Here is a 126,111-nt window from a genome sequence, read left to right as displayed (position 1 = left end):
ATGCCGAATCGGCTCCGAGCGTCTTACAAAGTATGTCGTGCTTCGACAAGTACAATTGGCAGATGTGACCGCTTTGCCATCCATCTGTTCACCCCATTCTTCAGTCGATTGAGAGCTACTGTAACTCATGACGCACTTCAACTTTGTCACTAGGACACTGACTGTTCTCATACCTACTTTTGGTTCACTGATCTATCTCCCTCTTTACAGATATATAGGAGCACGGAGATGAAAATATCGGACAAATTGAAGGGTTGGTTGCTCGGCCCCGATGATCGCGGGCCAGGAGGGTCATCGGAGTAGGGAGAAGTGCCACATGGCAACCCCCAAAGATGAGGAGGGGCACACAGGTCCTTCCCAGACAGACAACCCGCTCCTTGTAATTTTGACCCAAGCAGGTGGTGGAAAACAGAGAAACGAAGCAAAGAAGGAACGAAACGATGAAGGGAGAGGATCGAGGTTCCACTCGGTTGCCTGACCCGGATAGAAGAAAAGGGGAAACCACCCGAGCAGATGCACGACTGGAAGTTGCAGCAGAGCGTGGCCCGAGCCAATGGTAACTTCCCATCACTTCGGATACACTCCTTGACAATTGGCCGTTTGCTTGAACTGTTGTCGTAGCACAGTTTGAGAAGAAGTGGTGGAAAGGGAAGAACGAACACGGGAACTGAAGAGACCATCTGCCTGCATCTCTCCGATACCGCTCTGCAATAAACTGAACCTTCCATCAAAAGAGGCCTTCCGAAACTATTTATCCAGTTGATAGAGGCTTCCAGAGTTCAGGCAAGAGTCACGATAACTTCATTACCGTGACTGCCTGCTGCCTGTTTCATAGGTAATCATCTCTCATGCAGTACCGACGCGAGGAAGGAAGGCCCAAGACGGTATACCAAGCATATAAGATGACTGATATCAAATACGTGCCTGTCTCGCAGGGTAGAGGTACATGAAGGCTCAGAGAGACTTGATCCTGCCGAAGACTTGCTTGTTCCTGCCAGCTAGTGGACAACGCCTTCCTCATTAGCTCTTCTGGGGCAACACCGCATAAGGTACGCAAGTGCTGGCAGAGCAGACTGGAGGGGGGCGACGACGGGAGGTGGTGATTGAGGACTCCGGCTGGCCAGCTGAAGGGCTCCTTGTTGGACGACCTTCTCACAGTGTCCAATCCGAACCTGGTAACAAGATTACTAGAAAGATGCATTACAATCGGCGTGTCCGGACCAGCACTGTCTGGTCTGCCTGTCCCGCCGTCATGCGTTTACGGACCGCGTCGAGTTCTGACACCGATATAGGTACTCGGACCTGTACTCGTCGACGGAGACGGAGACACCAAGATGATGTACTCAACCGTGTTGTGTACACGGTATTCAGGTACGTAATAGCGTGTCAGAAGTATGCCTGACACTTATCTGCAAAGTTATCTAGGATGCCCCTTGTTGGGACATTGATTGATCTTGAAGGAAGGATCATGATGATTGCTGTCGTGGTCAGAAAAAGGGGCGTCTGTCATGTAGATGAAAAGGAGTCAAAGAGGCGTCAAGTCGCGCAAAGGCGACCAGTCCCCAAGCGCTATCAACGCTGTCAAAGCTATCGATAGGCTTTTTGTGCGACATGAACTGGCCAACCCCGGGGCAAACGCCGTGCACATCAAATGCCAAACCGCTGCATGTCGCAATTTCTTTCCCAACCTCCAACCAGTCAACAACCACTGGGGGAACAACCACCAAGCACGTCCAACGAGAAGTCCACGATACACCCGACGCACCTCGCTCAGACCTTGCCCAGGCCATGTCCGCGGAGACCTTCTTATCTTGCTCTCACCGAGATGGCCCAGCGCGTTGCGGCCGTGAATGAGCTGCATCATGTCAGCTACCTCTCAATGCAGCCAAAGGAGGACAGGCCAAGTTGACCCGACTTCAAGCATGCCCACCCCGTCAGGCTCTCAAGGGGTAAGTCTTCTCCCAACCACACATATTCTACCATGATTGCCTTGCCCATATCTCCTGCATGTTTGCGCTGCCTGTCTCTTTTGTTCCTCTGTCGCTTTCAACATGACAGCCTCAATCCTAGGCGAAACGCTTCGGCATTGTCTATTTCCGGTCCTCTATCAGCCACCCTCTTCTGAGATCTTGCAGGCCATCCAGCTTCTCCGCGGTTCTTCTCACCCCAGACTATCTCGCGCTACACGAACCCTCAAGCCACAGGGGAAAGGGAAAGGGGGGAAGAGGAGCAGAGAACTGCCACAGTGGTTTAGATGGAAGGTGGCTGAGTCAGAGCCCCAACTCATCCAAGGCCAAGACTCCTCCAGGAGGGCAAACAAAATCAACATGAGACAGCGACCCCTTCGCGAACGAATACGCATCACCGGCGTGCAATAGTTGCGTGGGTCTTGGCAGAAGTCATTGTCATCAAAGGTTGACAGATGGATCACCGCGTACTTCCATCCTCGCTTTCCAGCATGGGAACTGTCTCGTTCAGTTCGTCCCATGGAAACTTCAGAGATTCCAACACTCACACACATGGTATGCACCTTGTCGGCATGAGAGAAGGCTGCTTATTCCATGTCTCTCCTTATCCCTAGTCCAGCTGAAGAGGCCGGAGGCGAAGCGGCCTGACGATGCGAGAGCCATGCAGACATCCGAATATCTACCCAGCCAGTACGTTGGCATACTGAGCCTCACAAGACAAGGCAACCTCTATAACACAGCTATTTGCACCTGCATCTCCTTTAACACTTGTTTTGGCCAAGGCTGGCTTCATTTTGCCTTGCATTATCACTCCCGCCGACTTTACCTGTCTCACCTCCCACTCGGTCAGCCAGTGTTCAGGGGGCAGAGACGTGAGGACACCAAGGAGCGTTGGGGACAAGGAGATGCGTCGGAGAGTAAGACTTTCTATCAAGGTATGGATGAAGACATGAAAGCCCCAGAGTGTGAGGAGACATCACGCGGCCTCTGGACCCTGTTGACGGTCGCCGCCTGTGCTACGCCCAGTGCACTCCCCATACGGACAATGACAGGAGGGACTGTTTTTGGACAATAAATCTGTGAATGCATGGTGCTGACTTTAAAAATACAGTATCATACAGAGCTAGACACTCTGTCACCTACGGGAATTTCTGTACTGTCGCTGTTACTCGTCACCCAGTGCACAAGATTCAAATTGCGGGGCCTTCGTCTTACCGTCACTCGGTTCATAACTCTCTATGCCGGAGGCTTCCCAATCCTGAGCCACTGAGGTTCGTTCATGGCATGAATACTCTGTTTTCTATACAGAAATAACGTCGAGAATCACAGACTACCCTATTCTATGTTTGCGGCAGACATGTGAGCGACCTGCAACCCATCACAGAGAGCCATATCATCCAAATGATGGAGTTGGGCATGAGGGATCCTCTGGGCGGTATATCGGTCTGAAAACAAACGCGAGAAGACAAGAACGCATGACCGGCTTCAATCAAGCCGGTGAGAAGCACAACTGCATTCTCACGATGTTACGATATTCTCGATGATGTACATCGAAGAGGGTGACTCGAGTATGGGGAAGTACCTTTTACGAGACGGTACTCAGGCTCTTGCTCCCTGGCAAGATCAAACGGTCGTCCATGGACAGCTCACCGTTTTTGCTCCTCGGCAGGGTTAGTCCCGTCCTGGGTCTTACTTAATTATCCCCGCCTGAAAATGGATCGAGAGCACGCCATTTCTCTGTTAACCACCATGAACAAGGCCACGCATGTCTGCCTACGCATGCGAGTGTTTGTGCTAGTATTGATGCCGGTGACTTTATGTCAGACAGTCAGGTGTGTATGGCTCTATGTAGGTATCCGAGTACACTGACCAGTCTGTTATGCCCGGTTTCAATTTTCCCCAGACTGTAGCCGGAGCATCCTTCTCGCTGCCTCATTTACCATTATACTTAACCCTTGTGTGCCATCTATCTCTCAACCTGGCAGCGGCTAAGATTAGAAGACGATGTTAGGATGGTGTGCCGACCATATATGAAGCAAACGAGATCATGGTTGGTGTCACGAGCCTCATCATGCTCCATGCAACCCTTCCTTCACTACAACCTATCTGACGGGTCCTCACACAACCCGATTGATGGAGATTGGCGATTGCCCCAACAGTCTACAATGGGAAAGCAAGCATGGATATTATGACAGCGACTCATTACTGACAGGCTCGGCTTTTGGAAGAGGGCGCCTTCAGCAATAACCGAGCCTGTCATGTTCTTTTCGCAGGGCACGTATGCACCCATCCTTCCACCCAGACTGGCACTATTGATCCATGTCTCTCGCGGATAATGGCATCTAGGTCTTAAGGCAACCTGACACCCACAGAGCGGTCAGTCGTCAGGCACACACACAACGGATAGCTGCTGAATATTCCCCATTGTCTAGGTTTTGACACAACGACGAAGGAACCCTCATTATGGAATATTTACTGTCTTTGTTCTCTTACTGACCTTTTCTTCATGCATGCATCTGGCGCTTCTGTCAACTCTTCTCTGCAGAGAATCGCCAGACACATGGCAACATCTTACCCACATGCCAATATCTGGACTTCAAGCTTTGGTGAAGAGCAGAAAGTACCGTGCGAAGAATGTTTGAAGACCATGAAAAGCCCACATTTATTATTATGTGATTCGTCACGATCGGGCACCGATGCTTTGGAACCTCGGAGCTTGTTTTTTGGAGGACAAACAAAAAGCAACGAACAACAAGAACAGATTCAACCGCAACACTACGATATTGCAGACCGCCCTCTCTCATCACGTAGCCCTATCCCATCTCTCTGTCATATTGTCTCCTTTTTCTGAGCGAGTGTCTTAATGCAGAGGTTAGCTGCCGAGCATTTGATGCCAAAGCAGGAAGAACTCGAACGGAGGAAGGACCACGCAGGGTTTGGCAACAAGCATCGGGAAATCATTGCGCTCATGTCTTCGCACTGTAGTTTCCGTCCCAGTACGAATTGAGCGAACGATTGAAGGAGAATCAACGACCGAAAGAACAGAGCCAGTAACAGAGTGGGCCATGTATGTGATCCCGGAGGGTGACCAGTTAAAGAGAGACCAGCTAAGCCTATCTTAAGACAGGACCTGACTATTGAATATGTAGCTAACAACGTTAAATGTCGATGAATTATGCAGGCTTTGACCGTTCAGTACATGATGCCGGTCATACAGCACTAGTCGTACCATATGGGCTCGGCAAATGCTGTGAGACCAACCGGCGGGGATCTTCTCTCTTGAGCAACGACGATGAAGACAACGATACAGAAAATTGACTGATACGTTTACCGATCCCAGCTGGCTACAGAGGAGATATTGACAAGACAGCGATGTCATCTCCAAGCGGCTACTACGGTACGACATGGGCAGTCATGATCCGTGAATGTTGAAAACGCTATTGAAAAGGTTAGCTTTCCATGACATAGGGCTCACTTCCAGCTATGTTCCTGGCAACACTTGCGGACGAATATTCGGTTCCATTGCATTAACGGACAGTAGCAAACAATGGTAACTTGGCCCCTGTTTCTCCTTCATTCTCTCTCAACCCAGCTCACTGTCCAGTGAGGAACTATATGGGCCTTCCCAATTAGGTCGCTCTGAAAAGCATCCTTATCCTAGCTCCCACATATACTAGTGTCCATTGCGTCTAGGCCATGGGTTTTACTTTGCTGTTTCCCTTTCCCATGTATCTGACCGCGGTATTTGAGTTTCCGTCCTCGAAGGTCCCAGGCAGGCAGGGCAAACGGACCTGCGCTACCTTCTTTTCCAACAGGCTCTGGGAGTAGGCTTTAGGGTAAGCTAGACGTAAGTAACCGCTTATTCACAAATCCAGCCTATCTAACTACCGGAACTTCCAACCTACAGGACCATGTTTACTTATCGAAAGGCCTGGAGAAGACCGGCGAGAAAGAGAAAACCCATGCAGTCCCAAGACGTGACAGGTCGTATTTCTCATCCTTTAACCCAAAATAAAGAGCATGGCATTGGTCGGTTGGAAGTTTCTTCTTTACAAACCCCAGGCAGCCTCTTCCCTTCCGGGATGGAATTATGGACAATTTTCCCCCGTCCGGTTTCAAAGAAATTTCATATTGGGAAAGAGCCCCCCCTGATCTCAGCATAGAGGCGAGTGTGCATTCCATATGTGAGCAATTAGTTCATGATATCTTCTTTCCCTAAACTGTACGCTAGGTCCTCCCATCACTGCCCAGCCAGATCAAGCTACGGCTGACATTCTCTCATTTCCCTTACCAAGTTCCGTCTTCCATCTTCCGCCATTCAGGCCCTGTAGCTCGAGTCTTCCATAATCGCAATCTCCCCATGTCAGAAAGAAATTACAGTGGTATGTAATGAAGCTGGTGGCCGTAATCATAAGCTGAGTTGTAGACTCCTCAAAACCCATACGTACAAGTATGACGCTTACATCCCGCGACGGGAGGATTACCCCATATGGTAGACTTCGAAAACAGATATCTCGGTAAGCCCAAAGCAAACCCCCAACGGTCGCTTACACTTGCCCATTCTATCCTGCCGACATCACAATCTCAAAGCTGAAGCAACTACTACGGCGTAAATATCACGGGAGGTATCACGGGGCGCATCAAGAAGATGATTAATCAACTATTCCAACATCACCAAGTTTGCCTACCTTACCCAGCACAGCCCACGCAATGAAGAGGATGTTATCATCTCCGTCTATCTTTGAGTAACTCGCCACGACACGGGATGATTGAAGTAGGATCCCATCCCGAAGGGCCGAAGACCGGCTAGGACGAACGAACAGCAACTAAAAAATATGATGAATCAGTTGTCATCAGTGTCATCAAGAAGCTGGGCACAGGTCTTGGGTTGTCTACAGGACCTCTAGAACGAAGCTGATGTGGGGGGAGAGCAGCGACGAGGGCATTGTGGGCTATGGCGGCATGACTTCTGCTGAGACAATGGTGGGTGATAACTCATTTTCTTTGTTCGGCAGATGTTTGTTGCGTTGGTGAGGCAGTAAGGTAGGCAGAAGAAGCCTGGACTGTAGTTATCGTGACTTCCGTTTCCTAACCCACAGCTGCTGCTGCTGCTGCTGCTGCTGTTGCTGCTGTGATCACCCGGAAGGCACGAGAAGGCAACAGCTACTCACCAGTCGAGATTGCTTGCTTGGTATCATCAACCTGAAGAAGATCCGCTTAGTTGCATACAGACCTCAAGAGGTAGATAAACCCTAAATATGACCATAACACGTCGTCCAAGAAGGTAAGCCAAAAAAAGGGAGAAATGAAACTCCATCCCACACTATCCTTCCTCAGAATATCACCCGTACCGTCCCACCTGAATATCCGCGTAGGACAAGCACAAACGTCAGGTAACATACACAACTCTCGCACAGAGATGCCTGAGATCCGTGAACGACATAACATGAACCTGTTTGAGAGAGTATCACTTTGACTTACTAACATCGTACCTAACAGCAAATATCGTGGTAGATAGCATACCACCTTATTACGTTAGATCAGGATGTCGTGTAGGAGTGGAACAATCTCCGGCACCTACCCAGCAATAGGGCATGAACCAGTCGATTCGTCAAAACAGAAGACAGGTACAACAAGGGACCAATGAAATGCATGCTAGATCGCGATCGTACCCTGTCTGCGTGTCACTAACCCAAGTAAGGTATCTATCTATTTACCTTACTGGGCCAATTTGTGGGTGATGGGGTCAACCTTTTGCCAAAGATGTCCTCCGCCTGGAAGGCTCTCAACGCCGAATGTAGGTAGTTCGTCTAAATCCTGGGGTATCTCCAAGCGACCTGAGACTATTGCTGCTTGTCAGACTTTGACTCTTCTCATAGTTAGTTCGAGGGCTATGCGATCGCCCTAGCTTGAAGCAGAGCTTAGCTTTGGACGGGGGGACAGGGGCATTGTCGACTCGTACCTTGTACATACTCCTGCAGGAGAAAACGCTCTACACTCTACGCCATACGACAGAGACAGGGCCTCTTTTTTTTCCTTCGTTCTGACACGTGGAAGCCATGGCCCCATGTCGCCTTACCTTACCTATTTACCTGGCCTGGCTAGCATGGTTCCAAGCCTACCTACCTAACCCCCGTTCGATAAGACCTATCAAGGCATCTCCCTTGCTCCTTCGTCAATTTTCATGATCACTTACATATGACATACTATCAAGGACCAGGTATTGAATACCACCCGCCCTAGGTAGGCCCGGTAGGTAACAACGAACCATACTTTGGGGGAAGAAAGGAAAGAAAGGAAATAGCACGGGTACTAAGATCGTGCGATTGATCGATGAGATGCATGTCAGGTTGTTTGGTGCCGAACGACGGCCAACTACCGGTTGAGGGGTCCTTGCCAGGTAAGATACTGGAGAAAAGCGGTTAGAGAAGGGACAGAGAATGGACAGGGGATAAGGGATACTGGATTGGATCAATGGACAGTGACGCCTACCTACCTATGTCGTGATTCAACGTAATGTGATAACTGATGAACTGAATGTTTCCGAGTGCCTGTCTGTCAGCGCAAGCATTACAAGCGTTATTACCATACATGATGGACATAGGTCACGATGAAGGGTTGACGACTGTAACTAGGGTAATGATAGCTGTAGAGTATAGGGAACTCACATACATGTCAACAGGATTCATCTCCCGCTTGGTCGCTCTGTGTTTCTTCACATGTTGATCGATCTCCCCATCTTACGCTTGAAAAAATAAAATAAAAACGGAAGAAAAGATCTACAGCAAAACATTAAAAAGGAACAGAGTACTGCAGAGATCTCCTCATACTAGGAATATAGGCTTTGATCCCGATCCCGCGAGCGAGCGAGCCAATTCAATTTCATCTTTGACCTTCTCTTTTCTGACTTTCCTCCTCTTCTAACCCCCAGAAGCTGACTGAGACACCCCATAATAACCCCAAGGATACCAATCTACATACATACTCACTATTCATCCTTGGCAAAACACATCAGCCCCCGAGAAAACCGACAGTATCTCACCACCAACGAACGCATTTCGTGATCACGCAAAGTCAAAGTCAATCTGAAATAAAAACCCTACCAGTCTACCCTGGTGCTGGTGCTGGTGCTGTGCTCAGCTTGCTTGCTCAGGTTACTTACGTACGCGTCATTAGCAGCATGAAGCATGAAGCATGAAGCATCAGCGTCAGTCAGCAACGTTGTTTCTCCCTGCCCAACCGTTCATCCACTCAGGCCCTCAGGGCAACGTAACGCAACCAACCGTCCGTCATGACAACCACCAGCCAACCAACAACAATTATAATCACCTTCCCCGTTCGTAGCCAACCGTTTCTCGGTATGCCAGTAAGTAACCAGTCAGCAAAGGTAACCTCTTGTTTCGTCGTTTCGGCAGACTGTAGCCGAGCAAACGGACGATTATGATGATGCTGCTGCTGATGAGGATGAGGATGAGGATTTTCGTTATGGCGATGCCTTGCTGAGCTGAGCCCCTTTCAAACCCTTCGATGTACACCCACTGTATATACTCGGTAGGTAGCGTTATAGTGATTGGAGTTTGTCTCCCTTCAGTAGTACACTCAAATGGGTTAGCAGATAGGTGGGATCAATGGCCACGAGGATACGGTATTAGTCGTCGCTTCGATTCGTTCTCAGCATAACCGATCGGTCGTTGATAGTCATGAAGTGTGACTGAGTGTTCCCGATCATATGGAATTATCGTTTTCCACAGTACACAAAGTCCGGTTCATTACGGCGTTACGCAAAGTGCAAGTGCGGACATGGGCGGGACTGGCCGCAACACTAGCCAACCGGCCGGCCGGCAGGTACTGTAGGCACTGGTATGTAGGAGATGTATGTATTATGTATGGCGCAAGGGTCCGGTGGGGAAGGGGCTTTTGTTAGCAAGCAAATCGGCAGACGGAAGAGGTAGACGGGCCGGTTAGGAAATGAAAAACATTTGCCTGCCCGGACGAAGGGTGCAAACAGAAGCAAAGGTGGGCGGAGTCTTCCGACTTTCTGCAACACAACTTGGAGGTTCCGGAGTCCGGAGTCGGATCCGGTACGTCCGTCTGGCTTCGGGTCCCCGCCTTGGACGGAGTTTCGGGGAGTTTATATGGGGTGTGGATGACCGCCAGCAAGCCCGGAGTGAGTGAGTTAGAAGTGGGGTTCGCTCGCTCACTACACTAAGGAGGCTCGAGGGGAGCTCAGGTACCACTTGGCTGCTCGTGGCTGGGTAAGGTACACAGGTTGCCTAAGCCCAAAGCGGCATCTGTATTGTCCATCCGTAGCGCCTACCTCTCTCTGCCGGCCGGCAACTTCCAATTCCGTGATATGTTTCTGTGCCTTCTTCCGAGCGAATCGTTCTGACAAGCAATTGCCTGATATATGGTCGCTTTTCGATACTTTATGCTGATCATCCAGAAATCATGCCACTCGTCTCTTCGACCAGCACCATGTGGCACCGTACACACGTTTGTATGCCAATTGGTCTAACGCGTATGAGTGGGGAGACGTGAGCCGTCCAAGAAGTTCCAAGATCATGAGATGGAACCGGACCGATCATCGGGATATCTGGAATAAGAAGGTGCAACGCAGTGGTGAGAAAGTGCTGTTGCTCTCACGCAAGCAAGCAATTGCAGTGGAAGCAAGACCAAAACGTTACGGGGCAGTGACGGCCCAGAGAGCAAGTGGGAAGGAACGGATAACCACAGCGCTGGGTAGTATTCATAACGTGGAGGCAGGAGCAACCAGAGAGATAGATGATTTCAAGTGACGAACAAGAACGCAAACCCGCAAAGACAGGAATGAGAGCATTTTTGAGCGGGTGGTGAGTGAGGGAAAAGGCGTGTTTTCATGTCTGTCTGACGTGGCTAGACTGGAGGATGGAGACTGGAGACTGGATGGAGCAATATCAAGATCTAATCGAGCAAAAGAGTGCGGTTCGATTGATAGGGCAGATTTAAGGGCCGAGAAATGGGGCAAATGCTACCCTAGGTGAGCTTGACTTGGCCGTTGAATGGATATTGTTGTTTAGTTAACATGCGTAGTCCTAGACTAATCACTGTAGCCTCAAGTCCTACGGGTAGACCGATAACGGGTGCCCGATCCGTTTTTGCTTCTCGTGAGTGTACAATAATGCGAAGTGAAAACGAGAGAAGCTTGGGGGCGGGTAACAAGGCGCAATGTGCTGGCACGTTGCATTTTCCTAGGATATGCTTGGATCTGAGAAAATGAAGAACGCAGCTAATGTGCAGTTTTGCTGTGCCGAGACGGAACATGGACGGAAAGTAGAACGAACTCCCCTCCTATGGATTCCTATGGAGTCTTCAAGATGAAGTATGATAGGACGGTTGAAAATTAACCGCTGTAGTTCGTCGTTGGACTTGGAAGATCATGATACTTACATGGAGTAAACGCCAGCCTTAGTTCAGTACCGAGCTCATGCTTGTAAGCGGCGCAGAAGATGGCGCGAGGCAGCTGATCGTTGTAGGAACGGGTACGGTAAGGTAAGATAATATGATAGAATAAACAGACAGAACTGAAAAGGTATGGATGGAACCAAGACCGTATCGAAAACGGGAACATCGCGGTGGGGGCCGATGTCAATAAAGAATTGAGTGACTCCCATGCAAATAAGATGGAACAGCGAGGATTGATTAGCATCCAGTACAGTGACTGAAACTTTGAGACCCTTAGGAAGGGAATGTCAGAAAGTTGCATATTTTCCCTACTTTCCCCCATTAGAACCATGCCTCTGCATGCAATAAGACGGCGTGCCCTACGCGTGGAGGTTTTCGTGGGTGATTGCTGTTTCCGGATTTCTGGGGGTGAGGTACCCGTTACAATCGCCGATGTGCGATAACCCGCAAACGCCTTCTTTTCCCTTTGGCTGTTTGACTTTATAGTATGGTCGCACAGGATTAAGGGGTAACATCAATCCCACTTCGCCCACGCAGAAATATTTTTCTGTGTCTTCAGAATGCAATTGACAATTTGTAGTATTGGTGGCGTACGCGGGAAGTGTCGAGAGCAGTGAGACCAGGAAACAAAATCTCATGACGGAGAGGAGATTGAGGTGATGCCAGTTTCATTGCCGTCCATTCTGTAAGATAACCATGACAGGTCACATTGCGAACCTCGACGTCCACGAACTTCTACTTTACGTCTCCCAGCAGGGCTGACGACGTGCAGGAATAGTCCGAACCAAGTGGAGGTCAATGTCAGTCTAGAGAGAAAATAGCGACAGAACGTATTGAAGAAGGAAAGAGGCAGTGTCTGGACCGTTGTACTTCGCCATGTTTGACGGCTCGTGGTGGGTGCGGTTGGCTCAAATGGCCAGCGGCGAGTCAAGCTGCTTAGACAAATGACCCTTGAGGAATATAGGCAGCCATATGGCAGGCCATGAAATATCCCATGTAGGGTAAGATGGACTTGCCCAAAAGTGCATGAGAGTCCGAAACGGTCTCAGGTTGAAAGGCATTGATGTGGCTTTTCATTTAGAAAACGGATTTGTCAGGTTACACAAACCGAGGTCTGGCCTGCGCTACACCGCAAATTGAAGCCGGTGAAGATGGGGTTTGAAACAGCTTGACGGCCCCTCACCGAACAGGCTCAAACATGAAAGGTCATGGTCCTGTCGGGTTCGCGATCTCTCTTCTTGTAACCAAGCTCATTGCTTCTTGTCGCAAAATTTCATGGATTCGAAAAAAGGCGGAGAAAAAAAGCATTGCCTTGGTGTTTCCTGCTGACGTTAGGGGATATCGTAGAGACATGACGGTGGTTCGTGATAGCCTGGTTGTGTCGAGAGAAATGACTGTGCTGAACTTGTCCAACGGAGGCTCAATGTTGGTAAGATCTCTGGATTGCGTGGAACAATGCTACCCACCACTCCCGTTTGTACTGTACCCCAGATTAGAGCTCCCGCAATCGTCAATCGTCGTCCGGCGTTGGAATTGAGCGCATGTCCGTGCATATACGGACCGCATGTCGCCCAGCGACGGAGTGGTGTGCTTCTGGGTTAAGGGAAGGACCGTAATCAAACATATCTGACTATTTCCATCAGGTCCAAGCCTATAAGCCTCAGAATCCAATGTCGTTGTTGCGGGCCGACTTGAGGCCTTGAGGTCTCCCAGCTTTGGCAGAATGACAGGTGGTATTCGGATGAAACGCGATAGTTAGTAAGGTTAGGCTGATGGTAAGCTGGTAGCCGAGATCAGCTGTCTCTGCGCGTGAGATGCGCGATGCCGAAAGGGGCAGCCACGACTAGTAAGGAGTGGCAGTCTGGCTGTTGATGGCGAGCGGGTGAGGGGGGCCGGGGACCCGGAGAGGGAAGGACCGAAATGCTCACCACCTAATTCGTCTCGGGAAAAGCTGGGGAGCGGAGCTCGAGGCGCCACTTGAGTTTCCTATAGTGAAGAATTTCATGATGAGCGAGACGCACATAGGGAAGGATGGGGTCTCAAGGGTCCAGAGTGTCCTGCCAAGGCTCGCAAAACTCGACTAGATCAGCCACGGGCATCCGAGAAAAGAGCACTGAGACCGAAAGAGGGTATTCCCATGATGGTCAGTGGCGGGTCCAGACCTGAGAAGAACTGCATTGTCTTCCCCCTGGTGTGGTGTAATTTGGGGCCATCCACCGCTAAGCATCTGTGGACAATAATCATAGGCAGCATGTGGCAACCGGCATCGTCAGCCTCGCTGGCGGGCGAGTTGAGAAGGATGGATGCCTTTGGGGGGAGGCCATGGGGTGGTGGTTATTGGCGGAGGGGTGCAATGATTGCATCCATACGGTACACGTCGACCAGACGTTATCGATAATTTCCAAGCGCCACTGTATTTCCCGAACGTATGAGCATACGAGCAGAAGACCGGGGAGAGAGGGGACTGAGGGGGGCATCTGGTCAAGACGGTACCGGTTTTGGTGATCCTCGCATGGATGACTTTGTGAATATCGAAACCTACCTGTGCTCATCACGTCGATTCTCGCCTCGCACCAACGAAGCTTATCGTGGGGATGAGCATGGGGAGGTAGAGCCGTAAGGAGGCAGGTCAGAAATCCCAAGATAATGTCAGGCGAGATCTGCTGGGGTTGCGCGCATGACCGCCCCCCGCTGTAAGCTTGACGAAGGGGAAAGTCAATCGCAATAACGAGATGCAATCGTGTTATTTTTATCGTCGGAGTTCAAGTCGAAGCAAGCGAACGATCTTGCGATATTGGCATCAGCGGCAGATGGAGCACCGCACCTGCCTAATTTCGCCTGTCAGCATGTAAGGTCGTCGAGTTGGTACATGCCTCTCTACGTTGTAAGAAGGAGCGATTCAGTGAGCTCGGGCATCAGGGCAAGACCTGGTCTATAATTCTAAGAAAAGAAGCCTAAGATAGCAGTATGTAACGGCCCATTTCTTTCCACTACGTCATGAATGCACCCTTTTGCCAGCTGATGCTGGGTTAGCACAAGCATGAAGAACATCTTGGCGGGCGGAACATTGGGTGAAACAGTGAGACATCTTTCAACTTGGAGAACTAGCCAATCACCTGGCAGTCGCTCCTTTTGATTTTTTTTTCTGCTCTTGCCGAGCTGGGATCTTCACACTGGGCAAGAGCTTATGAGTTTGGTGGAAAGAGAACGAGAACTGAAGGCTTGGTTGTGTTCTTGGCTTCCGCGCTTGTTTGATACAGATTGTTGATGTATGTAACGAGGGACGTAACGTGCAACCGTAATCCATGTGGATTTGTAAGTTACGCTTCCGCTGTTTCAAGATTTCCATACAGTGTGAAATTTACTCCAACTTCACCCTTCCTCTCTCCAACTGCAATTCTTAACGGAGAACGAAATTTTCCCAGGCCGCGAAAGATATCCCCCATTGATTCCGACCTCCGTTCTCTTTGTTACCGTCCACCACTCGCACTGCAGCCGCACTCCAGGGCAACACTGGCAGTTCCCGACGGAGCCGAACTGGGTTGGTCGCACAGCGTTGCTTTTTGCAAGGGAAATGCTTGCCGGCTTTGCTGCAAAAAGGACGAAGCGAACGTTTTCGAACCATTCTAGAAGAAAAGAAAAGGCACTTATCACAACTTGAACACCGAGCAATTGTCCGACATTGGACGTCCAAAAAGCTTTGCCACGGACATGCAGAACGGTACCAGGGACAACAGAAACGGCGGGGGAGCCCGACTCAACTGAACTCTATCGGGACGTACAAGTAAACGCTGAGATGGATGGATGGATGGATGGACGGGATGAGATGATTTTGTGGTGGCACCGATCAGAGACAAGCGGGTGGTTCCTGAAATCCCCTATTCTACATCCCTTTCTCAGGGGCAGTACATCTCAATGCCCTTTTTGGGCGTGGGCCGCTTTCCGTCCCATATGGTGTAGCATAGTGGCATGATGGGACGGTGCCCATTGTTTTGGCTACATAGCAAAAGTAGCTGGAGAGCTCTTGCTATTCTTTTTCTTCTAGCAGGTATGTAAGGCATCCGAGAAGTGATCGTATTCATCATAGCTGGTACTTGTTTGTAGCCAGTAAACAAAACAAGGAGATAGATACCCCGCTTCTAAGAGGTGACTCCTACTTCTCATAATTGTTTATCAAACAAGATCTTCGTCTTCACATGCATACCTTTGTTGTACGTGTACACTATGCACGTGTAGACGATCTTACGATTAAACCAGCAATTCGTCGGTTGGAAAAACGTGCTTGTAATCGACATCCAGATGATGTCTGATTCGTCCTTAGTGTTAACCGTTGAATGATCGCCCGGCCGGCGCCGGGCTCGTGCCCGGGGCCCCGAGCGCTCCCGCTCCAGTCGTGCCCGCCTGCCTGCCGTCTCCCGATGAGCACAACACTGGTGACAATTGGTATGGCAGGAACAAGAAACAAGTGGACCAAAGAAGTTTGCGGAACGTGTCAATATGCTGCAGTGCTTTCTAAATCGGTCTCGGTAAGGCAATTTGCTTTCGTGTCGGTGATACACTCGTAGGAATTCGCATGATCCATCACACCAATGGTGTCAGGTAGGTACCCGTGGGTTATACGGAGGAAAAAGTAAGGAGATGAGACAGGGGAGTTCGACCAAAAGGGGGCTGAAAAGGATGTTTTTTTTTTTTTTTTTGGTTTGGGTTCAAGGGATGGATCGTGAGTTGCCCTCGAGTGCAAAACGCTGACATCCATTGTGATAAAACAGATTCCACTTTGCAGTATTATCGATGCTCTCAAGAAGTGGTCTTCTTTGAGCGGAAAAAAATAAGAGATAAAATTTAAGAATCCGTCTCGAGGGCGCTCAGCGATAAAGAGAAGCTACCGCGGTGCTGATTTGCATCCGGATCCCGCACATCAGGCCATGTACTACGGGCGTGGGATACTGAGACGGGATCTTGGTTGTGACTCGGTTGAAATGCTCAGCAGCTCTCGCGGGGGTGACGGACTTGGACGGGAGGTTATTGCTATCTTGATCGCCGGAATGGTGCTCGCTCGATCCATACCACCTCCGGAAATGATGCCCGCCTGGCTAGCTTTTCGATTGAAGTGTGTATCGCCTTGCAGAGTCACAGTCCCTTTTAAACCTCCTCATTCGACAAAATCTAACAAACTCCATATCCTGAAGCCCAAGGGTCGAGTTGTAGTGAGCGTACTGAAGCTCTTGCTCATAATTTTTCGGACAGCGTATCCTTTCTGAGAGGCTGAGCCACTAACAAAAGCATCACTGTCAGCAGCTCCGATGAAAACTGAAAAATCTCGCGACGTACGGTAGGGGACCATGTGCTGATACGGAATACTTCACTGCGTACCAGCCGGAGCGAGTCCAAAGGGGAAAAAAACGCCATCAAATCAATGGCATCGGAGCCATCATATGCAGCTGCAAGCTGCATATCATTTTCGAGATGCTGCACGTACCTCAGCGGGCCCTCCCGCCCCCCTCACGGGCATCCATTCTGTCACCATTCGGAGGAGCGAGCGCTGTGCCTGCTAGTCTAGTGTGCCCCCATCCCAGTTTCCGAAATTGTAGGGAAGGCCATTGTAGCTAAAACAGCATTGAACCCTGTTACACGCCGACGCCGTCACGATGGTTGCATACCATCACCCGTAGTTCTGTGCTCAACCGTTCCCCTCGCTTAGCTTTTTCAGGCACCAGGTAGGCCCCAGGCCCCGTCCTCACAAAGTTGCACACGAGCGGACAATTTTTTCCAACCCCGTTGGGCTGAGGAGATCGCGAGTTTATGGTTGTTTGCTTTTGATGGACTTTCGCCGGAGCCTTCTGTAATCTGTGCCTGCAGGAAGAGATTGCAGCTGTTGTGTTCGAGCAGTAGTGGCTCTTGGCGTCTGGCGCGACTCGGCGGCTGGAGTGGTGAAGAAGAGAGGGACGAGGCAATCAAAGACGGGGAAGGAGGTGGTTGGCTAGAAAATTCATGATGGGTGCTGTAACTCGAATAGCGAGGATGCTTGTTCGAAGAGGAGGATGAGAGGAACGCCGGCATGGTTGAGAAAGTTGTCGCTGTTTTTTTTTTTCTTCTTTTCGTCCGAAAGTTACATTGTATATACGGCGATAGAACGACACGAATCGCAAAAGTAATCCGTTTCCGGTAGGTAGCGAAGGTGTTGTCTACTCTTTCGAAAGCTCGCACAGTTTCGAAGTGATATCGCATTCGCAGCGGGCAGCGTCACATAGCGAACCCGTAACAACTCCAACTGTAACGACGGGATAGCCCGTCTCCCTCCCACAAAGTTGTTGTCAGTGGGTTGGGGGACAGTTGCTTTCTGCTGTGGGATGTAGGTGGCGGTAGACAAAGGTGAGAGAGCTGAACTGTGCACATAAGATATGATAGCTCTCACTCAAATGCCGAACAACATGGCACAGAGCGCGGTAGTAATTAACGAACGGGAAACCAAGCAAATGCGGAAAAGGGTAACATATCCTGCATCATAACAATGAGGCGATCTCGCCCTCGCACCTCTCGTGGCTTGCTCTGAGATGACCTGTAAGCATGGCTTGACGATGGAAGTTGATTTTGTCTCAGCGCATGCAATTTCGTTATGAAGAAGCAAATTTTGTGTCCAGAAAAAGAACTGACGCAGGATCGCCATATCTACCGAAGCACCTGCAACAGATGATGTGCTGGCTTTCGTCTAAATCTTCCACATGGCGATGTGATCTTAACCATGTTCGGATTCTGTTTCTTCTCTTTCCGACGTCTTGGTGGTACCCTTCTCGCCTCTGTAAGGTGTAGGTAAAGGCTCCGGTGGTTTCGTATGGCTGGTTTGGAGAAGCTTCCATCGCCAGGTCCTATGTGACAGTATAAAGCCAAGCATCACAGGCCGGACAAGGAGATCCGACGTTCAGGGAAAATCATTTCAAGGGAGTCGACGGGACATTGATCGCCTTCCCCAACAATGACGCAACGGGTGGAGAACTTGACGTTCAGGGGCTTGAGCGTTTTCGACAAAAGCCCATACCCATTCATGAAAATTCCATAGCCAGCTTTCAGGTACTGGGTAAAAAAGGAGTCCGTATATTACGTCGTACTATACTGTGTATATCTAATCATGCGACGGTTCTCTCGAGCCGTCCCGTTGGCAGGAGGCAGCGTCTCTCGAACGATCCTGACCTTGAGCCTTGTGAACAAGGGATGGATTCGGCGTACTGTGTAACATCAGTAGTCATAGCACCAAATCCATTGCCAAAGGTGTACGCAGCCAGCAACTCAACGTCAACTCGGTATGCCACGGCGCTAAACTTTATCACGCCTGACGATGAAGCGGTGTGATGAAGACACGAAGGTAGAATATCACTCTGCCCGGCTCAGCGACGGGTAGATGCACTTCACCAGCCTGGCCTTGCCCGCTCTTATGTCTATAGTGTTTGATACAACCTGCGCATCTCAAGCGCCATTAGCTTGGGGAGAGGAGGGGTCCGGCTTGCTTGAAACGGTGCCTCCGACCTGGCTTTGAAGGTACCATTGACCGATATTGACTGGTATTAGCCCTGATGTTATTGGACTCGGTAAGACTGATACACAAAATCCAACCCGTGTGGCTCTTGCTCCTAGCGCCCTGGAGTGTAACGAGACGTTGGGGTTTTATGGCCTCGTGACACATACCTGACAGCTGCGGTAACCTAACAAGCCTGTGAAGTGCCAAAGGCGAGAGACAGGAGAAACGTTCCCATCTCTAGCCATACAGACGCCGAATCCATCTAACCAGCAAGACCGTTTTTTAGATGGCAGAGAAATAGCGGATATCCCGGTCTATGGTCTACGCCTTGTTTTACTTCTCCTGTGAAGAGGGTTTTGACAGCAGATCGTCCAACTTGAAACGCGCGTGGTCGTCCAGCAATGGCTGATCCTCATGGTGATCAATCAAACGGTCTTGGTGAGATTCCAAGGGATCCAACCCTCCAGCGAGCGGAAGCGCAACCGAAAGTGCGTGACGCACAGTGACCGGCGAAATGTGCAGACATTTACTTGCTAGTAGGGAAAAGAGCGGGATTATCAGTCGATGTACGGTGTCTGTATCCGAGTCGGTCTCATCGCGGACAACGGCAGACGAGCGATGTGAGTGCGGCGCCACGGATCGTGGTCCGATAGCATAAGGTGTCGACATGCCGGCCGGCCGGCCGGCCGGGGTCTGCTTATTTGTTGAGCGCCGTGCTTGACGTCTCTGAGCTGGCATAAAACAGTGGCTACTGAATATTACAGGATGTCCGATAGTCGGTACCACTGATCGTACGCAGCTATCACTTAAATATGGCCTGAAGGCATCAAATTCCCCTGGCATGCTCATCGTATTGGGCGTCAGGTGCAAGAGAATCGCAGCATATGTCTTGGCATCTGGGTAAGTAATGGAACTATGGAATGGTTAGCACCCATGGCACGCCCCCATAACAGCTACATAGATGCTGTGTTTTAGCACTGTCATTTACTACTGCGTAGTAAGGAACTGACGTTGTGGTGCTCACCTAATCTTGCGTTCAATGATGGCCTCATGGGCCAACATCCTGGCGCTAAACACAAAGCCAGAGGCTGCCGTGACAAAATGTCGGTGAGTCGGAACTGTCCAATATGTGTAAAAGTATCGGGTAAGGTACGGATGAACCACCCTCAACCCTTGTATCGTATCGTGTATGTATGTACCCGACTTTCAACCCATTCGTCTGAAGATTGGGAGTCACCACAGGAAGCAAGCAGCAGTCGCCTTGACTTCTATGTTAGAAAGCAGCATATTCGATTCGACGTGCTATTGGTGTGCAACTCCTCTCATGACCCCCATGAGTGCTGCCAAAGCTGGTCGTATCCGAAGGAAGCTGAGCGCTGCTAAGAACGGCTGTTTGCTGATGAGGATTCGGCCCGGTAGGAGAGTGTTTGGCCCCCGTCATTCCATCTGAGACAGCGGATGAAAGCATTTGACGGATGTAAAATCACCAAAACCAAGACTCGGCGAGAAGCGAGTTGAGTTGGAGGCGGCATTATCCGTTCTCCGTTTCGTCTACTCGGCCAAAATTTACCGCATCTCTACATACCTTGCAGTGGTACACCTGATCTCAGGCGTCAAAACCCCCATTGGCGTGAAGACCCTTGGGGTTGTTCTGCTCTAGCTCAGCCGCATGTCATTGACATGTTACGGGCGGGCTTCAAGAGACTCGGGACCGGGTGCCCGGAATCAGAGAGTGGGAGGTAGATGGCGCCGCAGCTCCATGTTTGTCGACTCGCAAGAATGCCGCGCCTACAACCACATGGGCGAGCTCCAAATGATTGGTCCTCACCCATGAAACGTGCTGTTGAAGACCCTGATGCATCACATCCCGGGGGTACCATACTACCTCCACTCGAAACGCGCGATGGCCCAAGGAGCTTTCTCTCGCTTCAATTTCTTCCATGACTGCGGCGGCGGCGGCTCATCAGTGAGTGGCTTGCCGGGTTTGTTCAATGGTACAACGGTCAACAGGGGACTGTAGCTCCTCGGAAACCCATCTGCTTGGGCTTCCATGTGGGTAACGGAAGAGCGTTAAGAAATTCTTTTCTGTCACGAGGCAGAGACAAGATAAGCCCCCATCCGCGCCGCATGTAATTCCACACGGCTGGGAAATGCTAATGCTAAAAAGGAGGTCAGCTCGACTCGGCTTCATGGGATGAACGGCAGGATTCGTGGTGGGTAACCGAAGGTAATGTAGGCAATGAAAGGTACACAGGTCCCGCAAGGCAACTCCCTCGACGCCTGGTGATTGATCTGTTTGCGACGCGAAGTGATGTTTTGACGACATGAAGGTGCAGTGCTGAGGTGCTTGAGAGATCTTGATGATCACTAGCCGAAATCCTGGTTACAAGGGAAGTGTGGACGGGAGGGAGGAAAACTTGAAGGCCCGGTTGGCTGCGACTGCCCATGGTTAGCGACAATGAGCCGATTACACACGCTGCCTCTTTCCAACAAAGCCGTTTCAATGGTGATTTTCCGCCTGCCAAGAGACTTGTGTTTCAGGATTGCTGATTCTTGCCTTACTTGACCTTGGTAGACTTTGGTCATTTGGGGTAGGCAAACAGCAGGTTGAACTTGGAGCCTTGACCCCTCTCTTATGTCCATAAACGGCAGTAGCGATCTGCATGGGAAGAGGAACTTGAAGGCATTTCGTGTGAAGTTGAGAGTCGAAAAATGAATAAGGAAGGGGGGATCGTTGGACATACCGTATCCCTTGTCACCAGACTCGAACAGATTACTTTTCTTACATATCAGGCTTGGCCAAGAACGAAAGTACGTACCGGGGCCGTCAGTACGGAGTAAGGACGGAGAACAAAGAGACCGTCCGTTCGAACCACTTCCTCATTGGATGCCCTGATTCATGGTCAGTGACACGGCTCCAGCACGGGACTGGGAACAATCAATCAAGAGATTCCCATCCCATCTTGCGAAGCCGCCTCGGCTGTTCTCCTACCCAGTCTGTGTACTCTGCGAACCCCCATCAGGCTCGAGCTGAACAAGGTGCCGGGTGATGACAGTCGTCGAACCCGGCCCGGGACCGCATGGCCGGCACCAGTCCCGCGGCAAGGTTTATTATACGGACCAGGACTCTAGGTTACCGTCTTTGTCCTCACTCCCATTTCTGATTGGTCGCGGCGGCCTTCTCGACTGCACCCACCAACCAGCCTATCATCAATCACAGCCATACCTGCACCTCATTCGGATCCAAGGTCCTGGGGCCTCAGCACGTACCTTTGCCAACTTGAAAGCCATCTACGCTACCCTTTACTATGTGTAGTGCAGTCTACATACTGTATCTCGAAAGACTACAATAGTAGCTGAGTAGCCCGGACCCGTGGTCAGCCCTCGACAATCAGTTTGTGGTCAGGGCGTCAAACCGAAGTGAAAGAGATCGCCAAATGGGGTGATTCGTTGGTCGAGACGATTTTGGGGTTATTCTCTCATCCCAATTGCTGTCCATTGAAAAGTGCCAAAAGGAAAAGGGGGCTCCTGGATGATCTGTACCAAGCAAGCAGTCCTGACGGCGCATGTCTGACCTCACTGCGCTGAAGCGAGCAGGCCGAAAATGCAGCGGTACGTACCCCAGCGACCCCGTTCACAGGTCGCCTATCAGCGTTCATCCAAATTTGCGGTAGCCTGGCGATAGGGACCAGAGAAAGACTTGGACAACCCGGAACAGCTCATCTGATCGGCCCCGATTGTGAAATGTTCCGATGCATTTGGAGAGATGCTAGTGTGGTCTTGCTAGTCTTCCCCACGAGTCTCTGATGAACCTAAGCCAATGTAGATCATCCGAGACGACCCTGCCGTCCATCGAGGGTGTGCCATGGAAGGTTGGGAGGCTACTGTTGTAGCCCAATTCACACCCATACGCTCAGATGTGAGATATCTCCCTGCCCAACCCTCGCCCACGCGACGTGGACATCCATCCAGTCAGACTCGAACGTCAGAAGGAAAATGCGGAGGGGCCAGATAGTGGACATAGGTCAGAAAGGGGAAGGATGGAAAGGAGAAGGAAGTTGAAGCTCGACGCTACACTATTTCGGATATACGGATGCGCTAGGCAGGCGCAATGAGCCTGCCACGCCTGGGCACTCGTCGCAATTGGAAGAGTGATTCCTGGGCGTGCTTTCAGAATTTTCTTTGCTACAAAGATTGCTGCCCACAACTGCCGTATTCCGTCCAACTCGTGCGCGCTCGCGTGCAATAGGCTCATGGAAATCCCTTGCTCATTTGCCTCCTCTGCCAAGTTCCGCGGAACCTCGACGCTTTGACATGCAACCACTGGACTGGTACGCACCACTGCAGGTAAGTTGATGTGTATTTTACGGCTTACGCTAATACAGAGCGCAAATTTGTCCGTATGATTGCTGTAGTGTACGACGCTTCGTTACCTTACATCAGTGCTACGGTCTTACGGTTCAGTAATTTTAAATCCAGTCACTACTCACTGCTCACCCGAGCTCGGTGGCTCCTGCACTGTGCAGTCTGACACTTGAATCTGGGGCGCACCTTCTTGGTATGTACCCACCCTCAATAGTTCCGAGTCCCCATTGATGTGGATGTGGGATAGTGGAGGCGGCCCCCTCTGTCCCAAAAAGCTCCCCAGGATCAACGACCACTGCGGCAGACAGAAGCAGCACAGAGCAGGCATTTCTGAGCAAAAGAAGAAGCACCGATCGTTGCAGCCAACGGTACTTCGGCCACCCTCGCTCCCGCCCGCACCACAACCACCACCACGCCAATTAAGGTTTGCTCGACGAAACCTCACTTTTTGCGACATCACCTCAACTCGGGCCACCGAATCAAAAGTTTAGATTCCGAGTTCGATACGTACCTCCGTTACTGCTGCACAGTACGCAAAAATTTCAGCTGCTCAATGCGATTACAAGCACCGACACTGAACCCACCGCGACCCCAAATTGAAATTTTGCTTCCATCGGGTTTTCCACTTTGATCTCTTCCATTACAGACCAAAACCCCAGGGGCCCGGCGGGGAGGCCAAGGGCAGCTACACCACTACCGACTTGCAATACTACCTCGACGCGCTACATTTGTACGACCGAGCAATACATACACTCTAAGATACGCTTGTTATTCCGAACGATACACAATACGTTCACATCCACATAACTACCTATCCATACGCTACTTTACGACACACATCCACGTCTCTCAAACTGAACGCTTGTACCGGCGGCCACACACCGTATCCTAGCTGACTCTTGCGCGGCTGTCGACACCTCTCCCAGCTCCAACTTTTCGTCCGGCATCCAGCTCAGTCATCTCAAGATCCACAGCAACGGAACCCGGCTCATCAGTCGTCAGTCATCATTGGATTCATCCACTTTCTGTTTCTCGCTCTCAGAAGGAGAAACTCGACGCTGCTCCACCATCACTTGGTTACCACAACCATTGCCGCCGTCAACGATCCCGTCACCGGTCCCGTCACCGCCGACCTGTCGTTCTACTATCTCCCACCGTCTTCCCCGAGGCTCTCACCGATTTGCCAGCTTGATTTCTGCCTCTTCCTCCTGTTGCTATACTACATAGTATATACCGCTGCTATCTTTCTGGGCACATCCTGGCCCTACAAGCTGCTTGCCCAGCTCCAAGCTCACAACCACATCCAAAGAGGGAAGACGACATCAGGGTGCGGGCGGCTCAACCACCAAGCGCAGCGCGGATACCTGTTACGCTACCGAGGCTACATACCCAGGAACGCAGACGCCGGTTCGCGTAAATTAGGCCCTGGGCGAGCCAACAAGCAAGGAAGGTCGGAGGTCGGAGGTAGCAAAACGGGAGCTCGCCTCAACAGGAAACGAAGGGATCGCACTGCAGGACTTCATACCACACAACACCGTTAGCTACAGCACCCGACGGACCAATTCGAACCCAGCAGTCCTGGTACCCGTACTCACTGGACCGAACAGCTTCCACCCAACGTATCCAACGTCTCTTGGCCGTCTGGTGGATCACCGAGCTGTCCCCCAACTCTCCAATCCTGGACGGTTCCCAAATAGGAGCAGCTTGCATACGGCTGCCACCTCATCATTCTGCCGTGGGTTCACAGACCGTCACAAAACGGCGCCGGCGGCCCATACCTTACCCGCCCCTTCCTCGCAAAATCCTACACGTGCAACTGCATGCTTCGAGGTGTCCTGTGTACAATACCTGGGTCCAACCCCGTACCAGTACGACTGCGATACTTGCAACCTGCCTGGTACCTACTTACCTGCCTTACAGGCTACCTAGCTCGACCTGTTGCTCACCCCCGTACGCCTCACTACTTCTGCTTTGTCACTTGCTGACTTGTGCGTGAGAGCAAGAGAGAAAACGCCAGAGTGGGACTCGATCATTGTCCACAACCATTCGCTATACCTGCTACAGGACGTCCCCTCCTGCAATCCACGCCTTGCCAGACCCTTCGACATTTATATATCTTTCCCCGCACTCTTCCTTTACAACCATAGGGGACCCAGACTAGTCGGACAACTCCTAGAAGATGCGACGAAAGACTTCTCATCGCCTATAATCTCAGTTTTCTTCCTCCTCGTTCGTGGCACAACCCACCCGGAAAAGACTTGGTCTATCACTTTGTTCGCCCAAGCTTTTCTGCACCGGCTTTGCCCCTAGGGGATCTCTCCCTTTTACCCAACATCATGTTTTCAGCCACAGAGGCTCTCTTAGTCTCTCACAACTCCCCCTCGACTTTGCCCCAGGCCATATCCCAAGCCATGGCTTCAAATACCTCACCACCACGGCGGGCACGTCCTGCCCAGGTTCACACAACTCTCACGCTACAGCCCCATGTTCCCACCAGCATTCCTCCGTTGTCCGCCACGAGCACGTCATCTGCCTCCCCTACTTCACAACAACCCTCTCCGGCCTTGACACCGGACACAGCCGTCGCCATCTTCACAGAAAGCAGCTCCCTGCAGGATTCACCCGCAACCTTCGCCTCATCTACGCAAAAGGAAACGGACTCTTACGCTTCTACGACCAAGGGAATGGAGGACCCAGTTACACCTCTCAACCTCCCCGAGCCACTTGCCCCGGCTCCTTTGTCATCAAAGACAAGCAGCACCTCGCTAAAAAAGAATGGAGAGAAAGTCGGAGAGAAGATCCCACGACAACAGAATGCTATGGGCGAGGCTCTGGCCAAAAGCAGCTTTGCGGGCAGTCTGGTCCGTCGTGCTTCAAATACTGTGAACAAAGCGCGCGACATACTTACACGAAGAGCGTCGATGAATACCATCAATCGGGATGCTGACCCTATGGTGGCGTCTTTCCGCCGTGGGAGTAACACCTTCCCACTCGGGGAACCGAACTACAGAGGTTACTTGCTGGAATCAGATGACGAGTGTGCTATAGATGATGCGAGTCCGTTTGATGGGTTGCGAGACGCCCAAATTCCCCTGAGCATTGGGCCTGAGATTCCGGTCGCTTTACGCCAAGGTGTCATATTGAAGAAAATCAGCAAGAAGAAAAAGGAAAAGAGAATCACCCTCACCATTGATCCAGACACTTCCAAGATATGGTGGGACAAGAGTCGATCAGGGAGAAAGTCCGTTTTTATCGATGACATCAAGGAAGTAAGGACGGCAGAGGACATTCGACAGTACCGCCTTGACGCCGGGGTTGATGAGTCCGAAGAGCCCCGGTTTTTCTCAATCCTGTATACAGTCCCAGAAAAGTCGGGGACCAAGGTATTGCATCTCATTGCCCTGAATTCCACCGACTTCCGGAACTGGGTCACGACACTCAACGCCATACTTCAGTATCGCCAAGACTTCACGACGAACCTGATGGCCTCCAACGAAAAGGCTGTCCACGAGTTCTGGCAGCGACAAATGAGAAAGAAGTACGCAGACAGGAACACTCCGGCCGAAGGCGAAACCATTGAACTTCCCGACATTGAGCGAATCTGTCGCTCTCTCCACATGCACCTCTCGCCAACAGAGATCCGCGACAACTTCAACGCGGCTAAAGCTGCCAAGGCTGCGTCCAATGGCCCCTGTGATCCAACCTCTCCTTCCAATCTGAACTTCAATGAGTTCAAGGAGTTTGTGCGGCTACTGAAGGCAAGGACAGAGATAACCGTTGTCTTCGAAACCCATACGGCCAACCCTAAAGCAGGGATGACGAGGCAAGAGTTCATGCATTTCTTGAAAGAAACTCAATGCGAAAACGTGGAGGAAGATCTTACGCATTGGAACGATATCTTCTCTCAGTTCGCGCGTAAGCGCAGGTCCAAGGATGCTGAGCAGACCACCAGCGAGGACGAGTCACTGGTCATCTCTGAGGCTGGCTTCACTGGATTTCTGACTTCGCGGTTCAACAACTTGCTCGTTCAAGAGCCATCTGAATATGTACTCGACCGACCTATGAATGAGTATTATATCTCAAGCTCACACAACACATATCTCCTTGGTCGCCAAGTCCGTGGAATCTCTAGCGTCGAAGGCTATATTTCGGCCCTTGAGCGTGGTTGCAGGTGCGTTGAAGTTGACTGCTGGGACGGCCCAAATGACGAGCCGTATGTGTCACACGGTCATACTTGGACAACACGCATCAAATTTGAGGAGGTGATCAAGACCATCAACAAGTATGCCTTTGTCAAGTCTCGCTTCCCTCTCTGGATATCGCTGGAGGTCCGCTGCAGCACTGCTACTCAGGCCAATATGGCAAAGATCATGATTGACATTTTTGGCGACAAGCTTGTCCGGGCGCCCCTCGATCCGTCCTCTGATCGACTCCCTTCACCGTCCGAGTTAATCGAGCGCATACTTATCAAGGTCAAGAAGTCCCAACCAGTACCCAGCGCACCATCTGAGGAGTCGCTGAAGACTGAGCGACCTGGTCGGAGGCGCGGCAACAGCCTGCCCTCACCTTATCAGAGGTCATCACCTTTGTCATCGCCTATGGATAACACACCCATCGCCGTCCCTGGAAGCCCTTCGTTGAGTCCAAGTCCATTGTCCCGCTCGACACGGCAGATCAACACCATCACTGAGGGCGAGGTTCATTCTCACGGGGGGCCTAGTAGCAGCCCTAGCGAATACGAGAGTGATGCTGAGAAGGAGTCGGGGAAGAAGGTGGTGAGCAAGATCAACCCTGTCCTTGGCGAACTGGGCGTATATTGCATGGGTGTTCACTTTGATGGGTTCGACAGCCCTGACGCCAAAAGGTTCAACCACATCTTCTCCTTCAAAGAAAAGACCTTTGCTGAGAGAAGCCAACCGGGCGAAGCAAAGCGTGCTTTGTACCGTCATAACATGCGCTATCTCATGCGGGTGTATCCGAACGGAGGTCGTATATCTTCTAGCAACTTTGACCCACTCCTCTATTGGAAGCGCGGGGTTCAAATGGCGGCACTTAACTGGCAGACCTTCGACCTGGGAATGCAGCTGAATCAGGCCATGTTCGATAGTGGCACCGACTTGTCCGGCTACGTTCTCAAGCCCCTTGAAGGACGTCAGATCCAGGTCGTCCCAACGGATGCTGCCGGGCAGCTGTTGGGTAAGAGACCGCGCAAAAAGATCTCGTTCAAGATTGAGGTCATCTCTGCGCAACAGTTGATGAGGCCACTGAATCATCCCAAGGGGCGAACACTCGATCCGTATGTCGAAGTCGAGATCTTCCTGGCCGATGACAAGAGAAATAAGCAAGATGGTGCCACAAATGCGCCAGCTCAGGAAACTCTGCTGAAATATCGCACCGACATCGTCAAAGATAATGGCTTCAACCCCGTTTTCAAAGGCAATAACTCTTATGAGTTTACTGTTACCACCAAGTACCCTGATCTCATATTTGTGCGCTGGAGCGTGAAGCTTGGCGACCACAAAGGATACAACGACCGCAGCCCTCCTCTGGCGACTTTCACAGCCAAACTTGGCGGCCTCAAGCAAGGTTACCGCACGATACCGCTGCTTGATCACAATGGGTACAATTACCTGTTCTCGACCCTCTTCTGCAAAATCACCAAGAGCCAACCTACCGATATCATGGTTGCCTATTCCAGCGAAGTTCCGAGAAACAGTGTTAGCAGAATCAAGAACATCTTCAACCAGTCCGGCATCAGCCCCAAATCCAGCATGGATAGCGGCCGGACCTGAGCCGTTTCGTACGGTTCACTCCGGTACTGTATCATTATCACCATTTCTTTTATTGTCTGTTACGGGGATATTCCATCATCTCGAGCGACCATGTATCATCACTATCTCGGAACACTTCACGATCTGTTTTATCTCGTGTGGGAGGCCGCATGTTCATGATTCATTTTTCAACTGTTTCACTGTTTGTGATTAACACATATACCCACCCATACCCGCAATTTCCAAACATCACATATCCGGCGCCGAGCGTTTTCGTTTCGATTCTCTTGTGAGGATTCTGTGTCATTTCTCCCTTGTCCTTCAGATGGACAGAGTCTGTTCGATTACCAGGGTTGCATCTGAGACTGGATCATTTGGTGTATCAAGTCCCATCGCTTTTCTTTCATCACAATGCGTTAACTCTTGTTTGGCAGCGGGCTTCTGTTCTGATTATGCATCGTCAACATCGGGAGGGCTGCTTTGAGATATTTGTGTGCAAACTGGGAATGGCACGAGGCAAACTTTAGAGAGAAGGGTCGGAAAGGCTGGGCTGGCATTGGGAAAGCAGGGAAAGAGAAAAGTAATATCATTTTCTTTCTTTCTTAACTGTTCTCCTTCTACTCTCCCCTTGCGCATTTGCGTGAAGCTTCCTTGTCCAGCCAGCGGCGGCGGGGAAGCGGGGGAAGTCCAGGGGACAGGCATGCATCTAAGATGGGAGGAACTCATGTTTTTAGGGCGGCATATCAAGGGTGCATCAACTTTGCCATGAGCGAAGAAAAAAAAGAGATGAAATGAGAGCGAAGAAAAGGGGCAACGGAAAGGATGGCTATAAGGGGTTTATTACAGACACAAAGCAGGGAACCGGAAAGATCCGAGTTAACTTTTGCGAGGCACAACAGGCGGGCGGGTTCTACTCCTTTTTTGTTTTTTTGCATTGGGGCATCACATCATCTCGGAAGACAACTACTACTACCTGTAAGACATGCAAGCATACTGGGAGTTCTTCAAATTGTTTTGCAACGACGGCAGCGGCGGCGGCGGTGACCATAACTTCGGTTCGTTTGGTCTTGATGTCAATATTCCTTTCTTCTCTTCATGTCATTATTTTTAATCAAGCCTGTTTTGGCTACAGGTTGGGAGGGACTCTTCGGGCTCCGAGTTTCTTGGTTACTTCTGGGTATCAATCCAAGCGTACTACTTACTACCTACCAATTTGTGTAATCCTGCTTCTTCTTGGACTCGTTCCGAATTAAAAGTGACATGAGCGGAAAGCAAAGATGCAGCCAGATCGTTGACGGTCATTGACAGTGTCATGTCGACAGACACCTACAAAAATTGGTTACGTTCGTTCCTCCGACAGCCGCCAAGATCCCGTTGGTCAGGGGAATGTAAACAAATGGACAAGTCAAAGTAGGTGGGATGGGTGGCGTGAACCGAGAAGGAAAAGCAAAGATGATGCAATGATAGTAGCGAGTAATAACGGCTACAGTATTAAAACGCCATGCCCATGCATATATTTTGCTTGCTCAATACAAGATAAAACCTGCCTCATTCACCTACGACTTGATATTAAGCTTTTTTTTTTGACAGTTCAAGCACTTGTTTGTTTGGTGTAGGTAGGGAACCAAGAAATATGATATGGTATGTTTCGCTCAAGGCCGCCAAATGGGAGAAAAAGTAAGCTATAGATTGGATATAAAACAGACTATGCCAACCGGTACTAGTAGGCCGAAACAAACGCCTTGCTCGCCCAATTAATCAAAGGAAAAAAACTCAACCCGCCCTATCCCACCAGCCAAGGTAGGGCAAGCAGGTAAGGAAAGTAAGTCAGAAGAGAAAGAACCAGAAATTAAAATCAATCCACACCATCATCATTCGACCTCCTCTCCCCATTCCCATTCCTCGCCTCCCCAGCGTGACCACCACCGCCAAAGCCCCCTTGAGGACTAATAGGACTAATAGGACTCCTGGAACCCCCGGGACGTCCATGCGCAAGCAATCCTACGCCGCTGGCGCTGGCACCGGCGGAGCGACCCCATCTCCCATTCGTCACCACGTTCAGGGCGTTTTGCTCCGCTTCTTCCTGCTTTCGGCCAGCATCTTGGAAGTAGTCATCGTCGTCATCATCGTCGAGGTCGACTTCGTCTTCTACTAACAGAGTACGGCCTGCTGGACTGAGTCTGCTCATAGCGACGTCGTGTTTGCCGTATATTACTGGTTCATCGTCGACGTACATGTTCGGGTCGCGGCCTAGGATTCGATCGGCTTTGCTCGGTGCTCGTCGCGAAGGGGTGAATGATGGGCTGGTGGAACAGGCATTGCTGCGTTGTGTCTGTGGCTGTTGCTGGGAGGGCGACAAGTAGTGACGGCTTGCACCCCCTTGAAGTTGTTGTTGTTGTTGTTGTTGCTGTTGGTATGTGGGCGTATATACGGGCGTGATATCGTTGTTGTCTGCCGGGCCCCATCCGGCTTGTCGCTCCCGCTGCCGTTGCTCTTCGCGCTCCCGAGCGATGCGATCGCGGGCCTCGAGCCATTTCGGGTTCGGCTCCCAGCTCCATCCGTCGCCGAGAGTGGTGCATACGGGGAAGGGCCATAGCCAGGCGCTAGTTCCAAAGAGATGGAGCAGGTTGCGCCGCCACCCGAGATCAAAAGCATGCGGCAGCTTGGTCGAGTCCTGCTCGTCCAAGTATTCTTCGTAACGTTTGCGCGCGCGGATGCGCTCCATCTCGTCATAGGTGAAGCGGCGGGAGCCGGCCTGGAGTTCGGGGTTGTGCTGGGCGGTCGTATCGTTTTGTAGTGATGAGCCCGAAGGAGTCGTGATGCGTCGCAGCTCTTCACCTTCCTCTGGCCTTGTGACCCCTGGGATGGCGTTTTGGTGGATATCCAATAGTTGCTGTCCATACTTGGGAAGCGCAACACCTTGGCCGGGCGTATGCTGGTTGACATAGGTCCTTTGCATTGATTCGCGCAGCGGAGAGAGATATCGTGTCTTCTCCAAGCATTCGATGGTGGTCTGTCCGCGGGAGGCAAGGTAAATATGCCACCCGCAGAAAGCGGTAAGGACGATACCGATGATCCCGGATATGACGGAAAGCATGATATAGTTGACGGGCATGAGGGTTTCGACGTAGGTCGTATTGCTCATAATCTCCTCCCATACCCACGCCCCCGATCCGGCAAAGCTGACCCAGCAGAAGATCGAAGTATAGGAGAGAAACAGCAAAAAGGCCTTGTGGTTGCGCAGGCCAACGCAGGTTGCAAGCCATGGGCAGTGGTGGTCCATTTTCAGGACGCAGCGGCGGCATGTCGAGCAGTGATGAGCGCGGTCAGGCTTTCGTGCCTGGCACTTCTTGCAAAATCGGAATTCGCCATTGGACTTGACGGTAAATGAGGTGGCAGTAGGGGGTGCCTGTGTAGGGAGGGTGCTGTAGCCATGGTCATTGGTAGTGCTCCCTGGCGAAGTGAAGACGGCATATGTATAGCACCAGTTGGCCAAGAGGTATAGAATGACGGCGACGAAGCCATAGGACTTGCCTGCGCGGAAGAAAACAATATGGTCAGCATGACGCACCAGCGATGTTGAGACGGGAGGAGGGGGGTCGACCTACCTAGCCAAGTAACGCCAGATGGGGTCGTACTAAGCGAGACATCCACATAAACGGCCCAACTTGTTATACTGTAAACGAAGGCGAGGGGAAAGTAGGTGACGCATGTGCAGCAGTAGCGCTCGAGTTTCCTGGCCCAGCGGCGCGCCATGTTGGGTGGCAAGGAAGAAGGGGGATCGAGGGCGGTCGAGGTGGAAGACGTTCTGTATGGCGTCGCGTCCATCAAGGATCATGTCTCTGTGAGACACAGTCGCGATCTTTTGGGTTGTACAATAAATGAGGGGCCCGAAAGTTTGGGCTATTGGATAGAATGATTGCCGGATGAACCGTGGTCGGGTCGTTCGTTAAAGTAAGCTCGCTTCGAGGCTCGGGGGTATGGAGGCCGTGGTCGCGAATCGAGGCTATCGCCGGTCCATCGTCAGGGGATATCAAGATGCGAATCTGCAGTGTCCAGGCTCTGGTGGCGCGGACAGGATGGACGGGGAAAACGTGGGAAATGGGGGAGCGCAAGAGGCTGCCTCGGAAAAAGATTGAAGAAAGTGAAGTTGGCGGAGGTGGGTGGATGTTGTCGAAAGTCGAAACATCGGTGGCCCAGGGACTCCCGGAATGGCAAACAGCCATGCAGGGGGGCGCCTCCATCCGCAATCAGCCTCAACAGGGGCCCTCACAACCAATCAGGATAAGCGCTGCTGTTGGTTCTCGAAGTCGAAGCAAAAGAACCCTTGTGACATCCATGCTCGTTGGTGTTGGAAATGGGATGCTGTTGCATTCTGATGTCGATGTCCCGAACGTTGGCGAACTGCGGCTATCATCACGTTTCAACAAGGAATGAAGACAACGACGTTGGTGTGCCATGTCGTAGGTAGGACCGGCCTCCGGGTCACCAATTACTATACTACGTACAAAGAATCAGCTTTCGGGAGCTTCATGTCCCAGCTGCTCATTTCTTCCATTTAATCCTAGGCCAATCATGCGAACGGATGAAATGAGTTACAGGACCAACATTTCTTGATTACTAACGTGCCCGAGTTCACATGGAAGCTTTGGATGACCGGCTTGTCAGGGGTAAGTTGGCAGTTGCAGCGATCCACTGTAAATTAAACGGTGGGGTGTCCCATCAAAGCGACAGGCGTCGAATTTCCTTTATTTTTGGCCTTGTGGGCGGATGTGTAAAGCATCACGATCATTGTGATCCAGTGTCCCTCTATTTGAAGCTTAAAGTGCCGTTCGTTAAGCCCGCTGTTGGACGATGCCGTAGCACCTACACTAAAAACGGAAGTGTTTTGTAATAATGAAGTATTCGTGGCAGAACGCTCTGCATAAGTACCGTTCCTGCCTGCAGACAGCCCGCAGCGCACCGCTGATGATGTCGTCCGGTACCGTATAATTCCGCGAAACGTATTTTGGGGCCTTCTAAGATAACCCTCACAAGCAGCTATAATGCACAAGCATACTGCAACATTCATGCCCACCAGATTTTCTATGTACGACGGTGATTCTGAATGTCCCCACCCTCCAGCTCTCTGCCCTTGATGGTTGAAAAAGGCATGGTATTAGAAGAATCGAGTTTACACTGCTCCGGGCTCTCTGGCTGTATCCCCCACTCTTTTCTGCGGGCAAAAAAAGCACATATTCGAGCAGTATGCTTGCGTTTTCTGCTTGCTTTGTCACAACCCTCAAAATACATTTCGCGGAATTCTACGGTACCTTACTCCGCCAACGGCGCTCCACTGAAACCCCGCCCGGGAGCTCGCTAGGCGGTCGGGCTAGCGGTCCCGGCAACGGCCCGGTGCAGTTCAGTCCCAGGTCCGTCTCGGGTTCCTGAACTTCTTCTCTCCAGTTTGAGAGTCTCTTCTGCACGGTCAGGCCTGCTGTTTTCCTACCCAAAATACTTTGGAATGGCACGACAAGATGGGGACATCAATGCCTGGATCTGAGCCTGAGGAAGCTGGCCTGGTCGCCATCAGGGCATGGAACGCGGCCCCTGAATGCGGGGGAGCTTGGAGCTGAGTTGACATGACAGCTGCTGCTACGTAATTGCAAGGTGTCCAGTCAGCTGTGCCGCCCAGCCATGCACAGCGCTCCTCACCACTTGCTACAGTGACCGCAGTTGCAAACCGCAACCGCAACCGGTCATCTTCAGGTTTCCTTCGCCATCAACACCACTCTTTAACATCTGCATCCAGATAACCTCCATCACATATACCTTGAATACACCTGGATCTTGCGCATTTTATGTGACATTATTTCAAAATACCCTCGGTCTCGAAGAGCACCATAATCGTTAGATCTATATACAAGAAAGCAGTCCTGATTTCCATCCACAGCCACAACCCATTGAGGCCTTGCACGATAGCTCTACCACCAAGAACTGCCCGCTGCTGTAGGCAGTTGCACGAGTTCCGGAGGACCCAATACTCGACCATCTCAGGATTTAAAAACATCGTTTAGCATCAAAGGAAGAGCGGAAGCACCAGCAAAATGTCAACTCCGAAGTTCAACTCCAAATCGCCCACCATCCGTCGTATCCGTAAGTTTCTCCATCATCAAGTCCCTGTTTTGCTGCCAGACTACAGGACTAACATTCGCTTGACCCATCACAGTCCGCGAAGCCCAAGAAATATCCGCTTCGCCCTCATCCGATTACACAGCCACCCCGCTCGAATCCGACCTGTTCGAGTGGCACTTTACCCTTCGCGGGCCCCCTAATTCGGTCTACGCCGACGGCATCTACCACGGCCGCATCGTTCTCCCACAAGCCTACCCGCTACGACCTCCATCCTTCCGCTTCGTCACACCTTCCGGGCGTTTCGAAGCCAACCGCGAGATTTGTCTTTCCATCAGTGGCCACCACGAAGAGACATGGCAGCCCGCCTGGGGAGTACGCACTGCGCTGGTCGCATTACGTTCCTTCATGGAGACAGACCCCAAGGGACAGCTGGGCGGTCTGGACGCGACCGACGATGTCCGCAGGCGCATGGCGACTGAGTCGAGGGCGTGGAAATGTCAGGCCTGCGGAAAGACGAACGAGGAGATCATTCGGGAGTGCGAAGAAGCGGCCAAGGAACATGAAGGGGAAGGGCAGACCGAGGTGGAGGTGCCGAGTGATCTGAAGATGGGTTGGCGGGACGAGATGGACAAGAACAGCAGCAATGCGGCGGCATCAGGGTCTAGGGCGCAACAAGATGAGGAGGATGCTGAAAGTGCAGAGCTGGCCGGGGGATTTGTACAGACGGTGCCTTTGCCGCCGGCGCCTCAGCCCGAGACGGCAATGACTTCATCTTCTTCCTCGATCCCAGCGCAACCCGGGCAGGGTGTGCCACAGCCGACGAGGACGATCCCTCTGCCCGCACAGTTCAATCCTCGCCCTCAGCTTATGATGCAGCACCGTCAACCACCGCAGGTCAGGGTTAGTAACGACGAGGTGACGTTCTGGATCGACCGACTGATTGTGGTTCTATCCATCGCCCTCGCTGCCATGATCCTCAAAGTCTTCCTGGCATAGGTGCCATGGTTCTCGGATTAGTACGCTGTCATCGACCTGTATCGCTACTCCGATTCATCCCTTTCTTTTGAAGGTTACACATTTGAGATTCCGGCGTTTTTGGGGGGGTCACAAGGGATATCAAGGGATTTGGAAGGGACACTTTCCCCTACCGGGAGATTGAACTTTCTCATAGCGGCACGTGGGTTTGTTGGAATACCCCACGTTTTTTTTTATATACGGAAGACGGATACATTATGGATTTTGGCATTACAACGAGGACAACGATGTTTTTTTGCGGATATATTAGGTATTCAGTTTGTCAGCAGTCATGGAAATGGATGGTGTCACACACACACCTACATCTATAACAGAGAGATAGTACGATCATCTTCAGTGCAACCATTGCTAGGTATGTATTCTAACAACGCAGATCACAAATGGAAGCACAATCACAAGACGAAGCATTTAAGCGCTATTTTTCCAATACCCTAGCACATACGACCATACCCACTGGAAAACTCGGGATCCCGTCCGCTCTCCCATAGATAAGCCAGTGAGGGCCAGACTAGTAGTTGGGTCGGTGACGACCAGCGAATCCCTGGTGTTGTATGTTTTTTTATTCTCGGTTGTTACTTTTCTTTCCCCTTTCTTCGCTACATTATTTTTTCTTTCTCATATCAATGCTTCTTCTTCCTTTTCCATTCATTCTTTGCAAAATCTTTCACTCCTTTGTATCCTCCAGCCCAATCTTTTGCTGTCGTATGTATGGCTGGAGGTGGACGTATTCGAGGTTATATCGTTGTCTAGAAGTAGTCTAGTCGTACAGATGAGATACACTGCTCTCTCTCTCGTGCGCCAGGCTTGCTCAGCTTGCTCAACTTTTCGTCGCTTACTTGTTAGATAACTTAACAACTGTCTTTGAAACATCTATAAAGAAAAAGAAATCGTGACCTTGATAGTGTGGTTGTTTGCCTGGAAGTATTGAAGAACGGCATGTCGAGAAAGCCTTCGCAGACCCATCATAGGTATTCTCGGGTGTTGAGGTTCATTAAGTTGGTCATGGTGTTGTCTCATACCTACAACTTTCATGGCAAAGTAAAAAGCGATCGGGAAGAAGGAGCATTGCGCCTAGAGAGAATGGAGCTGTCGAGTGGCCGGAGCTTAACACAACTGGCGAAGGCGGGGAGTGAATGAGTACAATGAGGGTGGAGACACTCATTCACTTCAAACTCCTGGAAGTCGCACCCTGGATGGAGATGGCCATTGTCAATCAATGGTTGAGCAACGTTAGAGGAACTGAGTGATGAGAGCCTGAGAAGAGAGGGATATGATATATTTGGACTCTATCTACCTAGTCAACTGGTCAGATGTGAATGACTTTGGTGTCTTACGTTCTGTATTATTTAACGTCATGAAACACCCGTCCATGTGTTATGTACAAGTCGAGAGAAGAGTCAATGTTGGAACGGAATTGTGAACGATGAACATGGATGATCAACTTGTGACCGACTCAAAAAGTGGTGCAATGGTGGTATTCGCTATGTACGAAATGCAATGTAAACCTCTCCATCTCTCTCTCTCTCTCTCTCTCTCTCTCTCTCTTCTCTCATTTCATCCCGACTTGAAGAAGTCTAGTTAGTTAGTCCATCTCGGAACCTCCTTTTCTTCCACTTTACTTGTAGCATCATCCGTCTGTCTGCCTGTCTGTCTGACCGTCCAGCATGCCCGCCAAATCCCGTTACCCGTCTACTCCTCGCTGTGACCTTGTGAAAGTGTGACCAAGCAAAAATAAAGCAAAAAGAATGAAATAAACCAAGGCAAATTGGTGCAATGCGCAAAAATAAAGAGCAGAATTCGAATCCCGTCCATCCATGCCATGCCGTGCCAATGCATGCTAGCGAATTCAAAACATCCCGCCTTGTCCATTCTTTCCTTACCAAAAACGCCTGTCTGGTCCGAGAAGCAAATCGACTCGCTGAAACCTCCGATACCACACACCTTATCACAAGATGAGAAAAAAAGAAAAGAAAAGAAAAAGAAAACACGTAAGAAGAGTCGCTGATGGTTGGGCTCCTCTATCTTAAGAGAGCAACATAAGATTAAAATGAAGTGTATGTCAAGCTCCAGATAATGAGAGCAATGTGAAGAAGTGGCGCGTTGTGTAGATCGCCGAGCACGCCGTAGCCAGGACGAGTGAAGGGCTGATACCTGCTCGCGCACTCTTGGGAAAATCGACGCCATCATAGCTGAGATCCTTCCACTGGTTGCGGGTTCCTTGTCCCTTCCCGTCATCATCGAATAACTCCCCAGTCACCTGAGCGTCCGCTGCCGCCTCCGTCCAAGTCGTGGATATTTTTCTTCGTGCTCTTGCCGAAAAGGTTCCAGAACCGCAAGGTCTCGTCTCCGGCACCGGTTACAACGGTCTTGCCATCCGGGCTCATGGCCAGGTACAACACCCGATAAGTGTGACCTGTTAGGCTGGCGACTTGCGTCATGGAGGGGTACTTCCAGACTACTATTTGGTTTTGGCTGTAACCGTGCGTGGAAACGATTTCGTTGGAGTTCTTGGACCAGGCAATATTGCAGACCTGGCTACCCGTGTCCACCTCGTTAAGTACCGTGCCGCGAACGGTGTCGTGAAAGATGATGCGTCTATCAGCAGTTCCGCCACCGGAAGCCAGGAGGCCGCGTTGATGTGGTGACCAGGCTATCGCCTTGACGGCTGCTGTATGGCCAGAATACTTCCATAGCGGCGTATCTGAAAGCTTATCCCACACCATCAATTTGTTGTCGTTTCCTCCACTGGCAAGTTGGCCATCGTCGCAATTCCATTTTAGACCACAAACTTCTTGCTTGTGGCCAACCAATTTCTTCAGCCACTGATCCGGGGCTCGAACGTCGCGGTGGTATATTAGACGATCCCGGGACCCTGATGTCAGGATGTGGGTGTTCCATGCCAACGCTCCCACCCTGCCAGTATGGCCCGTCATCGTCCTCAGCCTTCGTGCTTTCTCGGCATCCCAGATTTGTACCAGTCCTTTGTGAGTACCGATAGCGAGATGGGTACCCTTTTGTATCCATGAAACGCTTGCCACGGTGTCGTCTTCCAGCGTACATAGCTTGTTGACCCTGCTTGTTTGTGCATTCCACATGTAGACGCTGGATCCCAAGCCAACACCCAGGACATTGGCGCTCCCCCAGTCGACTAGATTCAAGTAGTAGTCGTCCAGCAACTCAGGAGCGTCCAACACCTTATAGGGAACCTTGCTGATCGCGCGTGGCTGCTTCCGTGGGCTCAGTAACAGTTGTTGGCTCTTATGTTTTATGGGTGAGAGACTGTAGATTTCGGCCCGGGTGTCCAGGTTAATGCCGTGCCGACTTTGTGGCGTCCTGGATGGAGTTGGATGGCCGCCAAGGCTAGCATGTCGTGGTGATAGATACGAGAACAGGTTCTTGTGAGGTGTAGAGGGGGTAAGGGTTGTTGGTGCTGCCGCGGCCGGAAGTCCATTCCGAGGAGGCGTCTGAGACCTTGTACCCTCATGTAGATAACCCCGCGATGCTCTCCTATGGTCTGGTGATAGAGACTCCGGGGCAATCTGTGGCACAGTATCCTCAAAAACTTCTTGTCGTAGCACAGTTGAGAACGTACGATTTGCTTCCTCAGCTGCGAAATTGTCAGCAAGGCACTCTAGGATAAGACCGGATCATGACTTACTTTTCTGAAAATGAAGCTCCCCTTGCGGTGTGCGCCTTTTCTGTCTGGGCGTCGCGGGAGAGCCCTCTTCATGCAAAAGACTAAAGCTGGCTTGCAAGTCTTGTCCAGACCGGGTGGGAATAAACCTGGCTAGATGTCAGAGACTCCTGAATGCGGATGAAAACCCCACCCTTAGCAAGACATACCTATCACCGTTGATGCGCTGTCGCTTCCTATGCGAAGTTGGCCCTGGTGAATTTTGGCGTTGCTGAATTTCCCGGCGCAAAGCGCTATCGACTGCTTCCACGTCCAAGTTGTTCACATGGTTCTCAGCTGTGGTTGGCGCCCGCCGTGGGTTTCTGGCAATCTCCGTCGGTGGTTCCTCGCGTGAGTTGCCTGACGATGGTGGAGGAGGGGTTTGCAATCTCGTCGACCTGGTTACTCTAGTTGTTGATGCGTGGACTGCCTGGCTGCGAGTTTCATGAGAGGACCTTTTTGTGCCGGCCGAGTGTGCGGCGCGCCCGGAGACGTCGCCGGTGGTCACCATGTTTGACTTCGAATTTCAATACTATGGTAAACCTAGTTGGAACTTGTGATGCTGATGCGACGTTGAGGAGTGGGTGAGTAGAAGACCGGGTGGCGGGTCGACTCTTGATATCTTGCGACGGCAGACTCGGGTTGGCTTCGTTTGCTTTAAAAAGAGAGGAATGCCCGAGTCGGCGGGGGCGACGACGAGGTCGTAATAAAGTTGATGCAACACGTGCCAGTTGTATCTGATCCTTTGTCTTTGGCGCACTTGTTAATGTCGTCCCAAGTCTGATGTGGTGAGAAGCCGGTGGGAAGGCAAACAGGTATGGCAAGCGGCGGTGGTGAGAACGGATCGAACAATGCGCTGCGACGAGACTGCCTGTACACTGGCGGGGCACCACTATTGCTTGGGGGAGGCAGCGGCGGCGGTTGTCGCAAGATTAAATAGTTATTCGCCGTGGTCCCGAGTGTTGTCGTCGTGAAGAGAGAGTGTGTGACTATTCCCACATGCGCGGCGCAAGAAGCTATCGATGCTTGGTTTCAATACGGGTGCACGTCAATGAGTGGTAATTCCGGGGGTGGCTTTCTTTCGTCCCTAGTATTAATTTCGGCGATCATAGGTGGGTGCGGCAAGGTTGCGCGTCGGACCGGGTTATCAACGTTGAGACGGCGACAGCATTGAAAAGTCGTGAGCGGACTCGGCGGGCGATGGACCAGAGGCAAGGTATCGGGATCAAAGGTTGGATGTTGGAACCTGGTGTCTTCTGGTGGTGGTTGTAAAGTCGAGGTAATCTCTGGAAAAGGTAGGCCCCAGGGGTGGGACGGCAGGTGGACGGGTGGGTGGGAGCAGGCGTTGATTGAGTGAGCGTCGGCTGCCCACGCCCTGCCCACTCTCCCACTCACTGACGGACTGACGGAGTCGCGGCAGCCAGTCGCGCCAGGCCACTTACTAACCTCATTAGGGAAAGCGGGCACTGCAACGGCCCTGCCGCGCACAGGCCATCAAAACATTGACCCGCCATTGCCTCCCATCCGCTCCACAAAGCCCAGCCAAACTTGCCAGACATGTCCCGGTCGGCGCTGGCCCATGGTCAAATCCAATCCATGGAATCACAAAACTCGAATCCACCCTTCTCAATTCGATGTTGTGGGAAGCCGGTGCATGCACACTCCCTTTACGTTACCAATACGATCTTGTGAAGTTTACAACTGCATATGATGTCCTGACCCTTTCCCCAAGGATCCCCTCCTCCCCTCCCCCAGCCAGGAGCAAGAATGCTGACATCAAAGCCAACATCAATCACATGGGCCCAAGGACTCGTGTTACCGACACAGGTAAACCGCAAAACTGGTGATGCGATACTGCAGATGTTGGTTTGGTTATCTATTTTCAGTTTTCACTCCCCGCGCTCGCCGCGCTACCATCTGCCATATGATGTGGGGTGATTCCTCAAAAAACACATGGAGTCTCCCGTCGGTTGATCGGACTGAAGTGCGTGCAGTGAGGTGTGATGCGGCAGAACCCGTCGTCTTTTTGCCCGTTTCGTTTGTAAGTAGTAGCCAGAGACGGCAACATTGGACCAATCCACATAACTTGTCCTCCACAGCCGCCTCTTATTCGTTTATTGCCCTTCGGGGATGAAGAGAATGTAGATTTTAAGAGTCACTCAAGTCTCTTTCATAAGCGGTGAGGATGATGGCAAACCTAGTACACTGCATATCGTCCTTCCGTTTCTCTTTTCTCGTCTTCTCGCGATTGTTTGTTGTTGTTGTCTTTGTTGTTTTCATACCATAGGCCCAAAGCCAACGGTCCACAAAACGGAAGTCAACCACAAATGCAGGCCCTCGTCCATCCCTTCGCTGGTTCGGTCCCGTCTCCAGTGCATTTGGCCATGCCTCCTCCTGCACCGGCACTGCAGACATGCCGCTGTTTGTTTTGTTTTTATGTACCAGCATCGGTTCTTTTGAGTGCAAGGGGCAGGGGTAACACAACGCGTTTGACTGGTGTTGTTGAAGACTCCCGACTGGCTGCTTTTTTATTCCTAGTGTCAACCAAGTTGTCAACCTGTCATGAGGTTCACTGCCACAGGGAGACGAAGTTCCCGCCTTGTCGCTGGAGATTATTCCAAGTTACAAGCGGGGCCGCCGTAAACCATATCCGCAGGGCGGACCACACTGCAGCCGACCCCACCAGGGCAGACAGGGAGCCACTTTTAAACCGCGTTTAATGGTGGTTCGAGCGCGTCTTTTCGCGTTTAGAACGCGTTTGTGGAAACCAACGTCAGCGTGTGAAATCGAAGTCAACAGCATCGAATGCATGCTTGCTTCCCGGAAAGAGACAGAGGCCAGACTCGCCCCGGCACTTCTTCTGTTACTACCATACCTTCCGTACGGGTGCATTACCAAGTACACTTTGGTACCATTATTACCATTCGACGTTCGAAAACGGATTGGGACAAGTTCAGAATCCGAGATCTAGACAATGCCACTTTCCAAAAGTCAAGGGACCGAAACACTTGGAACGTTTTCTGTTACTATTTCCAGCTCGTTTCTTGATATGCGTTCTAGACAGATTGAAAGACGAACGGTAACTGCAGCCCTTTATCTGCTCACAACTTAACAACGGTAGGCCTCCCCCGCCTGTTGATACGTATCGTTTAAACCCCACCAGTCGTCTTCACTGAATTACTCCAGCATTGGCGAGTGACATCAGAGAGCATGGATTGAGCGTGCTGATTTCTACCCCACGCTTTAGGCTTTAGGCCCAAGGGTGAGATGAGATGCCGATTTCGAAGTTTGATACAGGCATACAGCTACCAGTCAACTTATATACACCACTGAGTTTCTTCAACTGCATAAAAACGTGTTTGTGGTTTTGACGACCGGTAAAGTGGTCAATTTTGGCAAGAAAAATACAGGCGCTGAGAAGAGAAGAAACCCAAGATTGAAATATACTGTACATGCTAACCTTACCCTCGCCCAGGGCCGTGTTTTCCCATTACCTTACCTTTCCTTGACCACCACCTCCACTTTCTCAATCCCCATCCCGAACCAGCATGCTAACACTCTCCCCAAACACGATCCTCCTAATCGCCTCCGCAAAAAAGGGTGCAATATCCAACACCTCCAACTTGCCACAAACCACTCGCGGGTCCGCATCATTCTTATTCTTGTCTACCTGCTCTTTCTTCCCTCCAGGTTCAGCTGCCCCGAACGCTTCAAGATGCCGATCCTGTGCCACCGTGTTCGTCACCACCACCCGATCCAGCGCCGACGCATTAATCCTCTGTATCGCGTCACTGCTAAACACGCCGTGCGTGATGAGCGCAATCACTTGGACGGCCCCCTCGCGCTTGAGTAGCTTGGCCGCGCGCGTGATGGTGTTGCCCGTATCGGCGAGGTCATCGACCATGATGCAGACGCGGCCAGCCACGTTTCCGACGAGCATCATTGTTGGGTAGTTTGGTTGATTTTGCCGGGGTGGCATGGACGGCGGGCGTCGATCTACCGGGACAAGAAAAAAGAGTGTCAGTGTCGTTTGCCTTGTTATGAAGAGGCGAGTCTGGATGTGGCTCGGTGCAGCAGTGATGAAAGGACTTAGGGATGTGAGCTTTCGATTCCTTCTCTCACAGAAATACTCACCTTTATGGACGAGAGCGAATCCTAGACCTAGACTGTCAGCGATGGCGGCGGCGCGTTTAGCCCCGCCGGCGTCCGGGCTGACTACCACGGCTTCCTTGTAGTTCTCGATGTGGTGTTGGATATACCGCTTCAGAATAGGTTTGGCGACGAGGTTATCGACTGCAATGACCGAAAGTTAGACGGGTGTTTACTTTCCCTTGCCCGACTTTGGAAGGGAAGATGCAGGAGGAGGGCTGCGACATGAAACTCACCGGGAATATCGAAGAACCCCTGGTAACTGCTCTCATGCAAGTCGCACGTAACAATCCGATCCGCTCCCGCACACGTCAACAGATCCGCAATCAACGATCCCGCCTGCGCCATCATCGGCTTGAACCCGGCCTTCTGTTGGAACGCCATCGCCATGGTCGGGTTCTCGTAGTCGTGCGTGGTGAACCTGTCGTTGGCTTTTTGTTGAAGGGGCTGCTTCTCTCCCAACGACTTGTTACCATCATCGCTGGCTGGTCCCGTCACCGTCACTGTAGCTGGAGCCTTAACCATGTCACGGATGTCGATACCACAGGTGATGCTATTGTTGGACAGACCATTGATTAGCTTAGACATGCCGTTAGTCAGTCCAGCAGTCCGTGGGATATGTACGGCCGGTGTAGGCGGGACGCTTTCGAACGTGTAAGAGACACCGCCCGGGCCTTCAGTTGCTGTCATGGACGATTCTCGATTTCTAGACACCAGCGGCGCCCCAGTCCTGGCGTAAGGCAGGTCCGGCTGGCGGGAGTAAGGGAAGAATGGCAGGACGGCGATGACCCTGCGAGCCGATCCCGTCTTGCAGGCCGATATCATGATGCAGAGTTCGATGAAGTAGTCGTTGACGGTGACATGACCTGTGGCTCCTGTAGCCGAAGAGCATCTATCGTTGTCGTTGACCGCGTTTCTGTCGGTTCCCACCCCAAACGACTGGATGATGTAGACGTCCTTCCCACGTATTGAGTCCCTAATCTCGCAACGTGTCTCGCCCGACGAGAACTTCTCCAGCACGCGGTTTGCCGGCGGAAGCCCTAGGTAGGTGCAGACACTGTCGACGAATTTCGGATGTGAGTTACCGCTTAGGACAACGACGTTGCGGACCATGACTGCTGGCTTGCTCTCTGTCTCTCTCTCGGTATACGTGCGTGAACCTCAAATATTTCGAAACACAACGGGATGGCGCTGGCTAGTACCAGCTTCGTTGCCGTTGAAATTTCTACTTGCTTGCCGCTCAGTCACCTTCCCGGACTTCTCCCCTCGTTCCAGTCACGATTGCCTCCTTGGAGAACTGCAGTCATTCATGGATGGAAAAGGACCGTAGATGCAAACAGTGAAGACGTGATTAGGTTTGTAGAAAAGGGATAAGAAAAAGGAGGAAAGGCAAGCTCAGGAGGAAAAAAGAGGGAAAAGAAAAGGTCAGGTATCAAGCCATTGGGGAGAAGGGGGGAAAGTTGGGAGTCAAGTATCTTTCGACACCACCTCCAACACCTCCAAGTCGGATGGCTCATCAAGGTTCCCCGACCTCCCAAGCCGGGTTGCTGTCGTTACACGGAAGGCGGCATGGCCGGCTAGTACGATAACTTGGAGCAATCGGATGTTCCGCCTTCCAAAGTCCCTTCCATATCTTCATTCTGCTAATCTTGATGCTTGAGAACGGGAGGAAAGACCGGACGGATGCTGGGTTGTACCGAGACATACATGATATAAACATCCCCTACGACGTGCTTGCGAAGTGGAATCATCAATTATCGATGTTTCATCCGAAATCCCAGCAACAATGATGCGCAGCTCGTGATAGCACATGTGAAGTTCAGCGAATCACCGAGTGGGATTGGGTGAGCTGAACCCTGGGTGGGAAGATTGGAAGGCGGGGAGATAAGACATGAACGGGAAGGATGGGATGCCGCCGAAACCATGACAATATTGACCTTGGGTCGAATAAGGAAAGCCGTGACTTACACGCTGGTCGCACGAGGGCACTCCGTACATTTCACCTACCTCGTGACACTTTCAGCATGACACAGTTATAGAAGCGCAATCACCTCCTCGTTACATAATTCCTGCCATATTCAACGTCCACCTGCATTGTGTTCATCACAATGGAAATTCAAAGGTCAAAGGTCGATGGGGGCCAACGCATTCATATTCCTCTAATGTCTAAACCCAACTGCTGTTTTGCATCCAATAATCTCTAACCACGTTTTTGTTTTGTAACCCTGAGGTTGATCCAACACTGCGCTCCATCTTTTCCTAGGCCCCCTTTTTGTCGATAATCCAAAATGCAAAGCAAATTCTATAACAAAGGGGGCCCAAACGAGCCAACGAAAGAAATTCAACTTGTTTTGCATGAACTTCCACCTGCGCAAATAACAACAACAGCACACATCTCCCCCTATCCAAGGAACCTCGAATGGGCCTTATCTGTTATGCAAGGCTGCACCTTACAATTCCATGAGAGCCAGGGCACCAGGCTCGCTGCAGACGTAGATGACATCATGCTCGTTGGAGAAACCGTTGAAGGTGGTGGCCGAGCACTTGGTGTAGGCACCCATATCCTCAAAGTACAGCCAGTCGCCAACATCGAGAATCTCGCGGAAGCGGATGCTCTCGGTGATGCGATCAATGCCGTCGCAAGTGGGACCCCAGATGCTGTACTCAATGGCGTCCTCCGAAGCAGACTCGTGAGCAGCAACAGAGTCGTACATGGTACGGCCGCCAGCACGGAGGATCTTGGCCACGGGGTGCTGGTGATCGAACATGATGCTGCTGAAGTTTCCGTACAGACCATCGTTGACATAGACCATGTAGCTGGCGTCGCCGTTGTTCATCGATCCGTCGTCGCTCATGGAAGAAGAGGAGTCGGAGACCGAGACAGCAGAGCCGTCCTGAATAGTGCGGCGAGCAATGATGTTGCAGGCAAGGGTGAATGCCGAGGAAGCGTAGTAGCGACCAGGCTCAGCGATGAGGTTGACGCCGGTATGGGCCGGGAAGTACTCATCGAGGGCAGCGCGCAAGACGCTGGCCATCTGCTCGAAAGTATCGTCGCTGCAGAAGCCTCCACCCACATCAAGAGTCTTGAGATTGTAGCCATAAGCAGCGGCCTGCTGGAAGACGACATGAGCGTCCTGGACAGCCTTCAAGAAAGCAGTGGGATCAGAGGCGCCAGAGCCAACGTGGAAGCTGACGCCAACCACGCTGAGACCCAGCTGGCGGGCAAGGCCCAAGAGACCGTCGGTGGAGTCGAGGGAAGCGCCGAACTTCAGACTGAGACGGCAAAGGGACGAAGAATCGTCGGTAAGGATGCGGAGGAAGAGCTCGGCGTCGGGATACAAGCGCGCAATCTTGCGCAGCTCATCGGCGTTATCGAAGGTCATCTGGCGCACGCCCTGCTGGGCGACATAGCGCACGTAGGAGTTGGTCTTGCACGGCTGTGCATAGATAATGCGAGAGGGATCGACGCCCATGCGGAGAACTTGCTCAATCTCGGCCTTGGAGGCACAGTCGAAGCCGGTGCCGAGAGCGGCCAAAAGCCGCAAGAGCCTGTCGTCGGGGTTGCACTTGACAGCTGGAAAAAAAATCATCAAAGTCAGCAAGTTGATTCCTCGATACGGAGCCCAAGTAAGTGGAAATACTCACCATAGAACGGCTTGACGCGGGGAAGGTTCAACTTCCAGCGGAGGTGCTGGCGGTAGACCTCGCCGAGATCGGCGACAAAGAAGGTGTCCTCATCGCCGGGCTCGCAGAACTCGTAGTCAATGCTCTCCACACGCTGGCGGAGGGCATCGCCAATCAGTTGTTTGGCGACTAACTTGCCATTGGCAAGGCCGCGGAGGTAATCATCGTGCTTCAAGGAGCCATTTTTGATGATGTTCAAACTGTCGGTTTGACACTTTGAAAAGACATGATTGTTTGTATAATCGATGAAATCGATAGTGCCCATGCGGTCGGAGACAACAGTCGGCATAACCATATCCCAAGATTTAACTGGGGGGATAAGATCGAGAGTTGGTAGTGGAGTTTTGCGAGGTTTCGGAGGTTCCCGGTAGGAGGGGGGAGTTTGTGCTTGTTGGTTGTTGTTGGTTTTAGATTTGTTGTGTAGTTAATGTGTCTTTGTCAAAAGGAGCAACAGGTGCTTCTCGAAAATTGGTTTTAGGGGGGTCGGTGTCGGTACGAGACTGATCCCTGAGCGATCTGACGAGGCCTCCTCGACTCTTCCTCCGTTAGAGGAAGAACCGCAGAACTCGTCCTATGCGGCAGCTGACGGTTGGGACTGTATTCAGGTCCTTGGTTGGGAGAGAGGTCGAAAAAGAAAGCGTCGAGCTTCTTAGAGACCCTCAGGAGCGGATGGGGGAGGTACGACGTTGATGATGTGGAAGGTCTTTCTGAGGCTGAAATCTTGGTCCGAGACGAGCTTTACGGCCGAGGAAGCCGTGTTATATAGGGTTGCCTTTGAGAAGACCAAAGGCAGTCAAGGGAGGTGGATGCTATGGCGACGACGACGACGTGTCCGTCCTGATAATGGGCGTAATATGTTAGCAACTTGACCGTGACCAAGTCGTGGAGAGGCAGAGAGAAAGCTGGGCAAAGAGGGTGAAGAATCTGTGAAGAATGTGTGCAGAGTTGTGTTGGACTTGGAGGTTGGGAGTTGTGATGATCCCTCCACACTATGATGACACTGGGATGTAGGTAGTCTGGGACGCAGACTCCGAGTCGGGTAGTCGGCCAAGCCAGCCTTTTTGAGCAGTCCGCGACAGGTCGGGTTTGCCACATGGAAGAGCTCCCCACTCTACGGGGCGCAGACCCAGAGAAAGCCGGGAGAGCTTCCATCCCGACTCTTTGGAGCACACATGTGATCCGGGTCGGGTGTGGCTGGATATCAGAGGGTAGAGCATTCGAGAATCATGGGATGGAATTGGAAGCACACCGCCGTCACCGTCATTGACTTACCCGTTATCGCGCAAGAAAGCAAGCTGTGGACTGGATAGAGTGTCTGGAATGAAGGGGGCTACGTGTGTAGTTGCAATGGTTGCAGATGAGGAAGAGGGAAGAGGAGAGAAGAGAAGGAAAGAGAGGAAAAGTGTCAAAACGGTTGCGTGGAGGAGGGGAGGTTAAAAGAATCAGGCGTCAGGGGGGTGGAGGAGGGCGGGGGGTCTTGGACTCGGCGGGCCGGGGCGGGAGGTCAACGATTTCTTTCTGCTGCTGATTGTGAGTTGCCGAGTGCGCTCGTTTTTTTGTCGAGTGGAGGGGCCCAGGCTCAATTCAACCGCTGGACAATGCCAATGTGCAGCAGGCGGACCTCGAGGTGGGGAGACACAAGATGGAACCTCAAAAAGCCTGCTGTGGTCAAGGCAAAGGAGCGGGAAGAGGGCAATTGGCAGGGCACGGGGCATCTCTGGCACTGCGTGAAGGAAAGCGAGACCAGCAGGCCGGAGGCTGTGCTCCTCATCCTGCTGGCAAAACTTTTTTTTCTTGATTTCCGCCCACAAAAAAAGGGACATCGCCCTGGTGTGGTCTAGTCGCCTAGGACGCCGGCGGAGCCCCCGTCGTCCAGCCCCGGCCGCCATCTCGATCGTTTTCCATTTCGTGTTTTTTTCTCCAACGAAGAATCAGAAAAAAATCCAATCGGCGCTGCAGAATTTACCCTAACCACGTATGGCACCTGGTGCTACCCAGCTAGCCGCAGAAGGCAGCAGAGAAGCCAGAGAACATGGCAGGGGTCCCACCTTTTGCTGCCCGCAACCTCTCGTAATCACGCTTTTGCTGGACAGACATTGGGCATTGAGAAGCATCGGCCGCATTCGGTGTCTTCCGTCATGATTTGAATTGGTGATCGTTGCTGTCTCTTCGTGGCTGATTTCCACTTCCATGACCTCGCAAAACCTGCCCGAAGCCTTCTTTATTTACACTTGGACTGATCAAATGTGACGACGACTGTGAAAGTCGGGACCCCTTTCATCCCATGTTTGCGCCTATCTCGCCGCTTGATAGCATGTCCATTTCTCGGGCAATCCCAGAGAGTCTTTGAAACGAGGGACTTTCAGACCGCAACTCCGTGCGCTGCCAAAACCTGTAGCGTGCGTCCGATATCCCTCTCCGGGGAAGTTCTAGATTCTGTGCCGGGCCGCCATGCGGACCGCGTGAGCAGATAGCGTTTTTTAGGTTGGGTTTCGAGAATGGAGACAAGAGGAAGTGTCATGGGCGAGGGCTATGAACCCCTCACCTATAGCGCGATATTGAGCAACGCCGTTGGAATAGGGTGGCTTTCTAGTTCGATGGTATCACTGTATCACACAAAAACTGCACTCAGGATGTTGTTACACAACATCGCCGATTTCAAGATGGTACAACGACGGTAGATAATAAAAAGACTAATTAAATCGCGCAATTACTTGGCGGTTGAGTGAAAAGTAGGATCTTTTATCAACCTCTTTCATAAAAGAGGAGATTAAGAAATTTCAAAATAGCGAAATATTTATAAGATAGTGCTAATTGGTCTTATATCAAATCTACTATTAACTGTTATGGCCCGGCTAGACGGGTCATGCTTTACCAGATAAGCTGCATAGATACGAGAGATATAATTAGTTGTAGATTAGATAAGAAAGAGTAAGTCCATGGCGCGGCTAGCCTTAAGAGTATATCTTCTATCGTCAGCCGCGTACGTAACTCTTACTTTTTATTTTATTCTTTAGTCATAAATTCTATATTGAACGTTAACAACGCTGCAGCCCTGTCTCGCCCGTTACGTGCCTTTACATTAACGCTACGTAAAACTACTCATTCATATCATAATTTCAGACAACTACTACACTCTATTATTACTATTTAAATTATTATTAAAGCCGCACTGTCACAAAATGCACTCAGGTGCCTCTTCCAGATGTTATAGAATGCACTCGGGTGCTTCCTCTGGAACAAACTATATAAGACCACTTGAGCGACCGAACTGCCAGCTTCGGTTACTTATATTCTTTTAGAACATAGCTTAGTGGTATAGTGGTCCACTAGCATTGTGACACCGGGACAAACTATATAAGACCACTTGAGCGACCGAATTGCCAGCTTCGGTTACTTGTATTCTTTTGGAACATAGCCTAGTGATGTAGTGGTCCGCTAGCGCCGTGACAATACTTACTAATTTTAATTATTACTTTAAGAAAGTAGGCAATATATTAACTAGATATAAAAGCGTCCGTATATATTTCGCTGCTCGCGACTACATTAATTATCTTTAAATAATGATATTATTTAAGCTGCTAATGTGACAAGGGCAGTGTTCTGGGTTGAAACAGTAGTTCAATTCAGCTAATAAACTACTTTGGTCTCGAAAGCCTTGTTAATTCTTTTAACCTTCAACCAAAGGCTGGGTTTTAAGGCCTTCTTATATCAAAGAGATGTGGTACGTACTGAGGTGTGTACCAAGCCTTGTTGCCTAATGTCTTGAGGTATTTATCTAGCGGTCTTCATTTGGATCTTCCTGAGTGCTTTTCACCTATTCTCCTTTTTTCCTCTAGCATCGGCCTCTGTCTGGTCGTCATTGTGGCCCAGTTGGAGCTGCACGTACGTATGCACGGGCTGACCTGTCTTTCATGCACATTGTATAACAGTGCATATCTCACCATGTCCCTAACGGTGTCCTCTCACCTTGTGATGAAAGGAGAACCTTAGGATAATGCTCAGCGCCATCAGCAGTTAAGGCTAATGCAGTGTTGAGGTTCTGTTAAGCCCCAGAACATCTAACCTAGAATTGTGAGAAAATGTCCGTGTGACAGCCGACTTTTAAAGAAATTGCTACTATTACTAGTAAGTTGTGTATATTTACCATATTAAAATATAATAAAAGTAGAGCAAGCTAAATATTTTACTAGTCACAGTGCTGGCGGACTACTACACTACTAGGCTATGTTCCAAAAGAATATAAGTAATCGAAGCTGGCAGTTCGGTTGCTCAAGTGGTCTTATATAGTTTGTTCCAGAAGAGGCACCCGAGTGTATTCTGTGACATTGATCAATTACTTAATAGTTAGTAAAACATCAATATAAATTATTTAGCTCGCAACTACTAACTATTTATATAATAGTAAAAGGAAGTAACCAAGAAATAAAGCTATTAAAACTATTTTGCAATAAGTAACTAATATTTCTAAAAGAGGGGAGCAATAGTTATCTTGCGATAAGCAATTACGGGGTTATTTCTTGTATCAAAATTTGTAATAAAATTTAGATTTAAATAATATAAAAGCTTTATATATGTCACAGGTTGACATTGGCTATATAGTGTCTGCCTTGCAAGCAGAACATCGTCCTATCTTTTGTAGGTTTGGCCGTCTGGGCATATGCACCCCAGCCTGTCACAATATACTTATTTAATGCGAATTAACGCAAGTGAAATAGTATAAAAGCATTTTATAATACTATTTTTCAACGAACAATCGTAAAAATTAAAAAGAGAAGGGAGGAGGGATTTGAGTATTTGCAAATTTGACATCCTGTCACGGTGGTGGCAGACCACTACACTAACCAGACCATGTTCTTGCAAAAGGATACAAGTAACCAAAGCTGGCAGTTTAGTCGCTCAAGTAGTCTTATATAGCTGCGACGGATGACCAGGCCGTCATACGTCTTATACTAAATAAACAACATTATAATCGGACTAACAAACTTGTAATAGAGACAGTCTACGAACTTACTAAAAAAGAGTACGAAGAATATACTACTTGTAATAAGTTATTAAACGTTTAATTGCAACTACTATATAATGAAACAATATGTGACGAACGGCAGTCTAATCTACTCAAGTAGGATAGCTGAAGGTAATAACTATCATTGCTGTTTAGTGAAGCTAAAAGGTTCACAACAAGTATGTTTGTAATACTAGTCTTGGTGATAATGATCTATGGACTACTGTCGAGCTATCTGATAATATAAGTTCTCCAGTCGTTCTTTTATACCTCCTCGCCTTCTGCAAGATATTTGTTTCCGGATGTTCACGTAACCGTGAACCCCTAGTGTATGGTGATGAGTTCGCGGGCTCACTTTTTAGCAGATCGTAAACCTTTTCGTCCTTGGGGTTGCACAGTCTAGCTCTTCTGAGTTAGTTGTGCTACCAGCGCCCTGGTTAGCCCCTGTGTTCTCTTAAGTTCGTAACATAATACTACAACTACTATATAATGAAATAATACTAGAACTACTACACAATTTATAATATTAAAAAAAAATTTTTTATTAAGAAAAAAGACGCAACTGAAGACTGGCCTATAAAGGAATCCCCTTATAGGCATTCTTTATCTTATCGTATAACCTACTTAATATGGAACCTCACGTCGTAACTAGCGCAGCGTCATACTATAAGTATAGCACGGTCAGTCACCTATCAATCAATTGATCGCGGATAAGCATGATAATAGCCATGCTCAATCTTATCTAATCGTACATGTGATGCAATAGTCCAGCATTAATAAAAGCAAGGAAAGAGATTATACGTATAAGAAACATACTTATACGAAAGAAGTCAATAATAATAGAAGAAGTACCCATACTTGTATTTACACTTGCACTTATACTTTTACTTGCACCTGTACTAAAAAATTAATAAAAAGATATGCAATTTGATAGTTTATTTACTTTCTACTTAATTGAGCAATATTTTAGGCTTTACAGCTATATTATATTAATAAATATTGATATTCAATGTAGTAGTGTAAATGCAGATAGGATGATTTAGTAGGGAAATAGTATAGAGTCTATCCTATAAATATTTTACTGTTCTGGAATTTCTCAGCCCCCTCTTTTATAAGAGAGGGTTGACAAAAGGTCCCACTTTTCACTCAACCGCCAAGTAGGCCTCTGTTGCATCTGCAAGCGACCCAACCCGTGTCGACCGGTATCTTGCCGACTCGCCTGTGCCTTGCGATCAACCATCCCCGCGGTTGTCACTGCATACACTATGAATAGTGCCTTATAGACAGCAGCTTTGATCAAGGGGGTGTTCTGAAAAGGTACGATATTCGAACAATTGGAAGACAGATGGTTGAAAATGACTGGAGAGCCGCTTCCTCAAAAGCACACGTTATGGTTTGGAACAAGCTTGCCTTCACGAGTCCCTTTACGTGCTAGATTTTGTTGCTATCTGATACACACTTCCGTCTCCTAGACGGCATGAAACGCTCTCTAATCTGCTTGTTGTCGAGTAATAGAAGATTGATGTTGCGCATGCGCGGAAGCATGCTGTGGCTTGGTCATTGATGTAGTTGGCCGCACCCCTGGGCTCACTTCAACGACGATCATTGTTCAAGACGGACCGAAATCATTGGTCTGCTACGATTCTGCCCCTGGCGAGGCTGCATGCCAATAAGGATGGCTGATTATGTGAGTCAGCAGAGAAGCAACCACGACGCAGCCTGACATGTCTCGTCGTTGTGGTTGTAGCGTAGGGCCGCTACTCTTCAGAGGCGAGAGAGGCAACCTGTCATGGCCCAAATGCTTCGGCTATCTCGCCTGACGAGTGTTGATGACGTAAGCTAGGAAACAAGGGAATATCACGACATTAAGCACTCGGCTCACGATAGCAGAAGCATGTACTCTGTTCTTTAGTCCGCACGTCCAAAGCTGAGGAAGACGGTTCTGAAAGAACGAGCCCTCGGCCGGGCCTCAAGGCGCAGAACGCCGATTCCCTGTCACCTTTGATCTCGCACCGTTTTGTGGCATCAACGCCACTGAGCAGGCGTTGAAGCGTATCGTAGCTGGCGCTGTTTCATGACAAAGGGAAGAAGAAAAGAGGAAAAAAAAAAAAGGACGGTGAGGGAACAAAAATCTAAAACCCATTTATCAGTATACAGCCGGAAAATCGCAGCGCTGACTGGAGCCGAGTGTCGTTGCAGCCCACCGGGTCCGCACTGCATCGTTGTGCCTTTTGTATTGGAGGAGGGTATCATTCAACATATCACTTTACAAATACAAGACCGCCAACCTCATCAACATCGGCCATGTTCAGCTGTTGATGAAGTGCTCTAGGCGGAACCGTTGATGTCCATCTCGTTGACCGCCCAAGACTTGTCGACCCAGTCGCGCTTCTCGCCAAGGAATACAACGCGCTCAGAGGCGTTGTCAAGAGCCTTGACAACATACTTCTGCGCCACCTCCCGGACCTGATCCTTGGTAACATCCAAGAGTTCTTCGCGGCGTTTCTGCTTCATCTCGTCGGTGATACCATAGAGGAACTGAGCCATGCCCTCTTCGTTGACAGCCTTGGGAGCGTCAACGCCCTGGAAGACAGAGATCTTGGCATCCTCAAGATCCCGATCAGTCCATTTCTTGTCGACCGCCCATTGACCAGCATTCTGCATGATCTTGAGCGTGTTGACGGGGTTCGGGTCGCGGTACGAGTAGAAGCCAAAGATACCATCAAGAGGGCGGGCGTAAGATCCGCCACCGTAGGCACCGCCCTTCTCACGGATCTCGTGATGCAAGTGCTTGTGGGTCAGGAGCTGCGAGAGAATCTGGAGAGGGGCACCCTCGGAAGACGTGTAAGAAACCGTAGGGATAGCCAAGGCGCCGTAGTAAACCTGATAGGGCAAGGGATAAAACGCCTTGATATCACGAGTAAACTTGGGGGCTCCCCGGCTCGGGAAAGTCATCGCTTCCGAAGGCAGCGAGTTAACAAAGTTCGAGAGCGCCTTGGCATTTTCAGAGACACTTCCACTGTCGCAGGTAATGGCGGTGCGAAGATTACCAGCCAGTGCGAACTGTTGGATTTGCTTGAGCTTTGCAATAACATCCTCCAACGAGTCGGACTCGGGCCGGCTTGCCAAACTAGTCACGAGCTTTACCTGCGAAAGACCGCTGACCTGCTCTTTGAGGAAGGAATCCCATGTGAGGCCAGCTTCCGCGGCTCTCCGAGCATACGCGTGTCCCGACGAAGCAATATCGTTTACGACGCCATCAGCCGATGCCTGCAACAACTGGCGAATCTGTTGAGCCGCCTGAGGACTGTCAAAGTCAGTCTCTACGACCAGCTTGCGCAAGAGGTCGAACATCGTTGGCACATGGCGATCCAATGCCATACCAGAGAACACCAAGCCTTCTGTGGCCTGAGTGAAGTCACTTGGCTGAGATGCCGAATGGTAACCGACCGAGACACCTCCAGTATTGAGCTTGATTAGATCCTCAAGCTGCTCCATGGACATATCTTTGGTACCCAGACGCATAATGGAATCAGTGAAAAGGGGAATCAGGCTTCGGAGCTCATCCGGCAGGTTCTCAAGCTGGTTGATAGCGCGGAAGTAAGTCAACCCGTTGGTCGGAGCCTCGCGCCACTGTGTCTTGACTCTTGATGTGCTATCGTGTCTCAAGATAACCGAGTCCTTTTGGCGCGGAATATCCTTGACATGCACGCTAGGAAGGCAGCTAAGGTCTTCGGTGTTGGTCTTACTTTGCTCGGCCAACAACTTGAGTTCGCGCGCCTCAAGAGCAACACGGGCTTTCTCTTCGCTGCCAGCAGCTTTGACGACTTCCGAGATCTTGGTGCTCAGGCGGGTTTCCTCCTCTTGGGCAAGCTCCTGGCTGAAGGTTGGCGAAGGTGCCATCGTGAAGGATAGAGTGTTGTCGTTGACCAGATATTTATCAATCAACCCCTCAAGATAACCACCCTTGGCAAGCTCAGTCTCGAAAGCAGCAATCGTGTCATTCCAGGCAAGAGAGTCAAAGGGATCTACTCCGGTAAACCACTTGGGCTTCAAGCGGTGGAGTAAAGACATGCCAAAATTGGCAGTCTTATGCTTAAGGCCGAGCTCAAGCTGATGGAGATAACCATCAATCTTTGATCTCTCAAAGCCCTTGTCCCGCATGCTGCGCAAAATCTCCTGCACTTTGGCCTTGACCTTGGGCACATCTTCTTCCTGAACACCGCTCAGACCAATGGAGAAGACACCGCGCTTGCCCGAACTGTCGTACCCTGTGTTGGGGCTCCAGTCCGTTCCTAGTCCGGATTCAATCAGTCCCTTGTAGAGAGGCGAGCCATAACCATCCATGAGCAGAGCAGAAATAAGCGCCAGCGAGAAGGACTCCACAACGTTGCTGGTTTCACCCAGAACCCACGAAACGGAAGTCTTGAACTGCTTATTGGCGTCAACAAGAGGGTCAATAGGCCCGTAGAGCTTGACTTCCCGAGGGCCACTGCTAAGGTCGATGGGGCTATGGTTCGCCACATCAGGTCGGATCTTGTCAAAAGCGTCGAGCTGGGCACCAATCTCCTTCAAGTGATCCTCCAACGGCATATCGCCGTATGTGAAGACCTTGGAGTTACTCGGGTGGTAGTGATCAGCATGGAACTTCTTGAGCTGTTCGTATGTCAAATCCGTGATCTTCTGGGGGTCACCACCAGAGTTATTGATGTCAGGGAAAATGTGGTCTTGGAACCGGATCCAGAAGAGGTAGGCGGCATCAGACATCTGGCCCTTCATCTCGTTATACACCACACCCTTGAAGACAAGCTTCCTGTCTTCGGGCTTTGCGTTGCCCTCAGCCGCAACAAGGGCCTGGGGGTTCTCGGGCCCAATGCGCCATCCTTCCTGTGTGAAGTCCGTCTCATTCAAGAGAGGGTGCAGAGTTGCGTCGAGGTAGACCGACATGAGGTTCTTGAAGTCTTGAGCATTGGTGGTGGCGAACGGGTAGAAGGTGTGGTCCGATGCTGTAAAGGCGTTCATGAAATTCGAAAGCGTGCGCGGAAGCATCTTGAAAAAGGGGTCTCGGATGGGAAACCTGGATGAGATTCCACGTCAGCGCGAGTGATCCAGGCAATGCCGGCCGTCCGGGTTCGCATACTTTTGACTGCCACACAGAGTGGTGTGCTCCAGGATATGAGGGACACCGGTGTCGTCTGGGGGGTTCGTCTTGAAGCCGATCGAGAAGACATTGTTGCTGTCGTCACGGGCAATGTGCAAATGCTCTGCTCCGGTCTTGTCGTGTTGCAAGTGCAAAGCAGTCAGTTCCAGCTCTGGGACATGCTTTGACCGGAGAAGGGTGAAGCCGTGGAGTTTCTCGCCGGGTTTCGGGTACTGGGAGAGCTCGGTGACGGCGCGGCGCGCTGCACCTTTGGTCGCGTTGCGCAGCATCGTTCTGACCGCAGTAGAGAATACCCGAGTGCTGGCAGAAATCCGAGGCCGATTCTAAGGTTGCACTATGCAGGGCGACTGGAAAGGGCGATGATCGATAATGGTGATGATACTTGATGGATGCGTGCAAGTTCAGGCGTCCAGTTTGACGGCACGAGTTGGAACGGAGCTACCTCTAAGGCCTGCCTGCCACGGGCGGCAGTGGGCAGAGCGGCCGGGGTGGTGACTGACTCCGTCGCCACTCAGCACCCCGCCGCTTCCCTCGGAGGGAATCAAGTGGAAAACCTGCTGGAACTGAACCGTGCTCGGCAGGGTCGGGAATAGTGGGGCTGAGGGGACGACGGACGACGCTGAGGCTGATCTTGAACCAATGAGTAGCCATGCCCGGAGGAAAAGGCTGTTAGCAAGGTACTTCTTAGCTTATGATTTGTCAGCGCTTTTGTGTTGCTCTTCAGGTACGACAAAGAAGTACTTACCTATCTGCTCGTAACCCCAGTGACATCTTCTTACACTTACATGTACAGGTACCGTATAAACTCGAGAGATTGGACTTCGGGTAAGCAACGCACAAGCAGAGTAATGGTGAAAAGAAGCAGTAAAGAAGCATGTACACTACATGCCTGACGGACATCTCGAGACCTTTAACTCTGCTTGTACGCACGTACAATTATAACGTGATTACCCGAAGTCCAATTTCTCGAGTTTATACGGTAGAGAAACGTACCTCTAGACAAGAGGTCATGTAGGCCTGGTTATAAGCTCCTGGGCCTTCATACACCTGAGTGAGCATATCAGCTCTTTGCTACAGTCTAGTATCATGTGTGTGGCAAAGATAAGGGGTCTTTGTGTCTTTAATGTTGAGCTTTCTAAATGTCAACAGTAAGAACGGCAACCGGCATCGGACGAGTGTGAGGCGAAGTGTTTGTGAGCAGCATGTCAGTACGCTATCAAATGCTCATTGTACATATATGAGGTGGATGCACGACGGTCCAAAGAGAAATGAAGATGAAAACGCGGTTTGGCTCCTCGAGGGCTTCAATCATCTGGTTCTTAATAAAACAGTCAGGAGTAAAGGTGGATAACAGCCAAAGAGTACCTGCCTTTTACTGCCAGACATTCCTCCTCTTTCACAATGTAATCTCAATACAGTACAGGTAATATCCATAGTAGCCAACAAGTACCTTCACGTGTGGGAAGTGGGAAGTAGCGACCATGAAAAGGAAGGCGGGAGCACTGGATTTCAGTTTTATAGTCCGTGCTGGGCCCCCGAAGCCCGAGAGCAGGTACCTGCCTGTTGAAACGCAGCGGAACCTGTCATCCAATTCGCGCGCTCCGTCAGATTAACCGACGCCATAGCGATCTGGTCGTCCTTTCCCAAACATCAAAGTCTTCCGCAGCCATCTCGACGACTGCCGCCGCCCCGGCCGCCCGAATACGCAACGACCAACTTCCATACAACAGCACATACAGTTTCTCTATTGTGCGCGCACAACATCACTATACACTGACGACGACGGCAAAGCGGCAAGGCTAGCAGAAACGCACCGCTGTAGTGCACACGCAAGCCTTTTGCAACTTATAATCTGTTGACATTGCCAGTCGGAGTGGTTACTGCCGACCACAAGCCTGTTTCCGTCATCAAGGCCAGTCCCTCGACAATGTCAAGCGCCAATCCTCCGGCCACTGCGACATCCGGCCCTCGACCTGCGACACCCATGAGCAATGGATCCGCAAACCATCCGGTCGACCCCCCTCCTGTCACGAATAGCCACCCGAATCATGCCCATGAGACCCGGCCGGCTCCTGCGCCCCCCGCAAACATGGCGGGCAAAAAGGGCAAACCGAAGAAGGCACCCGAGCCGAACGAGGCTAGCAAGCTTATTGCTGCCAGGATCACACAACTTGAGCAAGATGCCGCTGGCGAAAAGGACCAGGAGGCCGAAATAGGTGCGTGTTTGTCCTTACTCCTTGCTGGGTGCTTGGAGGGCAATGACGGATGTGTTGGGATCGATAAGGGGGGGCGAAAGGCTCAGAAACACTCGACAGTCGTTGACCGAACCTCCTCAGTCAACCTTTGCTGCATGTCTTCAGACCACCCTCCTGTCTCGATCGGGACGTAGGGGATGAAAAGTATAGAGGGGCTTTTCCAAAACGGGCTCTCTTGGACATCGGATGAAAGAGAAGGCGCTGACAGCAAGCCATGCGCAGAACGAGAGGTTAAGAAAGCTAGCAGGGAGCTACACAGCCAGACCTCGCGGATGAACGACCTCCAAAAGATCGATCATTTGACCAAACGATGTGCGGACTTGCTGGCTGAGATGAAAAGGCTCGAACGCGAGAGCATCAAAAACAAGAAACGAGGTGACCAGCTACAGAAGGACAAGGACAACAGCCGCAATGAACTCAACAAGACAACATCGCTGAAGGAGAAGCTTGAGAAGCTCTGCCGTGAGCTGCAAAAAGAGAATAACAAGCTCAAGGTATGGAATCACAGGTGTGGTAAAGTAGCGTTCAGGGCACTGACAAACTCTTGTACCTAGAACGAGAACAAGACATTATCGGATACGCAGGTTCGAAGTCAGAACTCGTGGGATGAGAGGTACTCTGCTCTTCTTCGTCGAATGGACGACTATCAGGAAGAAAAGGACAATCCGCGCAAGCAAGTAGTGGACATGGAAATGGATGAATTGTCAGTAACGGCCCTATCTCTTGTTTGGTTCTCAAGTCACACTTGCTCACTGTCACCAGCTTTCGCCAGCGGTTCAAGTCTCTGATTGAACAGTACGAGCTGAGGGAACTCCACTTCCATGCGCAAATGCGGACCAAGGAGCTCGAAGTCCAATACAACCTCGCTAGGTTCGAGCGTGAAAAGAAGAACTACGAGGCCGAATTGGCGCGATCAAGGCAGCTGAACGCCCAGGTGCAGACCTTCTCAAAGACGGAGACGGAGCTGAGACAACAACTCAATGTCTACGTGGACAAGTTCAAGCAGGTCCGTACTAGCCGATGATGGCACCAAGATGGAGTGGGGATGAAGAAGGCTGACAGCTTGGCTAGGTTGAGGACACGTTGAACAATAGCAACGACTTGTTTCTTACATTCCGCAAGGAAATGGAGGACATGTCTAAGAAGACGAAACGCCTCGAGAGGGAAAACGAGAACCTCAAGAGAAAGCACGAGCAGGTGAATGGCAACATCCTCAAGATGGCGGAGGAGCGGAACAAGTACTTGGCCGAGATCGAGGACCTCAAGAAAAAGTGCGAGAAGCTGAATGGCATCATTAAACAGATGCAGCAGCAGGGCCGGGGGATCCCGCAAGGGCTGGCTGGCGCGGTTGAAACGGGCTATGCGGAAGGTGAAGGAGAGCTTGAGGGGGACGAGAGCGAGTACGAAGACGAGTACGACGAAGAAGGAGATGAGGAAGTGAGTGACGAGGGTGATGAGTACGACGATGAAACTGAGGATGAGCAGCAGATGCAGCAGCATCATCAACCCCAGCCGTACGGGCCCGAGCGGCCGCCCCCTCCTGCTCCCGCTCCTGCCCCCGTTGCCACCAAGGCCGCCCTTACCGCTAATGGCGCCTATCAACTTTGCTAGATGTCGGTCCCTCGAGAACGGCTCGGGTCAAAGGGTATGTAGGCAAACATTGAGGTTACGACTTGGCTGTCGATATACTTAGTGGACTATCTCAACCTATCAGTTCATCCAGGACGTATCGACTGCCATGAATACGTAACAACATTACCGTATTTGCGTAGTATTCACCAATGAAGAAATACAGCTGTTACGGGAGAGTCGCGGTACTTGATGGCCCAAAATTGAGCTTCGATGATTTCATGGATACTTGAGCTGTTGCAGTCCGATGAACGTGCCTGTGTGCCAATCAATATCGGTTTCCGTACGGACCATTCCCGTCCACTTGGCTTCACCAACCCCGCATACCTATCGGCAGTAGCGCCCCACTTTCCCCTGGGCATTTGTTTCCATGTTAGAGTACGGCTGCAACTTACAGTGTTGGAAGGCTGGAACCCTGGATGCCGCCCTAACAGTTTCCACTACTGAAATAGAAGTGTCAGACTTTCTGCTTGCAACAAAAGGATGGACTTTGGGGAATTTCTCCGTACACCAACCATCTCTCACTCATTTCTGTCTATCCTCGACGTTCCTGCAAGACATGCGCTTGCCGACGACAACGGACCAGGCTCCCAGTTTACCCCCCGACTGATTGCGGAATTTACCGTACCGGTATCTGGTCGAGGTTGTTTCTACCCGGCGAGTTCAGCTGCATCATACGCACACCAATTTGATACGGGCTAAAAGGCCGAACATGGGATAGCACAACCACCATCCAAAAGGCGGCAATAGCACGGAAAGACCTGAAACATTGGGATTGCTTGTGATCCTGAATACCTACTTCAACTCTCTATTCACTTATTAGTTTACCAGCACAGGCGTCTCCAAGAACTCGCAAAAGGCGGATTGTTGACGAAGACACCAACCTTTCTGTTATTGCCCTCTTACGCTAGCGGGCTGTGCCGAACGCGACAGATTGACTTTACAAATCCAGTCGCCGGACCCCATACAGACGAATACACATTCCAGCAAGATTTGACATTTCAATTCGTCCACCCATTGAACCGTCTCCTCGGATGAATCGACCTACAAGATACCGTCTCTTTAAACTCTCAGACTCTTTATCATCTCCCAGCCCAGTTTAGGTGCGGGCCGCGGACCGCGCATCTGATTGCGACCTTAGCTTCCGTCTTCGGCACCCAATAACATATTAAACACGGAACCGAAAATTGACTTTCATCCTTTTACACAACACAGCTACGGTCTGTCCTGGGCGATCGAGCACATCCACACGTACTGTGCACGATGGCATTCATCCAAGATCCCCGTCTACGGCAGCGCTGGAACCAGATCTCCCACAACGCCGAGGCGGTAACCGAGAATGCCGCCGCCGGCATCTGGACCTTCCAGCACCAATATATCACCCCTTGCTTTTCATCTCTCGCCGACTCCATCGACAGCTGCACGAGCCTATGTCTCGGGGACCGTGAAGAGCGTGCCCGACGCGCGCGCGAGCGAGACCGTGGAGCCCACCGGACAAGGGCCGAGTATATGTTTGACTTTTACGACGACTGGGACGATGATTTTGCTGTGGATCAAGGGCCCGCCAGCAGTGGCGGTGGAGGGGGAGGGGGAGGAGGGCTTTTCAGCGGCTGGGGCGGCGAGGACTGGGATCGCTTACTGGCGGGGACAGGAAACGATCGGAGACACGCGGCCGGTGGCACGGGAGACGTGGTGGATCAGCCGAGGCGAAAGAGAGGGATGAGCTATGGGACAAGAGGAGGACCGAGGAGGAAGCCTTCGCTGCCCGAAGACGATCCGACTGTCATTCCGAGGACGGCACCGCTGGGGTTTTTGCGGCTGCCCTTTTTCGGTGGTACACTGAGGTACAAACCTTCGGCGGCGAACTTGCGAGATCACCCCGGTACGCTTGTGCCTGGACAACAACAACAACAGGGAGGACGCCGGCAAAGAGATGAGAATGAGCCGCTGTTGGGGACAAGCTCCGAGGAGGATGAACATACTCGGATCCACGCAGAACACGTCAGGGAATCGCCGCAGTTGAGGCCGCGCAGTAATACTGGCGAATCAGAGGGCACATCATCGAGTTCGTATCGATCTAGAAACGACATTTTTCCCAGTGATGGAGAGGGCGATGAGGATGCGGTACCGTTAGACGACGAATTTGCAGTTGCCCTTGGCCGCGTGGACGACGGAAGCAGCAACAGGACGAGAAGCACCAAGGGGAAACGGCCAGCGAATGGAGACAGGGAGTCAGGCATATCGCGATCAGTGTCCAGGACTACGATAGCGTCAACCTATTCGGCCTACCATATCGATGACACCACTATTTTCCCAACTTCGAGTTCAGAGGATGCCCTGCCCACTCCATCGCTCGAGGATTTGCAGCGAGAGGAAGAACAGGCCGAGAGGGAAGAGTACGAGGAGATTGAACGCAAGAGACAGGCCGCGTCTCGCCTGGCCGCACAGCGTGGATTGCGCAAACAAGAGAAGGCTTCTTCCAAGCCAGAGCCAGGACCGAAGCCGGAACCAGAACCGGAGCTGAAACCAAAGCAAACAGAAGATAGCCACGGATTGACTCCCGACGAACCGACACAGCACATGAACAGAACACAAAGCGATGACACAAGCGAGAGCCCTGAGGAGGAAGTGAGGGAGACGAAACCCCCAGCTTTTACCGAGGTCAAGAGCAACGACGCTATTGTGGCCAAGTCGAGCCATAATGGAGGCGTGAAGGAGAGCACGACGGCAAAACTAGAAGGGGATAACACATCGCTCGAGTTCATACCGGCAAGGCTGCCTCATTTTGGATGAAAGGCCAAGCCCAATAATCTGAGTCCGGCACACACGAACTCTGGGGCGCTTTATAACGGGATAGAGGTTACAATAACGACGTATTATGAACTAAAAACAACGAAGGAGTTTGCGGTACAGGGTCCCCATATGACTATAATGGTGGTTTGATGGAAAGATGGAGTTTTGGTTCAGGCGGAGCTGATAGAAACATGAGGGTGTTCTAAACACCTAAGTTAAGAGACGCGAAAGAGGGAACCGTTCACAGCAATCTATAGGCCGGAGTCGGGGTCCTTTTGGAGTACTCGGCTATGAGGTTATAATAAAGCTTCGTCCGAGTTTTGGTTTCGCCTTGGAAGCTTCTGTGTTGTTGTCCTACTGAATGAGAACTCTAGCTAAGGCGATCATCGTAGACAAGCTACCTGGATCGGCCTTGAGCAGCTGCCTGGTTATGAGAGAACTCTCCGTCGAGATCCAAGTGACAAAGTGTCAAGAAGTTTTGATGAGAATAATGGGCGGGTTCATCGGCATCTTTAGCATCTGAAAGCCTGTGGCGACGCTTTCAAACGCGGGGCCTGGAGTTCAAAGAAGTGCAATGATGAACATGTCAGCATGTCAACCATTCACAATCCAGGGGTGCGGATTGGCAAAGGGTGCCTCGGCTTCCCCGCATCCCAAGACCTACCCCCGTCTACCCCGGACTCCATCATTCCTCCACGGGAACCACGATGCGACGTTATTGAGAGACGTCAGTGGAGGTTCATGCCAGATCTTGCTGTTCATCCCAATTCTTCGCGCCCGGAGTTAACTGATATCCTTTGTAGCTGAACAAGAACGTCTTAGATCGACCTGACAGCTGTGTTGATATCAAGCTCTCTCCCTCCTCTTTGTCTTTGTTGAGCTTCCTTCCCTTACGTGTACTTTCTCTCCGAGTGAACTGCTTTTGTATGACACCTTACCAGCTACTGTATGACGGACAACACTCACGATCTTACCTCTCCTTACCCATATCCGTTCGCATATATCTAATCACTTACACATCGACTATTCTCGAACTCACAAATTAACCATGGCACCATCAACCACCGCGGCCACAGGGCCAATCACAACCCCCCTCACCACTCTCCTCGGGATCAAGCACCCCATCATCCTCGCCGGCATGGCCCGCGTCTCCGGCGGTCCCCTCGCCGCGGCCGTTTCCAACGCCGGCGGCCTCGGCGTCATCGGCGGCTTCATGTACACGCCCGACCAGCTGCGCTCCATCATCGCCGAGATGAAAGCCAACTTCACTTCCCCGGACCTGCCCTTCGGCGTCGACCTGGCGCTCCCGCAGATCGGCGGCTCCGCCCGCAAGACCAACCACGACTACACAGGCGGCAAGCTGGACGAGCTGATCGACATCACCATCGAGAGCGGCGCTAGGCTGTTCGTGTCGGCCGTGGGCGTGCCGCCCAAGCGCATCATCGACAAGCTTCACGCCAACGGCATCTTAGTCATGAACATGGTCGGCCACCCCAAGCACGCCGTCAAGGCGCTGGAATTAGGTGTTGACATGGTGTGCGCCCAGGGAGGCGAAGGCGGTGGGCACACGGGTGATGTGGCTAACAGCGTGTTGATCCCGAGTGTGGTGGACGTGGCGAGGACGTTCAAGCCCGCGATGCTGAACAAGTTATTGGGGACCACTGATCACCCGGCGCTGGTGGTGGCGGCCGGTGGTATCGCGGACGGCAGAGGGCTGGCGAGTAGTTTGATGCAGGGGGCGGTGGGCGTCTGGGTCGGCACGAGGTTCGTGGCTAGCAAGGAGGCGAGCTGCAGCGAGCAGCACAAGGACGCAGTGGTGACGTGCGGGTTTCAGGGTACCGAGCGGACGCTGGTGCTCAGTGGCAGGCCGCTAAGGATGAAGACGAACGAGTATATCGCCAAGTGGCACGCGCAGCCGCAGAAGATCGCGGAGCTGACGGGCAAGGGAATCGTGCCCATCGAGTGGGATATGGATCAGGGAAACGAGATTGACCCGCCGCATCTGATGGGCCAGGTGGCTGGGTTGGTGAAGAAGGTGCAGCCGGCTGGGGAGATCGTCGAGGAGATGGTGCAGGACGCGGTTGAGCAGTTGAAGCTGGGACAAGCGTATCTGAATGGGGGCAGGAGCAAGCTATAAGTGATGAGGCGAAAGTAGAGGAGGGTTGAGAATGTATACTATGCTCGGTCTAGTCCGATAATTTACCGCTCGGGTCCTCATCGCAAGTCGTGTTTGGCACCTTCCATTTCTCCTTCCCGCGCACCCTCCATCCCAACTCTTCCAATTCAACTTGGCCCCTCGCCCAGAACGCCCGACTGCATAGCCCGCAGCGAAGCTCCTTCCCGTTGGGTATATGTATAAGTTTCACGGTTGTCGGCCCCTTCCCCTTCCCTTCCCCTCTGCCCCCGGCTTCCGTGCACGCTGCGCGTTCGATTCTTACCAGCTGTAAGTCCATTTTCTTTTTTTTTTTTTGCTTTTGCAACTTTCCTGCTGATCATCTTTTTATGCATAGGTTGTCCTCGAGCCAGACCAAGGAAGCTACAACCTTCTGACGTGCAGTGCCCTAATGGTCGCTTTCAATCAAGCTGGTAGCCATCGCCACAGCAGTAGCGATGTCGTACTGTTTTATGTTGGATGTAAGAGGGACACCCTTAGGCATCCGAGGTTATCGACGAACGGTCGGATTGCCTCCCATATTTGTTGTGGCCCCGGTCACAAAGCTTGTGATGCCGTGGCAAGCCAATGTCTAACGAGGACACTTGAGAGCTGTCAGGGCAATAGAGGGTATACTGGTAAACTGTGATGTCTTAAGATGGAAGTGGGATCCAGGAAATTGCCGCCCAGAGATTACTGAGTGTTGTGGCTAGAACTAAAGATAGACAACCTCCAACACATACTCATCCAAAGCTCAACCTGTGGGTTGAAGTCATCCGAACGCAAACTTAATTACGACCTTCATTGATTTGTGACATTTCTCAACAATGTAATCTCTGTTTGTCCTTTTCTTTTGACTGCTGTTTTGCTAGGTGTTATCTCCAAACCGAACGAACGAATGTGAAAATATCTCGATGTGCTTACAAGGATTCGGAGAGACATCCTGAGATGGAGGTGAGTTAATTGGACCATTGTATTCCAGCTATCACCGAGCTTCAACGAGTTCTTAACCAGAGATATAGACGACTCTAAATTCTAGTCATCTCGTTATAGCCTCCATGTCATTTAAACTCCTGCTTAACGATGATCTCTCTTTACACCAGTAATATGACAATGCCCATAACACACTGGCCGACAAAGCGCGCCAGCTTCCAAATACTCGAGTGACGACTGGAACGGTTCAAAGAGGTATTGATTGGTCATCCCGATCTTGATCGTTGGTGAATTTTGACAGAGGAACTCACGTCGGTATCATGATGAGAGTAAATCGTCTTACCATCCTACCACGTTTCCACGTTATAGGACATATGGCGAGCCCAAGCGAAGCAGCCAATCGAACTGTTGCCGAATGTTCAAATGGCCAAAGAGATAACGAGGCCCAGTGGCTGTTGAAACGTCACCTCCAGGTCCCGTTACTACGCATTTCCCAAGCTTGGCTCGAAGAAGTTGGATTTACTCCAGCATCTTCGACTCCTCAGCGATCGGTCGCTTCTGTCTCGGTGGATATGTAGGCAGCACTTCATGAGTCGCAGGCAATCTGAATCGCACCCCGGTAGAGATGAGTGGAATAACGATGTCTTCTTTCCCTCAAGACTCTCCTCACCACACATCACTCGGGTCCACCTCGAACTTCTCGCCATTTTCCCGAACGTGCTCCTTCTTGACGTCTCTCTTCATGGGCTTGCGCATGTCGTAGGCATCCTCCGATGACTTGGTGGGGTCGCTCGAGTGGTCGCCGTAGTAGTCCTTGACGGTGCGGAAGATGCTGTAGCCCATGCTCTTGTAAAACTGAATGGCCTTGTGGTTGGTACTCCTCACAAACAGATCGACAAACCAGGCGTCGTTGGCATCGGCAGCGGCCTCAAGCTGCTCCGTCAGCATTTTGCCAATGCCCAGACGACGGGCCTCGGGCGCTACGGTGACTGCGGTGATATGGGCGTGCCATGGGAGGTAGTGCTCTGAGAACTTGTAGTAGTCTGGCGAGGATTCAAGTTTGCCCATGACTGTTTTGGGTGTGAGAATATGACAAGCTCAATACGACATGATACTGAGTGCTTACTATATCCAATTATGTTGCCATGCTGATCCTCGGCGACCTGGAAGAGCGAAGGCCACTTTGCATGGTACTGCAAATAAAACCCAAGCTCGTATGTTTCTGTGAAAGGGTCGAGGTTGCACTTTGAGAACTTGTTCAAGTCATCTGGACGGAATTGGCGGAAGTTGGCCATTTTTTGAGTGTCTCGGGGACTTCTTTCGTTTCGATGTTGTGGTGATATTTTGAGTTGAAGATATTTGAACTGGATGAACAAAGCAACAAAGATGGTTGTTTAGTGCTCTTAACAAACTTTGGCTGAAAGTACACTACAAGCTATTAGTGCTTTGTGCTTTGACGTTGATAGCTGCCCAACTGCTTGGACCTCCAGGGGCAGAAGTGCCCCACGCGTGCCAGACAACCTTGTTGTCAATGCGGGGCAGACGGTACCTGAGGTGGCACAGGCTCCTGGAACCGAGCGAAGCCATCTGCCCGCCAGCGATTCAGTGGCCCCTGGCATGAGCCCGCAGTATGGGACCCTTCAAGTTCCGCCTTCCCGTCTTGTTCCATGGTCCATGGATGGATGTTTCCTTCTCGGTACCCCCGTCCGTAGTCGCTTGCCCCTGACAAGTCCAGGCTTGATGGTCAAACTGTTGAAATCCTCCAAGACGAAATTCCAGGACCATCACTCTGCACCACCTCAGAACCGCTGTCACATCACTCGCAGGCTCGCAGCTACTCCTAGACATTGCCCAATGCCCTTGGCCACGACTACGAATCACCGCTCGCGCTATCCTTCCAAGTCCCCATCCACCTTATCCACTTCAACACTTCATCACTCTCCAGGCCAGACCAAGAATTGTCTTCTTACGTCTCTCTAGCCAAGCTGCTTTGTTCCTGGACGTTTGGAGACAACAAAAGGGATTCCGACGCATTCACGAAAGTCCCAAGTACAGCCCGAACAGACCCCTCTCACCGACCGAGACCCGACCGACCGCCCAACAACTGCACCTCTCAACACCACCAACCGACCTGCGCCTGCCCCTCTACCTACCGCCTCACGAACTTTTGTCTCATACGTCCGACCTCTCCTAGCCATCTACCTTAATCATACTAATTTTCCCGCGTCCGGACACTACGCTTCATTGGCTCGCTTCACGAGGGCATCCCCAATCCGCGAACAATCACAACGTGCGCCGCGCACCGCTTTAAGCAGACACCAGCCGCTCGTCTTTCCTGATACACTTCTCGCCTTGCTCGTCAACCGCGGGGAAAGAGAATTCCTGAGGAAACATTGCTCTCGGATACTCCAACAGATTACAACACTCACCCACCATGATGCCGTCCTCACCACAAACACCACGGCACTCGCCGTACCCCTCTTTGGAGAACCTCCGAGATTCGGCAGCGTCCTACTCCCCGCAAGAGGGTCGCGCTCTTTCACACAAGTCTTCGTTCAACGATCCTTTAACGCCCTCGCGAAACAGCTTCAACTCCTCGGTGGGTCCCGCGATGGACATTGGCATGTTTGGGAACGGAGGCATGGACAACGGCGGTGGGCTGGGCAACCTAGCGGACGAGCTAGCCGATGCCTTTTCAGACGGCGAAGACGACTACTTCGAGGGTCAAGAAGGCGAAGAAGTACCCAACGATTTTGCGGGCGAAGAAGAGGACCTGCTCCCGACGCCCATGCCGAAGGATGGGGGAGGTGTACGGGACAGCGGTGTCGACATGGCGAGTCCCCGGAGTCGCCAGCGCGCAAGTCTAAAATCACAACTCTCACCGAACGGAAGGGGTCACCACCACCACCACCGCCGAAAGGTGAGTGAGTACGACGGTAGCGAATACGGTTCTGAGTCAGACCTAGAAACCTCCGGATTGTCACCCAGATTGGTGGAGAAGATGGCCGAAGTCGAGTCGCTTGCACGAAGAGGCACGGAAAACAATGGCTCAACAGCCGACGGGGCATTTCAGCGAGTGACCGAGGGCCTGCGCGATCTAGGTTCACAAGCCGGCGTGGAAGGTGGTGCTACAAGGTTCGTTCTCAACCCTCTCTATCCTTACCTAGCAAAGAGCCACCATAACTAACACCCCTTTTCCAAACAGATTAATAACCGCCCACTCCGCCCTAACAACCCACCTAACTCACCAAACCCGACAACTACACTCGCTCACCTTCCCGTTGCTCTCCCCGCTCTCGCCCGCGCCAGATGCCGAGGCGATTGACGAACTCCTACCCATGCTGGTCAGCCTCGGCTCGAGCATGCCGCGACCCTCAACGGCCGCGTTCGCCCAGCTCGCCTCGCTACATACCATCACCACGGACCTAGTCCAAACACTCAACTACCTGTCCGATACGCTGCACATGTCTAGACAAACTACGACGACAGCAACAAGAAGGCTGAAGAGCGCGCGCGAGCTTGTAGCGGAGCTCAAGCGCGAGGAAGAATTGAGGGAACAGGGCGAGCGATGGCTGAACAGGGGCAACTGGAGCGAGAGGTTGCGGAATCGCGAGTGCGCACACGTCTGTGGTGAGGTGGTGGGTGGGTTCGAGGAGGTGTGTAATAATTGGCGGAAGAGGTTGTTGGCGCAGGCGGAAGGGGGCGGTGGGGATGGGACGGGGACTGTGGGAAGTGTTGAGGCATGATTGACCATATGATGCGGTGGGTTGCCTGAATGTGCATTTTCAATGATGGGATAGAATATCACAAACAAGATGTTTGACGACGATAAATGAGACTGGAACGGCAGGAAGGACCGGGGATATAGAAAGAACAAGAAGAGGAAAGCGGCGCATATACTTTCAACACTTCACTTTTGTGTTAGAAAAGAAGTTGTGAGCGATATAGATGAGAAGGAGAGGGGAAGGGGTACATACTATATATATATAACGACGGAATGATGACCTGAAACTAATATATCTTATATATCATAAAGTAGATCGGTAAATAGAAAGAACATGCGATCGACGTTGGTTGGTGGCATTGGGAAGTTTCACCATGAAATTTGTTTCGAGACTGTCGGCTTCTCCACAGGACGGCCGGCCTATATCCTAATGATCATACTCGATTATGCTACACTCCCTGAGATAGGTGATGTAAAAAGGAAGAAATGGGGAGACAAGTGAGGAGAAAAACGAAGAGAGAAGGAAAATGACGATTGAAGAGCTAAGGGAAGAGAGAACTGAATAGAGAAGTGAAGATGAAGTATCGATATATGTAGTACGCTTTGTCCCAAGTGTCCATACTTGGTAATTCTTCTGACAAGGTTCAATGCTTCTAGTAAAATACAGTTCTATATCCGGAGGACAAGATGCAAGTCTAGCCTACTGGATGACATAGATCAAGACACTTAGTCCGACATCTCTTCATCCGAGTCACAGTCGCTTCCGCACTCGCCCTCGCTCTCGCACTCGCTTCCGCAGCCGTGATGGTGGTGATGGTGGTCATCATCCTCATCGTCCTCCTCCTCTTCTTCCTCCTCGTCCTCGTCGGCCTTCAAGCCGTAGTCATCGTAGAAGTGCGTAAGAGGTTGGACTTGAGTCTTGTAGCCAATGGCCTCAAGGTTCTTGACCATGCTCTGTAAAGTATAACCGTTAGTGTCTCGCATGATGGAATTACATGAGATCAGGGGCAAACTCACCTCCTCAAGAGCAGGAGCACAAGTAATCACAACGTTACTCTTGCCCGGCTCAAAGACAGGCAAGACAATCTCACTCAGAGCCTCACGAATCTGATCGCCCGTCACCTCGCGGATGCGCGCCAAAAGCTTCTTGTTCCAACCAGGTTCCTGGCCGCGGATGACGTTGCTGACAAAGTTCTGCTGCGCCGCCGCCGTCATGGTAGCCTGCTCGTCCGCGACAGCTAGCACGAGACCGCTGATGGCGCCCTCAACCAAGTGCTTGTCCAACGGTTCCTCGCCGGAAGCAATCTTAGCCACCGTGTTCCTGCTGGCCTCGATGGCCTTGGTGGCGTCGGGTGACCGGTACACGTGGAACTGGATATAGCCCGAGTCGGACTCGCGGCCAAAGTGAACGCCGTAGGCGAGACCGTTGCCGCGGACGGCGTTCCACAAGGGACCCTCGGTGGTCTCGAGATAGGAGACAGCGACAAGGTAGGCGGGCAAGCGAGGATCCGAGTACGACTTGATGCCACTGGCGGTGCTGACACTGTAGGAGGACTCGAGCGTGGTCATTGGGATAATGACGCTACCGAAGGAACCGGGGGCCTTGCCCTCGTCACTCAGCATCGTATGCGGGCGGACAACAGGCAGGAGATCCTTGGAGGTGTCGAGATCGGGGATCTCGGTGAAGCTGTCCCAGGCCGCAATGGGGTTGGGGAGCTTCTCAACGTGAGCGGTGACGAGGACACGAAGGTTCTCGAAGGTGAAGAGACTCTTGCGGAGTTCCTCGAACCAGGAAACGACGGTCTCGGGTTCCTTCTCGAGAAGCTTCTTCAGGCGACGGTAGTAAACCGCCTTGACGAGGGTCCGCTTAGCGACAGAGTAGGACTCGGGCAGCAGATGGATAGATTGATCAACTTCGCGAGACATGACTCTGCCGTCTCTCTTCGCCTCCGGAATATCGGCAAGAGCCTTGACGACAGCGGCCTTAAGACGGACGGGATCGAACACGATGTCAAACATCAGTGTGCGAAGCCAACTAATCATGGTCGTGTACTTGTCGAGATCCACCTGGAACTGCAGAGCCATGCCTTCGTTATCGCCAATGCGCGAAGCACTGTTCAGGTGGTAGCTAATCGTATCCTTTTCGAGTTGCTTAACAACATCCTCAAACTCCATACGTTTGCCATCGCGCATGACTGGCGAGTTGAAGAAGTTGTCAGCAAATAGAGGGAGGAGCGGCTTAAGCCTGTTGGGCGTCGCCGATGTTCCAACGTGCAAAGTAAGGTGTACAAAGTTGGTAGGAACGTCCTCGAACTGGATGAACAGAGGCTTAGCACCTTGGGGTGCCCCGTCAATGATCTTTTGAGTCGAGTTATCGGTAGTACCGAGGCTGCGGGCCTTGCCGCTTCTTGCTGTCAACGACTCGATGAAGTGGATGGAGGATGTGTCGGGAACCGGCCACTGATCGAGCACCTCCGAAGGGATAGGCTTCTCGTTGTTTTGCTTGGCCTTCTCAACCTTCTCCTTCAGCTTCTTAAGGCCATCCTCTCCCAACTCTGCCCTCCTCTTGGCGAGACGCTCCTTTTCGGTCTTCTTCAGCTTTTTGGCGAGTTCCCTCGAGGGCTTACCCAAGATGGAAACATGAGGTGCGTCCGAAATCCACTTCTTGAGGAAGTCACGCCATTGCTGCTCCTCCCAGCTAGCAATGACATCGTACTCGCCCAAAGTCTGAAGTTCCCTCAGAGTAGAGCCGTCACGCTTTCCAAACAGGTAATCGGTGATGATATTGCTGGAGTAGAACTGCTCCGATCCTTCAGCGTGGTACTTGATTTGACGCAACTCGCGCGAGATGCACTCCTTCATGTACTCCATATCAAATGGCTTGGATGCGACTTCCTTCAGAAGCGAGATCAAACGCTCCTCGACAAAGGCAAGTTTCTCGGTGGCGACACCGGTTGGCTGAAACCAGATAACAGAGTTGGGGCGAGTATCCCACCAGAAGGAAACTGAGCTGGCCAATTCCTCCTTCTCAACAATGGTGTTTTCGATTACAGACACGGAGGACCCGCAGAGGTATGTCAATAGGATGTTGAGAGCTGTGGCCTGCACCTGATCAACGCAGCTGGGGCCGAAGAAGGCCACCGCGATCTCGCCAGTGGACTCATCCTCCTCAGGAAACTCAACCGTCTCGACAACAGTTTCCTTTAGGGGAGGCGGCTGAGGAGAGTCGACAAATGGGCGCTTGAAGTTGGGGTCAGGAGGGGGGATGTCGTCCTTGATGCTCTCCTCAAACTTGTCCAAGATGTCCAAAAGATTCTCATGGTTCGCCTCGCCGACAATGATGACAGCCAGGTTTTGAGGTTGATACATGACCTTGTGGAACTCGCGGATGCGGTCTGGCGTCAAGACTCTGAGGGCATCCATCATACCACCCGTTTCGTAGCGAAAGCCAACGTTTTCGGGGTACAGCAACCGGCGGGCCCTCAAGTCCATAAGCTCCTGGCTCGAATATTGGATGGCCTGCATTTCGGAGTACACCACACCCGCATCGTTGCCCTCGCCGTCGATATGGTGGACTTCGGTCACGCACGCATCGTCGGTGAGAGTAGGAAGAATGACATGCTCAAGATAGACGGGCAAAATCTGAGCGAAGCCGTCCCAACCAGCCGTCTCAAGCGTATAAGCGGTATGATCCACGGCAGTCCAGGCATTTGTACCAGAGTAGGCACGTCCAGCTAGCTTGTCCAAGAGACCCTTGTACTGGTAGTTCTTGGAGCCCATGAAGACCAGATGCTCGAGAGTGTGAGGGGCACCGGAGTCATCAAAGATTTCGGTAGCGAGGGTGAAGTAGCCGTGGATTTTGGGACCCTTGCGATCCGCTACAATGACCTGCATGCCAGTACGTTCTGAGACATACTGGGTGATTGTCGTCGGGGCATAGTCGGTCTCGAAGGTCTGCACCTTGCGGAACCTTGGTGCTGTCGACATGTTGCTGCTGATTGTTGGCAAAGAACCCTGGATATTACTGGGAAAAGGATTAGCCCATGAGCAATGAGAGATGAACCATAACAGTAGAAATGCCACTGTCAGTCTCCAAGATGATGCCATGTTTGCAAGTGATAATGCTACTGTTCGATAGACTCTTGAAAAGTAACAGCTTGGGGATCCCCACGGCGTTTGCGGGGTTTATATAGCTGAGTCTCCCTTCTCCTCATACTCGACCATGATGAAAAGGGAGGAGGTACCAGGAGTTGTATGGAAGGATCAAGGTGGGAATATCACAGAAGGCACCATGGTTAACCCGTGAGTTGGCTGTGTGTGCAACTACACTCCCCGCTGCTAAAGCCCCAAAGAGCATGACTGAGCGTGTGAAGGATAGCATCTTGCCATAAGTCCTTGGGGCAGGAGGGATGTATGATGAAACAGAACAGGATTCTTGAGGAAGGGAGAATCGAAAAGGGTTTTTGAGAGGAAATGGAGGAAGGCTGGCAAGATATTGGTTTGTAGGTACATTCCGCGATTCGAGACTGGCTGCTGACAACTGAAGACTGGACTCTCTTACCGGTGCAACTGTCTGAATGGAGATGTTTGCCAGACTGCCTTGAATGTGTTGCAGATCGAGTAAGACCAGAAAGGCGTGGCTGTTCTGGATAATGCCGGTTGGGCAGCCTGGAGTCGACGTATGAATTGTTGACGCAGGATGATGGACCTTTTTGTATAGTAGAAAAGGAAAAGTTATCAGATTGCGGTCCGTGTTGTTGACAGGAAAGGAAGTCCACCAAAAGAAAGCTTGCCCCTCCTTGAGACTGGCCTGGATGCGGGTTCCTCTGGTGATGAGCAGGAAGGAATGAGGGGCGGAGGAGCACAGAGGCAGAAGGACCCCGTGGGAAAAGCTCCGGTAGAGGTAAGGCACCAATGGAAATACACATTGAAACTCACCTCCCGTCAGCGTACCTACTCCAAGTTCACATGCGTGAACTGGAATAGTTGATATAGGTAGATAGGACGATCAGTAGTTAGCTCCTTCAGGATGGAGGTTTATGAAACAGAGATGGAAGTTTATAAGAACTTCTGCCCGGTTCAGGTTGCCACGACCTCAACGACAACAGAAACTGAGGGGCATCCGGCGCTAACTCCAACTGTAGTTACACGGCGCCGTGGACAACCAGCACTGGAACCTCATAGCGGTAGCTGCCCGAAGCTCCCGTCAGCTCTCGCCTTCCGTCCCAGCGGCCGGAGGAAGCTCTCAGGTCCCTTGACGGCCAGCCCGGCCCCGATTGGTGCCGCATCAAGCACGCCCCACATGATCTCCCCTAAAACAAGTCTTGGCAGTAACGTACAGGGGGTGCTGTCAGCGGGTGTCATCAATGCCATCCATTGATTCAACTTATCGACAGCCAAGCTGGCCGCAACTTGCTTGTCAACACCAACCAACAAAGTCCGCGACAACTGCGACACCTCAGCAGCAGTACCTATCTAGTCCGCATATGACACCACGAAACTTCTAGGCAGTCGACCGGACTCAGCTCCGCTGCCTCTCGAGTTGCAATTCCAACCTCGAACCACATATCCACGCCTAAACAAACAACATATCAGGCCAGCATGGCCGTCGCGACGCCAATCTCGCCGGCTGGGCAGATTGCTCAGGCCCTTGTAGACTTCTCTGTCGAGGGAGCATTTCCTGAAGAGTCGGTATCCTCCTTAACGGTAGACTCAGATGCGCTCCCAGCAGCCATTGAAGCACTCGCCAGTGCAAAGGCCAAGCTCCAGGTACCAACCGTCACTTCTCGAGCCACGCCTGTAAACCCGTTGCTGAGGCTTTGCGCTTGTTTGTAGGCCGAGATACACACCATCAACGAAGAAACCGCCGACGATGTCCAAACATGGAAAACGAACGCCCAATCGGTCCAAGATGACATTATTCGGTCAAAGGCTCTAGCGAACAATATCCTGAAACAGTCGGAAGCACCACAGGCGTCAGGGAAGGCCATTGAGGAAGCCGAAGCAAGAGCTGCTTTTCTTGCCCGCGAGTTGGACTACAACACACAGCTGAGAAACGCTTTGAAGGGAATCAAGGCGGTTAACCAAATACTCGACCAAGTTGAGCAAGCCCGGGACGAACGCCGTATTCTCGATGCTCTACATCTTCTCGAACGTGAGTTACACTGTTGCTAGGAAGTGGCTGAGCCAGTTGTTAACTCTGCCATTAGGATCATGGAAAGAGCTCGATGCTGTACCCGTCAACAAATCTTGCCGTGCTATCAAACTCCTTGATATCAGAGCCTTTGAGCTCAAGTCGGACGTCCATCAAGTATTTGATCATGTGTGGAATGCTCTAATACACGTTGGTATCGAAGGTCACAAGGTGTCAATCAGCGCCACGAAGCAGGGTAAGCCGAAATCTCTGCAGACTGTTGGCATGCAAGATCTGACCCATCGTAGACGAACCCATGAGCTTATCTGATGCCGTCATTGGCCTCAAGGCATACCATGAAGTTGATCAGCGCGCAGCCCAGCTATGGCACGATGTCGACAAGGCCATTCTTACCCCCAGGCTCGACATCAAGCAAGAACGTTTGCCCAGTATCATGATTAATGAAAACACCTTGGAGTTAGGAGGAACATCCGATAAGTCCATTGAGGCTGTGTTCCGAGATTTAGAACAGGTATTTGCCTTCCTGGTCGAAAAGCTGCCGCCAGACCTGGTTGAGACCATCTCAACTGTCTTACTACCAGGCCTTATCCCAACCATCACCAAAACCTGGCTCGACCTGGCTGTTCCATCCTCGCTGGAGGAAATGGATAGATTTCAAGCGACAATAACGACGACAAAGGGCTTCTGCACCACTCTTAAAGCGCTGGGGCTGTCACATATCAACGAACTACAAGAGTGGACCGAAAGTGCACCTAGAGTATGGCTGTCGAAACGAAGAGAAGCTGCGTTGGGCCAAATAAGGAGGCAATTATCTCAGGGACTGGGCACATCAAAGCAGGTCGAAAGGGTAGAAAAACAGGTGGTTTCAAAGTCGGAGGGCCAGCAGTTGGCCGCCAATGGAGCCACGGTTACCGAAGACGATGGTGGCTGGGATGCGTGGGGATCCGATGGCGAGCAAGAAACTGGCGGGCAACAGACCAGTAAGCCGGTTGCGAAAATATCGGTCACTGAACCATCCGCTGACGCTATTGATGATGCGGCTGATGCCTGGGGCTGGGGTGAGGAAGACTCTGAACCAGAGAGGTCGGAGGAACCTCAGCAGAAGAAGCAAAAGCAGGAGGATGATGATGATCCTACCGAGGCCTGGGGTTGGGGCGATGAAGCTCAGAACGGCGATACTGTACCTGAGCCAGCACCGGCCGCTCCATCGTCTTCGTCAAAACCACAGACACGGGAGTTGACTTTCAAGGAGACCTACAGCATCTCATCCCTGCCACAGCCTGTTCTGGATTTGATAGCATCTCTCGCTGAAGACGGAGCAGCATTAACACAGGGCGACTATGCCAACAGCCCTGTTGCTGCTGCTGCCGCCGGACTCTTCAGTCTTCCCACTCTTGCGCTAGCTATGTTCCGTGCTGTTGCCCCCCACTACTACGCTCCAGATGTTGGCGGAAACATGTGAGTGCAGAACCCTTTTCGGCACGCGACGTTGAGATGCTAATTATGTCGGAGGTTTCTCTACAACGATGCCACCTACCTGTCGGAGCGGCTAGCCGAGTTCGCCGAGGAGTGGGTGAAGAGGGACAATATCAGCACACGGGCGCAAACCATGCTGAGACTGGATAACGATATCAAGTCCATGCAAAGCTTCGCAAACCGCGCTTATAGCAACGAGATGAGCATCCAAAAGACCGTGCTCAGGGATCTACTAGGGGGTAGGTTTCATCCACTCCTAACCATAACGTCTCCTCTACTCAAAACCTCACTGTTTACCTATCACTAACACAACCTTCAAAATCACCAGGCGAACAAAACCTCATCCAACAAGACGACACCGAATCATGCGTCTCCGCCGCCGTTGCCCGCGTGCGCTCCCTCGCCATCGCCTGGGAATCCATACTCTCACGCTCAGCCTGGCAACAAGCCGTCGGCTCGCTCGTCGACGCCGTGGCCAACAAGATCATTGGCGACGTCATGGATCTGCCAGGTATCGGCCAGGACGAGGCTTACAACATTGCCAACCACATTGGTACCGTCACGAGCTTAGACGATTTATTCCTCCCGAGCCGCTTTGCCACAGACTCCAATGCTACTGCTGCTGCTTCTCCAGAAACTGAAGTCCCCACAACGGCGCAGTACGCGGGCTCGTGGTTGCGTCTCAAGTACCTGTCGGAAGTTCTGCAGAGCAACCTCAAGGACGTAAGGTATCTGTGGCTGGAGAGCGAGCTGAGCTTGTACTTCTCTGCGGACGAGGTGGTGGATTTGGTCAATCTTAGCTTTGAGGATAATCCGCGGACGAGGGAGGTGATTAGGGAGATTAGGGCAAGGTCGAATCCTCTTGGGTGAAGAAGGACTCTACTTTAAAAGGTAGAGAGTATAATGTAGCATGGTAGTTGTAACAATTCTAACAATGTTTAAAGTTACATATGGTAACAAGCTTATGGTCAAGTCAGTGAGTTGATTGTGATATCTATCGGATGACATGCTTCACGGAACCACTTCAAAGATAGGCACCTACTCATATGTGCAGCTCGAAGCTTTTGAGCTTATTTTGTTTTCCATCCCCATTTCTCGGTTGAAGTCTACGAACTGAATCCTGCAAAAACAGCACCCAAGCAAGTAAAATATTCCACTGCTAATACACGACAGAAGCTCTTAGTCTAGAGAAGAAGTTTTGCTTGAATGAATAGTACAGACGACTGAAAAACCTTCTTGTGGGTACCGCCATAGCCGATACCTCATTCTAATGCAGATACTGACTGTCCTCTCTTTTTCTGTCCTGTCCTTTTCCTTTTGTCTTGTTTATCCCTTTTTTCTTTGTCACACACACACACACTCTCTCTCTTCACATCTGAAACGATAAAACTCGGTTTTAATTCTTGCTCCTCTTCCTCTGGAGCTCGTGAGGGTTCCCATTCCCGCACCTCTCAAGTTGCCGGTCGCGCGTATACGGATGTTGTATGGCGTGTAGCATCCGCAGGGACAATATAGGAGCTTAAGTAAGCAGGCTTTGAACGTGAAGAAATATTCATATAAAAAAACTTGCTACTGGGTTTGCTGCTGCTAGCTAAACAAATAGCTGTTTTTGCTACACCCTCTCCATAGATGACATGACCGGCGGCTGTCGTGCCTATACCTGGTCAAGTTTCTCTTACCCTTGTATGTGCTGCTGCTGTCTGCTTGTCTGTCTTTCTGTCTGTCTTTCTGCCTCCTATTCTTTCCGCGCCGCCAACGGACGCAATCCACTTTCTGTTCTCCCTCTCTCTCCTTCTTCTTCCTTAACCCATGGGTATCATATCTTCTTTCTTCCTCATGCCACTTCCCCACACCCTACGTTCGTCCTTAGATTGTTGTTGGTTTGAGGTGCACGAGCCTCTCAACAGACGATGTTGACTTGGGTGATTGTTCTCAGGTGACCTTCTTTGGCCACCGACTAGTCCTTATGTCGATGATCGACACAAACTGCTGTTGAATTGCGCCTGTAGTAGCTAGTACTAAAGCACACTCTTAGAATTGTTCAGTCCGCCCTCCAGTGCATGCCTTCATTCCTCTCTCCGAGATAAAGCTCGACAGCGTAGAGTCCCATGGTAGCAGCGACATTGACCCAACGCCACGGGTTTCCACCGGCGTCACCGGCCCGCAGAGTCCACCCGATATCGTCGCCATTGTTGGATACGCTGAAATGTTGTAGCAATAAGCTCGTATATACGGCAATGAGGATCGAAGGAGAGAACCAGCTGAGGAAGCCTACAAGGCGGTTAGCCCCGTCGGTCTCTTCCAGCAAGCTTGGTTCGTCCATGAGAGCTCTGGCGCCAAGCTCCCGAACAGCCGGAATGATGCGAGTGGCGCAGTAGAAGACGATGATCCGGTAGGTTAGCGAGATGATGACGCTCGGTGTAATAGTTTGGAATGCGGCGTAGAGGAACTGGAAAGAAGTATTGAAAACCTCGGGCAGACTGCTGAGGACGTGCATCAACGTTGAATATGATGCCATGATGATTGGGGGCAGAGGCGGGAAATCGGGCTGAAGCGAGGCCGCTTGCTCGGCGGCAGCAATAGCTTCGGCAGACGGCTGATAGTCGGTGAAGATCTGATAGACGCAGAGAACAATGTAGGCGAAGAGGAGAGATGACTCCACGGCGTTGCCGCGCCCGCTACCAATTCCATAGGCTCCCAGAAATACGGCCGAGGTCATTGTAGCGCCAATGAGGGTGGCGTCGATGGTGTTGATTTCGGGGAAACGCGCAACTCTCCAGAGGAAGTAAACGGCACTGGAGATGATGGAGCCAGAAAAGGCAAGAAGGAAAATCTGGAAAGAGGTCAGCAACATGGTTTGTGAGAAAACAGAATCAAAGCCAGCCACTTACCATCCATGTGTCGCCTCCACCGCGGGTAACGAGCCACCTCGCAACCCGCCCAGCAGTCTGGATGACTAGTAGGGTGCAGAAACCCTCCAGCAGTTGGAAAACAGGGCTCGAGTAGCTCAGTGTCTTGTCCCAAGCTCCCAAAGCGACATTCTCGACAAATCCATGCTGGCCAAAGAAGTATTCGCCCCAAGTGCTGGGCTTGTGATCCGCAGTGACAGCAGAGAAGGTGCGCGATACCCAGCCGGCGTTCTCAGCATCCACTGAGAACCTATTCAGAGACCAGATGAGAAGGGCTGGAATGACGATCCATTGTGACAAGCCGACACTGCTAGTGAAGAACCAGCGGACTCGTGACCTCTCGGGTGTCAGGAGCTTGCTGGTGCTGTAGATAAGGTAGAAGATGAAGAGGGATAGCGAGTAGGCGAGGCCGGCATCGCGACCGCCAACGTCGAAGGCGATGGGTATTAGAAGAACGATGCTCAGCAAAAAGATTGCGCTCGTCGAGGCGCTAATGAGCCACATGGTTGCGGCGGGCGATGGTTGTCCGCCCGCTGCCGAAACCGACTATCAAGTGTTGAGTTGAAGATAAGAGGGCGCGTCGGGGTTGAGAACGTCGAAGAGGTCGGTGAACAATCGCGGTGACGGGGAGGCTTCCTTGGATGTGGTCGATGATGCAACCAAGGCCAGTTTGTGTACCCGAAAGTGACACAACGAGCAAGGAGTGACAAGCAGGCAAGACACGGAGCACTGTGTGGCCAAGGCCTTGACGTCGCGGGGTTGGTTGGTTGACGGTGTTTAATAGAGTCGACTTCTAAAAAGACCTTCTGCAGACTACCAGCCGGAGTTTGTCTTGCAACAGGTCGCGATGGTGTTTTCGTCTTTCACAGAGCCTGTTTCGCGTAGGTAGCAGGTATGAAGACGAGGTATGGTTGGTGTGCCGGTCAATCGAGTCGATCGGTTGGTCCGTGGCCGTGTCGGTCGGTCGGTTCGAAGCTTCGGTCGTTCGGGACGGGAATTTGGCCGGATGTGATTCAATGAAATGTTCGATGATGCGGTATAACTGTTGGATGCTACACAATAGCAGCTTCTCCCGTGAAGCAAGTGGGATCGAATGGGAGTTGAATCCTGATGTCTGTCTCTCGACCAAACTTGGATATTGGATGTTTGGAGGTGGTGGCCGTGGTGTGGTGGGTGGCAGCGAGTGGGACGTGCTGCTAACTGCTGGGTGAAGGAGGGCTAAACCAAGAAAGCGGGATACCCTTGGGTCTCCAATTTCTCGAGATCTGCAGTCGCTAGCGAGGGGAGCAGAGGGGAGCCGGTGTTCCAACGATCTCCAAGGCTGACCCTGCCTGGAATGACAGCTTTTCAGGGTTTTTGGTGGTTGTGACTTTTTGTCGTGTGCTCCTCGTGCTCCATCGTCCTCGAGGAAAAACACTCATGACAACCCTTGCTCGACACCTTCCCCCTCATCTTGGCCAGCCAAGCCGCTAGGCTGAAACTGCTAGCGGAGCCTTGATAGTGCTGATAACGGTTCTCTAGCTCCAACCACACCAGCTGAAGATGACATTCGATTGTGTGTTGCGCCATGATTGATATAATTCACGTGCTTCAAATTGGGATATTCTATTATTGATAGTTTGAGGGTCCATGACCGTGAAGATACCTTATGTTCAATGCCTGGGGCTCCCATAAATATTCTGTGACGCATTTGATTATCATCGCTTGTCCTCCACAGTGGCAGCATGCTTCATCCCCGGGGGAAGGTCCTGTCTAACGTCGCTTGGTATTGGAAAGAGCCAAAGCCTCCCCCCTTCCCCATTTGACATGACCTGCTCACACAGGGCAAGTTTGATGCTCACATCAATCAAAACGAAAAAGAGAAAGAGGCGGAATTTCGTGGATTATGCACGACCGCAGGTGTGAATTATTTTGACAGGGTGTTTACACTTTCCACATCTGATGTCTTTCCACTGGTACGATCAAGCTCAGGTTCAAGAATACATATTCCACAACTTAACAACTATCAATCACAAAAAGCGCCAGTGGTTTAGTGGTAAAATCCATCGTTGCCATCGATGGGCCCCGCGTTCGATTCGCGGCTGGCGCATTTGTTCGTTGAACAAGTCAGTTCATTTTTTTTCTTGCTTTTTGGCTTTTTGTGTTGCATTCCATTGCTACAGTTCGAACACCTGAAAACAACCGGAGAGAATCTCAACCACATTATCGAGAAAACTTCTTTTGACGCCCCCAAGCACTGCACTCTGCCATAGTGTTCAATGCTGATGAGAATATAGGAACAACATCCGACCCAACCACACATTCCGCCCAGCCAGCCAGTAACATCTCATCCTAGCTCTGAAAGAAGAAGGTGGGGCCGGTCCGGGGCCGTCCGGCGTCCCGGCCTGGCTGGCTCGGTACTCATTGATCCGAACCGATATTGGACAACGTTAACGGTGAAGATTCGCAAAGTATATGTATTGGCAACTCATGAGAACCTTGCATCTATGTCTGTGTTATGGGCAAGATTAATCCTCAATTGGTTCATCGAGAATGAACTTCCCCCTCCGAAGCACAACATTCCCATTCGCCTTCTTGAGCGACGTCTGGGGGTCATAAAGGAGGTTTAAGCGGCTTACAATTCATTGCCAGATTTATGTCCCAAGGTCTACCTACCTATTGTTATGGTCATCATGTATGTTTCACTTGCCTTGCCTCCCTGTGTGCCCATGACTGTGAGACTGTCATCCTTCCATCCTTCCACTAACCATGAGGGGTTGCATTGTTGCCCCGTCTCCCTATCATCGACGCCGATCACTTCAGCCCTGCTAACGAGTGCCGGTCTCCTTAGGTTACCCTTGCCTTTGACTATTTGTTCCATAGACAAGATGTATCACGCGACAATTTTGGAGGGTTGTAAGAAATTGAGGTACAAATGTTGCGAAATTATGCAGTGAATGAGGAACTGGAAATAATCTTTCCGTGCTCTAGCCAGTAAACCAGGGTGAGGACAGGTTTTCATATTCAGCGCTGCTTCTGTATCTAGCGAATCTACCTATTACCAGAAAACCAGCGAGCATCTCTAAATCCTCTGTCACTAACGCTGTCGGTATTCACCTATGGTTGAGAGCAGGCATTGTAGTTAGAGTGCAGGCTTGAGCAGTGACACTGGCAGCTCCGAGCACAACCTTGGTAACGAGTCAAGGGACTGTGTATGGGATCCGATCGACAAGCTTCTCATGAGTTGCCTCGAAGTTGCGAGGTCTCTCTGTCTCTATGAAACGTGTACTATTTGAGGTGGGCACCGCGGGCTATCTATGAGTGGTGACAGATGCCTCAGTAGAAGCTCGGGAAGACCTCGAAGACCTCCAGCCATGGATGGATCAAGGAGGCCGATATTGGAATCATGTAGAACATAGCCAAGCCGTGACAGTGGTTCACTACCCAGTTATGCGGTGTTTGTGTCGGAGTCCCTGGCTCTCCAAACCAGATGAACAATTCCCTTTTTGGGTAAATGAAGCCTCAAGAACCGAGGAGCTTTATCGATGGATGGTAGCAGAAACGGTTCCAAAAGCAGGGATGGATTTCTACCGGTTCGAAACGTGAGGCTTAAAACCGGTGTTGCTCTGATCCATCAAACCGGGAGATCGACAGCAAGCCCCGTACTCACATGTCCGGGGTTAAGAAAAGGGCAAAAGCCAGGGACGATCGCGCCGAGAACATCGCAAAAGAGAACATGTCGAGGAAGTTGGGCTCCGGGCTTGTCCTTCGCGACTCTGCCTTTCAAAACCCCTTTTCGAAAGATTTTGGTGACGATCTTAGGATGTCTCGAGTGCGAGTCGTACGATTAAAGTTGGGCACGAGAGCGGTGTTTGGGGCAACCATCACCTGGCAAAAGCGATGATCATCTATTGCCTGCATGTGCAAGATAAGTTCGCGCTAGTCACCGCTGCGAAGAAGCTTGGGGTCGAAACAGCAGCCAACAAACGTCGCTGTGCATCAGCCCGTCGTCTTTTTTTCGGCTCAGGTTGCCACACCAGTGGAATCCGAAGAATCGTAACGTGTACCTCGTGCAATATCACGAGGAAGACATGCTTTCAGCTGGTAAGCATACAAGGGGTAGAAAGCTAAGCTGGAGAAGATGCCTGCTGTTCGTCCTAGAACCACGGTTCGTTGGACAGCCTATAGGGCTGCAGACCTAGGATGCCACTCGACGTTGCGCAAATGAAGGTACGGGAGGTTGTAACCAATGGTATGCTTCTTCAGAGTAAAGAATCTCAGCAAAACTGAAACCTGACTGGAAGGTGTGACATCAGCTCATCCTCAGTGAGACAACAACGTGGTTTAGGGTAGTAATTTAAACGTTTGAAAAGTGAGGTTAATGAGAGGTTTCTGGTGGCTCAAGCACAGGGTAGAGGGGGCTCGCAAGTGAGGCGAACGAGGCCTCTGAACAAATGAACCAGTAAGAAAGCAAGCATCCAAACTGACCAAAGCTTGAGCACCACAACGCAGCATACCATGGGCATGCAGAACTATGTGCCTTTGTAGTGGTCAAGGGAAACCAAGCGGTGTAGGCCCAACGATGAACAAGATACTTGGTGACATGATCCGGACGCCCCTCTTGGACAGCGAACATGCCAAATAGGCTACCATCAGCCGATTAAGGGCTTTGGCGCTCCCCTGCGAGAGGTATATAACGAAACCGCTGTCCGGCTCTGTAACTCAAACATCAGCAACCGCGAAATTGTTGTCCCCTTGATTCACACCAGAAGCCAACATGTCATCGATGAACAAGTACTGGATCCCACATTTGGATATCCACAAAAAGGTCATCACTCAAGAGCTCCAGTACTATCTGGGACCTCAAGCAACAGTCAGACCTTTTACTCGAGAGGTGTGAACCAGCCTATCTTTAAGCCTGGCATGCAATGGCTGACGGAGGTGACTCCAGGGAGAAGATGGATTTCTGATCACAACACCAGGGCCCTGCCTGAGCGATGTGGGTTGCCGATGATCTTTGTCCCAGTCCATGCCATAACAAATACTGAACGGAGCTTAGGAGCAAATCGATGATATCTGCGTCAAGTCGAAAGAGATGTGGGAAAAGCAAGCAGCAGCTCGAGCAACAGCAACCCCGGATAAACCTCTCAAGAGACCATTACATCAGCCCGTCGTGATAGCCCAGGCAAGCTCAGGCGGAACGGAACCCTCCAAGCGAAGAAGAGAGGACCGGCGGGATGACCGGCGAGATGACAGGCGAGATGACAGGAGAGATGATAGGAGAGATGATAGGAGAGACGATAGGAGAGATGATAGGAGAGATGATAGGAGAGATGATAGGAGAGATGATAGGAGAGGCGACCGAAGGGACGACCGAAGGTGGGGTGAACAGAGGAGTCGACGTGATGACCGAAGCTGGTCCAACGAGAGACGTCGTGATTAAAGCCGGCAGTTCGACAAGTGCGGGTATCAGAATGGTCCAAAAACAGGGCGGGCACCAGGCTGCTGGACGTGATGTGACCAAGTGTATGACCAAGTGGATTGACTGAAATACTGCAGGAGGGTTCCATGAGTGAAGCGCACCATTCAAAAGTTGGAGTTTAGACCAAAGTTGGGAAAGGCAAAATGACAACAAATGAGGAGCCATGTTCGATGTTAGCGGCGTAACAAACACATGCCTTATATCGCATATAAGGTGGATGATGATATTGTTCTCAGACGATAGACCGGCAACAATGTGCCATTTGGCGTGACTGTGACCCAATGAACATGGCCTCCTCTATGCTCAACGGATAAGTACATCCATGTGTTGGCTTCCATGTTCAGAATGATACTCTTCGGAATCTCAGCCGTCTACGAGCATAATCCGACTGGCTATTTGCTGATTTTGACATCGTGCGTTGTGTGCATGACAGAGTTCGAGAAGCAAGGTACAGAGACGTCTGGGTTCCATCAGGTATGGTGTGTCTTCGCCGCATCTATGACCGAAAGGAATCTGCAGTGTACCCAATTGTAGCATGGGAGTGGCCGATTTTCTCTGAAGCGGCGCATCGTCAATCCAATGAAGACCTCCATTGATCTCAAGACGAGCTTGGCGTAGTTCGGCTTGAAACTCGGGTAACGCCGTGAGCAAGTCCGTAGAGAAAGCAATAATGGGAAAGCCTTCGGTACTAAAGCAAAGGCCCGGTGGCTGGATCGGAAATCTGACTGATAGGCGCCACGGCAATGGGCCTTAAAAGAGGCGTTCTGGGACAATGTCGTGAGACTTGGAAGGAAGCTAGAACAGATCCGCTTGGTTGCTCCTGGCATCGGGCACGGATGCTATCCGGAAGATGATAAACAAGGCGAGAACCTCAGTGGCTTTGACAGACAAGCTGTGATATACCGCACCTCTTTCGTCGCTGTGCCTCAGGGCATGGAGCGTATGCTTCGTCTCCAGGAAGGTCCAGGGAAAGAGACATGCTCCCCTATCACCCTCATCGTACATCCTTGCTGGTCGAGCTTGAAGCTGTAATGCTACAACGACTTTTCAAAGCATCTAACGATTCGTTGTATCGTTGTGTGTCAAGTGGTCCAGATGACCAAATGAGAAGAGCGCGGATGTGAACCTGCGTCTGAGCCCGCACCTGAAGTGCTTCGTTTCCTCTCGAGCCTTTCCTGGCGGGTAAGGAACTCACGGCAGTGACATACCCTATCACGTTCACCCACTCTCCGATACGTACTTGATCCGATTTGAGGGTCCGCAAAACCAAGGTTACGTCCACCAAGGCGACAACATGACAAGAACCCTGGGCCGGATGCCGATACTGTAGCGTCAAGATGCCAGACACTGAAGAGTAGTAAGTTACACTGGTATCCTGTGATTAGTTAGTGTGTTCATCAACATCATGGCCGAAATAGCATGGACGAGACTTGGGTATCTGGCCAAGGGGAGGGGCAGGTTATGATGGTTTTTGCGCAATAATGTCCAAGAAGATTGAGAAGCTCAAGACAAGGCACTAAATCCTTTGAAATGGGAGGAGTGTATGCTCACCAACCCAAAAACCGAACTTTGTCACCTTCCTTCCTCAACGCTAAATCTGGCAACAGACATAGCTGAGATGGAAGGGGACCATTGGACATGGTCGTCGAGGGAAGGCCAACCGCTAGAATGACCGAGGATGGAAAGTAATTGATAATACCCGTAAATATTCTTCGTCGGATTCCTGGGTGTTGTGTACCAGTCGTAAAGCTAGCTGTTTGTCTTCTGTGGTGTTGTTGTGGGGGAAAGCTCCAGAGTGCATCACCATCAATGACACAGGTGAGATCCGAGCTCCAGCAGAGGAGTGGTCGACTGCCTAACAAGAACAGCGGAGCTGACTAAGGAGTACCTAGACGTCTGTCACGTGCTCTTATGTTCCCTTATCGCCCAGGGCGCGGGCTGGTCCTCGGACACGTGCAAGGATGGTTCCTGCCGGAGGCAACGCTCCAAGGCGCCTTGGCCCTGAAGTGCCAGCCGTGCCAGGTGCGATGGTCATTAACCACAGCGATTCCAGGTGACCTTGCTGGTCCGATTTCCTGTTGCATCATACGCGCGCCCGATAGGCAATCACATCAACCACAACCGAACATTCGAGTGCGTTCGTCATCGCAGAGTTAGGCTGCGACTTAAACCTCTCTTTCATTTGTTTCCTGCATCTTCAACCTGATACCGATCCGTAAACCGCGACTCCGAGTCAAGACAATCCGCCAGGCGGCCAAGTGATTTCTGGTTGGGGGAATATCAACCTGGTTGCGCCCCGCCAACATTTGGAGAGTCGTCATCGCCTACGAAACGCCCGACGCCGTTCCCGGCCGTGATTCCTTCCACTCGACATCCCACGTCCCGAGCATTGTGACCTAGTCCACCTATTGTACAAACACCGCTCGCGTCCCTATTATCGCATCTCTAGCAAGAGACAACATGTCCGGAATCTGGGGCTGGTTTGGCGGGGGCTCGGCCGCGCAGAAGCGCAAAGATAGCCCCAAGAATGCCATTCTCGGCCTGCGGACGCAATTAGACATGCTCCAGAAGCGTGAGCGCCATCTACAGAACCAGATCGACGAACAGGATGCCATAGCACGAAAGAACGTCAGCACGAACAAGACTGGTATGATGCCGCGCATGACTTTCTTCCCGATCACTTTTTAGCTGATAAGAGAGCTAACGTGTGATTGACTCCAACAGCTGCGAAGCAGGCCTTGCGACGCAAAAAGGTCGCCGAAAGCACTCTCGAGACCACGCTGGGTCAGATCACCACTCTTGAGCAGCAAATAAATGCGATCGAGTCTGCCAACATCAACCGGGAGACCCTGGCCGCCATGCAGGCAGCGCGCGAGGCTATGGGCAAGATCCACGGCAAACTCACCCCCGAGAAGGTCGACGAGGAAATGTTAGCTTTGAATCATCCGCCTACGGTCCCGCTGCCAAAGATTATCTCGATACTAACCAGCGCTATAGGGCGAAACTCCAAGAAGCGAACGACCTCAGCAACGAGATTGCCACAGCCATTACCAGCGCCAACATTGGGCAGCCGATCGACGAAGACGAGCTGGAGGACGAGCTCAATGCGCTCCAGCAAGAGGAGGTAGATTCAAAGCTGCACGAGACGGGCGGATCGATCCCTGTCCACGACAAGATCTCTCTCCCCGCAGCTGGATCCGGCGCACGTGAGTTATATACATCTGCTCCCTATACCGGTGCTATGCTAACACCATTTATAGTCAAGGGGAAAGAGAAGGCAGTTGTCGAGGACGACGAGGAAGAGGAGCTCAGAAAGTTGCAGGCCGAGATGGCCATGTAAGCCTGGCAAGCAAGCCTGGGGGTATGGGGAAGAGGAGCCATGGAAAGAGGGATATACAGAGGATGCGATATATGCGCGTAGCATCATATCGTTACCGCTTTCCGTTGTTGTGTCATTGGTTTTTATTACTGGGGAGTAGGAGCTGGTTACGGTCGCTCCGTGTTTGTTTACCTCTTATTTCTCTTTTTTTTTCTGTTCTTTCTGATTCACTACTCTGTCTCTTTAGAGTTTCGACTCGTAAGACGAGCGGCGCTGGCGTTTCGGGAGGGATGATACGGTTTGGCATATGAGTGACGTTCATAAGAGAGGGGACCTGGATTGGGTGGTTGGACTGGTTCATGTGGCAGGCACTGTGAATGAATTTTAAGATATCAATCTATCCATCATTATCCATCTCGAGCTCTCTAGGTAACATACTTATGCGGCCTGGACCAAAAGCGGTACCAAAGTTATTCCGACGTTATACAACTCGGTCCTTGACTGTCTCGTGATCAATCCACTGACAGACAATACGTAAGTATGCGGAACGTGGCTGTTAGTAATTCGCATTTGGAAAGTCATTTGTTGACTTTGACTTGGATACCGATCTTTTGTTGAAGATCTAGACCCCCGAGATACTCAAGGTATACAATAGTCCAATCGAACACCCGCTGCTCACTGTTCGTGTGCAACAAGCACAAGGATCAGCTAGTTACATACTGTTTCTCGATGGCGGGTTCTCGCTGGTGGCCGTGGTTCACGAAACGGAGGTTGGTCACACCGCCCTTTTTGGGCAACTTCTTCACCTGACCTTCTCTTTGATCGCTTTCGGTATAGAGGACAGCTAGGTTCACCTAAAAGCACCCCGGACTTGTGGATTGGTGGCACGCATTTGCCAATCTTCCCCCGGCCCCTTGTGTGTCGTGTGTTCCTGTGAGTTGAGTGCAGTGGTTCTGTGGGAGTGAGCCTCAAAACCTGGGGTGCATTGGCTCATTGGTTTTCCCAGCCTTCACAAGTCGCAACAGCTTTCCCCTGTCGAGCATCAACCGATTGGAAGCTGGAAGTGGATTCGGCGTGTTGAGGGCCCGGCCGCGGCGGCAGGGGTTGGCTCGGGTGGTTATTAAGAAGAGTGACGCCGGGCGGCAAGTGAGCGCCGGGAGCTTCTCCACTGACTTGACCGCTGACCACCCGATCACCGACCGAGGTCTGCAGTCCGTGAAGCCGGGATTGATCATTCATGAGGCCGATCACTTTGAGACGTGAAGATGTTGTAATACAAAAAAAAACAAAAAAAAAAAAACATATAACTGGGAAGACTTCCCTGGATAGACTCACTTGTTTCGGAGTCAGTGAAGCCTATAGTCCGCTTCTTTGCATGTTCTCCTTCGTAGCGGAAGAAGCGGCTGGTTGGCCGGGTCGTGAATTCAGGTACCCAATTGATCGCTAGCACAAGAATCTCACCGAAGCTGTTGAATCGGTACCTGATTTAGTGTACGCGCCGAGGAAACTTGGCATCGCCCCCTAGCCTTGCAACAAACGCGAAAACCCCCATTCCCATTTCTCGGTCTTTGCGGTTTTCTGTAAAGGCCAGTCTGGCTCTTCTTCCGAGTTTAAAGAGTCCGTACTCATGTACTTGTTTCTGTAAGTCATTCGAACGTGGACGGAGTCGCACGTGGGAAAAGAAAAAGGGGAAGTGTGGAAAACGGGGCCGCGGATGACCGACGGGGTTTGGGAGAGGGCCTCTGTCTTCTCGTCGTTTTCGGTCAGGTACAACGACGCTCGAATTCGCTCTCTCTGGACGACGATGGGGCCGGCCCCTTGTGCCTGACTCCCGGGCTTCAGGGCAGGTACCGAGCGAACCCCGACCGAACGAGCGAACAAATTCCCAACTTCACACTTCTTGCGTTGGCGTGATGGACCGGGGCCTTGTTAGCTCGGGACCTCGGATGCGGGGACTCTTTGGGTGGTTCTTGGCTGTTTGCCCAGCCTCGCTAGTTGTACCCGGCTACTTTCGAGAGCGTACCCTCACGGACCTCACAAGCCAACCGCCCGGCTTCGGCAACCGTCGACATTGCTTCCTCGACTGTGATGCAATGCTACGGCAGGATTTTTATTCCTACCCAATTTCCATAATGGCTCTTCTGAAGGAGCAGTTGATGCGAAATTGGGCAGAATGCGCAATTGGGCCGGACATCTGGGCTTCTATGCAGCGAAAAGCAGAGTCAGAGATTTCTACCCGCTTTTGTCCTACCTGTCTTCGTGGCCGGGTATTCACCCGATTTTTCGCATTTGAAAGTGTGATATTGATGGTGGTGTGGGAGTGGTGTGTTGGGGGGCCATCTGCCGCCGTCAGGGTCACGTCCGTTCTGCATTTCATCGCCAATCCCATCACGGCGATCGCCCAGCAACGACAAGCTGTTGGGTGCCCACGTAGCCTGATCAACCCGAATGTGTACACGGAAACCTTGCTTGACGGGATGCGTCTGCAATCTTGCAGTCAGCATATACGATCAGTAAAGAATGGTTGTCGAAACGGCAATATTCTCTGGCTGTCCTCGTTGTCGTTGTCAGTAGTGCGGTGAGTATATCAAACAGTGATCTATAGTCGCCAAGTTAGCAAAGTTCATCATGACGCACCCACCCGTTGGTCTCATAGAGCACTATCATCTGAGGTACTTTTTTTTTGCTGTAAAACAGTACTTCTGACGACACATACCCAATCCAGGAACAAGTCAAGCTCGTGTAACCCTTTCGAGAAGACCTCAATGAATGATATTGGCCGGCTCACCATTGTCAGACCCAATGGCACCTGGAAATTGTGTCGTAGCCAATGGAATAGCTATTGTCAGCCTCGCAGTTGGTTGAGTGATAAAGTGATGGGCATCTGATATCTCTTGCGAGACATTGACGCTTTGGTTCTGGACCTTTGTAAAACACACCAAAACATACAGACAGCGGCGTCTCAAGCTTATATGTACGGGACAGGCGTTGTGCCTGCTGTTGCTATTGGTGATGCGGGTCTCGGATAGGCTGGGTGTCTATTTTGAGATGACTTCATCTCTTTGATAGCTCCCGTCGTTGACTGTTGCCCGTCAGATCGGGCTTTTGGCGGCGCTCTCTTCCTCAGCTGATGAGGATGAGAGTTGATTTACCCCATCATGAATCTGCAACCCCAAACGGCGCCATCGCCCATCACCAACCAGCCCCCTCAATATGGTAGCAGTTCTTGATGCTGGGCTACTGGTACCGCCTGAGCGCCTGTACCTGAGCCTTGTCCTTTCCTGGAGTTGATCCGGGTTCCCCTCCTTCGAGCCCCTGCCGCTCATTTACAGTGTCGTTCATTCCCCCCGTGCCATTGCGACGTGGCGCCACTGTGAAGCGCTTGGGCCAATGTTTGCAAGAGCAGTGACAAAGTGGAAGTCGCTTTTGCCGGAGTTGGGTTGTTCATGAACCGTGGGGTTGGTGTCTTGGGTGTCTTGCTTGGGTGTTGGATGGGTCAATTGCTGCAGAAAGAAGAGATCAGAGGGCGGCGGATCTCCTTTGATCCCAAGGCCGCAAGGCGGGCAACGAATGCGATGCGGTGAGTGGTCAATGTGAGAACGCCGGTGGAGATGTGGTGGGTCACTGCCCAATCTCACGTCGGCGCCATCCAATGGCGCGGCAAGCTGCGAGCAATATGGGGAGCCGTGAGGAGCCGTGACGATGGGGAACCCTTCCCAATTGGAAATACCCCATGTTGCAGCCGGGGTCGCAAAGGGAATTTGTTGACGACGTCGGTCCATTCGGCCGCGGCGGTACATATGACCTACACAACGACAGAAGCCCAAAAAAAGGCCGGGGGAGTGAGGGCATCAGGGCACAAAAGCGGAACGAGAAGGGGGAAAGCTGTGGTTGTGACCTGGTGGTGTCGAGGGTTGTGTGGGCAGGTACCACTCATAATGTCGAGCCGGTGGTCCCATCCCCATCCACAAAGTCCACAAAGTCCACAACATCCACAGTTCTGAGTCCATCGCTCCTGCGAAACTCCAGTCGTGCCAAGCCAGTCGCTTTTTTTCTTCTCGAAACTTGCCCAAGGGTCCCTTTTCCACTTGCTACACTCCAAACATCAACTCTCCTAGATCCCCTTTCCTAGAAGTTTCGCCTGTAGAACCAAACGGCTCCGAGAGTCATACCCCCCATCGCCGACCTGAAAACGCGTTACGACTTACGAGGTGAATACAAACCCTTTTTTTTTTTTTTCTCTCTCTCTGTCTCCATCCCTCCCTCCCTCTCTCTCACTCTTCGTACGCCTTGTCGTTGTTCGCAATTAGCTTCCCCTAGCTCATTGCCCCGCGCCATTTGTTCATCCAGCCAGAGGCTGGTGCCCCAGACTCACCTCTTCCATCTCATACTCTGTAACTTGACGAGCTTAATTCTGATTCTGGGACCGTTTGCGCGGCCAATTACAGGACGTGACACCGCACAGGCTGGCCATACTTGGCTTATACGACCGTCAACGACCACATATTAGACAGTTCCCCCTTTTCCGTTCCTACGCTGAGATCTTAAACGGAGGCCAAACACTGCCGTCCAAGGCCCCACCTGTTTTTGCTCTTCGTTAGCTTTCTGCCGCCTTCCGATACCCCCGACGACACAGCTCTGCATGGCGGATAGTAAGAGCACACCTCAGGCCCTCTCCGTCGTGACTTCTTCCGACAAGGCACAATCTGAGGTGACACAAAATGGTGTAAACCACCACGACGGTAAGTGCTGTCTACATGGCCGAGCTGCATCCGTAGCGTCTCAGTCATACTGATCGCTGCTATAGATGATGACTTGAGCTCGCCCATGTCTCCCAACTCTCCAGACTCTCCCGGAGCTTCTGCCGCCTCTAAGAACGCCAAGAAGAACGCCAAGAAGAGGGAAAAGGAGAAGGCGAAGAAGGCTGCTGCTAGGGCCCTGGCGCTGGCCGAGGCCGAATCTCAGGCCGAGTCTCAGCCCGTAACAGGGGACGAGGCTGCCCATGAGGAGCACGAGGATAGCGGCGCCCCGAACGACGCCGAAAAGAAGAAGAAAAAGAAGAAGAAGAAGTCCAAGTCCAAGACCAGCAAGGACCTGTCGACATCTATCGCTTCCATCCTAGCAGAGCAGCCTGCGCAAACAGAGACCGCCGAGCAGACACCAGAGGTCAAGCCTATCACCGAGGAGCAGCAACAGCAAGAGCAGCAACCCGAGGAGGTCAACCAACCGAGCGAGCCTGCGCCGGAGCCTGAGACCGTGGAAGTGAAGGAGGTCGAACAGCCCGTTGCCGAGGTCAAGGTTGACGAGTCCAAGCCCGAGGAAATCGCCGCGCCCGAATCGATTGAAGAGACACCGGCGACAACCGAGGAGGCTCCTGTGGCCGTCCCTGAACCCGTCAACACCAAAGAGGAAATTCCTTCCCAGCCTGAGGAAGAGACCACCACCACAACAGCCGCCCAGGATGAATCCACTCCGACATACGCCGAAGTTGCTGAGTTGAAGGAGGAAGACACGCCTGCTCCCGAGGTTGTTGTATCTGAGGTTACTGAGGTCACCCCCGAGCCCGCCTCCGAAGTCGTTCTCGAGACCGAGGTCCTTGAAAGCGCCGAGCCAGTTGATGCCAAGGTTGAGATTGTCGAGGAGGCCAAGGTCCCGGAAATTGACAGCACGCCAGTTGAGAATGTTGAGGATTCCGAGGTCAAGACTGAGGTCAAGGAGGATGCCAAGGTCCCTGAGGTCCCCGTTCAAAGCAAGGGTGGCCTTTCTCACATTTTCTTCCATCTCCCCGAGACGACAGAAGAGGTGAAGGAGACTGCTGCCCCTGTCTCTGAAGAGATCGAGACTGTTTCCGAAGAGATCAAGGCTATCGACGAAGAGATCCAGGCCGTTGACGACAAGATCGAGGCTTCTGTCGAGGAGACCAGCGCTGAGGAGAAGACCGAAACTCCTGTTGTTGAGGACGTTGAGACCTCTGCTCCCGAAGAGAAGGCCGAGGCACCTGCTGTCAAGGAAGTCGACGCTCCTGTTTCTGAGGAGACGGTCAAAACCTCTGCTCCCGAGACCAAGATTGAAGCTCAGGAGGAGAAGCCTGAAACTCTCGCCAAGAAGGATGAACCCGAGGCTCCCTCCGCTGAGTCCCCTGTTGAGCAGGAGGCCGAGGTGCAGGAGAAGGTCGAGGCTCCTGCTGCCGAGGAAAAGACTGAGGGTCCCGAAGAGAAGCCCGAGGCGCCCGTTGCCCAGGAGAAGACCGAGGCTAAGGTCGAGGAATCTGTCGAAAGCGAGAAGCCTGTCGAGGCTGAGGAAGAGAAGAAGGTGGAGGAGGTCGAGGAGAAGTCCCCTGAGCCTGCTGCTGCCGAGAAGCCCGTCTCTGAAGACGTTGCTGTCACCGAGGCTGTTTCCGAAACCCCCATTGTCGAGGAGTCTAAGACCGTTGAGGTTGAGCAGACCCCCGTCGTCGAGGATGTTAAGGCTGTGGAGGAGACTAAGGCTGCTGAGGAGACACCTGTTGTCGAGGAGTCCAAGGCCACCGAGGAGCCCAAGACTGTCGAAGAGACCCCCGCCGCTGAGGAGGTCAAGACTGTTGAGGAGACCCCCGCTGCTGAAGCCAAGCCTGTCGAGGAGGTCAAGCCTGTCGAAGAGACCCCCGCTGCTGAGGAAGTCAAGCCTGTCGAGGAGGTCAAGCCTGTCGAAGAGACCCCCGCTGCTGAGGAAGTCAAGACTGTTGAGGAGACCCCCGCTGCTGAGGTCAAGGCTGCCGAGGAGGTCAAGGCTGCCGAGGAGGTCAAGGCTGTCGAGGAGATCCCCGCTGCTGAGGAGGTCAAGACTGTTGAGGAGACCCCCGCTGCTGAGGTCAAGGCTGCCGAGGAGGTCAAGGCTGTCGAGGAGATCCCCGCTGCTGAGGAGGTCAAGACTGTTGAGGAGACCCCCGCTGCTGAAGCCAAGCCTGTCGAGGAGGTCAAGCCTGTCGAAGAGACCCCCGCTGCTGAGGAAGTCAAGACTGTTGAGGAGACCCCCGCTGCTGAGGTCAAGGCTGCCGAGGAGCCTCAGACCGTTGAGGAGACCGCCGCTGTTGAGGCCAAACCCGTCGACGAGGTCAAGCCTGTCGAGGAGGTCCCCGCTGCTGAACTCAAGGCGGCTGAGGAGACCCCCGCTGTCGAGACTTCCGCCGTCGAAGAGGCCCCTATTGTCGAGGAGACTCCTGTTACCGAGGCGCCCAAGGCTGTCGAAGAATCCAAGCCTGTCGAGGAGGTCAAGTCCGAGCAGAAGGAAGGTGCTGCCGAAACGGCTAAGGATGAGCCTGCTCAAGAAACCGCGACCGAGCGTTCCACTGAAAGCACCCCTGCCTCTATCCCTGAGACCGCTCCTGAGCCCGCCGTAGAGGTTATGGAGTCTACCGTCAAGCCTACCGAGATTGCCGCTAAGTCTGTGGTTACTGAGGCTGCCGCCGAGCCCGCCACCGAGACCATCGAGCCCGTTATCACCGAATCCGCCACCAAGACCGTCGCCGATGCTGCTGAGCCTGTCGAGACTGTGGCTGAGCCCGTCTCTCAGGTCGCTGAATCTACTCCCGAAGTCAAGGCTACCAATATCCCCCAGGTCGAGGCGGCTGAACCCGCCACTGCCAAGGCTGAGGATCACGACGAGAAGCATACTCCAGTTGAGGAAACTGTCGGTGAGTCAAAGGCAGTATTGCCGGTTGATGAGTCGAGCGAGGCCAAGATCCAAGACACAGTTGCTGCACCCGTGCATGATGATGTCAAGGAGGCGGTTGCTGAGAAGCAGACTACAGGTGAGGACAAGACTGCCATTGAAGGGGAATCATCCAATGACAGCATCCAAATGCCCACGGACGCCGTCAGCCATGAGGAACCTGCTAGCGTTCAACAGGCCGTTGAGGAGGCTCCGTTGGCGGAGACTCAAAAGGAAGCTTCCGACATGCCCGAGTCTACTCTTGACGACACCTCCGCCTCAAAGGCTACCGAGGAGTCCGAGAAGAAGGATACCGACGAGAGCAAGTCCAACGCCGGGGAGATTGCCATCGGCGCCGGCATTGCCATTGCTGGTGCTTTGGGAGCCACCGCTGTTGCGGTTGCCGACAAGGTCACTGAAGTCTCCAAGCCCGTCACGGAGAAGGTCATTGAAGTCGCCAAGCCCGTCACAGACAAGGTTACCGAAGTCGCCAAGCCCATCATCTCGGATTCTACACCAAAGGTCGCCACACTCGAGCGTTCCGTGGCTCACGGTTCTGCTGAGTCCGGCTCGCTCGTTGCTGAGCGCCCCAAGCCCGAGCCCAAGACTCCCCGGGTTGTCACTGACGAAGCCAAGTCGACTCCGTCAGTAGAGGCCGAAGCACCTGAAATCGTTGATGAGACGGTGCCGCTCTCCGAATCCTTCCACGTTGTGGAGAAGGAAGCACCAGCTGAAGAAGAAGCTGCAAAAATTGATGGAAAGAAGGGAGCTTCTTCTGAAGATGGTGAGGAAAAAACAATCCAGTCCGTTGACCAGGAAGGAACACAGACTGATAACGCTCTTAATCCCCAAAGGCTCCCAACAGAAGACAGGACAACCGACCAAGTCTCGGTGGACCAGCGTGTACCCACATTTGCTGTCGTTCTCCCTGATCTTGACGATCCTGTGGCTCAGGAAGTGAGCCGCGCCCGCAATGAGCGGGGGCAGGACAGGAACACCATTAAGCAAGCAGAGGAGATGGTCGCAGCAGCAGTAGTCGTTTATGCCACAGCCGATTCTTCAAGCCCAGCTGCCACAGCCACAGCTGATAAGCCGGAAACCAACGCCCTTGGTCTCTCAGGTGTGCCTTCCGAGGCGGACGTGAAAGGAAAGGGCAAGGATGTCGAACCCCCATCGCCCACCGCCAGCAAAAAATACGCCCACATCAAGAACGTTGAGACCGTATCGGATCCGACCATTGTTCAACAGGGATCCTCTTCACCGGAGCTTGGGCGGTCTAGCACCACAAGACTGCGGAGATCGCTCAAATCGAGGGAGTCTCAGGATGCAAGCAACAAGGAGAACAAGGTCACGGAGCGCGGACACAGCAAGAAGAGCTCCATCTCGTCCGTCTTCAAGTCCAAGAAGCAGTCATCCACCGCATCGGACGAGTCTGGAGAAATTGTGTCTCCCACTTCGTCGGCTGGTGGTGTAGAGCCTCAGTCACCAACACAGGCCGCCGCTCACCGCCAAAAGAGGGAAGAGCAAAGGAAAGAAGCAAAGGAAGGCAAGAAAACTGGCTTCAGGGCCGCCATCAGGCGGTTCTTTGGCAGCAGTTGAAGGCCTGATGCCTAGTCTTTTATACTATTTTTTTCGGATTCAGGGGGTGGCTGCTGTGGTTTAATAATCGGCATATTGGTTTGATGATAATGATGAGGCGAACATCTACCTCTGCTTAGTGTTTAATGATGATAGGGGACGAGATCGGTGGTGATGGTGAAGATCCCACGCGCTATACGAAGATTTGGAACAGCAAAGAAGAATAGAAGAAGGAACGAGGAACGATAGTTGTGTATGTTATGGATTACTGTATTTGTCATTTCGGTCACCGGTTTTCTTTTTTTCTGAAACACCCGCGAGGGTCGTTGCGTTATGAGTTTATGAATTGATTTGTGGTTTCTCCCTCTTCTCAAAACTTGTTTGTATGTTCTTGGGCCATGACGATTCTTAGTGCTGAAAGAAGCGGCCGACATGTGAAGGTTGCAGTTGCCGGCCGGGTTCAGAAAGACTGATCAATCAGATAGCCGAGTTTGCCGGTCAGATAGCCGATGTGCCTGCCGCTGGACTCTGCTGCATGACGCAAGGGAGACCTTGTCTCCGTCAGCCTTGCAGGAGGTGGGCCGGCATGTGGAGGGATAAGGCCAAATTGACTCTCATTGTTTAGCGCTATGCACCACTAAAAAGCACCACCGAAATACAAACAACTGGCCCTTTGCAGCCTGGCCAAAATGCAACCTACAAGTGCGCCCTGCCTCTGCCGCTGCTCTTTTTATTATTCAGACACACTTTCTCTCGTTCTTTGTGTCTTCCAGAGAGGGCGTCATATTCTCTTACTGCTTCTGACTTTGTCGCATTTCCATGGTACCTGATCCTGCAATGTTCAGGTAGCAACACCACGACTTGCAAACACCACGACCCGCGCGCGTAGACAATCAGCCCAACAACCGATCGAGCGAACGAACCAAAACCTCCAGAATACCCGAGACCGAGCACCAAAATGTCCGACCTCCTCTCCCTCTTTGGCTGGACATTCCTGCCCAACCTCGTCACCGGCTGGGCGCAATCGCTCTACTACGGCATCACCATCCGCGCCGGCTCGCCGCGCCCGACCCCAGGCACCCCTCGATACGCCGAACACCGCCGCCGCATCCACATCCTGGTCGTGACTGTCTACCTCCTCTACACAATCTACGAAGCCCACTACGAGCTCGTCGTGCGCGGCTCCAACTTCTACGGCGACCTAGGCGTCAGCCCCGACGCGAGCGGGCGCGAGATCAAGTCCCGCTTCCGCCGCCTAGCGGCGCTTTACCACCCCGATAAAGTCACAGGCCAGCAACAGAGCCAAGAGGAGGTCAATAATTACTTTGTGCACCTGAAGACGGCAGTGGACACGCTCACGGACCCCGTGCGCCGGTTTGCGTACGAGCGGTTCGGCGTCGATGCTGTTGCTTGGGCGGGGCCGAATGGAAACGGCAAGGGAGGATGTAAAACCCACCATGACTTCGTCATGCGCGGCGCGCAGATGTTGTTGTCGTACTACGGCCTCGCGGCCGCGGTGCTGTACGGGCTTGGGCTCTTGGGATATCTGACCTGGGGAAGGTACGAGCGGTGGTTGGTGCTGGCGAGCATGTTTGTGTGGGAGGCGCACACGGTCATGAGCCCGGGGAGGCCGGCGGTGTTTGAGCACTTCTTGAATCCGCTACTGCAGAGGGTGACGGGGGTGGTGGGCAGGTATTACCTGCCGTTCCAGGCGGTGGCGCTGATGAGGAAGGTCAGCGTTACGGTGTACATTGCTATTTCGCAGATTGGGCCGTTGTTGACAGCGGATACGTCGAATGGGCAGCTGGTTCCGAAGAATAATGGCGCGGGAGGCGACCAGGAGGAGCTGCTGAAGCAAGGGCTGGAAAGGCTGGAGATGATGAGCAAGGGGTTGGACCTGGATACGTCGAGGCTGGTGGAGCTGGAGATGGCGCCGTTTGCGGGCGATCAGGAGGCGCTGAGCAGTATGAGGGGGAAGATCAAGGAGTGGTTGGTGCAGAATACGATTAGGAACGATCCTATGGTTCGGGATGCGTTGGGGAGGGGGTTGCAGAGGAGAAGGGTAGATGCGCCCGCTGGAGCAAGGGGGACGAAGTAAGAGGTTGGTGATCTTGAAGTAGATTTGGTTGGGCGTTCTTTTCGATTCACATTTCAGGTTATTTTATCAAAGCGTTTAGACAAGCATGATTGAGTTTATTTACCATTTGAAATGCTCTACGGTGGTGAAGAGGACTCCTTCACGATGCTCGTGCGCCTCTGTTCAACCCCTAATGCCTTCCTTGATGTCTGTGTCATTCAAAATTTCTGTTGATTCCTCGAGGCAGTATGCCTCCGGCCTCCATTTCCCTTTATTTCCCCAGCCTTCATTTTCACCAACCATCCATCCTATCACAACCTCTGCCTTCCCCTCGTCTCAATAGGAATCATCACCATCCCTACAAACGCCGCCAGAATCAGTGCCGCCGACAAATACACCGGCGTAGTCGTACCATCCCCTGGCACCGTCGCCGCCAAAATGGGTGCCACAAGTCCCGTTACTCTGTTCAAGAAACTCGCCACGCCTGTGCCCGCTCCCCGGACCGGCGCTGGGAAAATCTCGGGCGTGAAAGCATACAGGACCCCATACATGATGTTCTGCGCGAACGCCTCGATGCACGAGAACGTCAGTAGCCAACCCGGTGTTGTACCGAACTTGACGAATAAGTACAGGAAGATGGCGGAAACAAGCGTCGAGAGAGCCAGCGTTCCGCGACGGCCCAGGAAGGGTGACTTCATGTCTACCGCGTAGGCGGCGAGCAGACTACCGGGGACTCCGGCGATCGAGGTTATGGCGTAGTTGCGGTAGGTTTCAGCTGAGATGGTTTCTGGACTGCTGCTCGTGCTTGTGCTAGTTTCCGGTGTTGGCTGTCCACTGTTGTTGTTGCCGCCGTGGGATAGATACTGTGGGAGAAAGGCGTTGAATAAGGGGTACCCCATGCCGATGGTCGCCCAGCAGAACCAGATGAGAGCGGTAGTCAGACCGAGTTTGCGGTTGCTGAAGAGCGGACGGAGACGGTCGCCTGAGAAGGAGGCGAAGCGCTGCTTGAGGATGTTGGTGGTCGATAGTCGCTGTCGCGTCACATGCTGACGGCGGCGAGGAGTGGCTGGGGATGGGGATGAGAGCCCGTCGACGACTGCGTCGAGGATTTCCTCGGTCAACCACGTTTTGCGGCCGTTGCGGAAAGCGATCCCGTGGACGACGGCTACTGCCTCGGCTTGTCTGCCTCTTGAAAGGAGGAACTTGGGGGACTCGTAGAGGTGGAAGATGAAGAAACGGACGAGAAACATGATAAAAGTGATGATGCCGATGCTGAACACAAAGTGTCGCCATCCTTGCTCGGCGGGCAAGTGGCCGATGAAGTACCAGGCCAGCAACGAGGAGCACAGCTGGCCGATGGGCCACCAGATGGAGAGAAGGGTTAGCAAGGAGCTGGAGGCGTCAGGCAAGAACTCGAGAAAGAGGGCACCGTCGACGGGTAGGTTGCCACCAACGCCAAAGCCAAGGGCAGCGTAGAGAAAGCAAACGCCAGCCCAGCTTGTTGCGAAGGCAGAGGCAATACCGAAGATGGCGGTGATGAAGAGAGTGGCGTTGAAGGCCAGACGTCGACCTAGGATATCGGAGCCGATTCCCCAGATGAAGCTCCCAAAACAAAGACCGGCAAACAGGAAGGACGTGGTATAGCGAACGGTCTTCTCCGATATGTCGAACTCAGCTGATAGCGATGGGAGGGTGAGAGAGATGCCCTGCATCCATAAACTGCGCGAGACTGGTATTAACAACTGGCTGATTTTGAGTATCTCAGTAGAGGGGTCTCATACTTGTCCGCAAACCAACCAAAGCCACATAAGACAAACAGTTGCCAGTTATATCTCCCCATCCCAATGTCTTGAATGGCCTTGTTGATGAGCTTCGATTTCACTAGAAGATAGTTTAGCATAAGCATGTCATGTAAGTCAGATCTTGGATGTTCGTGATCTCACTCTCATAATCCGTCCACTTCTCGCCGCCCTTATTTCCACGGCGAACCTCTCTCCTGAGCCCCTCGATGCTGTACTCAGGTTCGGTCCCCATTTCTAACAACATGCCCGTGTCCTCATCATCGGCTGGATCTTTGTGATGGTGGACGCCCTCGTCATCCTGGCCGAGTACAGCATCGTCTAAATTAGAAGGTGGGCGGGATCTGGACGAGTGACTGTGTAGATGGGCTTCCCCGAGTGGAATGAGCACTCCCGGATAGTCTTCAACCGCCTCTGAGCGGTAACCAGACCATAGGAGGTTCGTCATCGTGGTCCTTTAATATCGTGAATGTGGTTCACCAACTAACATCAGCCCTTAATCCGTCTGTTTCCAAGGGGTAAATATTCGTAAGCGGTGGTACAGTCGAAACCATAAAGAGTGAAGAACAGTAGGATGGATACGGCCGAATATTTCGAATCGAGGATATAAAAAAAATCAAGATGCCGGAACGACTGGGAGGCCCAACTAAGGCGACTTGTGTGAGTTCAATGGGGACCAGGATAGATGAGACAAGTGTAGGGATGGGATCCCGGCTATGGGAGCGGTTGACTTCGCTAGAACTGGGAAAACCCGAGAAACTTCAAAGAAACGATGTGTCGCATGCTCTATGGCCATCACATCTTGAAGCATGAAGTTGTCGATAGTCTTCACGCAAGTTCGGATTTTATGTTGGATGGATGAAATGGGCAAGACAGGTTAGAGGCACCGTTCCTTATAAGGGGCTCAGGTGCCTGTCCCCACTGTCGTCAGGGTACATGCAGGTCGGCGAATTAGGAAGTTGTAGGGTGCGCCTCCCCGCTAAATCGAACCAGCTGGTCGGTACCTTCCAGTGGACGCGTCCACTAAACTAGTCACGCGTCACTCCGTTTGGGGGTTCCGTCCGAGCTTGGACGGTTGCGGCAGTTTCCGACCAATTGCACCAACTTGCACGTTCTTTTAGCTGAAGTTCGCCATGTTTACCAAAATCATCATAACCACCACATGGATCTTTATCAACCTCTAGACATGACCTGGTGCTCTATATACAACGGAAAACACAAGTCTTGATCAACCCAAATGATACGGTAAAAAGAGTACGGAGATATTTGGTTCATCCCGTCCGCATGATGGATCGCTATCTGATCAAAAAGACGCCTTCAAGCGGCACTCTCAAACGCAAGGCGTCAGACAGCCCCGCGAATTTGACGCTTGTTCCTGCTAAACGACCGCAACCTCTTCATCCACACGAATCCCGCTTGGATGCCGTTGATTCTCGCGACCAAGACAGGAAATATCAAGGGCTTGAATATGATTCTTGGATAGCCCAAGTGAAGTCAGCCATTGACCAAGCCCGAACCGCAGCCCGCTCCAAAGAAGGCGGCATCAAAGTCTTAGGGGCCCTTCTCAAGGTACGTTCCACTTCCACATGCATGTATAAATCCCCCCACCACCTTATGTTCAGCAGCTCGTATGAGATTCCGCACCTTCATACCGAACATCCACCCAGTACACCACCTCTTCCCATCCCGCTGCCTCTGCGTAGGTAGCAACCATCAACAAGATGGACACATTCCGCCGACTCCCGCCCAGGACACGGCTAGACTGTAATGACCCGGGCCAATTCACGTTGCGGGTCGGTGCTCTGAACCTAGGTCTCAAGCATGACGTCGACATCCCGTACTACACACCTTTCAGGGGTTGAATGATCATCTTTGGGCTTCGTTTACTGTACTGACAACTCTGTAAACAGATCATCAATCTTTGCCCTTGTAAGCCGGGCAGTCACGGAAACAACAAGGCCTGTCATATCTCGCAATGCGTGACTGCGGTGTACGAAGAGAGCCCCGATGCTCTGTACCGCGCTGCTAAGGAGCCATGCCCTTGCGGCTTTGTATGGCCATCTTGTATCGACCTCTTCCATATCCGAGCCGTCGACGCCCTGGCCGATTCTCTGGACAAACAGGAAAAGCACGTCGCCGCATTTTCCACTGCCCTTGGTCTCATTCGCTTGGATCCGGCCCACCCCATAGTGAGCGGCTTGACCATCTCTAGCCTCATGCCGAAATGGAAGATCTAATAGCTCTAGGGGTATTGTCGTGTTGCCAGAATCCTTCGCAACTTGACCAAGAACAAAGACCAGCAGACGGCAGCTCTTGCGCTTACGACCCTTTTGCGAGACTCTAAACTTGACCCTTCCCACGATGTGCACGACCTCACAGTCCGGTTCGTCAGGTCCGGGCTCTACAACATGGAAAAGTACCGCCGGGTTAAGTATAATCAGTACCATGTGAGTCCAAGCTGTCGTGACACTCTCGGCGCGTGGACATGCAGCTGATACCCTGGCCAGATTCTTCTGCGTCAGTTGTCCAGTATGCTAGACATGCCCGAGTCAAAAAGAGATCCTGTAGAGAAGCTTCCCCATGAGCTGCTCACCATGATCTGGTCGCATCTTGACACCGAAACTTTGATGTAAGCTCCTTCCCAACGATCTCTTCCTTTCTGGGGGCTAACAAATCCTCGTGGTCTATAGGAAGTGTGAACGTGTGAGCAGGAAATGGCAGAAGGCGGTACTTTCTGACTCGGTGCTCTGGAGCAAGGTCTCGCTGGGCAGGCCTGGGAAACCTGGCCGACTCTTTCCACGGTTCCTCAACAAGCACAAGAACATCCGATCGCTGACGATCAGCGACACATCATATTTCAAGATGACTCACGACAAGCTTCAAATGATCATGCGTGGCTTACCCGGTTTGGAACGGCTAAGTCTTCATAGACGCATGCGTCTAAACAACCCGGACGGACCCGAGGATGTTCCAAACTTGCTTGGGGGAGTGCAAGGGAAGCACTTCACAAAACTAACACATCTCTCACTGAACAAACTGGATGCACATACAGCTGGAGAGCTTCTACCGCTCACAAGTCTGTCTCTTCAAGTGTTGGACCTACAAGGCTTCGTAGGGAAGAATCTCAACGCCATCATGACCCGACAGCTTTGGCCGAGTTTGAGAAAGCTACGGCTGAAGATGCGGGACGAAGACTATGGCCCAAGGATAGATCTCGGGCAACTGAATATGGTCAGTAACTTGCCCTACGCTCATTGGCATCACCCACTTGCTTACCATGTGATTTAGAATGGGCTAATGAAACTAACCCCATACCTCGAGGAACTTCATATCGAGGGGTACGGGCTCAAGTTTGTCAATCTCTTTGATAACAAGATGGCTTTCGACAAGGTCAAGGTTCCTTCGAGCGATATACAACCTTGGCAAAATTTGCAGTCTTTATATCTCGGCTCATTGAGAAGTAACCCGCTTATTGAAGACATGTTTATGGGGTCTTATGTTTTGCCGGCTCTACCAAACCTCCGCTCTGTTGAGATCCTTTCCGACAGAGCGCACCTGATCGACTATCTCTTTACGACATGTGATGAGCGGGGGAGCCCGTTAGGATCTTCTCTGACTGGTCTCCATGGACCCACTGCTCAGTCGGGCATTGCTTCGGCGGGTTGGCCACGGCTGGAGGTGTTCAGGTGCCATGGCCCTATATCCACCGGTATACTGCAAAAGGCCCTGGGGGAAGCAGCCACAAATGGTTCGCTAAAGGTCCTTGAATTGGCCATCAATAGCGACCAGTCACTGTTCGATCGCCGGATCCAAGTTGATCCCCGGAAGGACTGGGCTTTCGCGTCGTCGCCGAGCGTTCACCATCTCGGACTATACCACTTCAACTGGGCCCAGCATTACAGCAATTTCGATGGCCAGCTTTTTATCGACTGGCTGCAGAAGTTCCCCAATGTCGACACGGTTACGGTCGCACCTGGACGTCATAGTGGTATATTGCCCTTCATCGAGAAGCTGATCGCCCACCCGCAAATCAAGACATTGTACTTTGATCCATCGGGCTTGTCCAGCCCGGAAAGGTACGAGGTAATGGACACAGGGAAGAAATACGGGGTACGACTGTTCAAGTTGAACGAAGAACCTTTGAATCCTTTTGATGGAGGTTCTTTCGATGGCGCTAGACCGGATCTCGGACAGAGGGTTTGACAGACACGGTCGGGGGGTTATGCGGCACTTTTCCCCCTCGCATCTTCTGCGTTGATGTGAGCTTTTGTCGCCCTCTCAACCCTGATCTAGACTTGGCCAGCTGAGGATTCATCAGGCATCAGAGCTGGGCCTACAAGAGAGTAGTAGTGGAATAGAGTGTGGTTACCAAGTTTGTCTTTCATCTCGTATCTATCTTTGCGTTGTCAAGTAAACATGTTCGAAAATTCACCCTTCTCGTCGTTGATGCTACTCTCATCTTGAACTTGTCCGGAGGTCTTCTGGAACGGATGACGAGATTGTAGGAAGACCGTCTCGACCTGAATGGCAACATTCAGGTGCATTACATATCACAGGGCAGGCAACGGGACGTTGAAGCGGGCCGTTTATTTAGATGTGGCCCGAGCTCATGTGCCTCTGCGCGCCTGTGCGTGGCCCCTGCAAGCTGGAGATTGGCTGCTGTTGCTGCTTGGTTTCAGTGACGCGAGCGCTCAATTGACCGCCTGCCGCAAGCTGTCTCGCTGTATGGCAGAATTTCAAATGCGACAAAGGTGAAGGCATCCTGACCGTCCAACTTGGCGGCCAGCATCGACATCCTCTCCACCTGCCTGCCTCTCTTGCCATTTCTCGATTTCGTTCATTCATTCATTCATTCGCTTTGGTAAACCGCGGCGCGCAACCTCTTGCGCAGACGGGAACAAACCAAAGTTAAAATTTCAAAACGCAACATCGCTCCTCTTCGACGGCCCGAAATTGTACGTCCTCCATATTAGTCTGTCCATTCTCTTGTTGGCGGTTTGCTACCAAGCTACCTTACCTTTACCTGCTTCCACTTTCAGTCAGCCCTCCAAGTTGTTGAACGACATCACCGTCATCTACCTCTCACTTCGTCATCGCGCCCCTCCGTCCTCGACTGCCATCCCGCCGCGAGCTACACTTTTCCCACCGAAATTCAGAACACATATTAATCTCTACTGCATAGCACCGGCGATTTGAACTCCCGACACTCGAACAGCCAGCACGCGCCGCGACGTTCTCAGCCCATACCGCTCCCCGCGCTGTCTACACCTCTTGTTGATCACTACCACAATAATCAGTGCTGCTTGAACTTTTCACACCTCGTCCACCGGCCCGGACAATTACCTCTGCAAATGCTTGCTCGAGCAAAGCCATAATGGCGGCAGCTAACAATCCCTTCGGGGCGCCTCCAGCTCCGGCTGCCAACCCTTTCGCGAAACCAATTCAAGCCGCACAACCGGCCCAAACAGCGTCAGTTTTTGGCAGCTCATCAGCTCCTAATCAGAGTCCGTTCGGGAAGCCCATCTTTGGCCAGGCGCAATCGACCGCGCCCAGCGCTAGTCCCTCACCTTTTGCTCAGAATCCTTTCGCGAAGCCAGGACAGACGAACTCTGCGGGCGGAAACCAGTCTCCATTCTTTGGCGCGCAAACCACGACTCAACAATCAACCGGCTTTGGGGCGGCGAATGCCAATGCTATAAAGGCACCACAGGGGTTTGGAGGCGGAAAGCCTTCTGGTCCCAGCAATGGATTTGGAAATTCGCAAGCCAGCCAGATGTTTGGGAAGGGAAAGGCTACGCCGCAACAACCACAACAGTCAGGCGGCCGTGATGCTGGGGCGACACTGGCGAACAAGTTCCAGCGCGGCCAACGGAAGAACAGCGAGCGCCCTGCGAAGACCCAGCCGAGTGCGACACGCGCTGTTGGCTCCAAGAGCACCTCCGGCGCACCGACTCGAGAACCGACCGAGCGTACGCGCGAGTTGTCCGAATTTGCTTTTAATTTTCACAACAAAATCAACGACCAGCTAAAAAAGGACAATCTGAAGCCACCCCAGTGGCCGACACCCCAACTTGGCAATCCCAACAAGCGCGACGACGTTGAGAACCTCAAGCAGTCCTTCAAAAAATACCGTAGCCGCGTCTATGATGCCCTGCGAAAGGTCGAGCTTATCGATGACCCGGAGAAGAGGAGGAAGCTTGAGGATGCGTTACCATTCAAGGGTATCTGTGAGGATATGTGCCCAGAATTTGAGAAGATCTCCCGTATCGCTGAATTCGATGTCAAGACCGAAGAGAAGGAAACCCAGCCCGGTGGTCTCACGGCATGGCCAGAACCTTCGAAGATGGTGAAGAAGTTTGGTCGATCTGCAGCCGGTCAAGATGCGCCGCTCCCTATGGATGTCCGCTCTATCGACGCTTTACGACGAACCACCGACTACCTCTTTAACGATCTTTTACAGTCGGAGAACAACCTGCCGTCCATGCACAACTACCTCTGGGATCGCACACGAGCAGTACGCAAAGACTTCACCTTCCACTCGCAAAAGTCGGCAGAGGAGATGAAGGACATGGTCTATTGCTTCGAGACGATCACTCGCTTCCACGCCACGGCTCTCCATCTGTTGTCTCGGAAGGGGTTTGCAAATGACGACTTCGAGCAGAAGCAAGAAATCGAGCAACTGGGCAGGACTATTCTCTCGTTGATGGAGGCATACGACGTCTGCAAGGAGAAACACGTCCTTTGCGAGAACGAGGCGGAATTTAGAGCTTATTACCTACTTCTCAACGCACACGAACCCTCTATAGCACAGAGGATTCGTATGTGGGGAAAGGAGTACTGGTTCGACTCCGAAGAGATCCAAACGGCACTGTCACTCATCCACGTCATGGAAGATTTGAGACAGCCAAAGGGGCCCATCAAACCACGCCGAATGACGACCATGTCCGACACCGCCTTCACCAACTTCTTCGCCATCGTCGAGAACCCCCGAGTATCATACACCATGGCCTGTGTAGCAGAGGTCCACTTTACCTTTGTCCGCCAGTGCATTCTTAAGAATCTTGTACGGGCTTATGCACGCCATCGTGATGCTCCTAGGACAATCACTGCGTCCGATCTCAACAAAATGTTGAGGTTTGACACTCCTGAAGAAGCTGTTGCCTTCGCTGAGGAGCACAATTTCGAGTTCACCACCTGGGTGCCCCCGGGGAAGCCAGCAGTACCCGAGCCATACCTCCTCATCAACGACAAGAAAAAGCACGTCCCATCGCCCAGAGTCCCCCAGTCCTACTCGGGGCTGCTGGTTGAACGGAAACGAGCAGGACAATCGCTGCCCCATGTTATTTACAACACCATTTACGAAGATGCTGCCGAAAACTCTTCTCCCGGAAAGGACTCAGATGCTAATGGCGGCGGTCTGTTTGTTAACCCTCAGCAAGCTTTGCCTGCTTTCCCTAACTCACAAGTCAACAAAACTCAAGGTGCCGCTTCATCACCATTTACGTCTATGTTTGGAGCTGCGCCGCCCGTCACCAAGGCACCTGAGAAGACCCCGATGTTCCAAACAGCGGTAAAAGATTTCGGTGCGCTCAACCACCTCCCTACAGAAAGTACGACCACTAACTCCCCCCAAGCAACTGGTGCAATGACTTCGAGTCCCTTTTCCCGTCCTTCGCCAGCTCAGCAGCCACAAGAGGCTGCAAGTCCATTCTCCATGTTCGGTCAACCATCAGCCGCGCCACCATCGACTCAAACCCCAAGTTCGGCTCCGGCTCCCAAGCCTACAAGTGTCTTTGGACAGGCCCCTCAGACCTCCCAACCGACATTCAGCTTTGGGCATCCTCAAGCGGCAAACCCATCTTCAATCTTCTCGGCGCCCACTGCTCCAGCAGCAGGTACATCGAAGCCGATCACGTGGAACACGCCTGCCCCGGCTACTTCTGTGTTTAGTTCGGGCAGTGCGCCGGCCAACCCGTCAGCGTCTCTTTTAAATCAGAATATGAGCACTGTTCCAGCTAAATCCTCAGAGACCACACAGCAACCATCTTCGGGATTTACGTTTGCTCCAGCAGCATCGAGCCCCAAACCTCCACTTAGCTTCACCCCAACAGCAGAAACAGAGCAACAACAGGCCAGTACCCCGGCGGGGCCTACGCAAACCCAATTGCCAGGAACGCCTTCGGTGATAACCACAACACCTTCAGTCTTCTCTGCCCCTCCCCAGCCAGTCCAAAGCACGGCGCCCACTCCACCTGCAACACAGCCATCAACAGTTTTTGCTCCGCAAGCCGCTTCAAACTCGCCTTTCGGGACCAAGGGCACGTCCAATGATGGTTCTACTTCATCTTTGTTTTCTACAGCACCGCTGTCACAGCCCTCACAATCTGCGTCTGCACCTCCGCAACCTGCTCCTCCTCCGAGGGATCTGATGGGCGATTTTGCGAAGTGGTTTGTCATGGGTGACGGCGGTGTGCTGGAAGAGTTTACAGCCCACTACCTCCAAGAATTGGTAGAGGGTGCCTTCGATCAGCACTTGAAAGAAGAGGCTGAGCGCAAGCGTAGAGAGGAAGACGAACAGTCATGGAGAGAAGCACGTGCACATATGAAAGACCGGCTACAGCTGAAATACTTCTATCGGTGGAGGGAAGCTGCTAGGAAGTCAGCACAGAGACGGATTCTTCAGGAAGGAAAGGAGAAGATGCGACTTTACAGAGAGCAAGAGCAGCGTGCGCGAAAGAAGAAGAAAGAACAGGAGGAGAAGTTGCAGGACCAAGAAAGGTTAGAATCGAAGAGGAGGATTCAGGCCGACGGTTCCCGGCTCAAGCAGCTGGCGCTGAATGCTTCCAGGATTGGGCGGAGTCAACAACAAGTAGAGGAAGAACTTCTGGCCAGCGGTATTTTTGCTGGAGCTCGTGACGAGCGTGCAGCCGTCCGCCGAGCCATGAAGGAAGCTGGGACCAATGGAGACTGGGCATCCCCACAACCAGGGAAAACGTATGGAATTGGCTCAGAGGCAGGCTTTGAGCTTAAAGGGGCGTCATCGACGGCCTCTAGACGCCGTGATGCTAGGAGCCTTAGAGGCTCAATGGCTGGTTCCCCGGAAAGCACCGCCAGTAAAGAGGGTGGCAAGACCCGGGCGCTGCGCGAAAAGTTCGGTCTGGGAGGCCCTAGGGGAAGCTTCTCATCCGTCGGCGGAAGCTCGGTTCAGTCTTCCATGATCAACAAGTTCCGCCATTCACTCAGTGGTATTGGTGTCAATGGCGAAAACAGCATGATCAAGCGGGCGAGCAATTTTTCCACTCCGCGAAAGCGCTCGATCGAACCTTCTCCAGCTACTGAGGGCAGAAATCCCAAGCAGCCGCGGAGATCATTGCTGGGAATGAGTATGGCAAACACGAGCCTGCCCAACATTAGCCTGAGACAAGGCACCAACGCTGATAGTCCGAAACCTAATGGGTTCAAGACTAGCCACTGGGATCTTAGAGCTCGCGGGTTGGTACCGATGCCAGACGGGCAGTGGCTCCCAGAAGCAATTGCCAGCGCCATCAAAGAAGGCAAGCTGAAGCCGCCTAGTCCTCCGACTCGCAATCACTCTTACTCCCCTGCCGTTCGACCGTCAACCGAACACGCCATCCTGTCGGACGACGACGAGTCCATGGGCATGGGCAGTACCTACGACAACGGTGACGACGTTGAAGTGGATGATTCCGCCTCCATGACCAGCTGGCGCTTGAGAGTCGCTAGACTCACCGGTTCTACTAATCCCGTTCAACAACATCTCCAAACACCCAAGCAACCGCCCGCCGACTACAGCACCTCCAGCAGACTCGCCAAACTCAAGGCAAGATTGGGATACGGATCACCATCAGCCAGCGGCGGCCAGGGATCTCCCGCCATCGTTCGCCCATCGCCCACGCCTTCTGGGGCTTCAGCGACACCAGCTCGGCCATTCTCTAGAAGGGAAGCCAGCTGGAGTGCTATTCTCGACAAAAAGAGGAAGCGAGTTGATCTGGCGAGCGAGGCGGAAGAAGCTTCTTCCGTTGCCCAAGGACGTGGACAAGGACGACCAGAGAATTCCCCGCCCTTGGCCAAGAAGGCATACTATGCTGCTTCAGCGGTCAGCAGAGGGAGCACCACTGCTTTGTCGACGAGGGAGGAGACGAACGCGGTGGTGGAGGAGACGCAGAGGATGTTGAAGGAGTTGAGGGAGACGATGGATAAGCTGGATACCGACAAGGCGGCTTGGAGGGAGGAAGTTGGTGGTGGGAAGTCTTGAGGGAGGGTTATTTACTTGCTTTAAATGACGATTAGGAGTTGAAGTTGGAGAATGCTTGCTTGATGTGTTGAGATCGCATCATAAGGTTGCTGAATTGAAACTGAATGAAGTCAGGCGTAGATTGGAACGCATAAGAGAAATGCCACGTACATAGATAGGGAGGAAAGAAAGAAAGAAGGGTGGGGAGGGGGGGGGGGGGGGGGGTCGCATGCATTCGGCGCAACGAAATTACACTTTGCTTCTGCTTCTCTTTTTTTTAGCCTGCTTCGAGAGACCCTACCTACCAGACCAAAACCATAGCGTGAACCACGAAGAGTGATGATACCCAATACTCATTTTCCTCGTTATTTCCATCCTCCTTGATTTCTTTGAACAAGCAGGCAACTCTTCAAGGTAAGTATTCATCTTCACCAGACACAGAGCACCGTTCTAGCGAGCGATATGAAGAAGCCAGTTCATTTCATGATTCATCAATCTCACGGGTATCCTTTTCTCATCTTGCCACCAACTATCAACACAAAGTATACACAACAGTTATACACACATACAAGCTCATTTACTTCCTAGGACTCTTCGGCGGCCCCTCAAACGTCGTCCGAATCTCCACGCTCTCAACCGGACTTCCCGCCGGCTTTTTCATCACATTCCCACCAAGAAACCTCGGACTCCTCGGCGACGGCGGGATGCCGTGCGTTGTCAAACTGATATTTCCCCCGTTAAACCTTCCCTGTCTCTGCTGTTGCTGCTGCTGTTGCTGCTGCTCTTGGGGTTGAGGAACAGGTAAAGGCCACCCGTAATTCTTCAACAAGGGACTAGCTGTCGTTGCTGACCAAGGACTTTGTTGAGGACCGAAAGTACTGGCACTGTGGAGTTGGGGAGTTTGTTGGGCGCCGTTCGAGACGTGATCGGAAGGAATATAAGGTTGGATGGAAGGAAGCAAAGCGGCGGTGCTCCGGACTGAGTCGGCGGACATGGGCGAGGGGCTGTAGTGGGAGTAGCCCGCGTGGGGGGTTGCGGGTGTGTTGTTGTTGGTGGAATAAGCGCGGGTGGGCGAGCGGGGGATACCAGTGGTTGTGATGGCGTGCAGGCCGAGGGGGTTGACGCCGCCTCCAGAGGCACTTCTTTCCGTGGATTGTTGATGGTGTTCCCACGCTTTATCCTCCGCCACCGTCGAGATTAAAGAGTTGTGTTGTTTCCAGCTGGTAACGCGGCGGGTGGAAAGTCCTCTCCCTGGTGTGCCAGGGGCTGAGTGCTCGGACTGATGAGAGAGGGGCCTTGTTGCGATGTTGACATTGCCGTTGGGATCCATCGTCGTCGTCTCATCTCCTTCACAAACCGGCTGTTGGCCCTCACCAGCAGCAGGCCAAAATCGCGGCGAAAGCACATGCGTCTGGCACTGGAAAGAAAGCGAAGACTGGCGCTGGTGACGGAAACGGGTTACTCGCTTCTCGGCGTAATCAAGCTGGGCACTGGCGCGGGCCGCTCGGTTCTTGCGCTTGCGGTGGCAGATGAATACGATGGCAGAAATGATGAGGATGACGAGCACGCCGATGCAGGCGATGACGGCGATGATGGCTGTTGAGATCTTGGGACCTTCTTCGGACTTGAGGACACTCGAGGGGTCGACGATGCCTATGGACGAGGGGGAGAAGATTGTGTCGTTTAGACCGATGACGCTGCCAGGTTCGGGCTTGTGTTGACAACCGGCTTCTAGGGCGGTGAAATCTAGACGGACATTATGGGTTAGTATATTCCAATCCTTCCTGCATAACTTTCTTTGTGTTCTTACAGTTGGCCAGGTAGTTAGATTCCCCTCCAGCTGTCAAGCAAGAGGTACAATGCCCGTAGATTTCAGGATCGGATGCATATCCGTCGTCTGCCGAACAGTAGGAAGATGGCGTGGTGTCTTTAGGATCAGGGACACCATGCTGTAGACTCTGTTGTAGAGGGCCACAGGCCATGGATGTGCTGCATGGTGTTGTCTCGACATCTGTAGCATTGGGATAACCAAAGAGACAGTATGATAAGGTGTATCTCAGGTTGTCTAGGTAAATACTAATTAGTAAATTGCTCACATACAATCTTGAGCTTGGTAAAACTCACAAAGAAACCACATCTGATCCGTCTCGGAGTCCTGAGAAAATGGACTTGTTTGTAAACAGGTCATGCAGTCTTTCCATTTACTTCCCGCCGAACTGTTGACTGCCCCATCCTTGCAAATGATGTCCTTGTTTTTCGTGTTGGAAGAGCTGGGATCTGATCGATCGAGGTCCGGCGAGTCCAGGCACACCGAGGCGCACGGAGAATTTGGTGTAACTTGTAGTGCGCTGGCAAGTTGAGTTGTAAGAAGAAAGGAAAGGAGAGCAGAGGCTGTTTTGCTCCTTGTTGCCCGGCTAGTGGCCTTCATCTTGTAAATTGGTTTAAGGGCGTTCAGGCGAGGACTCAGTTTGATGATCTGATAGTGGGTTCGGAATGTTGGTATGAGAAGTCGTTGAAGGGCTGGCTGACTATAATCTATTGGGTTGATTAAAAGTATTTGATATCAAAGGGCACCAGGCCGGGGAGTCGGAAAGTTAGTGTAGTGAGCGACAGGTTGAGAAAGCAAGAAAAGATTATGATAGACAAAAGCACATCAACGGCGAAGGAAGCAAGAAAAGCTGGGGCACAGAGTTAATATGAATGAGCCTCTCCCTCACTAGCCTCTACCACGTGTAAGAGATAAGAGAAGCGATCCTGTGCCGCCCATCTTGTGAAGATTCCCCAAAGTGGATGACACTATTGAGGTGGGCACCACTAGACCACTATATTCAAGGTTGTTTAAGCTGGTTGAGTGGGTAGTGAGCGGCTGTGACGAGCAGGAAACCTGCATGGCGGAACCGGGGGGACTCAGCGTGGAATAGGTTTGTAAGGTGTGCGTGATGGCCTTGAAGACTCTGTGTGTGCCTGAACTGTTGCCGCGGACGATCCCCTCTGGTTCTTGTGTCTTTCGTCAGCGCACCAATCATGATGCTGTCTGAGTTCCGATGTATGGCAAGCACGGCAGTTGTAGCGTTGAGCGAATCTAGCCCGGGGGATACATGTGGATTACTGATCCAGATGGGCTTCTGCTATGTTTTTCCTGTTGGTCGCGGCCAAATAAATCTGTATGCACTACGAAGACGAAGAGCAAGAGGTAGTGGATCGTGGGATGTGAGATCCGATGCGGCGATGTTAACAAAACCGCTCGAGTGGACGTTGAACCTCGATGCCTCTTCTTGATGGCCAGTTCCAAATGTCAATGGCATGTCCACCACATGTCTATCGTCAAACTCATGACTCTCGTCGGACGAGAATCCGTAGAGTAGTCCCAGGAATCTGGAAAGGGCGGCCTTCTCTGCGGCCACCAGCGCGTGTAGCCACCCTCACCCCTTTTCTCCTTCAGTTCGTCAAGAACCGTGTTTCTTCACAGAGAAGAAAAAAAAAAGAGGAAACAACCCACCGTGAACCACGACGACGGGCGCTTCAAGGTTACCCAAAGCGGTTTAACTGCAACACTGACTGTTCCGCTAAGAGGCACACTAACCTAAAAGCAGAATGGCTTGCTGAGAGCTTAACGAGACCACAGCCGACATCTCGATTCCCATTCGTCGAATGTTTCAGGAACACCATGTTGATCAATAAAATTACCCGCCGAGGAACCATCTTTCACTTTCACGTCCGGTCGGTCGGTCAGACAAAGCTTACCATCACTTTTTTTCTGCGGTTGCTTCCCTACCGTGCCCATGTGTGTGTAGGTGTGTGTGACCTACTCGAATAACCCTATTTTGCACGTCTTACTTGCATCTTGTTCTTCCTCAAATGGAAGCTATTTCGGAGAGAAATTAGTGCAAAGTTGTTCCTCGGTTCCGTTCTTCGCAAAAGCGTGGTTAATATCGAGTGTCGAACCTTGAAATAGGGTATCCGTTGCCGTTCTTTCGTCTGCAGTCAGCTCTACCTAGCTGCTTCTGGCTGTTCAATCAATAACTTACTCCTTATTCTTTCATTAACCAACAACCCTCATCGTGCATCTTCCCATCTATCTTTATTCTCATGACATCATGTAACTTTCTTAGGTCGTAATGGGCATAAAGTTCCCAGCGTTGCCTCGGACGGCAGTCGAAAAGAGGGCATCTTTGCACACCACACTTGACTTTCGCGGCAGGTGTGTGGTATGAGGTGTCTAACTTGGGACGGGTTATTTTGTGTTGTAGAAGCCGATTAGGAAGATCATGAACTTGCGGTCAACTCGGTGGAGAGAAAAATCAAGGACTGTCAAGGGTAGCCATGGTACACTGTCCTTTTCACATTCCAAGCTGTTGTGCTCCCAGATCTCCCCACGTCCCGGCGCGTAGATTAGATGGCCGGGCGGCTATGTCCACGCGGGGTGGGTAACGGCCGGCCCATTTCCCGACCTCCTTGTCTCGTGGTATATTGTGGCACGGGAACAGGACATGACTTCATGAACGCCATCCATACATATATTTTCCCGTTCTTACATGATCTATCCTGTACACAAGTTTGCGTGCCGACGCTAGACTTTCCTTTGGCTCTCGCCAATGACGGTAACACAAGAAGCTAATCTTGTGATCATGTGTGTTTGTAAGGTTATTGTAATGAGGATATGATGGGGAAGTAAGAACCATCCCCGTGACGCTTGTACAGGAGACTGTTTATATTGAAAGCGCACAAAACCTTCTGAGACACCATTATTGCTTGCTCTGCCGGCCCATGAAAAACAATTGTAGATGTACCAAGATACAGTAGTACGGCTTCAAATACGTCGTGAATCTATATCTACATTTATCTTCGAGCGCTTCGAATGAGACGCCATCATAAAGCCTAGAAGATAATTCCATAAACCGACACAGCAACAAACAATATTACCCCAACGCCTATTTTTTCCCGGAGCCCGATGTGTTGCGACAATGAACAAATGCGCATGTGAATAACGCCTCCAATGAAGAATAGCAGAGAAAAAGAAAGAAGGGTAACCAACTTTAGACAGACCCGAACATAAGAGTGGACAACATGTTATCCATCTCTTAGTCGCTCTCGTCACCGCCCTTCTTGGACTTCTTCTCCTTCTTATCCTTCTTTTCCTTCTTCTCCTTCTTCTGCTTCTTGCGCTCGGCCTTCTCCTCGGCGGTCTCGCCGTCGTGCTTCTTGCGCTTCTTGCTGTCGCCAGCCTCCTCAGCCTCCTCGTTCTTCTCAGCCTTCTCCTCGGGCTTGGGCCTCTCGACGATCTCAACCTTGGCGGCCTCGGCAGCAGGGGCGGCAGCGGCAGCGGCCTCAGACTCAGCGGCGGCGCTGAAGTCCTTGTAGCCCTCAGACCACTTGGCGGGAGTCTCGGCATTGGGGCGGCCGAACTTGTCGAGCTTGCCGTCGCTCTTGAGCTTCTTCTTCTCGAGGGCAACGGGGCCAAGACCCCAGCGGCGAGGGTAGAGGTCACGCTCCATGATGCAGCGCTTGACCTTGGCAACAACACCGTGGTCGCAAGAAAGCATCCTGTGGGAGAAATTGGTTAGTCTTGAGGAAGTGAGTTTTTAGGAGTTATAAGCAGGGAATGACTTACTCGACACCGTTCATCTGGGCAATACCGATGGCAATAGCCTCGCCCTTGGTGGTCATGAGGACAACCTCCTCGTGGGTCTCAATACCCTTCTCGAAGCGAAGGAGACCAGGCAACATGAGCTTGGCACCATAGCAGACAGCGTTGACAGCAGAGTCCTTGACAACGATTCTCTTGTAGGTGGTAAGGAGAGTCTCGAGGGGCTGAATGACCTTGCGGAGAGCGGTCTCGTCGCCACCGTTGTCGAACTGCCACTGAGCGTCGAGGACATCGTGGAGGGTGACCATGGAGCCGTTGTCCTCGGACATGATACCGGAACGAACACGACGGAGCTCCTGCATATGGGCACCGACACCGAGAAGGAGACCAAGATGGACGCAAAGAGTTCTAATGTAGGTACCGGCCTCGCAAGAGACCCAGAAGACACCGAGATGACGGTCGTTGTCGAACTCGATGAGCTTGGACTCATAGATAGAGCGGATACGGAGCTGACGCTTGACGGCAGAGATCAAAGGAGGTCTCTGGAAGAGAGCACCGGTGAGGGTCTCGAGGGCGGAGGCGAAAGCAGCCTCGCCACCGGGGACGCTGTCGTGGAAGCGGATAACGCAAACGTACTCCTTACCAGCACCCTGCTGGGCCTTGACGAGTCTGGTGGCACGGTCGACGCAGACAATCAAGCAGCCGGTGACCTTGGGATCGAGAGTACCGGAGTGACCAGTCTTCTCAACACTGTGGAAGGATGTCAATCAGCATAAGCCCGATACCAGCATTGAGGCTCGTTTCTTGTGGTATTGTATACATACCGGAGCATGCGCTTGATCCAGGCGACGACTTCGTGGGAAGAGGGGTTGGAGGGCTTGTCCTGGTAGGAGTTAGCATGCGCTCAGATTGCGAAAGAATGATATTGAAGGATCTTAGTTTCACAAAGGGCAATGCTTACCAGGTTGATGACACCGGAGGAGACATAGGACTTGATGTCGCGCTTGGAAGGAGAAGAACCGGCGGGGATGGGGGTGAAATGACCGGTGCGGACGAGGAGATTGCTGTAGTTCTTCAAGAGAAGAGGCCACTCGCTGGTGTCGACGGCGGGCTCGGTAGCCTGGGGCTTGATAACGTGTTCTGTCGCCATCTTAACTGTTGTTTTGCGATTGAATACTCTGACTTTTGTTGGTGGTGATAATTGGGAAACGATGATTGAAGATGATGATCTTTTCGTGTAATCAACGTCCGCGAACCGGTGGAAGAGATGGCTTCGGTCGCGGGTTGTTTGGTTTCACGAAGGAAAATTAAGGAAGTCGAGAGGAAGAATCGGTAGGCAAAACACGACTCGGAGTGGGCACGTCGAGGATTCGAGATCAGGACCGTTTGACCTTGCGATCACTTTTTTCCACTTTCTGCCGAAAAAAATGGCGGCGGAGCTTTTGGGTGATCCAAGCTCTGAATTTTTTCCTCAGCCTTTTGCCTTTTGGGCCAATGTGGGGTCTTCGTCCGGTGCCCCAACTGCAGCCTCGCCGCGCTAACCCATTCAGTGTGGGGTTCCAATGGGGCCTGCCGTGCCTGCCCAGCGGGGTTGAACGACAAACCGTCTCCCAGCAGCGGGCAGATGCCCTGTGCGCCACCAATTGGCAACAATTGGTCCCTGAAACCTTCAATTGGGAGTGCCAAGTCCGTCACTGAGTTGTGTGCTCCTCCCATCGCGAACTTTTTTGATAGTATATGGGACGAAGTTCATCATCATACTTAGTTGTAAGACATTTCGCTTGGACTGGGTCTAGCCAACAACAAACTCAACGGTCACATCATGTTCTGTTTTGTTTCGTTCTTTCCCCCTGTGAAACTCGAAGGGCAGGTCAGGCAGCAGTCGACAAATTTGGTCTTTCGGTTTCCATTAATGTGTCTAGACACTCGAACCGACTACAATGGTGAGGCAATCCTGGCTTCCACTTGTGTCTCCAAGGTCTTCAAATCGGTTTTACTAGAGGAAACTGTGACGTCGGTACGTTGACTGATTAGGATACCCGTATCCTGATCATAACAGTAAGGTATGTTTCTTCCCATCCGAACTCCATGCAAACTCCAGGGTATTAGTACATTCCTCAACTGTATAAACCTCGCCAACAAAAGAAATGAACATGACCCATTCGGGTGGTGATGGTGAGCGTTATGACTCATGTCCCCTAGTTACCCCCACCTCCGTCCATCCATTCTCGTGCTGCTTCTGTTGCAGGTGTTGTTGAAAGGACTGTTGTTGCATAACTCCCAGATCGGTTTCCGCCCTTTGACCACTTCCATTTGACCCGTTCGAGCCCGGCCTAGATCCATGGGCTCTTCCGTAGCCCGGGTGATGCAGGACCGGCGCCTGAGGCTGAGCCGGCATTTGGTAGTACCCTCCTGCGCCATCGACACCCGCGTTGACGGCACCGTTGTTATTGTTGTATGGACTCTCCACCTCGTGCATCTCGTACATCTCATCTCGCCCCTTGCCCTTCCCGCTACTCTCGTATCCTAGGTTGGTGTTTGACGGCTTGGATCGCAAACTGGCGTCTTCACCACCCAGTGCAATGCCAATAGCAATCTCCCGTTGCCGCTGCTCATGTTGCTGCTGCTCGTGCTGGCTTTGCAAATGCGCCATCATGCTCTGCTGTGTGATGGGGCTGGGCCACTGAGAGAAGGGCGGCGGCGGTGGAGAGGCCCCGTTGGCTACCGAAGAGCCAGCGGGCGATAATCGTTCCTCAATGTGGCCTAGCCGTTGGTGCGCGCCCGGCCACTGCACACCGGAAACTGGGAGTCCGTCTGTTGCGCTGACGGGACTGTTGTACTGGCTTGAGTATGGGCTGAAGTACCGAGGCAGAGCTGCAGGGCCATCCGTGTGCGCGCTGATGGGACTCTCATCCCACCCCCTGAGCGGTCTCTGGCTAACAGGTGTCTCGAACATTTCTCCGCCGCTGCCACCGTGCCCGGCATGCCTCGTCTTGGGGTGAGGCCATCCTTGACCGGCGTTGCGACGTTCCAGTTCGCGCAAGAAGCGGCGTCTTCGTCGTTTTCCGTTGCAAACAACGCCAAAGCCCAGAATGGCCAGGATGAGAGCAAGACCACCAAAGGCTATGCCGACACGCGCGCCCAAAGACACGGGGCCATAATCTGGCAGAGGGAGGCCCTTTGGCTCTGGGTCGGTGATAGTGACATTGTTGAACTGGTTGGCAAAGGGGTCGCCGCGGAAGGATATGGTTGAGCCTGCCTCGGGCCTTTGGGCGCAGGATGCGTTCAACAGAGTCATGTAGTTCACCAAATAATTCCCTCCCTTGTTCAGATTTACCAGACAGTGATTGCACGGCTCAACAGCCTGTTCATCCCATTTATCACAGTAGCTGAACGCGCCGGTACTGGTGGTCATGTTTTGGAACAAGACCGAGTTCTGGAGAGGCTCACATGCCTTGCTTTGAGTGGGGAAACGTTGTCAGATGATGGGTGATTGACTGATGGACAAGAGCTGGCTTACCTAGTCTTGCAAGGGTTATCGTCGAGATTGGGATTGTGTGGTTGATCCCACAAACAATAGGCAAGATTATATCGGAGGTTATCTGATAGAAGGTCAGATGTCAACGTCGGTTTGAATACTTGTCTGAACCAAGCAACAACTCACATAAAAATGACTTGACGTCTGTCTCGCTCCCTTGACTGTATTCACTCGTCATCTGGCATTGCATACACTCCTTGTATACAACTCCTGTGTTGGTCATATCATACTGGTCCGATGTGCACACCACCTCGTCTGCGGCCGTTCCTTGAAGAGAGTTGCCGCAGTATTTGGCGCATGGTGATCCAGCAGTTATGAAAAGGGCCGTCGTCAACGGTGCCAATGCCGCGGCAGCCGTGACAATGAAGAGTGACGGACGGACGTTGCCGCCCACCATCTTGACCTGTGATCGGTGTTCGGGTCTTCTTTATGGGTTTCGTCCCTAGAACTTCCGTACGTCCCCGTGTCGCAAAAACTGGTGGTCGGCCGCGACAACCGGTCTGCTTGACGTTGCTTGCTCGATATCCGGTCCAGTGGTATCGTTTTTCCGCACCACGCTTCCTGTCTTCCGTCCTTCCCACTTTATCGTCCGGGGCGTATGAGATTATGCTGTGTTCTGAGATTCGGTGCGGGTAACGGAAAATGCTGAATTATCGCCACAGGGTTCCTCTGTACGACATGGCTGATATGCTATTATCCGCAGTTGATGCGTAGAAGAAAGTCGACCGGCCTGCCTCGTGTCACGCGCGAGGAAGCAGGAGGCAGGGAAGAAAGCGCGGGGTGGGATAGGGCACTGGTATCAAAGAAAATAAGGTATATAACAGAATTTTGTTGGCGCGAGAAGTGGTGACGCCGACCCGGAGACTTTACAGCAGGTACATGTCCCCTCTTTAGCTGGCAAGAATTGCGGCTGTCGGTTTCTGACAGGGGGCCCAGATAGCCGTGATCAAGACGTGAAGGATGTTGAAAAGACGGGAAGGTTGTCGGAGACAGGCATTCGTTAGTTGTGATATGAGAGTTTAAAGGCGCAGAGGGCACAGTGAGATTGAGACAGTCTGGACTTAAGCATCTCAGACAAAAGTCATGGGTTGAGTTGGGGTCCAAATCCAGAGCATATCGAAGATCTTGCCAAATTTTGACCTCAACCGCGAGCAACAGTCCCCGTTCCCGTTCCCCTGAAGGACCTGGGGGTGGCGGACACGATGAACGGGACCGAACGGGTTGGGAGAAGATTGACAGAACAGGGTCGCTTTTGATGAACGAGTGGAGGGGCAGAGACAGAAGAGGCAGAGCAGACAAGCTCACTCGACGAGTGCTGGAAGTGCTGGAGTGAAAGGCCTAGTGAGGTGTGATTGGGGTCCAAATTGCCGACTAAACGGACACCATGATCCATGGGTCATGAACCATCACGGGGGGTGGGAAAAGGTCTCTTCACCATTGGATTGAAATTTTCTCTCCTTTCGGGCAACTGGAAACGATCACAGCATCAAGGAGGCATCGGGACGACTGCCGAAACCTCCCCAAGAACCCCCGTCCCGTGACGACAAGAGATCATCTTTTGACTTGTGAGATGGGGGTGAAATGGACGACTGTTCTGCGCTGTGGGGCGCGTTCAAAATTTCGACGCACGAATCCGATTCCCATACAAAATCGACCCCTGTTGTAAATATGCAGTTGATCACACTGCTCCAGGGTGAAATTCCAGCCATATATAGCCTAGTCTGTAGGGTCAGTCAGCTAACTTTTGGGCTTGGTAAATATAAGATACTCCAATGCCTCCAGCCCTACTAGAGAAATTGCTTTGGCTAGCTCTACTTAATAGTGTACATATTAATACAATTATAATAGATCTAATAATTAATAGTTAAATAAGCGCTTCATTAATACAATAATTAGTATAATTAATCTATAATAACAACAACAAGACTATTACAATGTCTCTTTTAAAGCTTACTAATGAAAATAAGTCTAATATTATACTCCTACATAATAGCGCCAATTGAATTCGCTAGGAAATATATTATAAATTAAATACAACCTCAACGCGGTCAACTAAGAGCTTTTTAAGTAATATTACTAAACTTATAAAACTCATTTTATTAAGCCTAATAATTTCCTTGTTAAAAAAGTAGCTAAAACGAATATTACTGAAACTAAGTAACAATTTCGTATCTTAAATAAAGAAATTACTTATCAAATCGTGGTTAACCCGCAAAATTTAGCTACGTAAGTTCTTATCGAATATAAAGTTAAGGACGAAATCAAGGTAAATATTATAATTGCAGAAAAGAATCTATTTAGTAAATAGTTTATAAGAATATCTTCTTCTTTTATTCTAATAAAATAAAAGACTAAATAAAATTCAAAACGGGAAACAAAGTAATACGTATTTAACTGAAAATAGGAATTAACTATGAATTTTAAAATCCAATTATAAATAAGAAATAAAATACTTATACTTAGTATTATAATTCAAAAGTAGCTACAAATTATAATAATACTAATGAATAAAACTGAGCTAAATAAAAGTATTTCGACGCTATTACTCTACTAACTAGAACGTTGTTACAAGTTGGCATTGGCTATATATTGTGCATTCCCAGTTCTGTCTTGCAAGCAGAACATTGTTCTATCTTTTATAGGTTTGGCGGTTTAGGCATATGCATTTCAGCCCATCATATATAAGTATTCAGTTATACAAAAAACGTTAACGAAACTAGATTTACTAATTAGAATCCTCGTAGTATGCTTATTATTAAATACAATGATTACGCAATAATAAAAATTGAATAATAAATTAGTAAGATTTAACGTAATTATAATTATAATTTAGGAAAGGAATTCGCCGTCAACTTCTTCGAATTTGAAAAAGGAATTTATAATTATAAATACTTACTATTTATTA

At 51.7% G+C, this 126,111-nt stretch overlaps 27 protein-coding genes and 1 non-coding gene across 28 annotated transcripts; 14 read left to right on the top strand and 14 right to left on the bottom strand.

The window, feature by feature from the left end:
- Positions 1-19,254: 19,254 nt before the first annotated feature.
- On the bottom strand, positions 19,255-20,619 carry SMAC4_03961 (uncharacterized protein; the record flags this gene model as incomplete). Its single annotated transcript, XM_003348067.2, has 2 exons — positions 19,946-20,619; positions 19,255-19,834 (listed from the first exon to the last, which is right to left on the bottom strand). Exons 1-2 carry the CDS (start codon positions 19,981-19,983, stop codon positions 19,255-19,257), a joined length of 618 nt encoding a protein of 205 aa, XP_003348115.1. The 5' UTR covers positions 19,984-20,619.
- A 1,372-nt stretch (positions 20,620-21,991) lies between these two features.
- SMAC4_03962 (uncharacterized protein) lies at positions 21,992-30,323 on the top strand. The gene has a single exon (XM_003348068.2). The coding sequence runs from the start codon at positions 25,623-25,625 to the stop codon at positions 29,076-29,078; it is 3,456 nt and encodes a 1,151-aa protein (XP_003348116.1). The 5' UTR covers positions 21,992-25,622; the 3' UTR covers positions 29,079-30,323.
- A 326-nt stretch (positions 30,324-30,649) lies between these two features.
- SMAC4_03963 (uncharacterized protein) lies at positions 30,650-33,402 on the bottom strand. The gene is made up of 2 exons (XM_066090028.1): positions 32,666-33,402; positions 30,650-32,591 (listed from the first exon to the last, which is right to left on the bottom strand). Exons 1-2 carry the CDS (start codon positions 32,883-32,885, stop codon positions 30,913-30,915), a joined length of 1,899 nt encoding a protein of 632 aa, XP_065946113.1. The 5' UTR covers positions 32,886-33,402; the 3' UTR covers positions 30,650-30,912.
- A 1,392-nt stretch (positions 33,403-34,794) lies between these two features.
- On the top strand, positions 34,795-36,665 carry SMAC4_03964 (uncharacterized protein). The gene is made up of 2 exons (XM_003348070.2): positions 34,795-35,192; positions 35,266-36,665. Exons 1-2 carry the CDS (start codon positions 35,144-35,146, stop codon positions 36,165-36,167), a joined length of 951 nt encoding a protein of 316 aa, XP_003348118.1. The 5' UTR covers positions 34,795-35,143; the 3' UTR covers positions 36,168-36,665.
- A 1,000-nt stretch (positions 36,666-37,665) lies between these two features.
- SMAC4_03965 (uncharacterized protein) lies at positions 37,666-41,788 on the bottom strand. Its single transcript, XM_024655599.2, has 3 exons — positions 40,050-41,788; positions 39,865-39,989; positions 37,666-39,813 (listed from the first exon to the last, which is right to left on the bottom strand). The coding sequence occupies exons 1-3, from the start codon at positions 40,388-40,390 to the stop codon at positions 38,441-38,443; spliced, it is 1,839 nt and encodes a 612-aa protein (XP_024511474.1). The 5' UTR covers positions 40,391-41,788; the 3' UTR covers positions 37,666-38,440.
- An 886-nt stretch (positions 41,789-42,674) lies between these two features.
- SMAC4_03966 (uncharacterized protein) lies at positions 42,675-45,472 on the bottom strand. Its single transcript, XM_003348072.2, has 3 exons — positions 44,265-45,472; positions 44,014-44,172; positions 42,675-43,875 (listed from the first exon to the last, which is right to left on the bottom strand). Exons 1-3 carry the CDS (start codon positions 45,139-45,141, stop codon positions 43,406-43,408), a joined length of 1,506 nt encoding a protein of 501 aa, XP_003348120.1. The 5' UTR covers positions 45,142-45,472; the 3' UTR covers positions 42,675-43,405.
- A 636-nt stretch (positions 45,473-46,108) lies between these two features.
- SMAC4_03967 (uncharacterized protein) lies at positions 46,109-49,205 on the bottom strand. The gene is made up of 3 exons (XM_003348073.3): positions 48,985-49,205; positions 47,674-48,549; positions 46,109-47,602 (listed from the first exon to the last, which is right to left on the bottom strand). The coding sequence occupies exons 2-3, from the start codon at positions 48,005-48,007 to the stop codon at positions 46,479-46,481; spliced, it is 1,458 nt and encodes a 485-aa protein (XP_003348121.2). The 5' UTR covers positions 48,008-48,549; positions 48,985-49,205; the 3' UTR covers positions 46,109-46,478.
- Positions 49,206-54,806: 5,601 nt separating this feature from the next.
- SMAC4_03968 (uncharacterized protein) lies at positions 54,807-58,411 on the bottom strand. The gene is made up of 2 exons (XM_003348074.2): positions 57,858-58,411; positions 54,807-57,794 (listed from the first exon to the last, which is right to left on the bottom strand). The coding sequence occupies exons 1-2, from the start codon at positions 58,145-58,147 to the stop codon at positions 55,046-55,048; spliced, it is 3,039 nt and encodes a 1,012-aa protein (XP_003348122.1). The 5' UTR covers positions 58,148-58,411; the 3' UTR covers positions 54,807-55,045.
- A 1,047-nt stretch (positions 58,412-59,458) lies between these two features.
- SMAC4_03969 (uncharacterized protein) lies at positions 59,459-62,146 on the top strand. Its single transcript, XM_003348075.2, has 5 exons — positions 59,459-60,094; positions 60,356-60,627; positions 60,688-60,836; positions 60,896-61,139; positions 61,205-62,146. The coding sequence occupies exons 1-5, from the start codon at positions 59,806-59,808 to the stop codon at positions 61,742-61,744; spliced, it is 1,494 nt and encodes a 497-aa protein (XP_003348123.1). The 5' UTR covers positions 59,459-59,805; the 3' UTR covers positions 61,745-62,146.
- Positions 62,147-62,974: 828 nt separating this feature from the next.
- Positions 62,975-64,975, top strand: SMAC4_03970 (uncharacterized protein). Its single transcript, XM_003348076.2, has one exon. It carries the CDS (start codon positions 63,026-63,028, stop codon positions 64,553-64,555), a length of 1,530 nt encoding a protein of 509 aa, XP_003348124.1. The 5' UTR covers positions 62,975-63,025; the 3' UTR covers positions 64,556-64,975.
- A 273-nt stretch (positions 64,976-65,248) lies between these two features.
- SMAC4_03971 (uncharacterized protein) lies at positions 65,249-66,881 on the top strand. The gene has a single exon (XM_003348077.2). It carries the CDS (start codon positions 65,604-65,606, stop codon positions 66,690-66,692), a length of 1,089 nt encoding a protein of 362 aa, XP_003348125.2. The 5' UTR covers positions 65,249-65,603; the 3' UTR covers positions 66,693-66,881.
- A 725-nt stretch (positions 66,882-67,606) lies between these two features.
- SMAC4_03972 (uncharacterized protein) lies at positions 67,607-69,021 on the bottom strand. The gene is made up of 2 exons (XM_003348078.2): positions 68,767-69,021; positions 67,607-68,710 (listed from the first exon to the last, which is right to left on the bottom strand). The coding sequence occupies exons 1-2, from the start codon at positions 68,933-68,935 to the stop codon at positions 68,307-68,309; spliced, it is 573 nt and encodes a 190-aa protein (XP_003348126.2). The 5' UTR covers positions 68,936-69,021; the 3' UTR covers positions 67,607-68,306.
- A 353-nt stretch (positions 69,022-69,374) lies between these two features.
- SMAC4_03973 (uncharacterized protein) lies at positions 69,375-71,652 on the top strand. Its single transcript, XM_003348079.2, has 2 exons — positions 69,375-70,775; positions 70,846-71,652. The coding sequence occupies exons 1-2, from the start codon at positions 70,075-70,077 to the stop codon at positions 71,384-71,386; spliced, it is 1,242 nt and encodes a 413-aa protein (XP_003348127.1). The 5' UTR covers positions 69,375-70,074; the 3' UTR covers positions 71,387-71,652.
- Positions 71,653-71,758: 106 nt separating this feature from the next.
- On the bottom strand, positions 71,759-76,559 carry SMAC4_03974 (uncharacterized protein). The gene is made up of 4 exons (XM_003348080.3): positions 76,303-76,559; positions 75,926-76,072; positions 72,382-75,388; positions 71,759-72,318 (listed from the first exon to the last, which is right to left on the bottom strand). The coding sequence occupies exons 3-4, from the start codon at positions 75,349-75,351 to the stop codon at positions 72,091-72,093; spliced, it is 3,198 nt and encodes a 1,065-aa protein (XP_003348128.3). The 5' UTR covers positions 75,352-75,388; positions 75,926-76,072; positions 76,303-76,559; the 3' UTR covers positions 71,759-72,090.
- A 199-nt stretch (positions 76,560-76,758) lies between these two features.
- Positions 76,759-79,950, top strand: SMAC4_03975 (uncharacterized protein). The gene is made up of 6 exons (XM_066090029.1): positions 76,759-77,133; positions 77,200-77,518; positions 77,574-77,753; positions 77,806-78,976; positions 79,031-79,233; positions 79,323-79,950. Exons 1-6 carry the CDS (start codon positions 76,966-76,968, stop codon positions 79,862-79,864), a joined length of 2,583 nt encoding a protein of 860 aa, XP_065946112.1. The 5' UTR covers positions 76,759-76,965; the 3' UTR covers positions 79,865-79,950.
- Positions 79,951-80,526: 576 nt separating this feature from the next.
- Positions 80,527-82,673, bottom strand: SMAC4_03976 (uncharacterized protein). Its single transcript, XM_003348082.2, has 2 exons — positions 81,886-82,673; positions 80,527-81,827 (listed from the first exon to the last, which is right to left on the bottom strand). Exons 1-2 carry the CDS (start codon positions 82,405-82,407, stop codon positions 81,036-81,038), a joined length of 1,314 nt encoding a protein of 437 aa, XP_003348130.1. The 5' UTR covers positions 82,408-82,673; the 3' UTR covers positions 80,527-81,035.
- Positions 82,674-83,921: 1,248 nt separating this feature from the next.
- Positions 83,922-83,992, top strand: SMAC4_13246. The gene has a single exon. It is a non-coding gene; the product is annotated as a tRNA-Gly (tRNA).
- A 2,184-nt stretch (positions 83,993-86,176) lies between these two features.
- On the top strand, positions 86,177-87,325 carry SMAC4_12103 (uncharacterized protein; the record flags this gene model as incomplete). The annotated part of the gene is made up of 3 exons (XM_003348083.2): positions 86,177-86,776; positions 86,834-86,881; positions 86,942-87,325. Exons 1-3 carry the CDS (start codon positions 86,660-86,662, stop codon positions 87,323-87,325), a joined length of 549 nt encoding a protein of 182 aa, XP_003348131.1. The 5' UTR covers positions 86,177-86,659.
- A 1,033-nt stretch (positions 87,326-88,358) lies between these two features.
- On the bottom strand, positions 88,359-89,004 carry SMAC4_13245 (uncharacterized protein; the record flags this gene model as incomplete). The annotated part of the gene is made up of 2 exons (XM_066091330.1): positions 88,359-88,731; positions 88,916-89,004. 2 exons carry the CDS (start codon positions 89,002-89,004, stop codon positions 88,359-88,361), a joined length of 462 nt encoding a protein of 153 aa, XP_065946111.1.
- Positions 89,005-89,199: 195 nt separating this feature from the next.
- SMAC4_03977 (uncharacterized protein) lies at positions 89,200-91,238 on the top strand. Its single transcript, XM_003348084.2, has 4 exons — positions 89,200-90,011; positions 90,089-90,293; positions 90,362-90,570; positions 90,625-91,238. The coding sequence occupies exons 1-4, from the start codon at positions 89,825-89,827 to the stop codon at positions 90,702-90,704; spliced, it is 681 nt and encodes a 226-aa protein (XP_003348132.1). The 5' UTR covers positions 89,200-89,824; the 3' UTR covers positions 90,705-91,238.
- Positions 91,239-94,065: 2,827 nt separating this feature from the next.
- On the top strand, positions 94,066-100,316 carry SMAC4_03978 (uncharacterized protein). The gene is made up of 4 exons (XM_066090030.1): positions 94,066-94,894; positions 95,132-95,425; positions 95,491-97,358; positions 97,692-100,316. Exons 2-4 carry the CDS (start codon positions 95,326-95,328, stop codon positions 99,969-99,971), a joined length of 4,248 nt encoding a protein of 1,415 aa, XP_065946110.1. The 5' UTR covers positions 94,066-94,894; positions 95,132-95,325; the 3' UTR covers positions 99,972-100,316.
- A 323-nt stretch (positions 100,317-100,639) lies between these two features.
- Positions 100,640-102,048, top strand: SMAC4_03979 (uncharacterized protein; the record flags this gene model as incomplete). Its single annotated transcript, XM_003348086.2, has 1 exon — positions 100,640-102,048. The coding sequence occupies exon 1, from the start codon at positions 100,909-100,911 to the stop codon at positions 102,046-102,048; it is 1,140 nt and encodes a 379-aa protein (XP_003348134.1). The 5' UTR covers positions 100,640-100,908.
- Positions 102,049-102,326: 278 nt separating this feature from the next.
- On the bottom strand, positions 102,327-104,889 carry SMAC4_03980 (uncharacterized protein). The gene is made up of 3 exons (XM_024655601.2): positions 103,971-104,889; positions 103,809-103,908; positions 102,327-103,746 (listed from the first exon to the last, which is right to left on the bottom strand). Exons 1-3 carry the CDS (start codon positions 104,272-104,274, stop codon positions 102,339-102,341), a joined length of 1,812 nt encoding a protein of 603 aa, XP_024511476.1. The 5' UTR covers positions 104,275-104,889; the 3' UTR covers positions 102,327-102,338.
- Positions 104,890-104,944: 55 nt separating this feature from the next.
- On the top strand, positions 104,945-109,074 carry SMAC4_03981 (uncharacterized protein). The gene is made up of 6 exons (XM_003348088.2): positions 104,945-105,395; positions 105,737-106,015; positions 106,073-106,273; positions 106,334-106,455; positions 106,517-107,057; positions 107,115-109,074. Exons 1-6 carry the CDS (start codon positions 105,111-105,113, stop codon positions 108,027-108,029), a joined length of 2,343 nt encoding a protein of 780 aa, XP_003348136.2. The 5' UTR covers positions 104,945-105,110; the 3' UTR covers positions 108,030-109,074.
- A 126-nt stretch (positions 109,075-109,200) lies between these two features.
- SMAC4_03982 (uncharacterized protein) lies at positions 109,201-114,102 on the top strand (the record flags this gene model as incomplete). The annotated part of the gene is made up of 1 exon (XM_066090031.1): positions 109,201-114,102. The coding sequence occupies one exon, from the start codon at positions 109,201-109,203 to the stop codon at positions 114,100-114,102; it is 4,902 nt and encodes a 1,633-aa protein (XP_065946109.1).
- Positions 114,103-114,363: 261 nt separating this feature from the next.
- Positions 114,364-117,244, bottom strand: SMAC4_03983 (uncharacterized protein). Its single transcript, XM_024655602.2, has 3 exons — positions 116,206-117,244; positions 115,892-116,146; positions 114,364-115,827 (listed from the first exon to the last, which is right to left on the bottom strand). Exons 1-3 carry the CDS (start codon positions 116,507-116,509, stop codon positions 114,659-114,661), a joined length of 1,728 nt encoding a protein of 575 aa, XP_024511477.1. The 5' UTR covers positions 116,510-117,244; the 3' UTR covers positions 114,364-114,658.
- Positions 117,245-118,660: 1,416 nt separating this feature from the next.
- Positions 118,661-121,115, bottom strand: SMAC4_03984 (uncharacterized protein). Its single transcript, XM_003348091.2, has 4 exons — positions 120,630-121,115; positions 120,493-120,551; positions 119,693-120,418; positions 118,661-119,625 (listed from the first exon to the last, which is right to left on the bottom strand). Exons 1-4 carry the CDS (start codon positions 120,816-120,818, stop codon positions 119,163-119,165), a joined length of 1,437 nt encoding a protein of 478 aa, XP_003348139.1. The 5' UTR covers positions 120,819-121,115; the 3' UTR covers positions 118,661-119,162.
- Positions 121,116-121,390: 275 nt separating this feature from the next.
- Positions 121,391-124,688, bottom strand: SMAC4_03985 (uncharacterized protein). The gene is made up of 3 exons (XM_003348092.2): positions 123,333-124,688; positions 123,189-123,270; positions 121,391-123,126 (listed from the first exon to the last, which is right to left on the bottom strand). The coding sequence occupies exons 1-3, from the start codon at positions 123,601-123,603 to the stop codon at positions 121,851-121,853; spliced, it is 1,629 nt and encodes a 542-aa protein (XP_003348140.1). The 5' UTR covers positions 123,604-124,688; the 3' UTR covers positions 121,391-121,850.
- Between the last annotated feature and the right edge of the window lie 1,423 nt (positions 124,689-126,111).

Source organism: Sordaria macrospora, chromosome 2 (genome assembly GCF_033870435.1).
Source record: "Sordaria macrospora chromosome 2, complete sequence".
Taxonomy (NCBI): domain Eukaryota; kingdom Fungi; phylum Ascomycota; class Sordariomycetes; order Sordariales; family Sordariaceae; genus Sordaria; species Sordaria macrospora.
The sequence above is the reverse complement of the archived record's forward strand: the minus strand, read 5'-3'. Positions and strand labels throughout refer to the sequence as shown.

Excerpts from the sequence above, each read along its gene's own strand:
- SMAC4_03962 (XM_003348068.2), top strand. The coding sequence starts at position 25,623 with ATGTTTTCAGCCACAGAGGCTCTCTTAGTCTCTCACAACTCCCCCTCG.
- SMAC4_03963 (XM_066090028.1), bottom strand. The coding sequence starts at position 32,885 with ATGGACGCGACGCCATACAGAACGTCTTCCACCTCGACCGCCCTCGAT. Across the intron at positions 32,592-32,665 it reads ATCTGGCGTTACTTGGCTAG|GCAAGTCCTATGGCTTCGTC; the intron begins GTAGGTCGACCC and ends TCTTCCGCGCAG.
- SMAC4_03964 (XM_003348070.2), top strand. The coding sequence starts at position 35,144 with ATGTCAACTCCGAAGTTCAACTCCAAATCGCCCACCATCCGTCGTATC. Across the intron at positions 35,193-35,265 it reads GCCCACCATCCGTCGTATCC|TCCGCGAAGCCCAAGAAATA; the intron begins GTAAGTTTCTCC and ends GACCCATCACAG.
- SMAC4_03965 (XM_024655599.2), bottom strand. The coding sequence starts at position 40,390 with ATGGTGACCACCGGCGACGTCTCCGGGCGCGCCGCACACTCGGCCGGC. Across the intron at positions 39,990-40,049 it reads CAGCGCATCAACGGTGATAG|GTTTATTCCCACCCGGTCTG; the intron begins GTATGTCTTGCT and ends ACATCTAGCCAG. Across the intron at positions 39,814-39,864 it reads GGAGCTTCATTTTCAGAAAA|CTGAGGAAGCAAATCGTACG; the intron begins GTAAGTCATGAT and ends ACAATTTCGCAG.
- SMAC4_03966 (XM_003348072.2), bottom strand. The coding sequence starts at position 45,141 with ATGGTCCGCAACGTCGTTGTCCTAAGCGGTAACTCACATCCGAAATTC. Across the intron at positions 44,173-44,264 it reads GGGGTTCTTCGATATTCCCG|TCGATAACCTCGTCGCCAAA; the intron begins GTGAGTTTCATG and ends CGGTCATTGCAG. Across the intron at positions 43,876-44,013 it reads ATTCGCTCTCGTCCATAAAG|ATCGACGCCCGCCGTCCATG; the intron begins GTGAGTATTTCT and ends TTGTCCCGGTAG.
- SMAC4_03967 (XM_003348073.3), bottom strand. The coding sequence starts at position 48,007 with ATGGTTATGCCGACTGTTGTCTCCGACCGCATGGGCACTATCGATTTC. Across the intron at positions 47,603-47,673 it reads CCGCGTCAAGCCGTTCTATG|CTGTCAAGTGCAACCCCGAC; the intron begins GTGAGTATTTCC and ends TTTTTTTTCCAG.
- SMAC4_03968 (XM_003348074.2), bottom strand. The coding sequence starts at position 58,147 with ATGCTGCGCAACGCGACCAAAGGTGCAGCGCGCCGCGCCGTCACCGAG. Across the intron at positions 57,795-57,857 it reads ACTCTGTGTGGCAGTCAAAA|GTTTCCCATCCGAGACCCCT; the intron begins GTATGCGAACCC and ends AATCTCATCCAG.
- SMAC4_03969 (XM_003348075.2), top strand. The coding sequence starts at position 59,806 with ATGTCAAGCGCCAATCCTCCGGCCACTGCGACATCCGGCCCTCGACCT. Across the intron at positions 60,628-60,687 it reads AAGAGAATAACAAGCTCAAG|AACGAGAACAAGACATTATC; the intron begins GTATGGAATCAC and ends TCTTGTACCTAG. Across the intron at positions 60,837-60,895 it reads GACATGGAAATGGATGAATT|CTTTCGCCAGCGGTTCAAGT; the intron begins GTCAGTAACGGC and ends CACTGTCACCAG.
- SMAC4_03970 (XM_003348076.2), top strand. The coding sequence starts at position 63,026 with ATGGCATTCATCCAAGATCCCCGTCTACGGCAGCGCTGGAACCAGATC.
- SMAC4_03971 (XM_003348077.2), top strand. The coding sequence starts at position 65,604 with ATGGCACCATCAACCACCGCGGCCACAGGGCCAATCACAACCCCCCTC.
- SMAC4_03972 (XM_003348078.2), bottom strand. The coding sequence starts at position 68,935 with ATGGCCAACTTCCGCCAATTCCGTCCAGATGACTTGAACAAGTTCTCA. Across the intron at positions 68,711-68,766 it reads TGGCAACATAATTGGATATA|TCATGGGCAAACTTGAATCC; the intron begins GTAAGCACTCAG and ends CACCCAAAACAG.
- SMAC4_03973 (XM_003348079.2), top strand. The coding sequence starts at position 70,075 with ATGATGCCGTCCTCACCACAAACACCACGGCACTCGCCGTACCCCTCT. Across the intron at positions 70,776-70,845 it reads GTGGAAGGTGGTGCTACAAG|ATTAATAACCGCCCACTCCG; the intron begins GTTCGTTCTCAA and ends TTTTCCAAACAG.
- SMAC4_03974 (XM_003348080.3), bottom strand. The coding sequence starts at position 75,351 with ATGTCGACAGCACCAAGGTTCCGCAAGGTGCAGACCTTCGAGACCGAC. Across the intron at positions 72,319-72,381 it reads GTGCTCCTGCTCTTGAGGAG|AGCATGGTCAAGAACCTTGA; the intron begins GTGAGTTTGCCC and ends TATACTTTACAG.
- SMAC4_03975 (XM_066090029.1), top strand. The coding sequence starts at position 76,966 with ATGGCCGTCGCGACGCCAATCTCGCCGGCTGGGCAGATTGCTCAGGCC. Across the intron at positions 77,134-77,199 it reads GTGCAAAGGCCAAGCTCCAG|GCCGAGATACACACCATCAA; the intron begins GTACCAACCGTC and ends GCTTGTTTGTAG. Across the intron at positions 78,977-79,030 it reads CCAGATGTTGGCGGAAACAT|GTTTCTCTACAACGATGCCA; the intron begins GTGAGTGCAGAA and ends ATTATGTCGGAG.
- SMAC4_03976 (XM_003348082.2), bottom strand. The coding sequence starts at position 82,407 with ATGTGGCTCATTAGCGCCTCGACGAGCGCAATCTTTTTGCTGAGCATC. Across the intron at positions 81,828-81,885 it reads GTGGAGGCGACACATGGATG|ATTTTCCTTCTTGCCTTTTC; the intron begins GTAAGTGGCTGG and ends ACCTCTTTCCAG.
- SMAC4_03977 (XM_003348084.2), top strand. The coding sequence starts at position 89,825 with ATGTCCGGAATCTGGGGCTGGTTTGGCGGGGGCTCGGCCGCGCAGAAG. Across the intron at positions 90,294-90,361 it reads GAGAAGGTCGACGAGGAAAT|GGCGAAACTCCAAGAAGCGA; the intron begins GTTAGCTTTGAA and ends CCAGCGCTATAG. Across the intron at positions 90,571-90,624 it reads CGCAGCTGGATCCGGCGCAC|TCAAGGGGAAAGAGAAGGCA; the intron begins GTGAGTTATATA and ends CACCATTTATAG.
- SMAC4_03978 (XM_066090030.1), top strand. The coding sequence starts at position 95,326 with ATGGCGGATAGTAAGAGCACACCTCAGGCCCTCTCCGTCGTGACTTCT. Across the intron at positions 95,426-95,490 it reads TGGTGTAAACCACCACGACG|ATGATGACTTGAGCTCGCCC; the intron begins GTAAGTGCTGTC and ends TCGCTGCTATAG. Across the intron at positions 97,359-97,691 it reads AAGTCAAGCCTGTCGAGGAG|ACCCCCGCTGCTGAGGTCAA; the intron begins GTCAAGCCTGTC and ends ACTGTTGAGGAG.
- SMAC4_03980 (XM_024655601.2), bottom strand. The coding sequence starts at position 104,274 with ATGACGAACCTCCTATGGTCTGGTTACCGCTCAGAGGCGGTTGAAGAC. Across the intron at positions 103,909-103,970 it reads GAAGTGGACGGATTATGAGA|TGAAATCGAAGCTCATCAAC; the intron begins GTGAGATCACGA and ends ACTATCTTCTAG. Across the intron at positions 103,747-103,808 it reads TTTGGTTGGTTTGCGGACAA|TTTATGGATGCAGGGCATCT; the intron begins GTATGAGACCCC and ends AGTCTCGCGCAG.
- SMAC4_03981 (XM_003348088.2), top strand. The coding sequence starts at position 105,111 with ATGATGGATCGCTATCTGATCAAAAAGACGCCTTCAAGCGGCACTCTC. Across the intron at positions 106,456-106,516 it reads CTTGACACCGAAACTTTGAT|GAAGTGTGAACGTGTGAGCA; the intron begins GTAAGCTCCTTC and ends CGTGGTCTATAG. Across the intron at positions 107,058-107,114 it reads ATCTCGGGCAACTGAATATG|AATGGGCTAATGAAACTAAC; the intron begins GTCAGTAACTTG and ends CATGTGATTTAG.
- SMAC4_03983 (XM_024655602.2), bottom strand. The coding sequence starts at position 116,509 with ATGAAGGCCACTAGCCGGGCAACAAGGAGCAAAACAGCCTCTGCTCTC. Across the intron at positions 116,147-116,205 it reads GGATCAGATGTGGTTTCTTT|ACAACCTGAGATACACCTTA; the intron begins GTGAGTTTTACC and ends GTATTTACCTAG. Across the intron at positions 115,828-115,891 it reads ATCTAACTACCTGGCCAACT|ATTTCACCGCCCTAGAAGCC; the intron begins GTAAGAACACAA and ends ATGTCCGTCTAG.
- SMAC4_03984 (XM_003348091.2), bottom strand. The coding sequence starts at position 120,818 with ATGGCGACAGAACACGTTATCAAGCCCCAGGCTACCGAGCCCGCCGTC. Across the intron at positions 120,552-120,629 it reads CCTCCGGTGTCATCAACCTG|GACAAGCCCTCCAACCCCTC; the intron begins GTAAGCATTGCC and ends AACTCCTACCAG. Across the intron at positions 119,626-119,692 it reads GCCCAGATGAACGGTGTCGA|GATGCTTTCTTGCGACCACG; the intron begins GTAAGTCATTCC and ends TTTCTCCCACAG.
- SMAC4_03985 (XM_003348092.2), bottom strand. The coding sequence starts at position 123,603 with ATGGTGGGCGGCAACGTCCGTCCGTCACTCTTCATTGTCACGGCTGCC. Across the intron at positions 123,271-123,332 it reads AGACGTCAAGTCATTTTTAT|ATAACCTCCGATATAATCTT; the intron begins GTGAGTTGTTGC and ends ACCTTCTATCAG. Across the intron at positions 123,127-123,188 it reads GATAACCCTTGCAAGACTAG|CAAGGCATGTGAGCCTCTCC; the intron begins GTAAGCCAGCTC and ends CCCCACTCAAAG.